Source organism: Pavona decussata, unplaced genomic scaffold, assembly GCF_977016875.1.
Source record: "Pavona decussata unplaced genomic scaffold, jaPavDecu1.1 SCAFFOLD_158, whole genome shotgun sequence".
Classification (NCBI taxonomy): domain Eukaryota; kingdom Metazoa; phylum Cnidaria; class Anthozoa; order Scleractinia; family Agariciidae; genus Pavona; species Pavona decussata.
Window position 1 is genome coordinate 393,485 of NW_028145570.1, and position 141,703 is coordinate 535,187.

The window sequence follows — 141,703 nt, forward strand, 5'->3', positions numbered from 1 at the left end:
CATCATTGATGGCATCAAAGAGTCTTTTTAGTGCTTCATGAGAACTAAGGCCAACTGATTCATCATCTTCTTTCTGAAAAATATTATCAATAACTCATAGTCAAGTGAAACAATTTTAAGCAAATTACAGTTGAACCTGTATTTAGTGGTCACCCTCGGGGAATGGCTAAGTGAATGCTAGGTTGCACAAAATATATGTCAAACACAACAAAAATGCCATTTTATTAAAATTAATACCTTATTATAGGAAATTAATGCTTCAAGAAATTAACACGAATATTAAAAATTCGCGTTAATTTTTGTTAAGGTTAATTTCCGCGTCTTTAATTAAGTGGCGCATTGATTTCCACGTTGCCACTGTTTTCGCACCAAATTCTCGATACACTTCAGAAAAGAAAAAGCACTGTTTTATCAGGGTGGAGATCCGCCGGTATGATGGACACTGTTAAGAACGCTCAAAATGGTCAGATTCTGTGGCTTAACCCCAACGTTTAGGAACAATTCCACGAACATTGTTTGCATTTGGGATCTTTACACTAAGTGTTAAAAGAAATTTGTTCCTGTACTCTCAACAAATTCTGTTTCTTTGTGGCAGTCGCATTAATTTCCGCCATTTTGAAATTTTAGCACCTCTTTCGCATTAATTTCCTTTACTGGGAAGTAATTTTTCCTGCAATTCGCGTTAATTTAAGTCGCGTTCATTTCCAATACCATAATTAACACGAGGGTTAATTTCCTATAATAAGGTACCATATGATAACTTAGCGTACAGTTTATGCACAAAAGTGCCCAGAAAATAACTTACTTGGCTAAGAAACTGGAACAATAAAATAGTTCAACAAAGGAGAACATAGTATAAAAAGGGACCAATAAAACATTGATGCCTCGATCCTACAGTCAGTTTTGCAACTCATTAGAAATTCAGGCAGGCTATTTATTGTTTATTTAGAGTGGTTTCCTTTTACATTTAGTGACCGTTTAATACTGGTCAAGACAACAGATTTACAGCTTGGTGGGACTTCCATGTAATAAAGGGTTGACCATTTAATAGAGGTCAGAATAACAGTTATAAAAGGAAGTAATTTTTGGGACTTTGACAACTGACCGCTTAATGGCTCTGCGCATGTCCATAAATCAAAATATTTTTTCGCCTTTGCTTGCTATGACCCAAGGCTGTTTAATTTAATTCGTTGTTTATGAACCATTCGGAAGGGAATAGGTAACTTGGCCAATTTATTAATTTTTTATTATGTTAATTGGGCCTGCTAACCTGTTGAATTTTGCACATTAATAAATGGTAAAACTTACTTCTTGAACTTCGCAAACAATCTCCAGAGTGTCCATGTCAATCTCACCCTCAGCCTCCCTCTACAAATATCAAATTAATTTAAGGAATGATTACAAGCACCAAGCTATAAGGTGCAGTTCTAGACAATATCCACACTCCCCCCAACAGAACTTTTTTTTCATTTTGCATTGCAGTTTAGCTTCATACTTTGCTTCTAAAATTTTGACTTTTAAGACCCCCCTCCCCCTAGGAATTTCTGATGACCTTCCGTAAGGTAGGTATGGATTTTTTCTGGAACTGTACAATCAGACTAGATCCCAACTTATGATCAATGACATGATAACCTCAACTTGAGTACAATTATAATATTATTAAGATAATCACTCATTGCTATACTTATTATTAATAACAAATATTTGGTTTTAATATTAACTGAGTTGATGGGGTAACTTGTCCACAGAATGTTCATTTCCATACCCACACGGCAAGATTTCCGCACAGCCCCGTACATTAATTGTGTTGACATTTCGCGACTAAACTCGATTCATACTCGTCATTTTTAGAAGAGGGTCAGTATGACAGTGATGCATGTATAATTAATGTATGGGGCTGTGCGGAAATCTTTCCGTATGCAACTTCAGTTCGATTTGGGACTATAAAATTAAACTGATCAAAATCAACGTCAACAACAACAACAGTCCGACATCTTACCAGCCCTTCTCGTTTCCGCCAACTCCATGATCGTCGTACTTCTGACGAAACAGCTGAATCTTTCGGGTTGCTAGATTTTCTTTCGCCGTTCGACATTTTGTCTGATGCAGTCAACAAATTCGAAAAGCCTGAGGAAATGTTGTCATGTGAATCATCCCTAGTTTGAATCTAGACCTTATTAACGATGAATACATGCTCCTCGTATTTGTGATAAGAATATCAAAGCTGCATGGATCGAGTAAGTTTGTTTTGGCCGAAATTTCTTACGCCCCTCATGGATGAATTGCAGATTTCCTCAACTTGTCTTCGGGAGCCGCCATGATTGAAGTCCCCGCCAAACAACTCGAACCAGACTCCCGCAAAATTTCTCATCTAGCCCATTTTCCACTGGGGAGGGGTGGGGAACCTAGGAGGGAAGAAAGATAGAAAGCCAAGGCACCCAAAATTTTACAAATACAGTGTGGATCACATTATTCAATGAGTAAAAAGTAGAATGTTTGAGGCACGTTGGGTTGGGAAGTTTCTCTCAAAATGGATACTGCTATATATAACAAGGCATCACCTCTCTTGTTTGTAGCTAAACTATAAGGCAGACACCACTTTTATGCAGACTTTTTATGCAGGGGGGGGGGGGGGTCTTATAGAACTGTGGGGGATGAATGGATATTTTCTGGAAAAACAATGGATAATTTTAGTGTTCTTGGACTTTTGGCTTTTACTTTAACAGTATCCAGGCTCCCGTAGCCGGATTGGGCGAAGGAAACTGCAAAGGAAAAGGCCGCGAGCGAAGCGAGCCAAGTGAAGCTGGCCGAGGGGGGCACTGCGCAGTCCCTTCCTCCCTCCAGTCCCCTCTCGGCACAGTTTCCCCCCCGGCTCGCTTCGCTTGCGGTGTTTTCTTTTGTCCTATCCCCTACCGTAGCCTGTTCACAGGCTACCAGGAAACAGAAAGATACTACGGTAATACAGAAACAAAGAGACCAATGATACCAGAAACAAAGACAATAAGCTTTAATTAGCTTAAGTTTACAAGAAATTTAATAAAATAGTAAGCTCACCAACTAAAGAGATTCATCAGTCAAAACTTAAGAAATTGAAAACAACCATGTACATGAATATTCTGATGCAAACTCACAGGGAGTTTGGCAGAATTCAAAGCCACATGCAAGGATTTGCAACACAACTTCTGAATTGTCCAAAACTAATTACAGTCAACTCACACCTTACAGACACCTTGTGGTTATGGACACCCCGATAATACAGACAGCAGCTAAATCCCCATCAAAAATAAATTACAGACATTTAAGGACGGTGCCTACTATTGTTACTGCGCATACGTTCTGCGCATCGTGAGATACTCGGGTTTCCTATGGGTGGTGCTCACTAAGACGGGGATATTTTTGTGCCGTTTAAAACTATGTGGAGAAAGCAGAACTTGGCAAGTGCTCTTGGTATCCAAAAAGAAAATTTGGGATAACCAGCTTGGGATAAGCTTCTATTTAGGAAAAACTGCCATATATTGCTTTACATTTTGGCGCTCTTTGGAAATATTGTTGCATAATTATCTCTGAAAAATGCGTGGTTACCCCCAATTTTCTTTTTGGATTTCAATAGCCCTTGCTAAGATCTGCTTTTCCTGCATAGTCATAAACCGCACAAAAATACTTCTGTATTAGTAAGCACCGTCTCACTGAAATAAGTTCCCGCTATTATGGACTCTTGCATCAAGGACACTAACTCATGGTCCTGAGGGTGTCTGCAATAAAGGGAGTTGACTGTGTTAAGTTCTTATCTGGTAATCTCTACACAATGCAGCCATATTTTTCAATTTCTTTTATAGAAAAGCCTATTTGTTATATCATTAATGATACCTGCTTTTACATAACCTGGACAAAGATGGCTGTGCACTTATACTAATCACAAGTTGATCAAAAGTTTATAAATATGTATATACAGCCATGCATAGGGTACAACCATATTAAAGAAATGTCTCTCTAGGCCATGTCCCTGACTTTAATGTTAAGCTGGAAAACTGGAAAAAAAGCTTGTATCTGTGTATCAACAACACCTACTTGACTTGTTGTAGAAGTTGTTTTGCACAAAACTTATAGCCTATACATGGCTCTCTGCAAATAACAATCTCTTCTTAATTAACCTTGGAGGACATGAACTCTAAATCTGAACGTGACCGATATACAATAAATTATTGACCCTGTACTTATGGACAACTCCATAATATAGAGACCTCTCTATTACAGACAGTTCTATTAAAACAAAATTCATACAATACCACCCTCTATAATAAAAACGCCTCTGTAATGAACACATTTGGGTCCGTCTCTTTGGTGTCTGAATTAAGGAGGTTGGACTGTATCTGGCTAATATATTTTCACACTAGACAACAACGTGCCAGCACTACGAAATTAGAACCTCAAAAGGGGTAGTGTTCAATAGGGTCAAAAGGTCATGTGCATATGCTGTGACTGGCTGAATCCAATCTACTAAGCCTGTTCGGGGCTCTCGGTGTACCACGGGAGACGTGAAGGAGCGGGCAAAAAGAACAAAAACAAGGGTGAACTGGGGAGAGAGAAAGAGAAGCTCTCTCCCTTTCTCTCTCCCCAGCCTGGGCCCTCGTTTTTGTTTCTCTCTCCCACTTGTGGTACACTGAGAGCCTGGAATAGGCCACAATCTACTTTGTCAACATTGAAACCCTAGTAGTATGCAGGATGTTTGTCACGTGAACCGAGTTTAATGGCCTTAGCTCCCAAGAGTCTCCTGTAGCTCAGTTGTGCTGAACTGTAGAAATAGGAAGGTCTTAGGTTCGACTCCTGTTGGGAGAACTCGGATTTCCTTTTTCTGAGTTTGCCTGTGTCACTGACTGAAAAAATACATCTATCACTGAGCCTGACTTTATATACACAGTACATACAACTTCTTGTTCAGAAATTTGACTAAACAAAGTGTAATTTAGTACATCTGTTTGCTTTAACCTAGACTGGAGTCAAGCTATGCCTTTCCAAAGCCAAACACGTACAATGATAATTTACAGCAGTGATTCAGAGATACTGATGGCGCAACTGTCATGTTAACTGTATGCGACGTTACTTTTTTATGGAATGTTCTCCGCAGGTTATAAGTTGGGTAGTTCTCGATTGCTACTGGGTGCCTGTTGTGCCCATGGTCTGCAAGTAAAAAGTGCAAACATTAATAATAAAGTAAATAATTTGTGATAGAAAGGATTAAGTCAATAAAATGCCAATTTTATGATTAATAAGAGATTGGTTATTTGATAATAAGAAAAAATGAGAACAAGAGTACAGAACAGAACAAACACTTTTTTAACAAGGTAGCAGTATTTGGAAAGGATGATTCAAACAGTTCACTACATGCCTTTGATAACATGCCGACTCAGAGTTTAAGTGATGACCTACGTGAAATCATTCAACACAAACCAAACCACATTCATTGACATGAAGTGTGCCAAGAAACAATTTATTACATGTGTTTTAATCAATAACCTTGGGACAGAAAAAGACTGATAATAGTTTCAAGAAAGGTATGATATGTTACCAGCTTCATGAAGAGAATTCTAGAAAACAAACTGCACAGATAGTCAGAGACTTACAGTACTCGAGGAAGAGAATTGGAAGGTGTTTGAACATAGAATCGACCAGGAAGTTGAGGACAAGAAGTAGGAGTGACCTGCTGAGTGAAATATAACCACGCCACAAAGAATTGAGACAAGTAAGAATAAAAGACAGCTGCTATAGATTATAACAAACAAGTATGAAAGAGTAAACTGAGAAAATTTTACTGTATTTAATAATAATTAAAGAATTATTCTTTTTAAGACAATTTTGAATAATTTATTAACTGATTACAAAGGAAAATATAAGTACAATAAAAGTTCAGGGTTTTTTTTAAACTTTTCTTTTTGGGCAGGGGGTGTTAGGCAGAATTTTGCATTTCAAACCTTATTGCCTTTGACAATGAAAAGAGCTAAAGACAGTGTGCAACACTAAGCTAATTGCATAAAACAGCTGGTAGTCATCTATAGAAGTCTATGGTCTCAGAATAACAGCAGCGGGTTAGTGTTGTCTTTGAATTTTATGTTAAACATTTTTGAATAAACTTGACTTGACAAGCAAAAAGCCAGAATCAAAGGTCATTTAGTATGAAGTTTTTAGCACTCTAAATCAGTAAAATAAATATACAAACTGAACATAACATTTATTAGAAATCCCAACTGGTGGGAGGCAAACTAATAATAATTTTCAAAGGGTGGTCTTGGATTTGAAAACTGGGCTACCGTGAAACAAATCCAAGTGGTCAGAGCGGGACTTGAACCTGCGGCCTCCAGATTATAAGTCTGGTGCCCTAACCACTAGCCCATACCACCTCCCTAAACTAGGCCACGCCGCCTCCCTATTTTAAACAATATACAGTCGAACCTGCATTAAGCGGTCACCCTGGGGGAATGGCTAAGTGACCACCTAATACAGGTTGACCGCTTAATACAGGTTGTACAGAATACATCACTTACTTGGTTAAGAAAGTTCGGTGATAAAATGGTATGACAAAGGAGAGCATGGTATTGAAACGGACTGGTAAAACATTAACGCCACGATTGTGCAGCTCATTAGAAACTCTGGCACGCTATTTGTTACCATATTTAAGTGGTTTCCTTTTACAAAGTGACCGTTTAAAACAGGTCAAGACAATATAAATCAGCTCATTGGGACTTAGTTTTGGGCGACCGCGACCGCTTAATAGAGGTGACCATTTAATACAGGTCAGGATTACAGTAATTAAGGGAAGTAATTTTCGGGACTTTGACAACTGACCGCTTAATAGAGGGTGACCGCTTAATACGGTGCTGCTTAATACAGGTTTGACTATACCTGATTGAGGAGCTGTCTTCCTAAGAAGTTTCCTGCAAAAGTTGTGATCTTCTTTCCTGCATCCTTCTTGCAACGGACGTAGCCGATCAGATTAGCAACATTTAAGGAAAGACCAACCGCTACAACCAGCTAAGGAAGGATTAAAAGGAAAAGTGAGGAAGTAACTTGATATGTTGAGGGTACAGACTTGCAACTGTAACTCACATATTACTAAAAAATCTGTGAACTTTAAAACAATTTTCAATAATTTTCAATAATTTTCAAAATAATAGATAGTTACAGAGAAGAAACTTTTACTCACCAGCCATTTGAACTTTAGAGAAAATAGAGCAGCCACTAGAAAAAATGTCCAAACAAGAGGACAGATAACCAGACCCAGCCAGAAAACACGTGATTCAGCTGTCGTCACATTCTTGTCACTCTGTTACAAACATAATGAAAAACAAAATGAATTTAAGTTTTTGTTGTGGTTAGGATTTCTTAATTATCCCCTGATATATGATTTAAAGGTAAATTTCCATTCAGACTCAGCAAAAATTATGTTGAAATATTGTTCAATGTCGTTGGAGAATATAATCAAGCAAATATATGTGTATGCTGCACTTAAAAAAATTGAAAAATAGTTGTGTACCTACAAACTGTAAAATTTTTTTTCCCCAGTTGTTCAAAGAGTGGATAACTCACTATAAGTCACTATCCAGCAGATAAAAGGTACTCGTTTGAGTACATTTATATGTGGATAACGATTTATCCAATGGATAGAGATACCCGCTCTTTGAACAACCAGAGCCTGGGAGTAACAACATTCCGAATTAGCAGCATTTATTATCACTGCCTTATCTAATAAGATGTGTACAAGGCTCGAAATAACGGCCGGTCAACGGACAAAGTCCGGAATGATTGGGGAGATGACCGGTCAACCTTTTGTCTTGCCGGTCATGTTGACCGGTTGCATTCAATCATATTGAAGATGAAATAAATTAACATTTTCACGCTGTTCAGTTGCTTCAATTGTTGTCAGTATGTAATGAATCGCTGTGTATTGCCGAAGTTTGATCTGAAATCCTGGGTGAAATGCCACTAGAACCGTTGTTTACAATTCGCGCTTTGAAACAGACATCAGGGTTCACGAACTTCCAGTCACAAAATTAAAAATTTTTCACTTTTATTACCCTAGTTAATTTATTAGTTAGTTTATTTTAATACACAAGCTTATTTTCATTTCGCCACTGTAATTTATTTTTATTGTTGACTATGAGTGCTTTAAAGTTCTATAAGCTCTAAGCAACGACTTTTTTGGAAATATATAACGCCAGTTTTGCTTCATGGGTCCCTGTGTTAAGAGTTATTTATGTTATAATTTGACCGGACAGAAACTATATGTGACCGAGCTAAAATGAATTTGGCCGGTCATCATGTCCGGAGACTCTCCGGAAATTATTTCGAGCCCTGGAGTACATTTTCCTGAAATGTATCCAACTTCCAATAAAATTCAAGACAAAATAATAGATCCAACTTCCCAATAAAATTCAAGACAAATATTCTTTGTTCATAAAGGCATGCAAATGAGGTGAAAAGAAACAATACAATGCAGAATGACGTGGTGTGTCAAAGCTCTCACAACTGTAACAACACCTACGTAAATAATGTCAGCACACCATAGCAAAATTTCTGGGCATGTTACATTCCCGACGTAGTCAAGCGAACGTTCAGTAATCGAACCCAATCGCTCGATTGGGTTCGATTGGGTTCAGTAATCGAACTTAATGGAGCTCACAAAAAAAATTTTGCCAATCAAAAATAATCGAACTCAATCGAACACCTCAACAATTAGCCTGTTCCAGGCCCTAGGGAGACACGTGAAGGAGAGGGCGAGGAGACGAAAATGAGGGGGGACTTTTTCGTCCCCTCGCCCTCTCCTTCGCATGTCTCTCTAGGAACCTGGAACAGGCTACTCAACAATCAGAAACACGAATCAGTTTCATCTGGTCTGAAACAAAGCGTTGTGGTCAAATAAACATATTTATTGGCTTCTATTTATCTAAGCAAAGCTTTAGCGACGACGGTATAAATCTTTTAAAATATCCCTGTTTGGTGTTATCCCAAGCGATATAAAGACAGTTTACATGTTGTACTGAGCTGTTCATGTTATATTTATATTGTGAATGAATCAATTTCGAATCAGCTAAACAATAAAGATTTTAGTTCATTGAAATGTGTTAATATCTCTCACACTTGTTCCTCTAGTTAAAACTCAGTTAAAGAGTGGATTCCTTCCAATTCTACTAAGAGTTAATGCTTATCAATTTCGTATACCATTTTGTTTTTCTACCGAACCCAATCGCTTGATTGAGTTCGATTGGGTTCGGTAATTGAACTTAATCGAACTCACAAAAACGTTCCAGTTCGATTATGTTCGATTGCCGAACCAATCGAACTCCAATCCAACGATTGGGTTCTATTGGGTTCGATTGGTTTTTGGTTCGGTTTCATTCGATTGACTATGTCGGGTACATTGAACCATACCTTTTTGGACTCAAACACCCAGTGACTGTTGCCATCTTCATCAACATAATTCCACCACCTAAGCCCCACTAATAACCGACCAGTTACATTCTTGACGGTCCAAAAATCAAATGACAACAACAGCACTATGACAACAAAGTTAGTTATGAAGCTATCGCTGAGCCAACCACACAGGAGATATGCAATAATCGCCGCTACTCGGAAGAGCAGATGAAACACTGTTACCACAGGATTCCTGAAAAATCAAATTAATTTTAAAAGTTGTAAGCTTAAAACTAACTTGCAAATCAAACAGATTATTCAAAGGTCTTTCGCAGTAGTGCCACACATATTTATTCTTTTAATATAACACTAAAGGGCCATGGCATCTTTGTGTGACATTTCTCATAGTTAATAAGCCAAGTAAATATTATTGGCAAAACAAAACGAATTGCATATAACAGCTAACTTACAGTACTCAACTTCTTACAATTGCTAGCTGCGAATTTTTTAACTTAAGGAGCCATAAATAAGTATTATGTTTCAATATTATCCAAACTCTTCCTTTAGAATAACAACTTTGAAGTAAACAATTATTTAAAACAACAAAATGAGACTTGTTAAAAGCTCAATGATTATTGAATCGCAAACCTAAATTTCTTTCTTCTATTTAAGATCTCATCTTCGTCTCCAAAATTTAACGCTACGTCCTCCGTGGCATCCAAATGATCCTGAAAATATGCAAGAAACAAATTATTGACATTTTAAATAAAAATAAGAAGCGAGCACACACATAATCCCAATAAAACGTAAAACAAAACATAAAAAACACCAAAGTAAAATGTGCCTACCGTATCCGCCATCTTGATATTTGGATGACCGCTGACTACTTAGGGACGTGGCAGTTATCATAGCCGTGGGGAGGGGAGGGATGTGTGCATATGCCCTGTAGTGGCAGTTCGGAGCTGAGTCCATACTGAAGACTCAGAAGACTGGCTTTACAGGCTGCTGTTTTTTTTTTTCGATCGTCCACACAATAACAAATTTATCGCTGACGAAAAGAGACTTTCGCAAACGGTCTTAAAAGGAAATGTGAAGGGAGTGGTGTCCCTCAATTCCCAGGCAATAGTGGGAGATTTCACCGCATTGCCCTGCCAGGACGGTTTGGGTCAGATTAGACTACCCCGGGTATTTGACGCCCTCGTGAATTAGACCGGCCCAACAGAATCTTAGCCGTGGCTTCGTTTTCTTTGACACTTTCATCCAGGAAGGACGGGCACTATCTCCTATGAGGCTATCTCAGCACTATCTCCTTGTCCTAGTTTTTCTACATTTTGCAATTCCGTTCGAGAAAAAACCACTGACACCACAGCATAGTTAGTATAGGAGACTTGAAATTAGCAAAACCCTTGTGTTTAAGCATTCTTATTTCCGTCCCGGCTAAATCTGAGCTTTCGTTTTTTCACTTTACGTTGTGTTCACATCAAGCTATGTAAGTATGTGCGTTGGCTTCCATTTATATTGAACTCAACATTAGCAGATTAGCGCACCAAAAAGCAACCGCTCTTTCACGCGAGCATCACGTGCCCATAGGACTCTCCTCAGTCCTACTCTCCTTTTCCTTGTTCGTTGTGACTCACGAACGCAGCGGACTACGGACAGTACATAGTACGCCGTTGAACATTTCTTTGAGTTTCAACAAGTGTTCAAATGGGTGCCATACAAACAAGGAACAATTCAAGATTTACAAAATCTACCACAAAAAGGTCACCACAGTAACTTGCGGTTTAATACGAAATTTAAACAATTCTTTTATTTTTTTAGCCACCGTTTCTGACTTAAATTCTTTCACAAGTGTTTAGCCTTAAAAACACACAGACTTCAATGGGTGGGGGCTTCAACAGACAAAGACAGGGGTGGGGTGTCGAGATTTATCGTATTTACTCCAGAAATAAATACTAGATAGGTTTAACTAGAGCATACAAAAAGCAGACCTCCACGTTTTACAGGAAAATTATGGAAACCTGCTTTGCGCACAGCTCTAACCAATCAGTAAACAGGCTGTTTTAATTAATCAGGAATGACAATAAAACAAGTGGCATCGCAGTTTTCGCGCGCTTTTCTACGCTTGATAACGTTTGATACCATTCATGACGTACTTTGCCTTTCCAGTTGTCAATGATCAAATTGCACTATTTAGTTAATAATCCCCTTCAGGTGGCTGGTATATCGGAATCTCATGCCCAAGGCTGAATGACTGCCCGAAAAAAATGAAGCAAAGCTTTGAGGGTAACTGTGAAATTTTGAGGGCAATCTTTCAGTCAATGGCATTATCATCCGATATACCAGCAAGGTCGAAAGAGGTTTATTTCTTTATAACCCTTCGATTAATTTCTGAAATACGCGCGCTTTACTTTACTATTTTCTGAGAATACAGAACAGTCAGTGATGGTCAAAGCATAATTATCAGCAAACAAAACCAAGGTGACTAGTTTACTCGATTTTATGATACTGTCACCACATTAGAACAGCTAAAACCTAAAATGTGAACTTTTTTCCTTCGTTCTTTTTCTTGTCTAAAAAATCAAGCGACGGATATCAAACCGGACGACTGCTATTTAACAATTATCCTGAGAAATCGCGTGAATATCGCCTGATACGGCCGAGTCGGCTAAAATCAGGGGATATTCCGCAAGATTGAGCAGGATAGTAATTGTTATAATTACTATTCAACACATTGATTACAAAGCACAATTATATTTCAGAAAATCTAGAGACGATCTTTATTGTGCCATTTGTCTCCCCGACACACGAAATCACGTATATGGTAGGATAACGAAAACGAACGACGAATATTCAGTGCACCATGACCATATTTGGGCAGTGTTACAATGTGTTGAATAATGATAACCGCCGTCAGATTTTATCCACGCGAGAACGAGAACGCGCGAAAATGAATCGATGGGTTATAACTGCAGTTACCTTGATTAGCTTTGTTTTAATTAGTCTTAATAAATCCTACAACACAACAGACCGTGTTTGTGTCGCTCGGTATTGAACTACAACTAGCTTGCACATGAGGAAGAATCTTTTCACATCTATTCCCCCGCAAGAGCCTCCATTGTGCAGTTCCAGGGAAAAAATCCATACCCACCCCAAGGAACGTTATCAGAAATTCCTAGGGGGAGGGGGGTCTTAAAAGCCAAAATTTGAGAAGCAAAGTAGGAAGCTAAACTGGAATTTCCTGAGAGGAGGGGGGGGGGCCCCTCCCGTGGGGGGCCGAGTATGGTTATTTTCTGGAACTGCACATTGCAAGCTAGATTTAGTTCATTACCAAGAATAAGAATCAGTGTAGTCTATGGCTCCATCGCACAATCACAAGAATGATTCTCATCTCATCAAATAAGATAAATTTCACCAGTTTTGACAGTTTAAAGCATTTGCTTTAAAAATGCTTTAAACTGTCAAAACTGGTGAAGCGATTGTTCTGGACCTCCACAGGACTAGAACCATACTTGATTGATAATTTGATCTTAAAGGAAACTAAACTTTTAAAAATCTACTAAACAGCTTTCAGCTCACATCGCATCTCTCTTGGCACAGCAATATTTCACATGTCTGTACTTCAAAAAATAAGTTCCATCTTTGAGCAGCCATGTTGCCATACTTTTTTCGCCAACATGGTTTGTCTCTTGTCGAAAGTGCACTTACAGCAAGGCCTTCCATCTGGAATAGCAACGTTTTAAATCTGCTTTCACAAGTGTAATAACTGGAAAAAGTCTAGAAGGGTTGCCATTTGCCAAGAATAGTGTCCTTAATGGCATCCACATACTGTGCTGGTACCCAGTATATCCAGTACCGAGATGCTTCTGTGGGCCCCAGCTGAATGGCCTAAAACAAACAAGAAATTCACTTTTTTTGATAAATATTTGTTTTTTAAATTGGTTCACACAGAAGAATTCCCACGTTGAAACATAAAGCAAATCCAAAGCTAGTTTTACAAGATATTGGGTAACAAATAAAAACAAAAAACGATATTGCTCAGTAGCTTCCGTTTGAATGGCTGCGCTTTTGGATTTCATCCATAGGTTCAAATCAGAAGAGAAGCACCTTGTACAAGTATAATAAACAATGCTACAGAAAAACAATGCTCAATAGCTTTCATTTTAATGTTCAAAAATTAGGATTTTGTCCTGTAAACCAAAACTTAGATAACTTTACAGAACAAAACCAACAATACGACAGGCAAGCACTGCTCAGTAGCTTTCTAATGGTCACTTTTGTCTACATCTAGCACAACAGAAGTGGGTGGGAACAAGAAGAGAATGGGGAAGGAGGGACAAGAACAGGAGAGAAGGGGGTGGGGAACCAGGAGAGAAACAGGGTGGGAATTGGAAGAAAAGGGGAGCAGGAACAGGAGAGAAGTGGGTGGGGAACCAGGAGAGAAACGGGGTGGGAATTGGGAGAGAAACAGGGTGGGAATTGGGAGAAAAGGGGGGCAGAAACTAGCAAAAAAAAGGGGGGTGGGGAACCAGGAGAGAAACGGGGTGGGAATTGGGAGAAAGGGGGGGCAGAAACTAGCAAAAAAGGGGGGTGGGGAACCAGGAGAGAAACCGGGTGGGAATTGGGAGAAAAGGGGGGCAGAAACTAGCAAAAAAGGGGGGTGGGGAACCAGGAGAGAAACGGGGTGGGAATTGGGAGAAAAGGGGGGCAGAAACTAGCAAAAAAGGGGGGTGGGGAACCAGGAGAGAAACCGGGTGGGAATTGGGAGAAAAGGGGGGCAGAAACTAGCAAAAAAGGGGGGTGGGGAACCAGGAGAGAAACGGGGGGCAGGAACAGGAGAAAAGGGGGTGGGGAATCAGGAGAGAAACGGGGTGGGAATTGGGAGAAAAAGGGACAGGAACAGGAGAGAAGGGGGTGGGAACCATGAGAAAAGGGACAGGATCCATATGAGAAGACAGGAACCCTGGGAAGAAGATCAGAACCAGAGAGAAGCGGGGAGGAACAGAGAGGAAAGAGGATGGAATGCTGGGAAAAATGGAATTTGTGGGAGGGTAAGAAGTGAGAAAAATGAGAAACAATTTTGGAAGCCTGCATTACATTGTGCAACAGAAAAGAACCCACAGAAGAAGGAGCTGCTAAGGGAGGGGAGGGAAAGGGGGAGTGGAAATGGGATGTCCAGCCCCCTTCCCTCCTACCTCCAAAAGAGAGGTAATAGCTGGGAGTACATCCAAGGAAGTAAAGGGAACTCGGAGTGGAAGTTAAGATGTTCAGTCCCCATCCTTCCCCCTCGCAGAATTCAAACCTGTGATATCCTGCTCAGCAACTCTACTTGCTGATAGTAGTAGTTATCACTAAAATGTTGCTTTTGGATTTTTCACAATATTATTAACAACTGCATTGTTTACCATCATGTGATACTCTTCATGGCCTTCAATTGCTTCTGAGATGACATTTTTTATAGAGCCCATTGGTATCTTTTCCGTTCTTTCTGCAATTTATCATATAAGGAAAATATCAGCTTTCTCCACAACTTTCAGTGACAAAAATTCAAAATTCTACAATTCAAAGGCATGGATCTTGAAAGTTGAAATTCTGTGTGACTTTCCAAGAATCCAAGGCCACATTACAATAGCTATGAGCTTACCTTTAGTCCCAATCCAAAGTTGATCCAACTCAAGTTTAAATGTTAATCTGACTTTTCCACCATATTTGTTATACATCCCGGCCACTGGAATATTTGGTAACTTTTCCTATAAAAATAAAATAATATGCATGGATATGGTTACTCCTAGAAACCTCTGCAGCAGATGTAGAAAACAGTCAGATTTTTGACAATAAATGGATATTTTTAGAATAAAAGAAAATTCCCAGGTTTAAGTGTGGAGGAGTCTGAAATTATCATGAAGTACAGTGACCAGCTTTGTTACCACACAGTCTGGAAACAGATGTTAGGCACAATAAAATCAAACTTTCAAAAATTTAAGGTGGATCTTAACCCCTTCCTACCATAAACACGTCTTTTCAAAAATGCTTCAGTTTTAGTGTACCCAGGGGAAAAGGAAGACTTCCGACAACAGTGACATAAATAGCATCACAGCAGTGGTTCTAGTCCAAAGCTGAGTATCTACACACGCACAACCCGAGGACGAGGTCCCAATTGCTTTCACTGTTTCAAATGTAGTGTCGACAGGTGAAGATGATACAAAAACGCTGTGTGGATGAAAATATTTTGCTTTGTTTCTAGTGTGGATGGGGCCTAAAGAATTGGAAGGACACATGTCAGGACAACCGGCTGTTAACTTAAGTAAGAAAAATTACTTCCAACACTGGTCTCAAGTTTTGTTGAGGTGATGACTGACTCTCACAAGTAATCAGTGGCATTCAAGATAAAGAAATAAATGGTGGTACTTTTCTATTCTTGATTCCTGGCATAACATCATCTGGTTTTCCTTTGTCTAAAACTTTTTTATGCATCTGAAAATGAGAAAAGCAGTTCAACTCATTCTGGAAATACTCATCTAACAGAAAAAAAACAACAATGCAAATGGTTGCTTAAGATAGTGCAAAATAATACTTTTCATTACAGCTTTGTTACATTTGCACCTTTTGTTTACAAAGAGGCTCTTTTGAAGAAGCTGAAAGAAAAAAGAAAAAATGAAAAAAGTAAATTAAAATGCAAAATTGAGTTAGAATTGTCAACTGCTTTACACAACTCAAAATCTTCTGCTGGTCTGATTGAAAGCCAGCTAACATGCTAACCACTACACCAGTGCACCTCCATTTAAGACCTATTTTTAGTATATTGGGCATTTGGCAAATATCACCTCTTCCACCTTGCCCCACCCTTCCTACCTGCAGTTGTTTTCTCTTCTTTTAAAACCCCTGGGGGTGGAGGAGTGACTTTCATGACATCATTCATGGTTGAGCCTACAACCATCATTTTCACTCCATTTGTTACATTTAATTCTCTTAACGTTTTGCTGCCATCTTTAACAAGTCCTGTAGGATAAAGGGAAACAAGTTCTGATCAGTTCTTTTTTAATACACATGTTTATTCAAAGACAAATGGTAAAAAATTACAGTAAAAGCATTATGAAAGGGAGTTTAAAAGGTTGATCCTATGTTAAAAACACCTCCAAAAAGAATAAAGCTAGAATGAAATCATATTATTTATTCCCAAGTAAACACTCAGCTGAAATACAGTGGTTTTCACTGTTGTGTCCATTGCTGAAATTCTTGCTTTGACAACTGAAATCATTCAAATGGAAGCTATTGAGTGGTACTTTCATGACTGTTTATTTTGATGTACACTGGACAAGATGGCTAATTTTTGAGTCTGTGAATGGAGCCTCCTAAAGTGTGACCATTCAAATAAAAGCAATTTGAGCAGTACTTTCTGTGTTTCTGCTTTTTGTGCTGTAGAAAGTCAGAGATAAATTCATTTGGAGTTGATCTGAAACCTGGAGATTTTTCTTTTGCACCAGTCCACTCCTGGCCTCCATCCCAAATTGCCCAAATCAATCCATCCCCTCCCTTAAAAAAAATATTGCCATTCCCATTTGTTCCCATTTCCCTGGAACAGATTGGGCAAAAGATGGAAGAAAATGGGTGCAGGAAATTAAAAACCAAAAGTTTGTGGATTTGGGAAAAATTTGGGTTAAAATCTTTGTCTTTTGTAGAAAAAAGATCAAAGGTTGGTTTTATCTGGGAGATTTGGTGACCTGTACAGGTGACAGGGAGATTTTCCCTGTATCTGTGACATTGCCAGATATTTTGGGAGTGTTCAGACATATATACAAAGTGGAACCTCTAGTGAAACCGATTCCAATCTGCAGTTAGGCATTAATTTCCTGTGTGCAGTGGGGGAAGGAGAATTTCTAGAGTGGAGTGAGGCAAAAGCCATCAAGTTAATTAATACAAGTTGTTTCAAACCACTGATTACCTTTGTACATCAGCTTTTGCATTGATACTGGCAAACCTATAGGTAAGGAAAATACACCACAAGAATAAAAATGCCAGCTATCATGCAAGGTTGTTTTCAAGCCACTTGAAATAAGAACCACTGAATAGCAATTTAAGAATTGGTTCATGCTTAGCGTGCATATATCGAGTTATGGATGCACGCGGGAAGTTTGGAGAGCACGAGAGAAGCGTAAGAGTTGCTCGAGGTGTAGCCGAGAGCAACTCTAGCTTCTTGAGTGCTCTCCAAACTTTCCAAGTGCATCCATAACTCGATATACGCACAGCTAAAAGCATGAACCAATTCTTTTATAACATAGTGAAAATAAAGTAAATGATTCAAGGAAAACAGGTTTTGTTCCCGATTAATTACAAAATTCTCTGTACAAAAAAAAAAGGCGAAAATGGTTTCTCATATTGGTTTAATCTGAACGTTTCATTAAGCTTTAAGATCTTATAAATATACATTTTTTATGGTGTTGTCTCTCTGTAAAAGTTTTTTAATAACACAGCGCGTGCATGCTTCCCCCATCTGACTTGCACACGTCATCAGATGGACGCACGGCCATGCGTATGTTGAGAAATGTACCATGATGACACCAATAGGAATAAGATTAGGATGCACACGCGCTATGTCATAAAATGACATATACTTTAATTTTAATTAGATTGAAATCATGCTCACAGGGGGGGGGGGGGAGTACTCAGGTACATTAGTGATGTAAATACATATAGCTAAAAATACTCAAACATTAAAGAATTGAGCCATGGTCTCTTTTTTGCCGTTCTCCTTCATGCTCTGTAGCCAGTACCCATACCGCTATGTTTTTGGTTGTCTCCACCATTTTTTGTTTTGCTACCACCCAGTTCCCTCTCTTTGTTACTTTTCCTCATTCTCGCGCCACTAGGCATATTTTGCTCAAACTAATCTTGAAAATGGCCTAGTCTGTCTGACCTCTTATTTATTATTATGTACAAAAATAAATTACTCAAGCCTATTCCATGGAGAGTGGTCATGGGCTACTTTTAGTTTAACTATTGCTTTTCCATTTATGCAGTGGGTGGGGGGAGATTGGGCTAAGGTGGGGTATTTGAACTTAGCTGAGATTTTTTGTCCAAAATGTAACCACTATAGCACATTTGTGGATGGACAAAGGAGTCACTGAACATCTTTGAAATTTGTTAGAAAGTCCACTGAAATGGTCAAAAGTCCCCATTATAGATGGTTTGTATTGCCACCGTGTTGGTGGACAAAACAAAAGAAAATTTGCTCACATAGTTTGCATAAAAATGGCAGTAAACTCTCCGAGGAGAAAAATCTTATTGTTCCTGTCCACCAAAATGACTGCCATGATGTCACATGCAAACCATCAATAGCCGGGTGATCGCTGTCAAATCGCCCTCCCATGCTAGGCTATCTCCCTCCTCCCCCCCCCCCCCACCCCAGCAGCTTAACATTGGTAGGTGCATTAATGAGTTGACCTGATAAATTTTTTTCCCAATGTCTAAATAAAGATCTATATAATATTATCTAGTTTTTGAATCCATTAAGACTCACTGAAGCCCTGTGCACCACTTGTGTGCAGATGGGATGATGATGATGACGATGATTCAATCCACTATGCCAAAACTTCTGGTTTAAATTTCTAGTAATGCAAGATATTTTAAATGGCGAGGAGGGGTGTTGTCAATACTTTGATCTTCTCTTGCTGGTAATGGGAGGGGATGGGTGACATTTCCGTACAGGGAATGGCTGACTCTTGGATATCAACGTACAACAAAGTGAACAAACTATGGGGTTATACAGAAATCTTTCCCAGGGATTTATAAATGCAACGGTCCATGCTAACTACGAGAGACCAATATCACTAATAATTTTAACAAAAACAAACCTGTAAGATTTTCGATATGTTGCTTTAGGCTATCAGCTGTTTCGTCGACAGGAAAAGTAACCTCGTAGTTTTTCTTGTTCCAAACCACCCTAAAACTTGCTGTCTCTCTACTAGAGCAACCTTGCTCCTCTTCTGTGGTGTCCTTTTCTTTCTCCTCCACGCTAAAATCCTCTTTTGATTTCTCATTCATATCCACGTTACCGTTGTCGACATCAGCATTTTTTGGACAACATTGTTCCCGACAAGGGTCCCGAGAAGCATCCGGTTGATCACCCTTTGGTTCCGCCTCCAGTTTGTCTTCGGCATCTACCACTAAAATCGAGACATAAACTATTTAATGCGTCGACAAAGGTTTTCGCAAATGTTAGATTTTTGTCACTCATAAACAAAATTTCCCGAAAAAGAAAATATATTTACCAGAGCCTTCTTCCGCCATTTTCGCTCTAGTCCAAGCGCATGCGCAGCAGTGACTTTGTTGATCGCGGGCTCGCTGAAAAATCAAAGATGGCGGACGTACCAGAAAATGCTCCAGAGCGTAAGAAAGCGTAACTTTTAACTTGTGGTTTTCACGTTTGGGTTTTAAGGACGATCGATCTGCAAGAATTTATCGTATGAATTCATTCTTTAATTTTGATCAACTGACAGACTGTCCAGGGACGGGTAGCGAACAGGCTGGGAAGAGCTCTGCTTGTCAAGGATGTCCAAACCAAAGCATTTGCTCCTCCAGTAAGCCAATGGGACCAGACCCAGGTGATTTATTTTCTTGAGTAACTTTTTATGTTAATTTAATAGTAAGAGCTACTTAAATGTCTTCTTTTTGTCTTTCTGGGAAAACTGATCAATGTAAAATTTAAATAAATGCATTGTCACGCAGAGTCAGGTAGAACATTTTCCGCGGCCGGGGGGGGGGGGGGGGGGTCTGTGTAACTAGAGTTGCGATCAGGACTGAGCCAGAAGGTTGTTTGTCATTAACTAAAAATTCCGGAGTTTTTTGGGCAATTTTTTTTATTTATGAAAAATTTGGGCCTTGCAGATTCCATTTTTTTCACAAAACCACCTTGGAACCTTAATTTCTTGGCAAGGCAAAGAAAGTCAGCCCCATCTTTTTTATACAGAAGTCCCTTCCCCCACCCCCCAGTGCAGCAGTAAAGTATAAGTTAGAACGTACAACAGAAACGATTTATTATTATTTTTAGCTGTAGCAGAAGTAAAGGAAAGAATGTCTTCAGTCAAACACAAGATCCTGGTATTGTCTGGTAAGGGAGGGGTTGGTAAAAGTACATTTACTGCTCATCTAGCACATGGTCTGGCAGCTGACAATAATAAACAGGTAAATCAAGTTGATTAACATGCAGACTATTAAATAAATATGAATTTCATGTTTGATGATTTTTTCTTTTATTCTCATCACCTGTGTGTTTGATTAAGCAGTAATGTACGGAGAAATTTGATGTTCATCACTATTGGAGCTTTAAGAATAATTCTTAATTAACATGATTGTTACATTTAGACTATCTTGTTTAAGATCTAGTCGTCTTAGGCCAACTAGATCTGAGTAGCAACAAGCATTCAGCACTGTTTTCTTGTTATTTCAGATAGCCGTGTTGGATGTAGACATTTGTGGTCCATCTATTCCCAAAGTAATGGGACTAGAAGGAGAACAGGTAAATGTTAAATCTCCCAGCTAATGGAAGTTTTGTTATCAAAATGAAAGTGAAGTTAGTAAATGCCAAACAAGCAAACAGCAAGCTAAGTATCACAGGAATTGCAATGCTTGAAAAATGAGTGACTTCAAAGTCTTAAACAATATAGTCACAGCTCATTTGTTTGTTCCCACTCTGTTATTACTTTGATGAAAAAATGGGAAGCTGCCCTTTGTACTAGCATAAATGTCAAAGTCACATGACCAGAGCTCAAACAGTTATATTGCATCATCATTGTTTTGTTTTTGTACAGGTCCACCAAAGTGGCTCAGGGTGGTCACCTGTGGTAAGAATGAGTTAATACCTTGAGAAAGATGTATTTGTCTTGTCAGTCAGTTACAAATTAGGCATACTCACAAAAAGCAAATCTGTGTTTTTCACAACATGAGTGTTCTCCCGTGACCTTCCAATACAGTCAACTCCCTTTATTGCAGACACCCTTGGGACCACGAGTTAGTGTCCTTAATAGCGGGAGTTTATTTCAGTCAAACGTCTGTAATTTATTTTTGCCAGGGATTTGGTTGCTGTCCGTATTATCGGGGTGTCCATAATAGTGAGGTGTCCGCTAGGCGAGAGTTGACTGTAATTATTATTAGTTCAGATGCTCTTCCACTGAGCTACAGGAGACTGGAGACTGGAGTGTTGGGAAATGATTTGACCAATCAGATATGAGATGAATTAACTATGCTGTCAGGTAGCAGTAATAATTTTTGTGGTCTGTTTTTTTCTTGTTCTTTGATCTCACATTTGATTAGTTGAAAAACAATAAATATTCCAGAAATAACTCAAAATGTTCATGATTTTCTTACTCACACTGCAATAATTTTTTTCACTCCTGAAGGGACTTTTACCCACACTGCTTTCATTCTGAACGTTTGCATGGTTAACTTTGTGGTATGGATTTCAGGTGGTCAGACAGATTTTATTTGTATATGTTGTAGGTTAAAATGAATCCCAGGTTAAAATGATTTCAACCTAAGTTGATTTTGTATTTTCCTTTGTTTCAGATGTAAATTACCCAACCTAAACAAAGGAAAATACAAATCAACCTAGGTTGAAATCATTTTAACCTGGGATTCATTTTAACCTACAACATATATTGCTGACATTCAGTGATATCCTGGAGTAATAATTGAAGAGCTCAGAGCATAACTGAGACCTATGACGCATTTCTGATCGCTTTTTGCTGTTTTAGCTCAGATTTGCCAGTTTTTTTGCGTGTGGCCTTGAATTCCTTCAGGAAATGCTTCTCCAATGTTTCATCTGCTGCTTTGCACTTCGTTTTGTGATAACATAATCATATGTTTTTATTGCACACAAAGTGCAAAACAGCAGATAGAACATTAGAGCAACATTTCCTGAAGGAATTCAAGGCCACATGCAAAAACTCAGGTGAATCTGAGCTAAAACAACAAAACACGATCTGAAATGCATTTAGGTCAGTTATGCCTTTCAATTATTATAAAATGATTACTACAGTGTAACTAGTTTTTCTTGTTTTTTGTTCAGTATGTAGAAGACAACCTTGGTGTGATGTCTGTGGGTTTCCTGTTGAGTAGTCCCAGTGATGCTGTAATCTGGAGAGGGCCCAAGAAAAATGGTAACAACTATTATCTCCCTATTTAACGGTAGCCTACATAACAGGCGTAATCGGGGAGGGGAGGGGTGAGCAAGAAAAAGTGACAGAAAAAAGGGGTCCTTGGAGTCCCTTTCCCCAGTTTTCTCTCCTTCCCCCCTCCCCCTCCTCTATCACGCCTGCTACGTAGGGTAGTTTACAGAAGTATTACAATCATATTGAGCTAATGAACTTTGATGATTTTTGGCTATGATAAGCACATGTGTCTAGATCACAAGTTGTTTTGGTTAAATGTATGTCTGATCTATGGTTCGTAGTAAACAGTCTGAACTGAGGACAAAGTTCTGTAATTCCTGGAAAGTAGCCTTTAGCCCTTGATAGCAGCCTGTACTGTTGGTACTGCATAAAACTTTTGGGAATGTGATTTTTATACAGTATATATCACTACTAATGACAGCTTTTGGGCCACATGTGAGTGTCCACTTAAAACAAATGGGCTTTTATGGGAAGTTAAAACCATGTTCTATTGGACTAAATTATTTCAACCAAAACCAGTTTATCATTGATTTGATTGAGGCCTCCAATAGCAGTTTGCATTATTCTATCCTCAAACTGTCCATCTCTTATGGTAGGTTTAATCAAACAGTTCTTACGTGATGTCGACTGGGGTGAAGTGGATTATCTTGTCGTGGACACGCCTCCTGGTACTTCTGATGAGCACCTGTCAATTGTCCAGTATTTGAGTAACACGTACGTTGATGGCGCCATTATCATCACGACACCACAGGCAAGAATAATATTTAATAATAATAATGATAATCGTCATCATCATCTTTAAACAGGGCCCGTACGTCACAAGTAGGGTCTCAGAACAGCCCTCTAAAAAGTGAATTAAACAGAAATAATAATTAAAAGCTATAAAAATAGGGAAAATCATAAACTCGATAAGAAAGCAGTCTCTGTATACAATCTAAAACTATAAAAGCTATAGTGGAATAAAAATTACAAAGCCAATAGTTGTAATTTTTTTCTGAAATAGTACAACATAATTAATGTCTTTCATTTTGTGTATCTTTCCTTTTATCCTTTTTGTCATCGTAGGAAGTGTCCTTGCTTGATGTGCGAAAGGAAATCAACTTCTGCAAGAAAGTAAAAATGCCAGTGATCGGTGTAGTAGAAAATATGAGCGGATTTGTTTGTCCCAAGTGCAAGGTATTCTTGTTTATACTCAGTCGAATATAATCAAATTTTATTAAAAACTAGCCTCCCATGCTGTCGTTTATAGGGGACTCGAGTTACCTCCTCCCCACGAGGTACACCTACGATTCCCCATATATACCATGTCTGAGAAATAGCGGTCATCAAATGGTTTTCTGGTCGTTCTTGGAAATGAAATCAGCAAGATCTTGCAATATCTTTTGTTATTGGTTGTTTTTAATAAAACAATTGAAGCGCTGAGAGCATAGCCGACCCAACTGACTTGTCAGATCGCTTTTTGTTTTTTCAGCTCAGATTCACCTGAGTTTTTGCATGTGGCCTTGAATTCCTTCAAGAAACGTTGCTCCAATGTTCTATCTGCTATTTTGCGATTTCTCAACCAATGAGAAGCAAAGCAAAACCACTCGTGATTTGCTCGCACGCGTTTTCCCGCGCTTGGCGCCGATTACATGTATTTACTTGATGTTTTTCCAACACTTAATTGTAATATGCCCTAGCCAATCAGAACAGAGGTAAATAGCGCAGTGAACCAATGAGATCTCGAAGCAAACACATGTAATCAGCGCCAAGCGCGGGGAAACGAAACCAAAACCAATCGTGGCCAGCTCCCACGCGTTTTCCCGCGCTTGGCGCTGATTACATGTGTTTGCTTCGAGATCTCATATCAAAATAACAGTTGTATAATCGATATCATTAAAACTACCCCCTACCTTTTTGTCCAAAGAAACAAGTTGTTGTACTGAATTGTTGGCTGCATGCAGATGTCTCGTATTTCCAAAGCAGGACTGACGAATGGCATATGCGCATTGATGATTTTGCCCGATGAGACCTGGAAACCACTTCTTACTCTACTCCAGGGTCGGGTTGTTCGAGGCACGATTGGCGCTAATCCAGATTAACTACCATGACAACTTATAGGTTTTGTTCCACACTTTGAACAACTTGGTCTTGGTGTGTGTTTCTCAAAGCTCCCGAAGAGCTTTCGGGTCCGGAAAGTGATTTTCTTATCCCTATTCTAGCTCACTGTATTTTTTAATTTTGGAAAACTTAAAATGTTTTTGCTTTCAAAATTATGAAAAATTGAATTTTTGGCAATGAATTTTGTGCACGTAAAATAATTTTCGGCTCCGAAATCTTTTGGGGAGTTTGAGAGTCAAGAGTACCCGAATAGAAATCCTTTGAAAATCACTTCGTCGGAGCTTTGCGAGGTACTCGAAGGGTTTTAGACAATCGTTTTAACAAAAATGACGGGCTTGTAAGTCAGCCTAGAGGATTAGGTTGCCATCTAAAAAACTGCTTGATTCCTGTAACGAACTTGTTCTTCTCATTACAGAAAGAGTCACAGATATTCCCACCAACCACAGGAGGGGCAGAAAAAATGGCGGCTGATATGGAAGTACCCTTTCTAGGGAAAGTTCCCTTGGATCCTCGGATAGGGCGCTGCTGTGACGAGGGAAAGTCATTTCTGTCAGAAGTTCCAGAATCACCAGCTGCTGATGCTTACAAGCAAATAATTCAAAGTATGCTTTCTTAATAATCTCAAGGGATACCTGTACGTTTTAAGCAGAATTCGCCACAAATGTATATCTCGCAAACAATCACAAAACAAACGAAGCGGTTAAAGGCAAACTGGAAGACAATTAGAATACGATCACTTTAACTGACTCCTAAAAGCCGGAATCACGCATCCATGCTTTTATTGCAACACAACCGGGTCAAAATATTTTCTGATCTACTATTCTTAATCCCATCACTGATCATTCTTGTTACGAACTTAGAAGCTGAGGACTCGTAGACTTTATTAAAACACAAATGACAGTAGGGCATACTACATGATAGTAAGAAAGTGGAAGGAGAATGGAACAGAACTTTCATTCCACTTGCTATTTAAAAGCGTGATCGAATTAGAGAGAAATTGAGAGCCCTAAGTACAGCCAGGGGGGGGGGGGGGGGTGGAGGGGAGGGGCTAAGGCTGTAGTTTAGACAAATATAACGTACGAGTGCTAGTTTTTGAAGTGGGTGAGTGAATTACAGAAGGGAGGAGGGAATTACAGGGAGGAGTTCCACAATTCAAACGACCTTTTGCTGACATCGCTCTATCTTTCTGTTTCCTTTTGTTAACTCGTTGACCGTTGTCATTTTATTTAATAGTTACGTTATTGACCTCTGCGCTCTGTGCCCTTGTGAGCCGTCCCATTCAGTTGAAGAGAGTTTAGTTTGCGTACCTGGTAGTCCTCTCTCAAAAAAAAAAAAACTACGGTTAATAATTTGGTTTTGTCCAATGCAACACCATTAACCGGTTGAAATGTTTTCTTTTTGTAGGAATTTTGGACTATTGTGCAGAAAAATCTGAATACAAATGACATAGCACAACCTTGGAGAGAAGATCACCAGCTTGTATCACATGATGAAAGTAGTTTTCGCGTCATCTCATCTCCATCGACTCAAAGTAGGAGAATGTTAAAAGTACCATCCATGGGCCGTGTTAAACAGGCCAGCGACAAATGACTTTGCAAAAATAGAGTGGAGTTTGATTGATTGTTAAAAGTTTATTCTGATTTGGTTTGCTTTGTATTTCGTGAACGCTGTGATGGAACTGCAAGGCACTACTCGAAAGGGTATTAGGGGTGTAATCGGCCATTATTGTTTAGATAAGGGAGTTAGTCTCTAAAGAAACTTTGGTGCTGCGTCGGTGTAGCCTTCGAACGCTGACGCATTTCCGGCTGTCCAAGAGAAGCGACAGCCGGAAATGCGTCAGCGTTCGCAGGCTAGCGTCGGTGGGGAGTGGAAACGAATGCTTGTTATTATCAACAGAGTTGATAAGGTAATTTGGCCTCTGTTAAGAGATTAAAGCGCTCAGTGACGTTTCGAGCGTTAGCCCTTCGTCAGAGCAATTTAGTAACATCGTAAAGAGATTAAAGCGCTCAATGACGTTTCTAGCGTTAACCCTTCCTCAGAGCAATTTGATAAGGTAATTTGGCCACAGTAAAGGGATTCGAGTGCTGACGTTTCGAGCTTTAGCCCGCCCCTCATCAGGGCAATTCGCCCTGACAAAGGGCTAACGCTCAAAGCGTCAGCACTCGAATCTCTTAACGTTTGGCCAAATTACCTTATCAACTCAGTTGATAAAACCGAACATTAGTTTTTTAGTCCTTATGTTTCCGAGTTGATATGGGTGGGTCGTCAAATTTATCAGGTAAATAAAAAACTTAACTAATTGAAAGATTTTGAAGAAACTCATCCTCAGTCAGAAACAGCTGCCTTATGTGGAAGGGATAAAAACCGGATTTCCAAACAAGATTCACTGGCTATGATTGGCGGTTATAAATTCTCTTTATGTCCATATACCATATAGACATTGGGGGGCCCACTGTCTTTTAATCCAAGGAGAAATGTATTCATTCTTCCACTCGGACTTTCCTTGTGTTATTTAGAAATTTGCGCGCATATATATTATGACTTTAAAAAATTGCAAACGCTTTCAAGTGCTCCTAGAGGAGGATACCGGTTTTTGACAGTTTGGCTTTTCACCCTGGTTAGTTACTGACTCTATCGTCCCCACAGATGCACCTAGCTGTGCTCAAGTTACAATCAAGGACAAAAGGGTTGAGATATTAAAATTTGCATTTACGATGTTTCCGTACGCACGCGACAGAAACGCGGTGCTCGAGAACGGAAATATCCGTTCCCCGACTCCACCCCCCTTACAATATTGAGCCCCTGTGAGAAAATGCCTTGTGGACTTCAACAGTGCATGGGAGGAGGGAGTGGGGGAATAAAATGCATTGTAAACAGATACATGGCTTCATGTCATGCACGCTAAATTCGCAGCTATTACCATACTTTGTAATATTTCAGCCCTTTTGTCCTTCATTGTAGATTTTGATTTTGAAGCCTCTGTTGACAGTCAAAAGTCTAATGTTTGGGGACTTCTGGCCGCAAATCTTAGCTGGGTAATCATGTTTGAAATTCCCAGTTCTGCACAAAACATTTTTAATCCGGTTACTGCTTATCCTACTGTTTTCGTCGAGTATTTCTCACACGGAACGCACTGATATCAGTAGTTTATTTCATTTTTTTATTTCATTTTCAAATACGTAGTGTGTAGAAAGGTAAGCAGACTGTAGAATGCTCAAACGTTAAAATATTCATAAATGCCTCACATTACCCCAGTTTCTTAAAAGCCATAAAGGATTAGAAAGGCCATTCGTTGCGTTGGCTTAATTTCGTAATTTTACTTTGAAAAGAGTATCAAACACAAATTCTGCCAGCTGGCGGTCACTCACACCCCGGCTCAAATGACGAACAATTATTTATGTTTTACGATCTTTAATTACAATTGCTTTGTTCGGTTGTTCGTAGAAACGTTGACGAAGTTCGATTTTCAAAAGCTGTATTTTATTTTTTAATTGGAAAAGAAAGAAAAAAACCCAGCTGCCAGCAGAGTGGGGAAATCAGCATCTTATATTTTAGATGGCTGTACTATTCCGGTGCTGTCGTGGATGCGAAGACAAATACTGGCTATTCGGTAAAATAATGACAATATTTACAATATTTCACCATAACACACTTTGCTTGCTGAGGTAATTTTCAATAGTACTTTGTTATAATAATAGTTAATACTAGTCAGTTATTATCAGAATTTCAGATTAATTACGAAAAAATTTAAATTAAGGCATTTTTTCTCGGGCAGAATGGCAGAATGGCCTGATTATTTTCAAGTTATAATTCTCGACAAGGGAATTTTTCCGTAGCTAGAGTCAGATGAAAATAGAAAGAAAGAATTCTGGAAATGAAGATACATTCTTAGGCGTAAAATTGAATATGTTAATGAAAATAAATAAATAGAAAAGAAAAATGGAAAAGGAAGATGTCTGCTTCCTGGAAGTGTGAATGAATTTTAAGTGTCAATTAAAAAAATCTTAGCGAGGAAGCATACAAATGATTGAACGTTTGAGTTCTCGTCTGTCTGTGTTGGATTATAATTTCATCGTCTTCCGCCCTTAGGGCGCGCCGCACCACTTTAAGCAACAATGTACAAATTAAAACATTCGGATTCAACGAGCATTCTCGATGAAACAGGAACATTAGTAATAAAACTGGCTGGACTACATGTATTCTAATGTGAATTGCTCTGTAAGTATACATGTAAACGTTTTGGCAACGTTTGGTGAAAATATACCGGATGCAAATTTATACCGGAGAGGGAAAGGGGAAAAGGCTGGATGGAAGAATTGGAGTGAGGTACAAATCGCAGCGGCTGACAGAGCAGTGATTGGCGGAGTTGTGTTGAGGCCTTACGTGCCACATAGCACGAAGTGGATAGGTGAAATTACCAGGATACTGACAAACACACAAAAAAATTAGCGCAACTCTTTTCCTGTCTTGGGACAGTTTATGCTTCAGAAGAAGTAGATAATGACATGTTTGATTAAATTTGCCAAATTAGAAGATGGTTTTGCATCCACAGTGTTTGTGCGGGAAATAAAACTGAAGGAGTTTCATTGGCCTTGAATCCTGTTATACTCTACAAAGCTCTGCAAATTAAGTTAATCCAGTCGAAAATACGGCGTTTCAAAGAATGCATTCTATTGGGACAATCCTGGCTATACAGGAATAACAGAACACGCAGAATATCAGTTCCAAAAGAACGTAATTCCACTTTTTTCCATTAACCTGAAAACCTTTCCAAAAGAGCGCAGTTCCTCTTAACTCTGAGTAAACTGTATTTCGTTCATTCTGACAACAGAAGTTTTGAATTCCGAGCACGAGTCATGTCGAAAATGCCTTTTTGTTTGTTTTGCGTGAAGTTGTTGAAGCTCTCCGCCTCTTGTTCTCTGCACTTCAAAAAAGGGGAAGTTCTTCTCCCCTAAAACTTCCTGTCTCAAGTTGCCACTGAATAATTGCTGTTTGTCATGAAGACTAAGCTTGTTTGCGAAATTTCTTGACGCCGGCCCTCGTCGCAAAAAAGGCAATTTACACTACGATAGTTTCGTGAGTTCTGAGCTGATGCGAAAAATGAAAGCGCCGACAAAACGTTCCCTTTTTTTACCGCTAATGACGCTAATGCCCATCGCGGTTTTACTTCGAAGCTTATTGGAACACTACAACCCCGACAATGAACTTAAATGTTTGCCGTTCTCGTTACGGCTGCCTGTCGTAGTGTCGTGGTTGCGTAAGGTGCCTAATTTCTTGTCAGAGAGGGGGTTTGCGTTAAGTTACAATGACCTCTCATTATCTCGATTCTCTAAGAAGGAATATATATACATAAATATTAAAATTTTGCCATAAATGATATCAGTAGAGATAAATGATAGATTGGGAGAAAGTGTGAGAAAATAGCAGTTTAATTTGTCTGTTGGATTCTATGTGAATGAACTGAAGGCGAAATTTTGCATTTGCATTTGCAAATTGTTCACTTTTTCGCGAATTTAGATGTCCTCTGTAGAGTGCTTCAATTGTAAAATTCGTGTTTTTAAAATTGCTTTCCCTATGGTATACCTTACTGTTGAGCTGTTTGTTTCAAATTATTTTACAAAATAAAATCGTCTTCTAACGAAAGGATCCCAGTTATTGTAAAAAAAACTTGAAAATGAAGATTTATTTACACCGCCGTAGAACGCCTGGAGAAACAAGTTGTTCATTTTGCTTTGCGCTGTTACTCGTTTGTAAGTCCGGCCGTTCATCCAACACGTTTATTAAAAATTAAAAAGGACGTTTTACGGGGAATTTTGATCTTTTCCAGTAAAAATGTTGCAACAATATATTCTGTTTTAGGGCATCAGTGCAAGCGAAAATACAACGGTTCGCCTAAATTTTTATTCAAGTACAAACCATTCCGACTCGAGTTCATCTTTGGCTAGAGACCTTCATCGACAGCTTAAGTACACCAGCGTTGCAAAACTGGACGATAATTTTTAGGTTTCTTTCAAGAAAAATGTTTTGGGCCTTTTTAAACTGATGACACCAAATCCCTCCGATACTGCGTTTTCAGAAGTATCCACTTAAGAAACCGAACTCGGAAGAGCGAGTGGTTTTAGATACAGGTAAGCGTTGTGTTAGGCGCTTTGGAATATTTTTATAATCTAGGAGTCATATAAAGACCTATCAATTCAATTTTTAAAATTTCCAACGATGCGTCTCAGCGGGGTTCACGTTTGATGCCTGAGAAGTCCAACGGATGGCGTGACCTTGTCCGATACAGTCCCATTACAAAGCTATTCATAATCGATTATGTTCGACAGCCAATCATGATCCAGCTTGGTAAACCTAACGTGGCAGCGCTTCGCTTGTATATTCTTGCACAGAGCAATATGCGCTGACAGTGTGAACTTCCCTTCTCAGGGAACACTCGTGTTGTTTATTTTGGTTTCTGTGGAGGTTCATCATGACCATGATCACCCGCTTGGTCTCTGCGATCATTGTTTTGGTCGTATGTGCAAGCTTGTTGTCTATGGCGACTACGAAAGTTTACCACGAATATTGCGTGGTGGGAGCAGGACCTGGAGGTACGTTTTAAAATCTGTGTGAAAGGAAGATTTTAACTCAAAATTTCGTTTATATCCGCTCACTTGTTGCGCTGTTTTTGTTTGCTTCAGGACTTCAACTTGGTTTCTTCCTCGAGAGAGCTGGCCGAGATTACATAATTTTCGAGCGAGATCGTTTGGCGGGTAAGAGCTTAATTTCTTTACACCTTAAAGTTTCTCAGGTCTTTAAAATACAGTTTAGGCCCCGTTTTAGCGCTATCATGCGTTTGATATCTCTGTAGCTCGCCGTCTTTTCGGTATGCGGATGTAGTCGAGTTCGATACAAATATAATTGCAAGTTTTCGAAACTAATTTTTAGTCTGTTCAGTGAATCCAAACAACTGAATCCCGCCACCGAAAGAGGCATCCGAGAGGAAATTAGCTGTTTAAGTTGGTAATTTACGTATAAGAGTTTCTCGATGCTCAATATCGTTAAACTGCGTTTAATGAATTACTGAATACTTGCGATAGTATTGTAGTCGAAATTGTAGGCTAAAGTGGATGTTCGCCGTCGTCATTAGCAGTGGTATAAAAGTTTTGATTTCGATTCTTAACTTCACAAAAAAACAGCTGTGGTGATTCATGATCATAATGACTGTCGTTACCGTGTAATCGACAACAATTGCAGATTTCAGCGGGGCGACAAGACGTATTTTTACGCCATTCAATACGTTACTAATTTCCGACATATCAGAACTCCATAAAAGCTGTTTTCCCCTCCAGTTTAGATAAACGAGACGTTTTGAATTTGATCCATCAACGTAATTGCAACATGATCCCTGATAAACGTAATCGCACTTTTCACACTAGCTTGAGGCGACAATTTCGTGTATGATGCGTGTTAGTCAAGGGTTTCTAGTGGGTTTTTCGAAGACAAATTCTAAATAATTGAAACTTTGAAGCTGTAGCAATTTTTTGAAAGAAGTTTTAATTTTTAATAATGGAAAGTGTCGCCTCGCTCTATATTAGAGCAAGTGATTTGAAGCCTATGCAAATATTGCTTCTTGGGATTTGCATAATTATCCATTCACCTTTCTGCAAATAAACCGTGTAGTATTTCAGAGCATTTTAAAAGGATTTTGTATCTTTCTCGGGTGCAGAATAGCTAACCTTTATGAACTCATTCCTTGGACAAACATTGGAAAATATTTTTTAATTACCAGCCAATATCTTAAACCTGAAATTATTTCAGGGAATGAAAGAAAGCAACATTTTAACCTAGCAGGTGCATTCTCGTTGTTCTATTATGGTTCAAATCAATTTTGCTTTGTAGAGAATGATATTTAAATTATTGTAGAATGTTATAATTTGCATTTTTTCCCTTTATATACACTGAACAAAAAATTATCTGACCCAAATAATAATTATTTAGATATTATTTATGATACCAATTTTTATTTTGGGTTGGTGGATGGAAACAGCTGTCCACTTGCCATACACACCTGGACATCTGTTTTATCACGTCCTGTTGAATATCTACCACCTCTGCATGCAGATAACAAACAAGGATATAATTTGATGACCAGTGAAAGAACTGCAATTTGTTGGCGTGGCAATAGGGAATAATATATAATTTGGCCTCGCCTGTATAATGGTTAAAAATCTGTTCTGCAGTATGACAGATTTTTAACCTTTGAATTAAACCATAGTATCAAATATACCCAACTCTGACACTGTAGTTAAAACGTTTCTCTGGTTAAAAATATGTATACGTATAAAAAATCAAATGTTTTTAAAAACCCAACGTTCTGGCCAAAACTTCAGCGATCATTAAGCCTTCAACTCTTCTGGATTATCTGAGAATTGCTCCTGAAGATACAGAATGCATATGCTGTACTCCCATTTGGGTCACCAAATCTCCTGGATGAAAGCGACTGATAATCTTTTTTTTGATAAGAGTAATTGATTTTACCACAACATTTCCTGAAAATACACAAACTTTTGGACATTTTGGGAGGCAAGAGTGGATATGATAATAGCAGTGGGCACGTGGGAGGGAGGGAGGGGGAGGGGGTGTTCGCAAAAGAAAAATCTCAAGAGGTTCCGTTGACATCTCTGCAATATCAGCATCATATTCTCCTCACTGACAATTTGTTTTTCTTTTGTTTTAACCTCAGTGATCATTTCCCTCATTCTATGAAAACAAGAAATGATATTTCCAGGAGACGATAAATGGTAGTAACTATCGGTTAAAGGGTTGAAAGCCAGCCTGATTTAATTTTTCCATCACAAATACAACAATAGTCACATGTTCTGGCTCTCCTAGATTATCCGGGAGTCTCCCAGATATGGAACAAATCCAGACAAAAGTACCTTTTGATGTTATTCAATTCCTCTTTTCCTCTACATTCAACTGAGCTTTTGACCCAAAATTTCCCCACAAATTATGTTTTCAAGTTTGTGTTACGGTTCCAGGGTGCATTTTCATGTATCAGCTGTTACAGATGTTTACAAAAACTGAAAAAGAAATGGGTTGATTCTGTTGGAAAGTCAATATTTGGGGTTGGGGGGGGGATTGGGTCAACTTAGATCATTTTGAGATATAGGAGGAGTGAGTTTATGGTTGTGGGTGTGGGTGATCAGGGAGGGGATGGAGGGGGCTAAATAGGCCATTGCTAATAAGCCAACAAATCACGCCGACATTTAGAGTACTTATGAGGAAAAATTAAGCATGCAAGGATTGATTCATTATGTCTATGAATACAGGTGATCTCCTAGCTACCTCTTTCTCCATTCACCAATACGCCCAGCCTATGTGGGAACCTTCATGAATCCCTCAGGGCTATGCTATTAATTATTGTGAGAATCTTTTGTATGACTGCTGCATATACTTGTTATTTTTTCAGGTGCTTTTTATGTGAAATATCCCAGGCACAGAAAGTTAATATCTATCAATAAGAGGCATACAGGTATGCTAGATTTAAATGCAGCATTCATGTAAAGCAGACATCTAATCATAAATTTCTTGTCTTTGGAAATTTAAGATACAATAGCAGACGGATATATATGTGGTATTTTTTTTTATGTGATGAATGTATCGTGCAAAATAAGTAATGTGTTTCTCTCCTTCCCTCCCCTCTCCTCTCCAATCCTCTCCTTGCCTCTCCTCTCCTTTCCAATCCTTTCCCCCCCTCCCCTCTCCTCTTCTCTCCTCCCCTCCCCTATAATTCTCATTTTTATGCCTTAACCATTTTCTCTTTGACTTATGAATGATTACTACACTGTAATCAATAACCTTTCTTTAAATTTTGCTAAATATTAACAAATACTTTGATCTTTCAGGAAAAACTAATAAAGAATTTAACATGCGCCATGACTGGAACTCCCTTCTCAGTGATGATGAGTCCCTCCTCATGACACTATATTCCAAAGAGTTTTTCCCTCCTGCTGACTCACTGGTAAGCTTTTATTTCTCATGATCCCCTCCCTTGTAGGCCATGCCAATTCAAAGTAAGGTGTATTTAGTGTTTTATTTGCGACCATTTGCCTCCTTTCCATATGTGAAGTTGTAATATATTATTATGCATCGTGAGGGAATAAGTAAGCATCAACTGCCAGGTGGTGGCCAGATCCAGGAGGGGGGGGGGGGGCAGTTTTTCCACAGACCTGAGAACTTTATGGGTCTGATAAAACTATATTTTAAATCGATTTTTCAGTGGTTGGTGTTACAATTTAATTCAAACTTGCCAATATGTTGCCCAAAATTAAAAAAAAAATTGAATTTAGCTTTCAAAATTAACAAATACAAAATGTTTGATGAGAAATATTGTGCACCTACTGTAAAATAGGTTTCAGGCCTAGTAAGTTATAGGGGCAAATGAAAAATGGGCCCATAGTCCCTCCCACACACATACATACCTCTTTTTGTTAAAAGAAAAAAATTAATGTTATTTTGAATGGCACACTTTAACTCCAGGACCCCTCATGTTTAATTTTCCAGCTAGCTACCATATTTAGCTTTTATGGGCAAACAAAGATCGATGATTGATTGAAGACCAATTTTGACATCTACTGTTGTACCAATGATAAATTTCATATGAGGGTCACACTTCACACTGCTTTCTTCTTGAAAGTACAGGAACATTATTTTCTATCAAATGAAATGGCTAATTCTTGGAAATATAATTTTTATTTATTAGGTGAAATATTTAAATGATTATGCCTCCAAACTTAAGTTAAAAGTCCAGTATAACACAAATATCACGCTTGTATCAAGAAACGAAGAAGGCGAAGAGGAACTCTTCCAACTGAAGGATCAAAATGGCACCACTTACACATGCAAGAATGTTATCATGAGGTACAGTGTTGTATATGCATGTAGCACTTAATAGTGACAACCATGTAATTTCTCCTTGTAATATCACAACCTGATCAAGCATTCGGCTTATGAGAAAAAAGGACATGCATGATCACCGAGACAAAAGGTGTTGATTTTTAACAGTTCCGCAAGAATAATAAGGAGAACAACTTAGGGAGATCAGGATTATGTATGTTGATATTGAGGCTTAAAAGGTTAAGTCTTGTATGGTTTGCTGGAGGGGGCATTTATTCCAGGGGGAGCTCATTTACTTTTTCCCAAATCGTGGCCAGATGGTCATTTATCTTTCTAATTTATAAGACTTATAACATTTGTGTATGAACGTGAACTTAATGAGTATTAATATTCAAAGTATGGATAGTTCCAACAGTGGCACATTTCCTTCATGTACATACATATTAATTTTGTGATGATGTTGCTAAGAGCAAAATAATAATTAATTCACAAGTATGACCAACTGAAAACTATAGTCAACAAGCCGGTGAGAGTAGATGCCTTTTCATGTGCTCTTTTCGCAGCAGGTAAAACAAAGGCCAAAAACGCATTTGTTGTTGCAGGCTAATACTGAAACTTTGTTGTCTCATTCTATGGCCTCAAAAAAAAAATGATAATAAAATAAAATAAATAAATAAATCAAATAACAGAATGGGAGGGGACAGGGCAAATGAGGGGATGCTTATTTGAGGCAGGCACCTGTTTGAGAGAGCATGTTTACTTGAGGTGGACGCTAGAGTGAGTACTGTATTTCCAGTACTGTAATATTAAGCTGAGAAAGTAATTTGTCTATTTGGTAATAAAGAAATTTCTCACCCAGGTGCCAAAGATTTAATTCAAAATTAATTATTATTTTTCCTTCCAATTCAAGGGTTTATCAGCCTCTAGCACTCATTTAATGAGTTAAAAGTTTCGACTACACAGAGTATACTTTGGCCATATATGGAAGGGAGTTCTGTTGTCAAAGAACACACAAGGTTACTTTCTAAATGTCTTTTTCTATTCTCTTCTGTTAGCACTGGTATATCAGTTGAAAATCTCCCAAAAAAGTTCAAAGGCTATGAGCTCACAGAGGTATGAAAAATTATATTGAATATATACTAGTTATGCAATGCTTTCTTGTGGTATACTGTGAAATATCCCACGAGTGACTTGATTTTTCTTAGTATACACATAAGCCTTATACTAAGAAAAATCAAGTCACTCGTGGAATATTCATGGTATATACCACGAGAAAGCAAATGCCATAGCTAATTTATCCCATGCCACTCGTTGATTGAATTAACACAAAATGTCACTCTTTAATGCTTTAACAGCAAATACAATCAGTGAAGAAATATTCAACAGATTGGCAAAATTCCTTGAAAGTGCATAATTTTGATCAAAAATAGGCCATGAGGAACACTGGGATTCATTCGTGGAATACTACCCATTGCATACCGCAGAATATGCAACAGGTTTCTAGCTTCCTGATTGGCTGTATGGCATGGGATAAATGAATGTATGTTTCATATATTCACATTCAAACATTATACTGTTAGCAGATGAAAATGATGCCACTCTATGATTTGTCATCCTGACTTGTTATGAATAATATTTTTAAAACAAATGTAACAAAATTGTGTAGAATAGAATGCATGGGTCTGTTTTTGTATTAGTCAAGTCAAAGTTTGTTCTTGTCAGTACTAGTCGATCATTCTGCAAATGTTAGCATGCCATTGTAGGCCTGCCCAATGACCAAAAGCCAATCCATGAGACCAACAAGATGAAGGATGTTAATCTTCTTCAATTAAACTTGCCAAGGTTTAAAGTGCCCAATGGCATGTCATTAAAAGTACATCTTTCTCACAGTACTTTTAGTTGTTAGCATAAAATTATTACATTACTTGTTACTGGTGGCTAAGCTATTAAGTAGTTTACAACTTAACTCAATTTGAGAAGGTTTCAAAAGTTAACTGTTAATTTAATCCCTTAGCCCTACTCTGAAATTTCAACAAACCCTGATGACTATGAAGGACAAACAGTGCTAATCATAGGGAGAGGTGAGGCAATTATCAAATGCCAAATTCAGTGTTTAACAATATAATTATAGAAAGCAGAATGTCAAGTATTGCAAACATGGAACTTGAAATTCCGCCTCCAACATAGATTTCTTACATTAATTAGATTGGTCGCCAACTCAAGCCAGAGGTGATCGAGAAGATTTTAAAAATATTTGTCAAGAAGTTGTTAGAATAATAAAGTTTGCTTGTGGTGGCAACAGTAATTGGCACATGAAAGATTAATATTGTTAAAATAGTGATTTGCAGTTAGTCAATTTGCAGTATTTTCAAACAGATATCAGTATAACTTGACCAGGAGTACAGTCTGTAAATATTAAAATCGTCATTCAACAGGATGTTGTTGTCGTTGGTAAATAATTATTACTGTACTTGGCTGACAATTCACCAACCGTTAGTTGGCCATAACATTTGGGGGATGCATGCTGCTCCCCAATTTACCCAAATCCAGCAACTGAGTCTTGAAATAAATACTATTATATCTGTATATATATACTAAATAGAATTAGGGCACATCAAAGACCCTCTCAATTACATGGCATTGTATTGAGAGGTCAATGATGCACCATAAAGGGAACAATAGTTTAAGAGGTAGCGGGATCTTAGGATAGCCCAATATATACATGCATTATTGTAAGGGACTTGTAAGTGTTGTAACAATTTTGTTTTTACTTGCTGTTTTTAATTCTCAATTGAATGCTTTGATTATTCCTTCAGGGAATTCAGCTTTTGAGACAGCTGACAGCATAATGGGAGCAACTAATTTAATCCATATGTTTGCGAGGTTTGTTGGTGCACATATTTATTTACCTATTTTAATTCCTCGCGAAGCGAGGGCCGAAGGCCCGAGCGTAGCGAGGTTAATAAATTTGTCAGGCCGAGCCGGCCCGAGCGGAGCTAAGCCACGTGAATTCGAGCGAAAAATATATTTATATATATAATTATATATATTTCGTTGAAGGTGTCCGCACTGTTGCCTAGCAACAGTGAAAAACAAAGTATGAATGACGTCAGACTGTCTGGCGTCGTCTGGAGCAAAATTTGCATACATCGGGAAAGTTTGCGTGCCGGATCCAATTTCAACTGCAATGTTCATTAATATTCACTGGATACAGAACTATCTCTCCAGAATCTTTTCTCTTTCTTCCAGAAATCTTTTTTTGGGAAAGATTGCATTGAAGAAATTACACGTTTTGTGACCGCCGTAAAATAATTTTCTGTGGGAAATAAATTCATCAAACACGACAGCGCTTCACGTACGTTGTACATTTCGTCTCGTCAGAAATAGATTTTCAACCGCAAATGAAACTAGCCTGTGGAACCTCGAAAAGACCATGCTCATCAAAATAGTTGCTATGCTCCTCCTCTGATGCTACAATACGAGTAAAGAGAGCTTTCCACCCAGCCCCAGCTTCGCGAGGTTTTGCGAGTCACGTATTTCTAGTACTATTAGCGCACATTAATTTATATATACACTCAGGGTTTTTGTTAGAGCAGGAACACAGGGACCATTATATGCTTCATTGCATACAAAAGGGTGAAAGCAAATCTACCATGCTGAAGCAACAATTTCTGCTCTTCTCATCACCCTTTCCAGGATTAAATATTGACTAAATTAAACTGGCTTTTCTTGAATTGATTAGATATGGTGACACTTAAGAGTCTCACAACTGATGCATGTTGCCCTTGAGTTCTTGATTGAATTAATTCAGACTGTTGGTTTTCTGAGGAAGAAGGAAAAACTGGAGACAGAGCCAACAGCAGATGTACAACTGTAACTTATATTATTACATATAATTTAAGCATCAACACCAGCACTTGAACCTGGGCCACCGCCACATTGATAGAGATATGCATGGTTGAAAGAGTATCAGCCTTGTAATCCACTGACCACTATCTGGAGTTGTTCCTTGGTAGCCCCAAATTCTTGGGAACATTTGTAAATAGCTAGCTGGCCCCGCCTCCTGCCAGCTGGGATTTTTAACCATGTGATGTTTTATTTGAAATATTTGTTTCTGTGCTGTTTGTTTTGATTGATCCTGAAAAGCTCTTCTTGGAAAAAGGATATGCAGTCGACTCCCGATAACTCGAACCTTCAAGGGAAATTGAAAAAGGTTCGAGTTATCGGGGGTAAAATTATATAGAAAATGACCTGAAAGGAAAGGAAAATTGGTTCGAGTTAGCACGAGGTTTGAGTTAGCGAGGATTCGAGTTATCGGGAGTCGACTGTATTATTATTGTTATTTACAATGCTGTTGTTATTAACATTATGCTACAGCGTAGCTCATCACAGATTACCCCACCCCACACCCCCCCCCCCCCCATTGTGTTTGCATGTGGCCATTTACATCCATGGTTCCATGGAGAAAGTCAATGTGGGGAAAAGTTTCTTTCTTACCAAATGAACAAACAATTATAGAGAATTGTAATCAAAACTCTGATTTTAAAATCATGTGACTATCAATCATTTTCTCAATTGGATATAAACAAGAATTTTTTTTCTTTCATAACAGATCAAGAGTTCGTCTATCATGGGAAACTCACTATGTGGGTGATTTGAGGTAGCTATATTTGAGTGTGGCCAATGTGCGAGCCATGCTAGGCAGACGTGCGAGGCATGAACAAAACATGCGAGGCATGAACAACCCCCAACATAAATGCTAACCGTTCAGCTAACAGGGGAGCTATTTAAGCTAACCTGAGTGTTATTTAGGCTAACCGGAGTGCTTTTTAGGCTAACTGGAGTGTTTTTTAGGCTAACCTGAGTGCCTTGCACGTCTGCCTTGCATGGCTCGCTGGCTCGCAGGTTGTCAAGACCCACTATTTTTAGATCTGGCCCTGGTTGTTCAAAGAGCGGATAATTTTATTTATCTGATAAATCACTATCCAGCAGATAAAGAGTACTGTTTGGAGCACATTTTATTCACTGGATAGCAATTTTTCCACTGGATAAAGTTATCTGCACTTTGAACAACTTAACCAGGACCTAATTGATTCTTCTAATAAAGCTTAAGAATCACTTTCTGGTTACTTAGTATCCCTACAGTTGATTCAGTCGTAAAAGAGTTGCTCGCATTTGGGTGCATTATGCCGAAACCACTGGTACATACCACCAGATATAGCTGTAAGTGCATGAAACCATAGTGGTTTCATTCAATCATGAATTAACCTACACATTTATATAACCCTGGCAAGGCCTCACTCACCCTTAATTAATGTGTTTGCATCTTTAGACAGTTTTCTTGACAGTAAATTGTTTCTGGAAACTCCAAACTCAATAATAAATTGGGGAATGATGTTTTTTGATACAAGGGCTCTCAAATTTTCTTTTTTCAACAGAGCTATAAATAATGGCATATTGGACACCTATCAACTGAAATCTCTTGATGCATTGTTGGGTAGGTCATTTATAAACGATTCACTCACTGATATTTGTCATTTCTCTTTCATATTATAATGTTAATAAATATTTTCAGCCACTAGTTTGTAATATTGTACGTTGTTTCTTGCAGAGGCTCCTATTGAGGAAATTGCAGTGATCAAGAGAGATGATGGCAAGCTTTATGTTGATGCTTTTGATGGCAGCGGAGAGAATGTAGTTACAGCTGATCAGCCAGTTTCAGCGAGTGGAAAAGCTCGTAAGATATTTTAAAATGCTCTTCTTGATTTTAGTCTGCATGCAGATGTCTTTATTTCCCATTTGCCAACATTATACCTGCATTAGAAAATCAATGTCCACAATACAGCAAGCATTCCCTAACAGGTGGTGACTTTTAATTAATAAATGGACAGCCTAGGTCTGGAGATAGCAGGTTTCTTTTACAGATCACAGGTCACAACTACAGGTCACTGTGATAATTGTACGTAAACAAGCTAAACAGGGTCTCCTTCCCCTAACCCCATACTAAAAAGCTAATTCAGAACTTGGGCACGCTAACAATCTTGGTTCTATACCAGTACAACTTTGACCTGTACTTGTGACCTGTAAAAAAGACCTGTCTGCCTGGACATCAGTAATTACTGAACTTACCCGCTGAAGTTATTAAGACAGAGATGGCAACCAGAAGGTGAATGCATTGTCTTTTGACAAATTTGACCATCTATTTGACATGACAGAAATAATAAAACAAGCAAGAAACCAAAAATTAAATTTTCTCCTCTTTTCCATGTCTCACAAACATCTGTGCTTAAAATTGTTGCCCTAGGGTTCCACTCCCGTTCCGTTCTACATCGCTTTTAGCTAGCAGGATCTTTGCCAAAGTAACAAATGAGTTTTGCAACTAAAATGTTTCTATAGAGTTTAGTGGTTGTATGAATGAGAAAACTAGTAATAATTATATTCTAACTTTATGTTCTTGAAACAGGTTTTAAGAATCATACAGGTTGACATAGCTAAGAAAAACATCAGAAGCCTCATTAATAAACCCAGTCAGCTCTTTTGGACTGTGAATCTTTCAAATTAGCGTCAAGCATTTCTGTTCTATTGAAATTTCAGGCAGTGAAATTTGCCTGTAGCTGGCATTTATTAGTGACATCCCTGCTTATTTATCTATCTAAATATAAATTTATTTCTATAAATGTCATCTGTTGTAGCTGACAACTTTGCAGTGAGGGAACCTTACGATCGCATTATCAGATGCTTGGGTTTTAAGGTACATTTTTTTTTTGTTTACGTGAGAATTGAATTAACACAGTTTCCTTTAGAAAAGAAAAGTGCTTTTCTTGCATGATAGAGCGGTTTCCAATTGAATGTCGTCAAACCAAAACCAAAGTAATTACTCTGGCCAATCACAACAGATGCAAACAACGCAACGAGCCAATCAGACACTGAAATACACGTAACTGGCACCAAGCACGGGAAAACGTGTGCGGCGAAAACACGATTGGTTTGGATTCCCATTGGTTGAGAAAGTGGCGCGAGTTTTATTAACCAATCACAAAGCGAAGTAATGCAAAACCAAAGCAAACGCAAAATTACTTTCGACACTCAAATGAAAACCCCTCCAACATTGTTTAATATGTCAAATAAATAAAATGTAATTTTCTTTTTATGATCTGGCAGTTTGACTTCTCTGTGTTTGACAATTCCACCAAACCAAAACCATGTAAAGGAAAGCGATCCAAGAAGTACCCAGCTATCAAAGCAGACTATGAATCATCAACTGTCCCTGGACTTTATTTTGGTAAGTTTTAGTGGTTATGTTTGGCGTAGTTGAAGTACCAAATACAACTTGCTTGCTTGCTTGCTAAAGAACGGAGACGCATACCGATCTAGATCCATCCTCCATTCTTCAAAAAACCAAATTACACGGTACTTGAAATTATAGCTTGACATATAGACATAACCAACCTTTTGTACCCTCGATTTCGTTTTCCTGCCTTTTTTTCATCTGCATACTATTTAATTTGTATCACAAATTCATAATTAAAGCTATGGTTATGGGAGAGATTTTCGTGTTATCACAAAACGAAGTGAAAAGCAGTGGAAAAAACATTGGAGCAACGTTTCCTGAAGGAATTCAAGGCCACATGGGAACACGCAGGTGAATCTGAGCAGAAACAACAAAAATCTATCTGAAATACAACAATAGGTTTGTTACACCCCGAGCATTTGAATTATTTCTCATTAATTTTGTTCCTTGAATCAATTCCAATTTGGAATTGTAAACCCTCTACTTAGTTGATATTTTTGCTCCGTTTATTTGTTTGATGAAACTTAGTAACTTCTTCTCTTTTATTAATTCCTCACATTTAATGTTTGACCTTTGGTTTGGGCAAGCACATGCTCAAAGGGATTGATAATTCATTGTGCAACTTACGCCCTCTTGTGGAAGGTTCCATGTTCTGATTGCGGTTTTGAGTTTCATTTCGCATCAACTGGATTTCGAGCATACACGTTTGTTTAGTATCGAATTGTCTTGTTTCTTCCCACCCACCTTGGATGGTTTTTGTCAGGAGGATGGAAGAGAGGTTTATTAAGCATATCGTTGGTAGTGTACGTGTATTTCGCATTCTTTATAAACTTCTCTTTGTGCCAAAAGTGAATTGTGTGTTGTTTGTGTCGAGAGCTTAGTATGGGAATAAATGCCTCCAGCATCCTTAATTTTACACCTATACATAAGTTAATAAGATCATTGCTAGTAATGCTGTTTTAACAATTCACCCACAGCTGGTACCAACACCCACTCGGTCGACTTCCGCAAGTCAGCGGGAGGATTCATTCATGGCTACCGTTACACAGGTACTTTAGAGTTTTCTTTTTGATGCTTAGCTTTGCTTCTCTTTTAAGAGATGTGAGCTGACAAGTGAAGGAAGAAGGGGGAAAAAGGCAACGGTAATGTATAATTTTGGGGCTCACGGATTTAACGTTAAATCCGTGAGCCCCAAAATTATACATTACACACCTAGCGGCAGGATTTTTGTAACATCCTGCGCGTATGTCTGTGGGTGTTTTTGCTGTTCACACCCTAGTGGAACGTCATTTGTACTGTAAAATTTAGGTATAAAATAAGTTCCCCAAACTATCTTGTTCAATCCCTGACGAAGTGTGTAGTTATCACACGAAACCGGTCGGATAATAAAACAAGTTAACAAGATTCGTTGCTGTGGGCTGCTCACTAGCACTTATTTTTAAAAAATGGTGTAAGAGTACAGACAATAAAAATGACGTCAGATGTAATGCGCGCGCTTTCTCGGCGGAAAATAAAACCAATTCCGCTCGTACTTTTTCCATGTTGTTGTAAAAAACAAATCGATGGCAGTTTTCTATGGTCAATACTCTTATAGAAGATAAAATGACGCCATAAAATGTTCAAAACTTGGCAGTGATACCACTCGCCTCCGGCTCGTGGTTCTACTTGTGTTTTGAACATTTCATGACGTCATTTTAAGGTCTACAAGACTATAGACTAAAGAAAACTGTCGTCTATTTGTTAACGGGAAAGATAAATTGTAGTTTTCAAGAGTAGGCGGAAATCCCAACTGTACGTTGTTTTCAAACCATTGGTTTGGTTCTTTTTACAGCTCGTGCACTTCACCATGTATTGGAGTGGCGTAATCACAAGGTCACGTGGCCTCACATCACTGTACCCATCACAGAGGTCGTTAATGTCATCATCAAAAGAATCAATGAAGCCTCGGTTAGTTTAAAGTGATGTTTCATTAACAATTAAAGCTTCCCTGTTAAATATATTTTTGGAGGCGTATTATGCATGGTGTACCAGTCGTTTGTTCGTGACTTTGATTTGATAGTGGTCGGCCACTGCTGTCTTTCCTCCTCAGGCAGCTTGTTCATTAGCAAGTTTCCTAACCTTTGACAAGTTTCTCGAAAACTTCCACTTGTTAAAAGCTGGAGCGACAGTTTTTGAACAAGTCAAAAACTTGACAAATTTTGTCGTACGCACGGAATATAAAACTTGGCAAAGGTAGCCTTTTCAAGGAAAACGTTCTCAGTCGAAGACAGGAACCATATTCCAAACTGAATAAAGCGGTTAGTTGGGAAAAACTTTGAATTGGCTCAAGAAGAAAACATTTTGGATTACTCAACTTAACTGATGCAACCAAGTTTTCATTAATTCAACCAGGTTACTACATTGGTACCGACGGGCCGTTTGGAAAAGCTAACAAAATACTGAGGGTTAACCCTGTGATTGATTAGCATCCCCTCCAAGCGGAGTGTAAGGATACTACTAGGCTTTGAATGCTGGGTATCCTGTGGACAACGTAGCGCCCCATCCAGAGTGGAGTAGTAATAAACCTAGTCACTTCACATTTGGCATCTTGAGCACTAACATCCAATCCGCGGGGAGATTCCTGGTCACTTCATGTTGGGTTTCTGTGCACCGGCTTGCCATCCTGGGGGCGGAAAAGGGGTTAAACTTCTGCTGTATATGTAACAGGCCACCTTTGGCCGGAATGACGCGTTATTAATACACGTAAACAACAGCTGTCCATGGCTGCCACTGCCCGGGTGATATGGTTGTGCGCATGCGTACTGTATTGGCCATACCACGGGGATGGTTCGTGTGTCTCAGTGCTGATAAGTGTTGTTTATTACACGTACCTTGAGTGTTGGTGAAAAACGTCTTTTGACATCTTACTCTTGTTTGTCTAATCTGTTTATGGTTATGATGTTTTCAGGGTATTTATCAAATGTTTGGTGTACTGGGAGAGGTCATGATTTTACGTGAGTTATTTTTGTTGTGAAGTAACATGTAGTAATTCCTGTATAATTATTACATGTGGCATTTTGCATTGACATTGTCCTTTTTTTTTACCTTGATTCATTTTAGATAAAAAGAAAACCATTCTTTGACATGTCTCTTTCTTCTTTAGGTGAAAATGGAGACGTGGAATACTTTGAAGAGTTTCCCATTAGACTTGTTCATAAATTTGAAGGTAACGCTTAAAACTCTGGCTTTGGACGAAATCAACCCTAGATTTTAGTGAAAGGTTTTCGACGAAATTTTGCAGAACTTACAGCGCACTGGACCAACTTCTAAACACTCGTTCAAAGAATTGTAATAAGTATTTCGCTAAGTTAAACGAAATTTTGGCAGAATGTACGTAACCTGCGATCAGGCGCCTCTTTTAGAGGATGCGGTGTAGGGGGGGAGGGTATGATCGTAGACTGGAAGGTGCGCGTCAAACGAAGTTTCAGACAAACGTTTTGCGGTGGCGAAATTCAGCTTTGTATTTGGTAGGCAATAAAATAACATGAAGTAAAAACGCGAGTTTTAAATGCGTAGAAATTCAGTGTATATATCCTTCCTGTTTGTAGAGTACACTGGTCGCCCGGCTGGCCCAATGATAGTTGTGAACATGGAATACGGCAAGGACTTTTCAGGAGCTGGGTGAGTGAGGAAGAGGGGCGGGCTGCTAGCTTACGGACCTTTTTGTTTACGCTGCAATTTGATCAGTTTAGCTCCTTTAGCTGAATCTTTTAAGCTGCAGAAAATCTTAGGGAACAGAACCCCATCCTCGGAATTTACGAGCTGGTGTTTGCTTTGTTTATTGGATTCTCTCTGACGAAGGGCTAACCCTCAAAACGTCAGCACTCGAATCTCTTTACAGTGGCCAATTTACCTTTAGTTATCAACTCTGTTAATAAACCATATATTCGTTTCCAAAAATATTAGCTGGTCTTAATTCGCACGCTAAGCGGTTTTTTTGTCCCTTTGAAAATAAGAGGCATTAAATTTTTTCATAATGAGGTTCACAGCAACTCAGAAATGGCCTACTGGTTTTGCTCAAGCGTGACCACGGTAAAAGAGATAAAATCGAGTTGTTGAAATTTGCTGACACCAAAGGCCACAAGGAGCTTTCAAACAGCATCTTAAGAGATTTAAGAATCAACTACATATGTCGACAGCAATTTTCACTGACATTTTCTTAATAAGCATCTTTGGAACAATTTTACGCTGCTTTTATTTAACACAATCTTTGGACGTATTAGCAATCCAACGGTGAGCATTTTACGCTTTTGACAAAGAAATTTTGTTAGGAATGAAAAATGCGGCTACGGATCTGTGTTTGAAGATGTAGACTGTATACAGTATACCACTGTTGTGTGGTGTAGAGCAGTTCTCATTTTCATTGGTCGAGTACTGTAAAACCAAAACAACACAATCAACCAATCAGAACTCGAGGTGAATGAAGTCAAGCGCGAAAAAGTGCGTGCGATTATTTTAACCAATCACATTACTTTTCAAACGCGAAATAACCATCACAATCAACCAATCAGAACAAGAGGTGAATGAAGTCAAGCGCGAAAAAGTGCGTGCGATTATTTTAACCAATCACATTACTTTTCAAACGCGAAATAACCATCACAATCAACCAATCAGAACTCGAGGTGAATAATGCCAAGCGCGGGAATGTGCGCGCGAGCATGGTTTCACTTCAAATTGATTGAGAACATTCTTAGCGTGATACAGACGCGAAAAATAATCATCACAGTCATTTGTTGAAAACCGCTCTACATTATTCCCATGCACGGGGTTTTTAAAATTGTTGTAAACTGATTTTGTTCTTTCCGTTTTCAGAAAGGACACTTTTCATTCCTCTCGTGCCACAGGAGAACCATCCGATGCTCACAACTCCAACTTTTTGCATCCTGTTCTGTACTTCTACAAAGAGCCGCCAACAGGTAACGCAATAAGAACCTGCTACCTTCCCCTAAAACTCTGATCATAAACAGGACTATATCAATCTCTTCTCCTCAGAAGCGGACAATATCTGTTGACATACGTGAATCCCCAAACTGTGACCGAACTACTCCGCTGAGTGATTGAGTGCAGGCACAAAGCAGTCATCTTGTGTAACTGTACTCACAACGACCAGTAGATTTCCCCAAATTGCTGTTGAACCTAGGAGAGGTTGAAGACAGTCATCATTAATCGTTAGTTACTTTATTTTACAGCCTTGCCCAAGGAAACGAAACATGTTGTTCTTCCCAGGCCCCACCGTCTCCATCATATGGTCGAGGACTTCCTGACACTCTGGTAAGCTCTTGTAAACTTAGCGGATACACATCCCGCGGGGGGAGGGGCGGGCGGCTAACTTATGTATTCGACATGATGACAGGTTACAAAAAGAAGCAAAGGAGAACAGTGGTCTCCCTCAAACGGGGCAAAACTGTACTCAGCTTGAAGATGAACACTGTAAGGATGGCTGATCCCGGTCGAATTTCACTTGTTTGTCTGTAGATGCACCATTTGCAGTGTCTTACATGGTTGGTCGAGAGGACGAAAGAACGAACAACAGAACAATGTTGCCAGCCCTTAAAAACAATGCAGCTGCAGGTTATCAGGGTCAATAGAGTGTGAGAAGGGTGCATGTCTACTGCCAGATGAAGAAAATCTTGCCAAGCTTCAGCGTGACTGACGTGCGACATTTCACTCACAGAATAGAATAGAAAGTGCAAAATCACATTTATAGAATAGAATTTAGAAAAAATAAACAGTTCATTTACTGTATGGGATAGCTGTGCTAGCGGTTTAGCGCAAGCGGCCGAGGACCTTACGCCAGACCGCGGGCATAGTTTTAGCCTCTACGGACCTCCCGGTCGGTACATAACCTACATATAGTTTGTCTAGCCATGCTAAATTCATGAGTAAAATAAAACACATGTTGCAATTTAACTTAACTTTGAATAGATGGAGCAGGCCCCGTTTCTCCTTACAAATAAGTACCACATAAATAGCCACACTTTGAAAAAAAAAAAAAAAAAAACCCGAGAATGACGATTGATTGCCTTTTCTTTTTTTCGTCAGGACTGCACCAACATCACACATTCTTCCCTTGAGACGGTTCATTGAAAATGTCGTAGGCGGTGATCTCAGGTCGTTTTTTTCCTCTTCTTGCTTCAAGGTGAGCTTGTGTCTATCCACTGAAGTGTGAGAAGATCAACTTTCTAATATTTTATGGCAAGACCTTTAGACGTAAGAAAGTGTTGAAAGTAGTGGTGTTGTAAAGATTTAAAATAATGGCTTGCTGAAAGTAACGGTTTAAGTGGGTGTTTTCTCGTTCTCCTGAGCGCAGCACGCGAAAGGGAAGGCCCGAAACTCGACTATCTGATTATTAACCCTCCCGTCCGCCTTACGCTAAGGGCGAACTGAATTTTTCCAAATCAGTAAATGCGGACGCTATGCCTTTGTGTATTATACCATTTGAAACATACTGATGAGCCTATTTAAAAAATTATTTCAGCAATATGGAGAGAAACAATTTAAAACAGCCCTGTACTTTTCACCAATCTAGTGGCACAAAACACTGCAAATATCCCTTAGTAGCAAGTTTTGATATATAGTTAATTTGGTCCCCCCTTAAAGAGTTATGCTGCCGTGATAATGAAAAAAACAAAAAGCCAGACAGGTGTAGGTTTCATTCTAGAAATTGGCTCATGACAGTTGATGGTGTGAAAATTAATATTAGTTTTAGATATCGAATTTCGTATAAGTTGCTCAGATGGTAGCTCGAGATTGTAGTGTAACTTTTTCAACTATTCAAACCTCTTTGTAACAGGAAGGTACCGTATTTACTCGAATAAGCGCGGCGGCGCTTATTTAATTTTTTGTGTCTCCTCTGCGGCGCTTATTCGAGGGCGGCGCTTATTTAAAAGGCTCATACCACAAAGACAAAACATTTTGATTGTAGAAATTAATTTACTTTATGAGTACAGCAAACGCTGACAATCTCCTTACTGCAACAGTTACAGGGAAGAGGAAGAGGGAGGTTGGGCTTGTCGTACCGGCAAAGTTTACAGTCTTCACGCAAAAACTGAAAAACACGAACATTTTGAAGAGAGAACAAAATGAACGAGTATCAAGATATACTCACTTCGAAATGAAAAACATCACTATTGATGAAAATAAATTCCCATTGCTGGCTTAGAATTGCGTTGCAGGGATTACAGTGTATTTTTATTATTTTATGGAAATACACGAATAAGCGCCGCACCGGAGCTGCGGCGCTTATTCGGGGGCGGCGCTTATTAACCACTCCGCTCCGTGTGCGGCGCTTAATTAAGGGCAGCGCTTATTCGGGGGCGGCGCTTATTCGAGTAAATACGGTAGTCTCTCCTGGTGAAAATTGGGCGTCACAATCGACGCGGTGATGTAAATTGGACACGCCAATACATCTTTATTTGCAATAATTTCCAATGCTGCAGCTCTAGGCTAAGGAAACGGTGAACAAACGCTGATGTATTGATTTATTCTCATATAATGCATTCCCAATACAGCAGCAAGCAAAGATTATGCTGGTACCAAAACAGCCGTTCTTTATCAGCACCTTGGAAAGTCTTGCCTTGTGACTCCAAGGCCAGCTTGACGAATTCCATTCGCGTTGTTATTCCTTATGAGAATGCCGAGTTGTGATTATTAATGGTGCGTTTTTAGGTTCCTGATTTCCTGGTTCCTAGCTTGACGAATTCCATTCACGTTACTATTCCTTATGAGAATGCCGAGTTGTGATTATTAATGGTGCGTGTTTAGGTTCCTCCGAGTATCACTGTTGCAAATTTGTTAGAACGTCTACTTTGATAGTCATTAGAACTGGGGGAAAAAGTGTCACTCATCATCCTTGAATTCTTTACATTTAAGCAAATCTTATTAATCTTATGCTGTTTTTCCAGATAATGATGACCCACAAGACTGCGCCAATTTCTTGCCGCAATCATTACACTCAAGGTACGATGCCCTCTTTGACTTATCTATTTCGATTCAAAAGCATGGACTTTGACGTTCCCTGCTAATGATCTTAATTGGTTAAAGAAAATCGTGCAACGTGCTGTAACCAGCTCTACCATTCACAGAAAACACGTTGCTTGTTTAACCAATTAGGAGCTCAGTCGAAGGAGCAAACTCAAAACCTGTTTTCCCGCGCTTGACGCCGGTTGCAGGATTTTCCCGCGCCTGGCAATGCTAGCATGTTTTTTCTTTGAGTCTTTAATGAGTTTACTGCTGTATTTGGTTTATTTTCATAGCCTGCTGCATGTGATAACAACTTAGTCCAATTTTTTTTATTTTTCTTTGCTAGGCCCGATGTTGCCAGCTACAAAGATTCTACGAGACGCTTTAGTGAGCAACTAAATTATTAAAGCGAAACTTGTGGCGTGAGAATGCTCTAGATCTACATCTCATCTTCGGCTATTTATCGAAAAAAATAGTTTATATAATTTATAGTTCGTCCTATCAACAGCGTTGATAAGGGAATTTAGCCAGCTCTAAAAACTCTTTACGATGATCAAATTACCTTATTAACTAACCAAATACTTACGCAACACCACAGTTTCTTAGAAGCTAACCTCCATAACATATACTTATTTATAATTCTTGCATGAGGAGAATGTTGTAGAGTTTTGTATTATGAAAGCACAGTTAGTGTTAGTGTTATTCGCTGTATCAACAGTGCGCCAGTGTTGCCGCTGTTGTGGAGGTGAAAATTGTCTAAGTAAGTAAATTTCGTACTGGCCACTCTCCATTCACCAAGGGCGCGTTCTTTTAGGACTACTTCGTAATAGGAATAGGATATTCAGTAATCGTTCTCTTTCGGGACCTATTTTGTTTTCGGAATGAACGGAATAGTTCATATTCCGTTTATTCTGCTCCCGATGGCAGAATGAACGGGATAAACTTAATGTAGTTTATTCGGAATAGTTACGCAGATTGTGTATTCGTTTTAAACGTTTTGGCGGGAAAATAGTACGTGGGGCGCCAGGGTCTCCTCCACGGACCCTTGAATTGGAGATTCCTTTCGGAGTTTCAGCGACGTCTTGCGCCTCGCAAAGCCCTGAGATGTCAAGAATAAATAATTTCTCGTCTTTGTACGTGTCAGCTGTCAGAATATTGAGAAAATAGCCCACTAACTGCAGTTAAAGGGGGTGTGAAGTTCGCTTGATGTTACGCCTTACTTACTTACAAAGGCGCGCGTAGATGTATTGGGCTGTTTTCAGAATATCGACTCTTTTAGAAATTTTTACTCCGCAAATTCTGTTATTTCTAAACCGGACGAAGAGTAACCCGAATAGTTCCAAAAGGATGCCCCCCAAGAGATTTTCAATTTGAATGTTAAATTTAAAAATTTTTCATTCTAAAAGTAGCTTTCGAACCGACTACTGCCGAATAATCAAGAGTAATTATTTTGAGAGATGTTACCGCAATTTAGATTTCCTCATTCTACAGCCTGTCGAGACGAAACCAGAACGTACTTTTTCACAATGGAATTACAGTTAGAAATTTATTTACGAGTAAGTTGGATAGTCTCGACAGTTTTGAAGAAGATTGTTTCTCTCAAAGAATTAGCCTGCGTCATAAATTATTAGTTGTAAAATTATAAGCTTAACAGTAAAAAAGCATATTAAAAAGACATGTTAAAAAGGTATTTTAAGTTATGTATGCTAGGAAAGAAATCAAGTGGCCGCAGAAAGGTAATCATTCAGTAATAACCGGATAAAATTTGTTTGGAACTTTGATATTTTTCAGACATACAAAAGGAATTTGTTTAGGCGAGTTTCAATTTTCGCGAAAAAATTTTGTTAAAGGGCTGGCCGGGCAAAAGCGCGAGTCACCGCAGGTCGAGCAGAGTTTCTCGCAGTGGTTTGACATAAGACTCATGCACTGATGGTGACTCTGGAACACTCTCATCGAATCTTTCTTGACAGTCGCTGCGATTTTTCTCTCTTTTTGCCTCGGTTTGAGTTTTATGATGGTTTTGCGATGAAATTAGGCGTTAACCCGTTCTAGTTTAAAACTGGGCCACCCCCATTTTTTCTCCGAAATCGCGAAATTGATGACTCGCATATACGGTTCCGTACATTTCACGAAATTAATTGAATACTAAGTAAAGAAATTTAGCATAAAGAATCGATAAGAAGAATAAGAATAAAGAATATTCTACCACGACCACGCATGCGTGTCTTATTGTATCCAACTTCAGGGGAAACTGTTGATGGACATAAAAGGAGATTGAGAAGTCGGGAATAATTATGAACATCGTGTACTAGGATGCAACGTGGAAGCTGTGTCAACTTGTAACTCAGTTGTTGTAGGACTTGAATTCACTTTCATGAAGATCAAATTCGGTCGAAAGTAGACGTTAGCTTCAGTTTTATTTTTAACGTTTGGCCACCAAGGCAAGTGATCTTCAGTCGATCTTCGATTGCTTTAAAGGGGCACTGCACTGTCACGGAAATTTTGCTGTGTGTCAGAACTGCTCAAATATTTGGCAAAGAGAACCCCTTCTTTAAACGTGAAATCGCTCTTAGAGAACCGGGTAGAAAATATGAAATGATCTTTCCAAGGAAGAATAAGCTATAATCGGTTTTTAGCGATTTCTCCAAAATTTACGGGAGGGACTTGAAAAACGTTGCAATCCATTTCTATCCTGGAAATCTGCAAACCAAAATGATTGATACCAGTTTCTGAGTCCTAGAGGGGTTATTTTTAACAAAATTGAGCCATTAATCTCACGTTTCCATCAATACAAATATGTTTTCTCGCTATTCAAAGTGACACTACCCCTTTTTAAAGGGGCAGTGTCATTTCACTGTCGAGGTAAAAGTTACCAAAAAAACCCCGGTTTTTTGGTAAATTATCCCCACAGTGAAATAACTATAGTCCGTTTGGAGACACATATATCTGTTTTCGATCGTTTTTACTTGTAAACAAAGCTTTTTAACAGCGGAAGTTTTCCGTCCACATTTACCGGCTTTACCATTTGTCTCGCTGTCCACACGCAAACGATTGGCCGTTTTTATGCTTGAGGACGCATTATCCGTCTGGACGAACTTGGGCAAACATTTGTTGTTCGTCTGGTTATGCGTGTTTAGTATATACCACACAAGTGAATAGTGCCTTTCGCGCGCGCTGATTGGCTAACTCGGAGGTGATTAGCCAAGCAACTCCACTTCGGTGAATAATTGTTAACCAGTATAAGACGGACACAAGACGTATTATGCGTCTGGACGAACTATCTTCCGTTGTGTGTTGTTCGGAAGATAGTTCGTCTAGACGGATAATGCGTCCTCTAGTCTAAAAATGGCCATTGAATAGAATCGAAAACGCTGTTTTTAAGCGAGTGCTACGGATGTTGTCGCGTCATCGTTTTCAAAACATTTCATCCATTTACATTCTTCTTTACTGTCCAAACGTAAACGACAAATTTCCGTTTTCAAAATCGCTACTGGAAGATCTCCGTTGATGAGTGTACCTTTGAGAATGTCAGTTTCATTTGGAGACTTAAACCCACAATGGGACCTCGTTCGGTTACAAAAAACTGCAGTACCTAAGCATCTGAATTATATTAAGAAAACAAAGTTCTGTTAGTGACCAGAAGTGTTCGGTTGAGTTTTTGCTTTCACCCGTATTTCCTACGCCTATTTTCCACCATTTAAACGCTCCACCAACACCGCCCAAACATAAACGCCGTTTACATCTCCAGGCTCCTAGAATAAGTCCCCACCACCCCACCCCCTGCTGATCTAAGACGCCCTTCCTTATATCAGATCACATGACCTATAAAAAAAAAATAAAAGGAAAGGGCAACAGCATGACTGAATGGCCGCGTTTGGGGTTCCCGAGAAGGCTTCATGACGGTTTTAAGTTTTTGGAAACATTTTCCAGGATTTTTATGGTAAAGGTGTTGGAAAGCATGGTCTCATTTGCGTGGACTGCAAGCAGTCATCACTGCACAAATAAACGCGAAAAACGAGGAGTGATTGAGGAGAGCAGCTCGCTGCTTTGTCAGCGCGCGTAACAGAAATTATAGCCCCCCGTGTAGTCGTTTTTAGGGGGAGTAGTAACCTTCTTAGGAGGAAGGTAATACCACTGACCCGTTCTACAAATAAATCTACTACCGACCAGTGACAATATGTTGTTACACTTTCGCGTTGATCGCGATCAATGTTGTTTAGAAACTTAAACACACTGCAAAAGATGTCGCGTTCCTTGCGCTAACCAACATTGCACAGGGGGAGGGGGCGGGTGGTCGAACGATTTTGACACTCGTTGTAGGCTTATGGTATGAGAGATTCAGATAGAGGCTCTGGGCGGGCTCCTGACCATGTTTAGTACAAAGATGAGCCGAATTTTGTTCCCTCTTGTTTCGGAAGAAAACAACTTTATTGAATTTTGGCGGTGAACTGTAAATGCAGCGATATCCGAATCCTCCTTTCTTATGCGAACAAGAAGCCTTTTAGAGCGTTTACGAGGGATACTTTAGTCGACGTAAGCATTGACTTTGAATGACTGATTACCTGTTGGAGTTCGAGATCGTTGATTGCACAAAATCATGACTTTTTAGTGGTTACTTATCAATCGATTTTATTAGCTGTTAATGATACCATGAGATAACAGCAATCTCACAGATAACGGAAAATCTCGTAAATGCGTGTTCGCGTGCATGTGAAATACAAGAATAAGTGTTTTTTTTTTCCAGTCGTTGGCTATTGATAGCTGGCGAGCCAGAACGTTGTTGTGAATCACCTAAGTGGACGTTAAATCTGAAAAATCTGTACATCGTTATCACGTTCATGTTATCGGATAGTGAGCTTGGGCTGTTTCATATGCATAAGTAAGTAAGTGTAAGATTACAAAGTGTCCTCGTTTCATCAAGAAAACAGAAAGACAAACAGACAAAAAGCTTTCCTAAATGAAACCTTTTAGTAAAAATTGACAACCAAGCCTTTAATTCTTTTGTGAGATGGATTCCCGGTAGCACTTAGGGGCATCAGTTCGACAAACTCTACAGCGTCGCAAGCCACTCTTTTTAAGCCATGACCTTTCCTCTTCGCATTGATATACACAATCTGTTAGTCAAAGCGTAATTTCTTCGCCGTGAACTCGGCAATTTACACGGTTTAAGCTGTCGAGTACTTCTGAGAAGTTATTCTTTCGATTTACCGCTTCAAAAAGGTTTGTTTTCCTTCTGAAAATGGCATATTAGAGTCTTAAGTTTACGCGTGTGGCCTCCATTTTGAAAGAAAGCCCTTTCTTTCGGGGCCCCAGATTGTGGCTATGTGACGTCACACAGGTAGGGATGAGTTTGTCCCCTCCCTCGTGATATACTCGCCGATAACGGATTCTGATTGGGCCGTTTTTGTTGAAGACAGTGAGAATAGATGACAAAAAAAATTCCTTCCAGGAGAGAACAGGGTTGAGGCCAGGTTCAATTAATTTATTCATTATAATTTGTGACTACGATAAAGAAAAAATAAACAAAACAACAAAACAAAAGTAAAACAAAAACAACAACAACAACAAAAAAACGATACCCGACCGAAACCTTAACACGGTTTGCCCCAGGGCATCCCGCGTAAAAAGGGAAAAAAGTATGGAATTATCCTTATGATTGAAATTTGCAACAAATTACGTACTAAAATATGTTCGCAGATGTTCATCAAAGAGAAGCAGGCAATAAATTGAGGATTCTTGTTCTACTGTCTACAATTTGTGGGAGACAAAACATTCCAATATTTTTGGGATGTTTATAACGCATTTAGTTAATTTGAACTAGAAAGAGACCAATGTTTGACGGCTAGGACTTGAATTTTATTAAGGACTAATAATTACACGGAATGCCCGCAGGGCATGACGTGTCTAGGTTTCGGTCGGGTATCTTTTTCTTCATCGGTGTCATAAATGTGCACATTAATTTATGCATTAAACTCTGTCCTCCCCTAGTAAGGATATATTGTTCTGATTGTCTTCAACAGAAGCGGCCCAATCAAAATCTATTTTTCAGGCACATATCACGAGAGAGGGGACCCACTCATCACTTCTGTGTGATGTCAAATCATCATTTGATTTATTCATTAAAACTAGATTAAATTCTTCCCTCTCCCAGAAGGGATCTATTGTTTTGATCGGTCTTGAACAAAAGCGGCCCAATCAAACTCCATTATCTGCGCGTATATTACGAGGGAGGGGACCCACTCATCTCTACTGGTGTGTGTGACGTCAAAGCAAATCATCATTTGGAAAAGTTGTTTTCGTTCAATGGCGGCCACATGTCTGAATTTAAGACTCCGGATCTGCCGTTTTCAGAGAGAAAACCAACCTTTTTCAAGCAGTAAATCGAAATAATAACTTCTAGGTAGTACTCGACAGTTGAAACGGCGGAAATTGGGAGAGTTCACAGCAAAGAAAATCCGCTTCAAAAAACAGATCGAATGATCAACGCGAGGGATTAGAGCTAGAGGAGGCCAGACCAGTTAAGCGGGGTCATGACGTTATTGCATAGTTATTTCTGGTATGATTCCTAGTAACGCAACGATAAGTATCACGCAATATATCTGAATAAAACCATTCAGACAATTATTTCAATGGCCAAGGGAGGATATTTTTTAAATATCTGCGAAACATACAATGGGGAATAATTGGGGCTACATTAAGCATTCCGTGTAATGCCATTAGAGGGGCATCTTGTTATGAGTGAACAACCGTTTTTTTACAAAATATTATTTTCATCTATATTTCTTAGCAAAAATGTCCTAACTATAGTACAAAGCTTTCTCTAAAAGACATATCTATCTTAGTGATTCACTTAGCCAGTTAAATAAGAAGGACATAAAGTCATGACCTTCTATCAGGAGTGACTACAGAATGCAGGGCGCAACTTTGGTGCACCTCATTTCCATGCATCAGAATGACTTACAGGACAGACCCGCTCATCAGCCTGGTGACATGTACGTTTAAATACCTGGAAAATGGTCCTGTATACTGCAGTTGAAATCACTCCATGTTAAATTTACAGTTTGTACCCCTTGCTGGGGGTTAGCCGGCAAATTGCTACAAAATATATTCTCCTGATTCACAAATATATTCCCTCCAGCCGTAAATGCAAACAATAACATACAAATAGTATACAAACAATTGAGTAGTTGAAGATATTTCTTCATACCACTGAGCTTACACATACTTTAACTACCAATGTCCCTAACAAATTATATAGTATAGTACTTTAGCAGAGGGGAGACCCTCTCTGTTGTCCCACAGTACAGACTGTCTACTGTCAGCTGAACTTCTGTACCAATTGTGAATCTTTGTTCAGTTTACAATCTCTGTTGTACTCCTGTCCAGCCTCTCCACCAGAGTTAATTGAGGGGCTGGTTATGAAACCTTGCCATGACAACAATGGTGCTGCAATTTATGTTGGAAGGGCCTCGACCCTGCACAATCATTTGTTTTAATGTCCATGCTACAGTTGAATATCTTAACAGGAACATTTCTATTGGTCAGTTGCTCCAACACATTTCAAAATCTATAGTGGTTTGTGCACAGTCAAAGGCAAAAAATGCTAAGAAAAACATATAAAAAAAATGTTGTCAGGTTTCATAACCATTACTTTTTATTAACTATGTCTCCACTAAAGTACTACACCATTACTTGCTTACATTTTTTGTTAACTTATGCATTATACTAAGATGGTGCAGAAAACAATTAAGATGGCCCCAACCACCAACTTGGAGGTACAAAACTAGTGGAGAGTTCTACACTACTCCCCAAATGTTTAAATAATTTATAACAAACGCCATTACTGTCAGGTTCTCCCTCTGAATTACAACTTAACTTTGTTACTCCACTTCCTTCGTCTCCATAGTTTGACTTTCTATTGCCTTTGCAGATAGTTATTTTACTAAGATTGGTAACACAAATATGAGAAAGTCAAAATGTAAATAGTAAACTCAATAAATAAATGAGGACGTGTTCATCTCACTTTTTTAACCTTTATAGCTGTGGCAATGCACAATTTTCAGGTCAAGTGCTCTCAAAAAACAAGCACAATGAGGTCCGATCCCAATTACCAAATATAATCAGTAACTGATTGGACGCTGTAAGTCACACAATAACTACTTTACTGAATGGCATGCCAATTGGTAATTGATATCAATTACATGTACTGGACACTTTTAGTGATGTAATAACTGAATACATGTGATGTGTTAACAAACTTCCTCAACATCCACTTTGTCAAACTTGCCTCAACACTTTAAGCTTGGGTAACCTGCATCCAATTTCTCCTGGGAATGTCACCAGGGATTTCATTAAGGGCCCGGCACCGGGTAAATTGACCGTCTGTGAACACGACTCAACCTGGCTGCTTCTAACAAAATTTGATATCTCAATCAACTTTTTCCAGAAAATAACATATCCAAGTTAATGAACTTGCCCTGGTGTACTAATCTCTCATCTGCCTGTTCAGTCTTAATGAAACCCCTATATCATTACCTGATCACACATACTAGGCTTGATGTTTAAACAAATTCTCTGAACTGACATACCATAACAAGTATGAGAAGAAATGCATTGTTGATATTGGACCTACAAGGGCTAAGAAGTTAACTTGTGGCAAGTTTAGAAGAAAATTTAATTCTCCTAGAAAATGAATCCACTTGAAAATATTTAAATACATTATACTTCATGTAAGTTTAGTTTACTGGTTTGTGCTGCCTTTCTGGGGACGCAAAACAAAAACACAAATGTAAAAATGATCCACTGTCAATATTTATATTCCAAAATAGTATTTGAAACAATGATGAACTTATTTCTTGGAATGAAAGAAGAAGACTTACACCTTAGAATAATTTACAACTCTGTACAGTTTTCAAGCAACTGATAGAGCATTTCAAGAGTCTGGACACTGTTCTAACACGACTTATGAAGCTTTTCCTATACTTTCAACTGACTAAGTGCTTGTTGATTTACCACAGTAGTATTCAAAGCCATATATCTATCTACAGGACATTCTCAGTTTTTTATCTTTCCACTTTTGCTCCAAAAGTTATGTTACAGGCTTATTTTGAATAGAGCTTACTAAAAATATTTTTGATTATTTAATCGAGGCTACTGCCGATAACAGGAGTGTGGTAGCCTGGGGGACCCAAGAAAATGTCTGGGTGCCTAATTTTTTTGCAACAGCACCTAACACTTGACATGTTGGGTTCCTAACTTCTCGGCTTTTGTCCCTGTGGGCTCCTTGTTTAATTACTATTTGCAGCTATTTAAATTATTGCACTTGTTTGTCGTTGTTGTGTCAAGAACAGCAGCCTGGCTTTTCTCTTTGTGCCTCCACATACTGTTCAATATTAAACTTGGGTTCTGTGGTTTTCCTGAGATTTCTGTATTTTATGTCCCTAAAAAAAAAACAAAAAAAAAAACAAATGGTACAAAATATTAACTCGTCTGTAGACATTCAGCTCAGTACATCTAAGTTTTGCAAATGCCAGAATGTGACTGACTCAATTGCCAGCTTCTCGTATTTATTGTTTGACAATAATTAAGCCAGCTGTAATTCAATTTTTGTTCCATAAAATTGAAATACAAATGAATCCTGATTTATATTAGTGAACACCTCTTCATTACAGACACTTTTCTTTGTCTGAACCAAAAGATTAATGCAGACACTCTTAACAGGGACACTTTTTCTTGCACCAAGGTGGTCCATAATAACAGTTTGACTGTACAACCTAAATATCGTTTCCTGATTGCAGTCACTCACTTTGACCACACCATGATATGTTAAATATCAATTTTGCCCAGAAAAAACTTTTGCAACTTTTAATTATTTGTTAGATCTTGAGCATTAATTATTAAAGAAAACACTTAATATACATAACCAAATCATGGAGAGACTAGATGGCAATAATCGCATTAAAATTAGACTGCCAGTATAACTCAAAGGTTAAAGGGGAAGTATCACACAAATTTGCTGTCGTTTCAAAACCCAAAAATGTTTGTCTGTCAGCAGAAACAATGAAATAATTGTCAAGTTTGTTATAAATTATCACCCCAGTGCAATAAAACTGTTGATTAGTGCCTCTGGCCAGAGACAGAGTAGGCCGGTATGGACTGAAACTTGAAAAATGTTAGGCTAATGTTTTTCAAGTTTTCGCATTTTTGTTTCCAAAATGCGCTAGAACAGATCATGAGTTGTTCCTTTCCCCTCGTCATTCTAGAATTATTTGACAGCTGATTGAAGGTCTTATTTCATCATTTTTAACAAAAGATATAAAAAAAACCATGATACTTCCCCTTTAAGCCTCACAACTCTAGTGGCCCACTATTGCTGCAGCTTATCCTGGTTTCTGTAGCATGAAGTGGCCAAGAGTATCGCTGCTGCCCCTGGATGCTATGATAGTCCATCACACTGGTTACTGCCCCAGCACTTAGTCAAGTTTCCCTGACAGTTTGCTGGTAGCCTCTCATACTCCCAGGTGGAGACAGGACAATGTGAGAGTAACGTGTCTTGCCAAAGAACACAATAGAGTGACCCCAGCCTGACCATGAAACTGGACCGCTTGATTCGGGGTCAAAAATGCTAACCATTAGGCCACTGACACTTTGGGTGCAACTTAATTCTTAACAATTTCCAACTGAGTCCTTACCTTGCAACAGCCATGAATGCTAAATCTACATTGAGTCCCGTTCTTGCACTTGTTTCCATGAAAGCAACATTGTGAGTCTGTAACACAATAATGACAATGTTGATTACACAAATAGTGGTTTTGAAATGAGTATGACTAGCTTTGCTTTACTATGCTTCTTGAATGGTTGAAAAAAGTAAACTTTTCTCTTGAAACCAATTAAGAGTAGAGAGGAACCATGGCACCTTACAACAAAATAACATGTATAAATTTAATCTAGTTATGGTCACCTCATTTTGACCAAAAACATTATTTTTAAAATTTAAGACCAGTAAGTACTACAAACACGTTGTTGATATGACCACACTTTTAAGGCCTCACAGTGGTTGCATTAACAGTGTTTTACTGCAAAACCAAACCCAGATGAGACTTGCTTCCAGCATACATTTTTCACTGTGCTTAAAAGACACATTTAATGTTGTCTGGTTAAACAAAATATCAACCCCCCCCCCCCCCTCCATTCCCCTCCAAAGAAGGAAATGTAATTCCTATGGAAAGTGGAGGAAGGGGATCTCAAAGGCCAAGAAATATAAAGGATAGAAGGAGGGGGGGGGGGGGGTGTCTTAGAAAAAATCCCTTCTATAGCAAGGGGAATGGATTTTTTCTGGAACTACTAATTTATTATATAAATATTATTGTTATTATTTTTTACTGCATTGTTGTCTTGATGTCTTGATTCACTGTCTTGTTTCCATCTGATGTGATTATCTGATGTGATTGGTTGAGTGATTTCTTTGCTTTTGCAGGTTTTATGACAGTTTGGCATAGATCTGAATAACTTTAAGTCTAATAATGATGTTATTAAAAGTCATAACAGATACAACAACAATAACAAATTTGCTGTGCTTGTTTGCATATCTGTAATAATTGTCATGCGTAATCTTAAAGTTGTTAGCATTCAGCTGCCCACACCTTAGCAAGTTGTTCTCCTTGTTCCCTGGTGACAACTCTCTCTTTATTCAAATCAGCCTAAAAGGACAAAAATAATAATTATTATGTTCTCAACCATTCCCTCAGCCTCTAAGAACAGAATAATGATGCTCTCTTAGTAAGTAAATTTTGATCACTAGTTAACTGTTCCTTATGAACAAGCTTACACATTTGAACAATACAAGTTTACAATAAGGGAGCATTAGCCATAATTGAATGCTTATAGCTCATGCTGCTCTGAGCACATCTTGAGACCTTTTCTTTAAAACTCCCAAGTGCTTTACCTTGATACATAACTGAACAACGGTTGCACAATACTTTTATAAAATGGTCCTGCAACAGTGCCATCAAACTGGTAGGCAGATTTATTAAATTTATTCTTCATCTTTTCTACTATATCCTTTGCAGAAAGGTCCCAAGATTTTATTAGAAAACACTAGTGACGTAGCCTGCATGCATTACAACTGAAAGATGCAACCATGTGATGTTTAGGGCGTAAGTATTATGGAGGTATAAAGGACTTGCTTTAACTTATCACACCACAAACATTTCTTTGAACCTTTTCTAGTAACTTTAAACACACAATTTATGATACAATCTCTGTAGAATACACCAATAAAAACATATCAGCCGCCCTGATTTATTGCTGTGCTGAGAGATAAAAATATCATTTCCTGAGTTCCAAATAAATGACAAGAAGTATTCCAAACCCCACTGATACAGTACATAAAATACACTACACATTCTAATGACATTTTAAGCAAATAAATGGCAAAATGCAAATACATCAGGTTGAAACAGTTGGAGCTAATAATAATATTTATTGATAGTTGTTACTTCCAAATGTTCCTTTTTATTAAGTTAATTTTTTTTTTTTAATTTATTTATTTGTCCATTATATTATAAATACAATCAAATAGAATCTTATGACTGCTAACTTAGATATAATGGCAGGAGATCTTAGCAAGCTCAATGAGCTTTTCTATGAAGATCCCCTTATTCAAGCTTAGACTAATTACAGGGCAGATGGTGATTTATTATAATTCTAGATAGATTACTTCTAATACTTGCTTTGTCCTAAAACAAAACTAAAAACCTAATAACCTAAGGTACTTTGATTTTGCACATAAGCCTTTGTGCTTCTCTTAAAAAAATTTATGCCAACAATAGTCATGCTGATTTGAGTGGACATGAAGGCAGAAGCCACTGGTAAGTTCAGTCTACTGAACTAGTTATTTTACTTTTGTACCTTGTTTCCTAGAAGCATGATTATGACATCTGATGATGCATACTCGTATATCTCGGACAGCCATGCCTGTCACAACAACACAACACTGTCAGAGAAGGTAGACACTTTCATTAATGGGGAAGATACCCAGAGAAGGAGAGGGGTACTTAGTGGATTTTTTAGGTGGAGACTGTGCCACTTTTGTCAATGATACCCTGTTCTAGATGAAAACTACTATGTAAGGGTGACTATACGGAGGGTAAGGGTTAGGGTTAGGCTTATGTGGGTGACTATATGGTACCTTACCATGAATTACTTGCCCAAAACTCTCTGATTTCTGTACCCTATGCCAGGCTAAACTGCTTCACAGCTGCAGATACCTTTATAGCGTATATATATGGATGTACCCCCTAAGGGGTGTGGGGAAAGGCATTTAAAGAAGAAAGGTGGAAAAGGGTGTCACAATAAAGAACACTTTTAAAATGAAGAATATTATAGAATATATGTTACTAAGACAAGAAGGTAGGTTTTACTCTTACCCTGATATTTTCAAAGGAACTTTCGTTGGTAACATCATAAAGCAACAAGAGTGCTGAAATAATATCAAATAAATTTTATTGTCAATTATAGAGAAAAAGTGTGTAACCAGACTTCAGCAATATCATTATTGAAGTCATGGACTGGAAAATTCATGCAACTGTGCAACACTTGACACTAACATTTGGAACAAAATACCACAAAAGATTATGTAACAGGCTGTAATACCAAGAAGGAACTCCATTACGAAAGGACCAGGGATATTTGCTGTCTGCTTTTGGGAGTGTAAATTGAGAATTTTGGTATTGCTAAGTGAGTTCATGGCAGAATGCCAATATTTTTACCTATCAAGGCGCCTTTTACTAAGGGTCATACGTGGAAAAATAAAAAAATATCATGTCATATTGGTGATTTACATCAATCTGGCATGAAATCTTTTCAATTCATCTTCAGCAAAAGCATAATTTGATAACAACGCCTTCAACATCATTTCTGTCATTATGGCTTTTGTTTGACTACTGTTTTAAAATTGGTATCTTTTATGGGTCAAAGAAAGCTTGATGCATCTACAGACTGGTCTCCTTTAGTAACTAAGATATTTTCCCAACAAGAGCCCCCACCCTTTTGTCACTGGAGCCCATTCCATCAACTGTAGTAATCTAGGTGGCCGTGAAACTTGAACTGAAGAGGTAAGCACCAAATAATTTGTCACTTCACAGGTCACTGCGACAAGGAGAGAACAACCGAACACTATGAACAAGGCACAGTATTTTATAGTAAAGGGTAAACAGTCACAGAGAAAAAAAATTGTTATGGATAAAGTATAGAGCAACAACTGGCAATGTTATTCAAGTGAAGGCAAAGACTGAGTTGCTGAGCAACAAAAATGAGAGATGCATATTTTCAACTTGACATCTCGCTGTTCCTTTCATGGTTTTGATGCTTATTTTCAAAGCTCCATCTCTGCAATCAAACTTTATCTTTAATTGAACAAATGCTAGTTACACAGTAAACTAGTTTCATAGACTAAAAGCTTTCGAAAATTTATAATTACCTTGTGAGTCTCTGTAGTAAGCATGGGTTATACTGCGAAATCTCTCTTGTCCTGCAGTGTCCCAAATCTATAAAAGTATAATACAATTCTTAATCAGCAGATATTTCCAAATAACACCAGCATTAGCCCATGTTCCCAAGGAAAATAGAGATGATTCCTTTTAATTTTAAAAATATGGATATGGTATAGACTTATAGAGGTATACATGTTTTTGACTACTTTTGCTCACAGCTTAAAAATTGTATCAGAAACTAAAAATAATTCTTACAAGCATAAAACTCCTTGGCAAGATTTCTCCACAGCCCCATACATTTCATTATGCATACATTTTGCGATCCAAACTCTATCCACACTTGCTGTTTTGGAGGAGGGTTAGTATGACAGTAGTGCATGAATGATATATTACTGTCTTACTACCGGCATCATATGGTCAACAGTTTACACAAAATGTCTTGCCAAGGGAACTGGTCATAACAGGTTGTTCAAAGAGGACCCACCTTGTCTGGGGTAGGGGGGTTATCAAAGACACCACCTATCTCATGAACATAATTATTTACAAACAATTTTTTTTTTTCGGTTTTAAAATTAGAGTTGATACAGAAATATTCAGCAAGCAAGAGTCAGCACTGTTAGATAAACAAGAAAAGTGAGGTTTGAATCTCATTGTCGTTTTTCACTGCTGAATAGAGGGGTAGATATACAATAAAGACACCATCTTTTGAGGTTAAGGAAGGGGTAACGGGGGGGGGGGGGTGCCGGCAGAGACCATTATCTATTTTGTGGTTTGATGGGCGCAGCTCGAGTATAGCAGTTTTGACCACTTCCCTGTTAAACTTAAACAGGATTTTGGCAAGATTTCTGCACAGTTCCATACATTAGTCATGTATACATTTTGCAATTCAAACTCTATTCACACTTGCCCTTTTTTTAAGAGGGTTAGTATGACAGTAGTGCATGTATAAAAATTATTCATGTATGGGGCTGTGTGGAAATCTTTCTGGGATTTTTTCTAAAATCCGTCCTCTCCCATCGCCTATATTAGCCCCCCTGCAATCTCGCTGACAGCCCCCATCATCCGCCCACCTTCATTAATTAATCCCCCGTGGATATTTGTGAAAACAGGTTGATCAAAGTGTCCGAGCATACGATGCTTGATACACTGCCTGTTGAGTCTATAATCTGGAACATCTGCAGGTTACTAGGCTTATACAAATTTAAAAGCGACAATTCATCAAGGCGTTAACAAGTTTTTATATACAGATCCTTCCGCTTTGAATATCTTTGTTAATAGTCGCCGCGGATAAAAAATTATGTGATGGGGTTATTATTAAGTGGCGAAAAAATAAACAACAGAAAAATTTGAAAACCTTTTACCACAAATAATTTGCAAACACAAGTTTAATTTAATAGAAGTACGTTAAGAGAACCATTAACGCGCAGCCTGCTTTTTAATACCTGTAATTTAACTTTGGTGCCATCGACTTCTACGACTTTATTCTACAAGAAGGAAGGCAGAAACACAATATTACGCCACGTCAGTGTACGTACAAAAATACAATAAATGAATTCCTCATAAAAAGTCATTTTTCCAACTGAGATTAAACATTTAGGATATCGTTCCGTTTTATTCTTTTAACTCAGTAGCTCACCTTGTAGTCTATTCCTACGGTTGAAATAAAAGAGCCGGAGAGGAACGCTCCATCTTTGAATCTGACGAGGACACATGTTTTCCCGACTCCAGAATCTCCAAGCAACATTACCTGAGTAAAAATTAATAAAGTGATATAGACATGTACAATACAGATTCTTGATTCCGTACGTTGAATTTTAACCGTGAAAAAAATATTTAATCTACTCTTCAAACGCCTGTCGAGACATTTTACATTAATAAAAGTATGACCAAGGATTCTCTGATAAAACGAATTCTCGATATTTTAACACTTTTTGCAGCTGGCTAAACAATGCAAAATACAACAGACCATTTTACCTTGTACAAAGCTACGCGCGTTCGACTGTGAAGCGAACGCTTTCAACTCGAACTACTTTCGCCGTTTTGCGGCGAATTGACTGCTGTTGAAGTCACAGACTCAATGAAGAATCAGCTCAATTCAGAGAAATACACCCACGGAAACGAAATAATGACCACTCCGTATCTAAAAGTTATCAAAGATTTATCTCGTCGACTTGTGTGGTTGCCTGTGGAAATTGTACAGCCTACCTTGCAAGCAACGTCGAAATTATCACTGGCCGGACGCTTCGGCCCATTCTGCAAGTACGACATGATGACTAATCGCACTGTCAACCCCCAAAATGGAGATCCGGTATTACCGGTGATATTACTCTTCTCGTTGTAAGCATATATAGACACACACTCGACGTAAAGCGTTTAAAATTCCTTCCTCAACAGAATTTAGATTGCTGCCAAGCAAACCGCGCTCTCATGAAATTAGCATAGTAAGTGACGTCATCACCTTCCCGCGCAATTCTTTTGTACGCGGGAAGTGCCATTAATGAGCGACATTTTCTGAATATTTCAGGAAATCTGTTCTATTAATTTTATTATTTATATGTTGCTTTTATTTAAGAATACTAAGATAAACAAACCACAGAGACAAGCGGACGAGACGCATTAAGCACCGGATATGTTGTAGACAGGGCAATCGTGGATCACGAGAAAATATTTTAAAGAGAAAAACTATCCACAATCATAGTTCAGACCATTTTGTATCGTGTCAAATCGTTAAGATCTAAAAAATGGAAACAGTATCCCTGACAAGAAAGTATCGCTTCGACGGCTGATAGCTATAAATCTCCTCCCTTGAATACGTACTCAAAGTAGGACAATCTTGAGCAACGTTACATGGACAAAAATAAAAATATTAAAAATACACATGCGCATTTTTCCCAACACAACTTTCCACAGGAGACTACAGTCATTTTCAGTGCTGTGTTTATATCGAACCGGATCTTTTAGACTATGATTCGACCGTCGTGATCTGTTCCTCATTAGGCAGCCGCCAAGAAAAATTTCTCAACTAAATATATACCAGTAAACTTACTTCCTAACATCTATTGAGATTTAACCAGGATTTAACACATCTCAACTCCTCAGTACACAATGTGACGTGATGACTGTTCAATCATTAGTAATGATGCTTTGATTGCTATAGTATCATTGTAGTGTCCACATCCGAGGTTTTTAAACACATTTCGTTGCTGTCACCTAATCTAGGGCTGTATTCGCCTGTCTTGATTCGCTTATTGTTAGAAAAAGGTGAATGAAATTCATAGATCGTTTTCCCATATTTGACCCATATGAATCACAGTCTACTTGATTTATAGTGGAATTTCGTTCACCATTGCCTGAACACAGTGAGCATGAGTGACTCATGACAGTCGAATGAGGAATCATAGCTTGATTTTATCATGTCTAAAAAATCCGGGTCTATTTACAGCATTCAATCTGCTGTAAAGAAAAAGACCCGCAAATCCACACACACACAAAAGCTGTAGATACATACGTTAGAACGTAACTCTCTCTCCTCTTCCGACGTGGCGGCCATATGTCGATAATTCTGCGTGCTCTGGAATGTACTTGTTGTGTGGAGGGAGCAAAGGGCGATGAAAGCGCTTTGCTAAGTAACCGAGTTCAATGGATTATATAAATGTTGTTTTTACACACACAGGTTATATCTTTTGTGTGGAGGGGGAGGGGAGGGGATGTTTGGTAGGGGTGGTGGGAGTAGGGGGCGAGCTGGAGTTGTATTATTGCTTCAAGCCGATTCCCCTAATACATCACCCCCACCCCCGTAGGAACATACATGAAGGGCGTGGCAGTTATGAGCGCAAGATCAACACTTCAAACAATATTATAACGAATAACAAGAGGTAATGACCCTCGCAAAGCCATGTTAATCCATTTTCTGTGCAGTTAGTGATTACTTAAGGCAGCGTAATACTATTAAGTGATGCCATGGCCTTAAGATAACTTTATCCGCTGGATAAGGTACTCTTCAGCGTCTAAAATATACTTCACCTTAAATCCTCTTAAATGTTGTCCAAGGTTTCGTACACTCCCCAATAAAGCTGTGGTTAGAGTGTGCATATTCTATTGTGCACGAGGAAACACTGAAAGTTTTGCACAGATTGGAACTGTCGGATAGTGACTTATCCACTGGATAAAGTTATCCAGGCTTTGAACAACTGGGGCCTTCGAACTTATCCTGATAGTAGCTCAGTTTTTAACACCGACTTATTTTGCACGGTTCAGCTTTTGCACACCATATACTTTTTGCACGTCGTGTATTTTTGCATGTGGTCTCTTTTGCGCACCGTTTCCTTTCGTCATCTACTTTAAAAGCAAGATTGAAACAGCACAGACTGTTTACGGGGGAAAAGACGATGTTGTCAGTGCCCGAACACAATTAAACCATACGTACTGATCCTTTTTTTCTGATGGATGTTGATGTGAACGTGCATCTATCAGACGTCCATAAGAAGGTGCACAAGTCAGACATCCTTTGAAGAGTAAACAACGTCTTTCAAAATAAATCATTACTTGTATTTACCAACACAAGTTTGCAAACAGGTTTACCGTGTGAAGACGTTCGATAAACCAAACTGTTAACAAGGCTTCCAGTATGATGAAAGGGAACGTTTGTTGGCCAATATTTACTGCTCGCAAGATTGCTAGAATTAAACAAGTACAAGTAAACGTTTAAAATATATATGCTGTTGAGTCATATTTACTGTTTTTTAACCAGTTTTATTTACAGTAAATTGAGTACAAAATACTGATCATTCCTGCGTTTTTCTTCACCGCTTATAGATTCCTGAGGGCTGTCCACGCTCAGAGAAGCCACCAAAGAGTGTTTTCCAATGGTACTGTTCGTTTTACAATATTTTGCAAAATGATCTTCTTTCAATCGTAGGCTTTCTAATTTAGCTGCTTTCAATCGAGTGTTAAAAGTAATTTTGTCTTTGCTCTGGAGAGCTTGATGCCATTTCCTTGCGATTGCTTTGAGTTCTGATTGGATCTGTATTCTGATCGCCCCATCATCGTACCTACGACGTTTGTTGTGGCCAAGTTTTGAACAAGGCTGGACATCTGTCTTCTCACATCAGTGACTGCGAAAGTCTCTTCCCGACGAAGGAGATCGCAAGCTTCATATCTCCAGTAGTTCAACGGTATACAGTCCAACTTTCTCTGTTTTGGGTAAACGTTTCTTTTTCTCAAAATGCTCCAAGAAACTTTCCAAGGTACGTAGCTTGCCGTAAGTACGGATCTAATGTAAATGTAAAAAGGAAAGGAGATTAAAAAAAAAACTGTAATGCCGCTGAGAATTGATATCACCACTAAGCTTGCCGAAACTAGAAATTAAGCCGGACAAAATTGGACATAAAGGGAAACAGTAAAGGTTTGACCAAACTAATTACCAATATTTCATTTTTAAACGGTGACAATTGGCAAGTGCTGTAGGCATTCGCTTCCTATAAGTATCCGACCGCTTACATTGGGAACAAGAACTCGAGAAAGAAGATTGGTTCGATATCGATAGCAAATACTCGATATAATCGATATTACGCTCTTTTAGAAAAATATCGAGCGTTGGTATCGTATGAGTGAATGACACTAGTCACGTCACCACTCGTCCAAAAAAAAAGAGAGAGAGAAAGAAAAAAGAAAACGTCATCGCTTCTGTACGCATTGCATGCCTGCGTTTTTCTTATCGAATCTCGATAATTTTCGCCATGTCGTAAATTCTCGTCAACTATTGTCATCAACGGCCAACTCTCAATCGACTCGCGAACCCTTGCCAACTTCCGTCAACTCACGCCATCATTCGCCTACTCTGGTCGACTCCCGTGCGCTCACGTCAACTTAGGGAATTAAAACGCCGGGCTAAAATGAACTGTTGCGTTAAAAACTGACAGTCTCCTAACAACTTGAAGCAGCCGTCACGAAAGGGCGAGCGTGACGTGACAGTACTTCTGTGACCAAGATTGACGCAGTTTAATAGTCACGTACCTGTTGTGAGACAGTTTTATGACAGCTGACCAAAAGTTCGTGTGCGTCAGGTGTTATCACCAACTGAGTGTAGTGTGCATTTAACACCAATCCGGCCCAGTCCAATACCTGTCAAATAAATAAATAAATTAATTAATTAATTAATTAATTAATTAATTAATTAAATAAATAAATAAATAAATAAATAAATAAATAAATAAATAAATAAATAAATAAGTCTTCTCTGAAAACACCACCACCAAAGAAAAGCCCCTAACAGTCAGAGAGTGAGCCCCGGGGCGTTGCACCGTCACCCTTTTCAGATCCATATCTGTGATTTTTTCCTTTTACAAAATACCGAGGAAAACGTTTTCGTGTTTCTACTGAGCATAAGAAACATGAACATAAGTTTGGAGGACGGATAATAGATGTGGAGCGGACAGCTGCTTCTAGCTCTCCCAATTAAAACGAGTTCTACGAGTGCACGGAAGGACGTCATTCCATCCCGTAACAGTTGATGTGGATGAAGTCCGTACAGATTTTCACGCATAGCAAGTCGAGAGCTAATAATCTAATTGTTTTTAGGATAAATCTTCATCTTGGATTACACTTGGCAAACGAGGGATGTATTTTATGACGTTAAAGAGTCCGCTCCAAGACATAAGTGAAGTGTTTCACTGGTTGTAGCTCAGTTTGCCTAATTACCTAATTGTCTACTAAAATTCAAAATAACAATTTAACATCTTTGACACCAATTTCGCTGGCATTGGAAGCTCCTAGCCAGTTTCTTATCGTTATACGTACTTTACATTGGTGAAAAACAAAAAGAATACCCTTACTATCAACTCCCTGTCCTTCATACCAGGTGAAAAGACTCGCGTGCAGAGGATACTTATCACTGTTCAATATTTTACCTGTGGGTATTTCAGTGCCTCACAATCCACATCGTCTTGAAAGCCAGTTAGACCACGGCGCATAAGATACATGAAAAACTTTAGCAAAAGCTTAAAAGAAAAAAAAACGGGAATCATAACTAAGTTCCTCAAAGTTGAGAAAACAAGTCAAATGGGAAACATAGGTGATGGACAGAAAAAATACGAGCTTACATTTTATCACACACAGCAGACTTATGGTATTATTAGTATTATTTTATCTTGCATTGTAACGGAACACCTATCCGCCATGTTGTTTTTTAACAACCCGAAACAATCCCGAAAGAGACAATTTTTTAAAAGATGAGCAGTGATCGTTTCTGAGACACTACCAGATTATTCAACTGAGCACGTAAAGAAAGATTTCGTCCATCGGCAGCCATATTGGTTGTTTGTGTCAGATTGAGTAAAAGAAACTTTCCATTTCTTGAGCTAAGCTACTCATTAAATCAATGTTCATGTGTCGGATTAGTTTATCTAGCTGCAGCATGTGCCACGGTAAGAATATTTTGGAGTAATCCAATTTATCACTGGCTTTCTTGTCACATGAACCAGACCCTTAAACCAACACTCTTAAAGCAAAAGTTTGATTCGTGTAACCTGGGTCTGACTCTTTAGGCTGTAGATGAGATCCTGAAGTGTGACCATTCAAATGATGGCAACAGAATAGTGGAGGAGGTTCTAACTTTTGAGTCTGTGGATGTAATCCTAAAGTGTGTCTCCATTCAAATGAAAGCTACTGAGCAGTACTTTCCTGTGGTGCTGTTTATTATACTATACGAGGTGGTTCTAACTTTTTCGAGTCTGTGTAGTGTGACCATTCAATTCAAACCTACTGAGCAGTACTATGCAAATGCTATCGTTTGCTCTGCATAATCTTACGAAATTCTTGAATTTTGGTTTTGGGTTTTATTGAGAGCACCTTGGTTAGGTCTAATTCCTTTGCCAGTTCTGCCTTTACCACCTAATAACGGCTTCAAAAATGTCCAAGAATTAAAACCTTCAAACAAATATAAATGGACTTACTATGACGTCTTCAAAGGACAGCTTCTTTAAACAGGGAAGAAGAAAAACGTCGTTTACTGGGTAACTCAATATTGAACACCTTGCGGTTGTTAAGGAGTGATTTCTGCAACTCGACTTGTCAGTAAACTACACTAAACATAACAGATGAACTAATGGTAAAAAACAGTGACGACCAAACCTGGTAAACATTCAAATGGAAGCTCCTGAGCAGTGCTTTCCTGCGGTGCTGTTTATTGTGCTATACAAGATGACTGTAACATCTGAGTTTGTGGAGGAAATCTAGATAGGTCATTTCCGAGTTGCTTTGAACCTCATTACGAAAGTGAAGCGAAGTGCAAAACATTTCATGTCAAAGTTAGTTTTGCTTACAGATGAATGAACCCTAATTTTTATACAGTGGAACCTCGATTTTACGAAGTGACAAGGGACGAAAGAAAATGGTTCGCTACATCACGTTTCTGGTCCATACATTTTAAAAGACCGGGCTGGAGAATATCCTTTGTTATTAAAAACTGCATCATTGTATAATGCAATTCGAGGGATTTGATTGGCTTAGCGGCCATGGTATATGAGCAATTATACCATGGCCGAGAAATGGCGGCATTAAATTGCCTTCTGGTCGTTCTTGCACAGCAAAATCAGTAAGATCTAGCAATATTTCTCGGTTGTTTTTAATAAAACAATTATTCCACTTGCGCTTGTTGGATATGAGATGATTATAGCCAACTCGGCGCTACGCGCCTCGTTGGCTATCTATCATCTCATATCCAACGCGCTCTCGTGGAATAATTGTTAATTATACCGAGGAGTTCGTCATATAGAGGTTCGTTAAATCGAGGTTCCATTGTAATAAAAACTATGCACGAAGCCTCGCTCTCATAATGCGGTTTAAAGCGGCCTATTGTATCAACTCTTCTATGAATGCAATCTCGTTCCCATGAAAGCTATCTAGTTGTGCTGTTTGTTTACTTCTTGTAGTTGCTGACGTTTTTTTATTATTATTATTATTATTATTATTTTTTTTTTTTTTTTTTTTTTTTTTTTTTCAAGTGAACCTTTTTTTAATTTGAAATATCATAAATGTTTTTCTGACTTGGAAAACCTAAATAGGTTTTTTTGCTTGGGAGCAAACGTGTTCATTTATAATTAAAACTTTTTTCAGGATACAGATGTTTGACATTTGCTTTGTCCAGAGGCATTTGATCAATATCATCGTCAGCTGGCGAGCCTTCTGTGTCCTTTTTCTTTGACGTGGTATGTTCCTGTCTGCGAGACCGAAAAGACGGAAAATTTCTAAGTTAGGAACTGGCTTAGGAGAGTTTAGCGTAAGTATCATAGTTATAACAAACATGGATACGACAAACACCAAACTGGCTATTTCAGGGGCTAGGAACTAATTCTTCAAATTAGTTCTACTGTGGCACGTAGACTGGTTGTGACCTTAGAACGTTGTTCGAGTTTACAGTTTGGCCTGGACGCTTAAATTTAAAGAATTAGCTGAGGACTTTTCCTTAATATTGAAGCAACTCATTTGCATTGCGACTTTTCCTTAAAACTGAAGCAACTCATTTGAATTGTCATAAACGATTTCTTTTTCTCTCTGTCTGAAATGAAACCAAGGAGATTTGAAGTAAGTATCGGGTCCTCTTCAGTCCTAGTTTTTTGGGTTTCTAGCAAAAGCTATAACCTTATTCGTAAACTGATATATACGAAGCACACTTTGTACATGATAACCAGTCTTTAGGCCAAGTAAAAGCCGATTTAGAGAAATTTCAACCAGTGTCAAGTCCGAACCATTAGTCTTGTCCCTTTTTCACCCGAGCCTTCATCTGTAGACATGAGATTGGAGGGTCAGCAGTTTGTGACGCAACCTTTTTTTAACCAATCACTGAGCGCAGCAAAGCAAAATCAAAGCAAGCGCAATATTGGAATCCGCTCTGAAGCTAACATTTTCACAACACTTTTGTCACAATTTTGTTGGAAGGCAAGTCGCACGGAACGTTGCCTGGTGTAACACCGCCAGAGTTAGGATGTATCAAATAAAAAATATTGCTGTTTACAAGTCTCGACATCCGCTTTCCAGTCTGAGCAACCCCTACCTACATGTCGTTGAGGTGTTTTTTTTCCAATTCCAGACGTACAGCAACTGGAATTCACTTTGACAGAAAGGAAAATAACTAACCTTAAAACGTGGCTAAGACAAAGAACTACCGTGTCCTCGGGTATTCCTTTGATGTTCTCGAAGCATTCTGTCAGTAGCTCCTACGAAAGAATCACAAATAGTTTAAGAGCAGTGGTTGAAAATTGTATTTACTTGTGTGTAAAGTAACTTGCATTTGCTTGGCCTGCAAGTTACTCAAAAAAAATACATGAACCAAAACGAAAGAAATTACTCTAACCAATCACAACAGACGCAAGCAGTGCAATGAACCAATCAGAATTCGAGGCAAAGATGTCGCCAAGCGCGGGAAAACGCGTGCGAGCAAGTCACGCTTGGTTTTGTTTTTGTTTTTGATTGGTTGAGAAACTGGCGCGAGTTTTGCCAACCAATCACAGAGCGTAGTAAAGCAAAACCAAAGCAAACGTGAAGATAGTGTAGGGATGGCGCAGTGGTGAGAGCACTCGCCTCCCACCGATGTGGCCCGGGTTCGATTCCCGGACTCGGCGTCATATGTTTGTTGTTGGTTCTCGTCCTTGCTCCGAGAGGTTTTTTCTCCAGTTACTCCGGTTTTCCCCTCTCCTCAAAATCCAACATTTCCAAATTCCAATTCGATCTGGATTACTGTTAAGCACTTTATCATGAGCCTCTGGCTCGGGAGATCGCGCAAGTGTTATTGACATGAAATAAATTACTTTACTTTACTTTTAACTAGGGTAAAACCAAGGGTTATATAAACTTTGATGTCAGAATGCTGTAGACCGCAAAAGAAACTGCAAGACACCATTGTTCATTTCGCAAATATTATGGATATTTAGGTTTTATCTCAAGTAGAAATTGTGTACAATAACATCTTTTCACATCTGTCACGATTTTCTTCAAGACAGGTCGTTAACACATAAACTTCTAGTGCATTTTAACTATCCGAAAGTTACGATCACTTCAGAACGGCAATCCCCCTCGAGTAACGATAGTAAAGGGCAACTATACTCGAAAGAAACACATGTTCAGTTAATTTACGAACCTTGCATAATACAGTATTATAAAACTTCGCATCTCTGATCTTGTCTTTTATACAATAGACCAATCAAAATAACTTTTAAAAGATGCTATCAACACTTATTATTGTTTTTCTGTAAACAATATTTGTTTCAACATTTGCTCTAAGAGTACAAAGGGCTCATCTAGAGAGGTTATGCTGTTTACAATGCATATTAAAAAAGGAATACGTTTACACGTCACGATCGAACAAAACAAAAAAACACAAAGTATCGGAAGTTAGCAGAAACGGTCGGACAAAGAAATAAACGATTGGACATACTGACACAACTTAACGTTAGTTTGAAAATCAGCATTAGAAATACCATTTAAAAACCAATCATTTTTTTCTCTTATCGGAGGCACAATGCCATCTATTTCCAAGTAATCGTGCAGCGGAGGCAAACAACTTTTCACGCAGAGCAGCAAAACTTGGACAGCACAGGAAATAATGTTTCGCGTCTCCAACAGGTGCATCGCAAAGAGCATAGGCTGTTGAAGGACAGCAACTTTTCTGAAAAAGGTGATAATTAAAGGCAGTAAAAATAAGTCTCAAACGAGTGTAAGACATTGAGCTGGACGATCCCCAATATAAACTTTTATTTCGCTAAGTAACACCTTGAATGAGAGTCTGTCAAAGAAACTCTTAAATGTTATCATTCAAATCAAATCCCTTCCGCAGTACGTTACGGTGGTGCCGTTTGATACCAGTATTTTCAAATCGATCCGATACCAGTACGATATTTACCGATATTTGGCATTTTTCGATATCAATACCAATATTATGACGTCATCTCCAAGACTTCCTCCTTCACTCTGAAAACACTCTTTATGGTCCGTAAACATAAAACAAAAACACGCAGCCCTGGCAACGGTGTTTCAACTTTTATAACATAGAGGGCAAAATTACTGAGGGCTGATTGGTCGAAACTGAGGGCATTTTTTTTGATTTTCCTTTCACCGAAAGCAAAATTACTCACTCCTGATTGGTCGAGCGGCGAAAATACTTGCTCCTGATTGGCTGAGCACGCCATTTCCACATTTTGTTGGTTTCTTCATTTTGTGCCACGACAACAACGACTCGGGCAATTTGGGAAAACTTTGAAAATACGCGTGAAAAGTAATCCTTAATTCTACTCGGCCTCATGCGATCACATGACGTCACAACGGCCACGTTGGTGTCCCATAACAAAGAAATGGCGGCCATGTTGGTGTCCCAAACTAAACCTTTGGGGATTAAACTACATTTTTACGCAAATCCTTTCTTTTGTTTCAGTAAACCAATATGGCCAGTATGTCACGTGAATGAAAACATTCTATACTAATTTTGTGATACTTTCTACAAGCTCAGTGCAACAGCACATATACAAACGGAAAAATATTGGTTTTCGGCACAAAAACAGCCTTCACATACTCCAGTGAGCGGTCACGTGATAAGTGTCGAGGGGGATCGAAACAATCGATATTTCTCGCAAGTATCGATATTTTTAAAGGAAACCTCAGTATCTATTATATCGAGTTATTGGCATCGATATCGGTCCACTCTTACCGTTTGATTTATAATACCAACAAACACCTGGGATGTTTATTAACTTTTCCTTTCTTTTACAAGGCTGCATTCTTGTTATCAGTTAATGTACATGTAGTTCAGGAAGTTGCACATTTTCTTGAAGCGCCACTTGTTCAGTCTTAAAACATGAACGACACTTGACAAACACAGCACACAAATGTAAACAATTCTTCAGCGCTTGTCGGTAGTTTGAGCTGAATGTTAAAAGAATTACCGGACTGGCGGCAGTACTAAGAAAAGGCAGAAAGTAATAACAGACGACAAATAGCATTTCTAGTTTGGAAGCTTCAATGATATCCTTTGAAAACTTGAAAATAATTAAGCTGCCCCAGTTGGGAGTCCAGCAGACGAAGAAGAAAACATTGATCGAGATCAAAACCTTCATTATACGCTTGTTCTGTTCACGTCGTGATGTGGTGATGTGGCTGTTTGCTTGGATCGCAGGATTTGTTCGTTGCAAGGATTTCATAATAAAGGAATTGAGGATAGTAATAACAACAAGAGGTATTAGGTAGTAAAATGCACAAATCAGTGCGTGGCAGATAATATTCGTTATAACGCGTATGTCAGTACTGCAAGGCAATGGTATTTCATATTCCTCTGACTTCCTAGAAAACTGAAAATATGGGAAAAGTAATCCCATCGGTGTAACCCACGTTAGCAAAATAAAAGCCGCTCTTATTCTTGCCGTTATTGCGGCCACGTTCATGGGAAACACAGCAGCGATGAATCTATCCACAGTAATAAGAACAAGGCTAGCCACCGATACTGAATATGAAATATAAGATAAGTATATTCCGAGTTTGCACGTAAACGACGACTGTGAAAGTTGAAACACAGAAGGCCTGTCTCTTGAATATAGCGTCCAGTTGCTAATGACAAAGAGTAGATCGGACACCGCCATGCTAGTTATGTAGAAGTTAGTGCTGGTCCGTAGGCTCGGTGTTTTCAGAAATGCGATGATCACAAGGACATTGCCAAGAACAGATATCAAGGCGACAGTTAAGAGAGCTGCGAAGAACGCTGCTTTAAACTGATACGGAAGAAGCAAAACATCTTCACGTGGAAGGGAAAAATCTGTAGAGTTGTTCATGCTGATAGCAAGTAGTTAGTAGTCAGTAGATAAGAGTGCTGATTTATCCGTTGCCAGAAAGGAGCCCAGCTTATCACAAATTGCCTCAAGGGACTTAGTATTTTAACCGCGGACGACTGAATTTCAAGGCAAGGTCTTCACCGTTGCGTCCTAAGTGAGACAGGTGTTTCAAGTATCGCTCCACCTCTTTAAGCCCCAGTATCAACGCCTATATTCTCCTTACTTCCTTCACTACATTTCTTATCATGCTCTTTGGGAGACTGTTTAAACATAAGACATTCAATCTTTGTTGATCATTTCATTCATTCTCCTGACCTATTTGTTTTACCAAGTAGTGATATCGTAGGGAGACTTTAGATGCTGATCGCTATTGGAAACTGAACAGCTAATTAGTACGTTTAAGACAATACATAGCTCGAAATTTAGACATTGCTATTTTCACTTTGTGGGTGGGCTGGTTATTGTTTTAATCGCTGTTTCAGGAGACAAGCAAAAAAGCTAAAAGAACGACGAAGTTCAAATGATTACTTGTTCACTTGAAAAAGTGACTCAGGTAAACTGTATTGCATGCGCAAGGGCTAGAAAAAATTTATGCCATCCAGTTTTGAGGTTTTCTAATATGAATTTGAACAAGATTTACTAAAACCTGATGTTGACCATCTGTCCAAGAATTAGGCAACGCTTCGGGGGATACCGTGAGGTCTTTTATTCCAACACCTCTTTAAATCGGTTCGCGAACATTAATACACAGAACGAAAATGAAAAGGTGCGGTTCCTCGCTGGTTTTAACACAAGTGGGTAGGATGTACCTCAAGCTCGGTCAATGGCGATTACTTCATGTTTTTCTGACAATGAAATTTTGTGGTAGTATTATTTTTTTTGTTTGTTTGTTTTGTTTTTTTTTACAACGATTTCAGCTATGCACTCTTCTTTTCTAAGTTGTTTGTACTTTTATAATTCAGCGAATATTACGAAAATTTTCCTTCCCGAAATTCTGACCAGCGAAACACGACCAGTCAGTCTAATATAAACCCTCCGAAAATAAAAGGAATCGAAGACGGAGTAACGCTCATTTACAGAGAGGAAGGAAAACAACATGCTATTCAAGGGACAATATGGAAAAGTAATAAAAAAAAATGTCTGCTCTTTAAAAAGCAAACCACTTTCAAGAAAAGTAATATTGTCGATTTTAATGGAACGGTTAAAAGCTTTCACGACATCTGTTCAACAACCGAAATGTTACGAATTCTAATTACAGTGGTTAAAAGCATCCGCTCAACTGTTAAAATATTGCGGATTTTAATAAGAATGGTACCATGCTTGTGAGATCCGTTCAGCAGCATCAACCTCGTTCCCAGGGGGAGAGAGCCTGGGAACGAGGTTGCAGCAGCATAAAGGTGAAATGGGGTGATTTCCGCAACATGTTCCAAAAATTTAACCGACTTCTTTCATTTGCCATAATGTCGAATGTGTATTATAGCAACAAAAAATGGACGACAAAATTGCAATCCATTCAATAAGCGCAAATTTCAACTTTACCTCTCGTTAATACATTTTCAGCTAATCTATCAACCCCGCATTGTTTATGTTGTTTTTGAGCGGTCAAAAGCAACTGAGTATTTGCTTTGATGTTTCGTTATTACACTCTGTGATCGTTTGAAAATAGTCGCGCCACTTTGCGCGCTTGGCTCCGGTTACAGTACATGTATTTTCTTCGAATTCTGATTGGAGCGACACTTCGTTGAAAAATACTCTACATACAAGTAAAATTGGTTCCGCTAAAGATATAGGAAGTAGTTTAAACATGTTTTTGGTTTGAAAATTTTTATACCAGACCAATTTGTTCCTTTGTACATTTCAGATTCATTTAATAGACGCCCCTTGATACCATAATCGGGAACAAGGGAATTGTACAATTTCGAACCCCCAAGTAAATTTGAACCACAGCATAAAAATATGTACGTAGCCAGCCAGTTATCAAAGCACTGGAAAGTCTTCAGCTGCAAGTTACCTTTTCTTTCGCGTGGGTTTTATTTTTGCTAGTTTGGTGTAAATTACTTCACAAAAAATAAATAAAGAGAAAATGAACTCACCAAGTCATTCTTTTCCACAATGCATTTGAGTAGCTCTTTGCTGGAACTAAAATAATGACAGAGAAACAACATCTTACTATTGTAGTTTTGTCCTTCTGACGATCCAGGGACATCTGGCCCGAAGACAAATGGTCAACAGCGATACAAGAACATTTGTGTAGAGATCAAAGGGCCAGATTCACAAAACCATCCTAAGGTAAGATGTATCCTAAGTTTTTTTTCTCAACAATGGTATCTTGTATCTCAACAATAGCCTATTGTTAACGTACACATGACAGAATTTTTTTTATTTGCTTGATCAAATCTTCATTTTGTTCTTGTATGAAAATCGAAAAAAACAATAAGCCATTTCCGAGTTGCTGTGAACCTCACTATGAAAGCGAGGCTAAGCGCAAAACTTTTCATAAGAAAATTAGTTTTGTTTGCATATGAATGAAAACTAATTTTCATAACAAAAACTTTGCACTTAAACTCGCGTTCATAATGAGGTTCAAAGTAACTCGGAAATGATCTATTCCTTACCCTGTGACATCAATACAGGAATGCTTAGTCTCGCTTATTTCTCTTTTCCTCAGTTGTTTTTCGTGTGCAGAGGAAGAAAACTGTGTGGACGAGAATATGAATGGGATTGTTGAATACTCAGAATGAAACAACTGAGGAATAGAGAAACGGCGAGACTAGGCATTCCTGTTTTGACGTCACATCCTTACTATCCCCAGTCTCTCGTCTTGCGCAGTACTGAACCCAACCGGAAGTGAAATTTGACACTTTTATACGAAAAAAACGAAGGGAGGAAAAATTGATAACCAAAGGAGTTTTTTTTTTAATTTTCATATGAGAACAACATTAACATTGATTGTTAATGTTGTTCTCAATCAAATTTTGATCAAGCAAATAAAAAATTCTGTCATGCACACTTTAAGAAATAACACTCGGGGTACAAGTTAACTTATGAGGGGTCTGTGATTCTGGTTCCTGGGCTGAGTTGCATGGAAGGCTAATTTATGTGTGAGCCAATAGGGGATAAGTTGACACGAACCTGGATGGAACACACTTGGTTTTGAGAAGTTCAGACACGCATTCCCTGGCCCAAAACTTCTTTTCATTGACGCATCTTAACAGAACACCAGAAATAAAATGCTGGGAAAGCACTTCAGTCTTCTTGCGAAACTAAAGGAAGGTACACAGTAAAAGATCAAAATTAACTCCTCAGTATAAATTCAACTCATGAATTGCTCTTGCCTGTAAAAATTCCAAAAACCAGTTATGAATAAAATAACCTTTACTGAGGGTAATCTATGACCGATTGGAAGATGTGTTTCTTGAACTATACATGTGCAAACACTGTAAATTTTTCCAATTATGTCTTGAGATCTTTTGCTCCAAGAAGTTTTTCTCCGTGTTCCCCGGTTTTCCCCTCTCCTCAAAAACCAACATTTTCAAATTCCGATTTGATCTGGAGAGTGTTATTGGTGCTCTGCGCTTACTACATAATAAAGTGATTTACTTTATTTATTTGACAATTTTGGTGCACTTTTTTCCAAACCACCTAACTTACGCAAATTAGCTCAACACATGCACGGCTGCTCACTGTAAGTTTTGGATTATGAAGAAATAAAAGTAATTTTTCATGTTTCTACACTAATAAAACTTATGGAAATCCCAAATACTTGATCCTACATGTAGCACCAGATATGAGCAAACACCCATGGCTTGTGTTTCTATCACAATTTCTAGTTGTAAAAGATGCGGTTAACTCAGCATATCTATAACTCTACAAAAATACCAAAAATGTTTTTCTACTTCTTAAATAGGAGAAAATGTACCATAATACGATATCTATTGTCGTCAGTCATAAAAATGAACTTCTTAGGAAACAAGGAAGCACTGAATCAACATTTTCATTATTTGATTGCGACCTTTAATCCAATATACTGTAATAGTTATAGGAGTCAATTTGTTGGACCATAGCACCATTAAGTAAATGTACATTTGAATGACGGACAGAGGTGTAAAATGCAATGATAACTGTACTACTTTGAGTTTTGAACTTCAGTTCAATTCAATTCAACGTTAATTGTACGCTAAACTAAAAATTACAGTACGTAAGGAATTTTCCCTGATTTACCTTTGCTACAAATGGTACTGATGTTCCTTTGCTAACACCTGGCTCCGATGGATTTGAAACTTTAGATTTGTCATCTATAACAGAGAAAGTCAGAAACAACAATTGCCAAATTGTACCCTGCAGCCTGTATGTACACAGGGTCTGCATCATAACTATCATCACGATTATCATCACCATCCCCAGCAACACCCACCAACACCATCACCAGCAACACCACCCAGCACAAGTTTGTTCATCATTATTCATGATGCCAGTAGGCACACAAGGCTTCCTGTTACCCATCACATGCACCATCCCACCTACCCTCCCTCTTATTCTACTCTCCAGTCCTCCAGTTCATTCTTTAATGTTTTCTAGTCACCGGAACTCTCTCCTTCTCTCTCTTTTTGTATGCTTCATGTTGAAAACCAACATAGATCCTACGGACCGCAAAGAGGTACTCTCAAGTGTGGAAATCAAGCAATGGAAATATCCACTTCACCTAACTACTCATGATCAATCCAAAAAGCATAAACAATTCCAGCAACCTTGGCAGAGCTCAAGACTAACTTCTTGCTCACAAGCCCAGTGGTTAGTGGGAAAAGATCTGATTTTATTAGCAAAAACAAACTATTCATTCACATGTACAGGAAGCAGATTCTGCCATTTGTTGCATTCGTAACAGGAACTCTTGAAAAAGAGAATCATTTGTTTCCTTTTCAGCTGTTTCACTTGTTGTTAACATCAGTCCTTGTTTAATTAGTTTCTCTTCTCTTGATTTGCATAAATAATTTTCATTTTTCTTTGACCTTGTAATGCATTACAATATTATTTTTACTAGCCAAAGTGGCTAGTGGAAGAGCAAAACCTACTAGCCAAAACTGAACTAGCCTGTGGCTTAAGTTGGCTACTGATAGTCTCAAGTCCTGCTTGCTGGGAGCTATACAATGCTCATTCAATTTTAGGGAACTGAGAATGCAGTTCTGTCTTCCTCAGCTGACAAAAGTCTAATTTTCTGTACGATTCATACCTTGCTTGGACAGTTTTAGTTGCATGTAATTTTTCAATTCTGAGGAGAACATCTCAATGGTTGGAGTCTGCATTAATTAAAAAGGAAACAATGTACAATGAACAAACCAGTCTAGTTGGCCAGTCAGTTGGTCAGTAAATCAGTCAGTCAGTCAGGGCCCACTGTTCAGTGGCAATGATGGTTCAACTCATATTTCCCCCAAAATGCAAAATATGCTAGTTTAATAAGGTCAAATTTGCTATTGATGATCATCACTGCAACAATAACATTATTAAACTAGCACATTAATTTTTATTCATAGTACTACTACTAATAATAATAATAATAATAATAATAATAACTTTATTACTTTCCAAATTCTGGCTTTTCAAAGTAATTACAATATTCAATAAAATAAGTAAAACTACAGAACAACAAAATCATCAAAATCATGTACGTATAACAGAACAAGAAATTTACAATATATTTAGAACAAAGCTTCTAACATTCTCTTTGGAAATGATGCATAAGTTCCTTTTTGAATGATGCAAGGTTTGTTAACTCAGTGAGCCTTTTGGGTAAGGAATTCCACAGTGAAACTGCTCGATAACATCGAAACTGCCCTACACTTTATTATATTAATTTTTTTTTATTGGGGGAATGTTGGTCGAATGTTTTTCTGGCCAATTTTTCTACACTGTACCAAGTTTACATGACCCTTAGCTCTACAACATCTAGTTACTGACCATAACATGCAGCATTTCTGACCAGTGGTTAGTGACTTAACTACATGCAGTGTAGTATACATTAGCAAATGTATCAAACTGTACCTTAGATGGATCAATAAGCTTGCAAAGTACTTCCTTTTCTACATGATCCTCTTTCTCAATTGTTTCTGGCCAACATTTAAGAGCCTGCACAACAAACAAACAACATTAAGGTTTGCAAACCAAACGAATTTAATTAGTTACAGACTCTTGAAAAAACAAAAAAATCAAGAAATCAAGAGAAGATAACACTTACTTCTCCTGGCACTGCTAGCTTTGGTGTTACAAGCAGCTCTGGCTTAAAACTTTCATCATTCAGAAACCTGAAGAAAAAAACTTATTAGCATCCAATAGCTTCACAAACTTTACTTGCACTACTGTTACTCTTCTAATCAGCAATTATTATTGGCTATGAGGGCTCTGATTGTAGATAATGATTTAGACTTAAGAGCTGGGGTATCAACCACCCTGTCCAAAGCAATAAAATACATGTATTATGCAGGTTAAAGTAAGTGTTGTTAACTAGCTTAGAACCTTTTGGGGGGCAAATGTTTCAGAATAAGGACTGGAGTGTTCAGGTTTTTTTCTGTTCAGTTAAAAAACCTCTAAGTTTGCATGTCCCTGAGGTTAGCAATTTGGTTACTTAAGTGTATAATTATTGAAGAGGTTCAGGGCATAGCAATCTTATGTCAAATTTTAGTAAAGCTGATTTGGCTCAAAAGTATCTGTGAATTTTTGCAGGTGGCTTTCATATTTCAATTTAGCTAGAGAACATTGCTGCATTTTTCGCTGGTTCATGCTAATATTTTGGGAAAACCAAGGCCAAAATATTGAGTCAGTGAAAGAAAAGCAAAAAAAGTAACAGGCCTGAACAACAGATTTGGAGTGAAAAAAAAAAACAGATCAGTGATGTTCTTGATTAAATTACTGTAGAAGGCCACGTGCAAAAATTGAGGCACTTTTGAGTGAAACGAAAATAATATCAACCTAAAATTGGACAAAAGACAGTTATGCTCCCGTGCGGCCCTTCAATTTGTACATATAAGAACTGTCCAGTGAATTCAACAACTACATACTTGGCAGTAGAATCTGACTGACCAAGGGACGATGCCAAGGAGCATGTTTCAACCGATAACTGACACACAGCCACAGAATGACAAAAACCCACACAGATGAAGCCAGGAATACAACATGCACAGCATGCTCCATTCATCTGTACTGATCTCGGCAATGAACTCTGCTTAGCTGTCAATTTTTCCAGGGTCTGCCATGATTGTAAAGTTCCATACTTGATGTTCCACACCATGATTACATCTGACAGTGAGAAAAAATACATTGTATGTCAATCAACTTTATAGCTGGATTATAGCTGATAGCATATATTTTCACTTAACATGATTACATGACAGTATAACTTTTCACAACATTGGAGTGCAAGTACATCTACAACCTTTGCCAATACTCTTGGGAAGATTGCCAAGTTTTGCCCTGCCTTCACATTCCTCCCCTCCCCTGTGTCAATGTTGAGTTTCAACTGTAAATCTTTACACATAATCATTGTTCGTGGGGAATCCAACATTGAACAGGGCGGTGGGGGAAACAACAAACAAAGGGGTAAACAAACGTAACTATTTAAAATTGAGCACTATACCGGGCTTGTTTTCTAACCTTCCCAACAGAAATTGGCGATGATTTGTAGTTCCCCTGGCTACCATAATCAGTCCATTCGGGGCCTGACTGTCACCCACCCAACCCACACATGAAGGATGAGAAACAAATGCATGGAATTCAGGCCACAACAACTCTTACTGCTGAGTAACATTTTGGGGGACAAATATTTTGAATTCTTTATTTTGAAAAGAGATTCTAGGGTCGGAACAAATACAATAACTTGTTTAATGTGTGAGGGTACTTTTTAGAGGAGAACATTAAGGTGTTTATTACAAATAAAAATTATAATAATTATTGTGCTGTAGGTCGGTTACCCCCTAGGCCCATCAATTATTGACAGGCTCAGGGAACAACAGACCTAGGGAAGTGGTCAAAACTACTATACTCAGACAGGGCCCACCAAACCACAAAAGAGATGATGGCCTCTGCCTGCACCCCCTTTCCTCAACCTCAAAAGATGGTGTCTTTACTGCATAGCCACCCCTCTAACCAGCAGTAAAAAATGACAGTGAGATTCAAACCTCACTTCTCTTGTTTATCTAGCAATGCTAACTCTTAGCTTGCTAGCAGGATATTTCTGTGTCAACTCAAGTTTTCAAGCAAAAACAATTTTGTCGGTAGTATTCATGAGATAAGTGGTGTCTTCCATAACCCCCCTACTCCAGACAAGGTGGGTCCTCTTCAAACAAACTTGTCATGACCAGTTCCTTTAAGTGCTTTTTAGATCACTTTGTATTCTTTTGGCTCAGATTTTCAGGTTTTTTTGCATGTAACCCTCAATACCTTTAGGAAATGCTGCTTAGAAAACATTTCACTTTTTTGTGGTTTGTTTATATAAAGTAAAACCTGATGATTATGGGCAAGATTTCCATTTTTATTACACAGCAAAGCGCAAAACAGCAGCTTAAACTTTTGAGGCGATAGTTCCTGACAAAAATAATTGAGGGCCACATGCAAATTTATAATCCAGCAAACCTGAGTTAAAACATTAATAAGTAATTGAAAATACACTATACATTTAGGTCTGTTCTGCCTTCCCTCCTTCAGAGACCTAATAAATAGATTCTAGTATGATGATGAGTGTGACCACGAGTTTTGACAATAGACAAAAAGCATGCGTAATGAACTAGAGTGTCATTTTAAGAGCAATTCTCCAGGAAAGTGAAGCAAAGTTGGAAATGAAAATTTTTAACCCCTCTTCATTTTTTGTGTGGAGGTAGGTTACCTGGAGGGATGAACAAAAACAGCCATATTTGGATCGGCAAGTGCGTCGTTGCCATGGAAACCGCACTTGATCACGTCGGCCTGAGGTCTATGTTTTGACCAAAAAATTCACTCTCAAATAGTAAAAATAAACGAGTCTGGTGTTCGAGTGCATGAGAACCAATTCAAATGAAATTCATACAGATGGTAGAGGCACTCTCCCAGTTTATGAAAATTGCCGTTAGAGTATTTTGGGTTCTATAATCAAGAAGACAATGTTCGCATTACTATGTTGTCTGTCAGCCATTTTGACAAGCAGGAAAAACAAGCACAACCATATTCGTTATTTCTCCGAAAGTACTCTTTCCACATAAACCAAATTAGCAGCAGAGCTTACATAGATATCAAAGTTTATAAATATTATAAAATCTATTTGGGGAAAATTATATTCTGGCCATGGCTGTTGAAGACATCCGAGGCAAGTTGCAAAAAATTGCAAAATTGGAAATGTTGAGGTCTCCAGTATTTGGCTCAAACAGGCTTTAGATAGAGAATATCAGCTTCAAAGGTTTTTTTTATTAATCTTATTTGTTATCTACATTTGATTGATTAGGTTTTGGCCAACGAATTTGATGAAATATAAATTAAAACAAAGCCTACCTTGCAACTTTTGGGAATTTCTTCAGGATGCTTTTGTTGTATAGTATGGGCCTCTCCTCAGTTCGCTCGCTCCATTTTCTTGACCAAATCTTGCACAGACTCTAGCGGCAAGGGCAAATCTAACTAGCTAGCCTCGCCGGACATCTACTTTTAGACCAAAGATGATGATGCATTAACCCGAATAAGGAACAGTCGAACAGGTCAAACACAGTCGTGTGTCGAGTATCGAAATAATTCATCAATACAATCCTTCCAGGAAGTTAAATAGATGTATCAAGATCACAGCTGAGCAAATGCATGTCTGCAACGATTCTGAATAAAGTCTTTGCCTAAATCGAGCCGTACATTCCGTGGTGCATGGTTGAGAAGCGAAGAAATCGTTGTTACGACCAAACGTATGTAGACCGGAAATGCAAGCAGCAAAACTGCTGACCGGATGTACTTTTAAATGTGATATACGCGCTTTTTGTTTGTTTGTTTTTGTAGCTTTAGCTAAAGCGACATTGTCGCAATGGCATTATCCCTTCTTTAGATATTTTTGGTACAATATATCATTGATAGAGGGATAAAAGGACGACTTTTGATCCGCTTTTATGACTGTTTTACAGTGGTGAATAAAGAGAACAAAATAAAAGTGCTTAACTTATCGTTTTACGCAACCACATAAGCCGCCCATGTTTCCTGGGTTTGTTTGTTTGTTTGTTGTTTTTTTTTATTTCATTGCTTATTGGATGTTAAGGATGGCCTGCATGTAAGATATATCGCTGATCTGGGGCATTAGCGTACACATTAGAAGATACGAAGTTGGAATTTTTGACCCACCTCTCCTCCAGAAATAAATAAGTCCTCTCCAAGGCGATAAATTTTCACATTCAGTACCTAATACCTGCGAATACCTGCCCAAATTTTGGCATTCTTTCGGTTTGTTTATTTATTTATTTATTTATTCATTTATTTATTTATTTATTGCTGTTGTTTTTTTTTTGGTGGGGGGAGGGGTGACCGGAAGTAAATTTGTGCCGTCGATCAAAAACACTGTAAGGGAAATTTGCATATCGTCGTGCGAAGGAAAATATCCTGGTCGGGACAATGGAAAGTTGTTCTCTTTCAAATCCCAAAAGGGACGTTTGTGAGTGCAGTGGAAACAATATAAACCTCAGTGAATGTCAAAGGGATATTTCCAGGCACGTGCAAGCCTACAGACTTAGTATAAACCGTGATGAAATCAGCGACGAAATGGATCTTATTCTTTTCCGTGTAGGTAAATATATGTAACATTGCGCGAATTTTCATTCTCTTGTCACGAATAGTTTATCATAACTGAATTTGTAATTGCATTTTCACAGTCTAAAAAGCAATCTTTTTTTTTTGGGGGGGGGGGGGGGGCGGGTGCAGCTATTGTGTATCATGCGTTCAATTTTCACCCAAGCTTCAGTTCAGCTTCATTTCCTTTGTTTTTGTTTTCATTCGGTTATTCCGTTTTCTTCTTTTTTTTTGTTTTGGCTTGCTTCACCATTGCCATTGTGAAACAACCCCATATCATTACACTTACATCCGGTGTTACATCCCATTACATTGTGTTACATCCGGTCAGCAGTCGTGCTTCTCGGACTTCCGGCCTATGCGTTCAGTTTATTCACCATTCTTGGCTTGTCGACTATCGCAATATCTGACTCGACTTTAGCTAAAGACGTTACTTTGGATTGTTCAAAGGCATGCATTTGCTTTGTACATTGATCTCGACACATTTACTTTACTTCCTGGTTGGATAATATCGATGAATTTAGGTGTTCGACGGCAGAAATCGCTAGTATCACGACCATGTTTTGGACCTTGTCAACTATTCTTTGTCAAGTGTATGCGGGCTACTTGTATCATCTTCTCTGGTCTGAAACACGGCAAACTGGATATTCGATGGGAGTAACTGTTAGTCTGCGCTAGATTTGGTCAAAAAACGGAGCGGGCGAAGGAGAGACACTGGAGAGAACAACGCGACGAAAGCATCCTGAAGAAATTCCCAAAACCTTCAAGGTAGGTTTTGTATTAATTTATATTTCATCAAATTTGTTGGCCAAAACCTTATTTACTAAATGTAGGTAGCAGACAAGATGATAAGAGATACTTTTGAAGCTGATTTTCTCTCTCTAAAGCCTGTTTGAGCCAAATACTAGAGCTCTCAAAATTACCAATTTTGCAATTTTTTGCAATTTGTCCCAGGTGTCTTCAGCACCCATGGCCAGAATTTAGTTTTCCCCAAATTGATTTTATGATATTTAGAAACGTCAATATCTGCGTCATCTCTGCTGCTAATTTGGTTTATGTGGAAAGAGTACTTTCGCAGAAATTAGGAAATATTTAATATATGGTTGTGCTTGTTTTTCCTACTTGTCTAAATGGCTGACAGGGAACATAGTAAGACGAGCATTTTCTTCTTGTTTATAAAACCCAAATTATTGTAACGGCGAATTTTATAAACTGGAAGAGTGGTTCTACTATCTGTATGAATTTCATTTGAATTGGTTCACATTCACCCGAGAACCAGACCTGTTTACTTTTACTTTTTGAGAATGGAAATTTTGCTCAAAACATGGTCTCAAGGCCGACGTCATCTAGTGCGGTTACCATGGCGATGATACATCTGCCGATCCAAATATGGTTGTTTTTGTTTATCCCTTAAGGTAACCTACCTCCACACAAAAATTGAAGGGGGGTTAAAATTTTTCATTTCCAACTTTGCTTCACTTTCCTGGAGAATTGCTCTTAACGGGAAAACGAGGTAGCCGTCATCACTTTACTACAAGTTTTTGTAAGAACAGCATAGTGGCAAAAACAAGTCCTCGAAACATTGTAATCTCATCTTTTTGGAATCACAAAAGGCCTTACATATAGCTGTCATTATTGTAGTCATACTCGTATTAGAATCTAAAGGTCTCTAGTATCTTTATGGGGAGTTGGCAAAGTCTTCTATTATTGGAAGAGGCTCTGGAGTTTTTTTAAATAATTTTATAGTACATTATGCCGTCAATCATACCTGCCCATATTTATTCCCTTACATTTAATTGCATTTCTAATTGATCCATGTTAATGATAACAATATCATATCATATCATATCATATCATATCATATCATATTATATTTCATTTGTCAATCTGCACCTTTTAATTTGCCCTCAATAGCAATGCTTCCACAGAGACAAACATGGTGTGCATCTATAGCTGCCAAAGCAACTGATCCCTATACAAAACCCAAAGCAAAATCAAACAATAATGTTATTATGACTTGTCATTAAACCTGACATGTTTGCTTTGAAAACCATCATGCTCATTTACCCAAATAAGTGTCTTTCTTTCCATGAAACTGACAATATTCCAACTAGTTTTGACCGAACTGGATCAGCTTTCTTCTTTGTTGTGAAGTTCCATACCAGCCACAGAGGGGATTGAAAATTCCTTGGGGGTGGGAAGGGTCTCTAAAGCCAAAACAATTTAGAGGAAAGTAGGAAGCTAAGTTGGGATTTCCGGAAGGGGAAGGAGGGCCTTAGAGAAAATCCCTTTAATGGGGCGGGTGGGAAGGAAGGGGGTATGGATACTCTCTCGAACTACACATCTACTCTGAAACTTATCGAGAAGGTTCACATAGTAATACTGAACAGTAATAACAATGACAAGAAAAGAGATGTTCTTATTTAAAAAAAATTAATACCCTGTCCTTTTTTGTGCCAGTGTGGAGGGGCTGTAATCTCTGTATTCTTCTGCAGGTAACTGATGATAACCTATCACTTGTATCGGACATTACAGACTGTAACACTGCTTCTAGTTCAACGATGCAAAGAGATCCATCAGACCCTGTCCCAATGAAACAAACAACAGTGTTGTTTGATAATAAGAGTCTCAATCAATTACAGGTAGTCAATTAATCAATTTATCAGGTACACAACAGGCAGGCAATAATCAATCAGTCAATCAATGTAGTGTAGCAGCACAGGGAGCCCACCCAAACTATGTGACCGTTTGTATTTTGAATTTATAGAGGCAATGTATAGGAATATCGAAAATCCTCGTATTATGGAATGGAATGCGTAGCAAAATTCATACGTGCCAGCCACAAACCGTCCCGCTGATTGCCCCTTTCTGATTGGACGACGTTAGACAATGGCACGTATGAATTTTGCTACGCATTCCAGTCGCTCGAATACTGTGGGATTTTGATTTTCTTTGAGGACTAGCTCCGGGCCGTTTGGATGGATTTTCGATTGGAAGGTACGAGAAGAATCGAAAATCTTTTGACCTTTATGCTGTGAAGTTTGAAATTGGAGCTATGCGTTTTTTGGGGGAAAAATTGCTCCGGCGCTGGAACCCTTTCAAAACAAGTTTTCCTCCCTTGTCACTCTTCTATTAAGCTCGAGTGAACGTTCAACGCCGAACCCTTCAAATGGCTAAAATCGCCGTCTTCAACCTCAGGAACGACAACACACAACATTTAAGGTAAAACTAAGTTTATTTTGATGTTAAATGAGAATATCTATCGCAATCTAGTACGATAATACGAGGATTTTCGATATTCCCATACATTGCCTCTATAAATTCAAAATACAAACGGTCACATAGTTTGTGTGGGCCCCCTGTGGTAGCAGGTAAACAGCACTGTCACTAAAAAGCAAGCTAATGTGGATCTGCTATATATATGCATGTATGCTCCAACTAAATTGTAGCAACTGTAGATTCACACTTCTTCTCATCTACACTGTAGCATGAGGACTCCCTGCCAGGTAAAGATAACTGCAGGCGAGTGGAAAACATACATTGTACATTGTTCCTTCAAGTACTGTTGATGGCTTACTCTTTAACTGTAACTTTAACACAGTCACTGTACTTGAGTTTATTACTACAAAGGTAACAAAGGGGACTCAATTTTTTCAATCAGGCCATGGTTTCTGTGCACTTCTCAGCAGACCCAGTATTTTAATAGCTTTCCTAAGGGTAGTTTTTAGTGGGGTTTTGCTAAAAGGCGGGCCGCAGCCTGGCAGCCCACGGCCCGCAGCCCATGGTCCACCTCAAAGCCCATGACCCGGCAGCCCATGGCCCACTTCCCAGTTCACGGCCCCACGGGCCGCGGCCCACCTCACCTCAGTTCACGGCCCTGGCAATTTCTTTTACGCCCACTTCAAGATAATGGATAACTAATTTAGCCTAATTTACCTCAGATAGCTTGCAGTTTAAGCTTGCAGCTAGCCTATATATTTGGGTAAGGATATCTATCCCAAAAATTGCTAATTTTGGTGGTCAGTCGTCGGTAGTCTAGTGGTAAAGTTTCGCTTGGGAATCCGATGACCCGGGTTCGACCCTTCTTTTTCTAACTCAAAAAAGGAGGAAAAAATAGCTATTAAGTGTTTTATTTATACTATTTCCAGATTTTTGGTCTACTACAGTGCATGCTGAGATGTGCACCGGCATGTGAGTGTGGTCGACTGACTTGTCGATGGACAACGGCGAGACTGGATTCGTTTGTAGTTTCAATTATTTTAATCCTGTGCGATCCTTGTAGCTGTTGCTTTTTCCTCAGAGGAAAACATTTGATCCTTATATATATGTACGCTGGTACATGTTAATGTTTGTACATCGATGATGCAGAATTTTGTCAACATACAGTAGTGGACGTTCATTCTCAAACGATGTAAGTTTTAACAGACTTGAAACTCTTATCTAATGAAATTATCTCATGAATTTGGTATTTAGTAATTTAAAAAGTTGTACGGATTGCCAACATGGGATTATGTTCTGGGCAGTTTGACTTTTTGAGGTCTGGTTTTAACCTTCAGTGGGGACTTGTAATGTGACCTCATTCGCCGAAGCAAAAGCTGATACAGATAGTCACAAGACCTTTTTAAAAATTGTGTACTCAATAAACCAAAATAATGTTATTTCATGAATTACTTACAAGTGTTTCTTTTAGCTGAATAAAAAATACCAAACTCATAGTTCGATAAACAAAAACAAAGTAGGTTTAAATCATCTTATTGACATACCCCGACAAAAAATATGGACTGGACCGCGGGCCGTGGGGCTGTGAAAGGGAAGTGGACCGCGGGCCGCCTTTTAGCTTTTAGTGGATGGTCATAAAACCAAAACCAAACTAATAGTTACTCTAGCCCACCACAGCAGGTGCAAACAGCATAGGGAACCTATCAGAATCAAACTCAAGGCAAAAGCATGCAAGCACGGGAAAACGCATGCAAGGAAGTCATGAATGCTTTTGCTTCTTGAGAAATTGGTGCACATTTTGTTAACCAATCACAGAGCACAGTAATTCAACTAAAACCAAAGCAAATGTGAATTGCACTGTACCTACATGTACATGTAGCCTGGAGAGATCGAGACATTTTATGCCATAGCAAACTAAATCCTTGTTCAAAAAAATGTCAACACAACAGCAGAAGACCTCAGAAGGTGAAGGAGTGAGTATAATGTTGAGGCATCCTATGCATGGACAAAATTCATTGACAATTCAAGTAATCTTATAAACTCACAGTAAGATACAATGTGATGTCCTTCCTCACAGACACAACAAGACAACAGCACAGCATCCTGTTATCAATGAATTAATAAAACATCAAAATAAAAATGGTGATTTTTTACAAAATTAATATAATCAAACAATTAAATTTGTGTTTAGGTCTAACTGTAAATTAGTATATGCCGCAAAGTTCAAGGAAGGTTTTAAGAGGTTTCTGATAAGATTTGTCCATAATACTGTTTGTTTGTTTGTTGATTTTGTGCAAACACTGTAAGGACTTGAATTTAGTGGGATTAAGCATTGCAGCTGCAATGTTTTGTCTAATTAATTTTTTGCTCTATGTCTAATGTTTTATGTAATTGGAGAGCTAAGAGCATGAACATATTAAGTCAAATTTTAGGCCCATTTTTTGTTCATCTCAGAAGTGTCTTCAAAAATTTTTGCATACTGGTACGTATACATGTAGGCCTTCAATTTATTCAGAGAACATTGCCAGGCTGTTTTTTTCACTGGTTTATGTTTACATGTAGCTTTGAGTAATGTGCAGTTCCAGAAAATAAAAAATTATCCATACTCCCCCCATGGAAGGTTTTTTTGTTTTGCAACCCCATCCCCCCAGGAAATTCCAGTTTAGCTTCATACATTGCTTCTAAAATGTTGACTTTTTAAGACCCCCCTCCCCCTAGGAATTTCTGATGACCTTCTGTGGGGTGGGTAGGTATTATTTCTGGAACTGCACAATACGAGGCCAAAATTAATATCAAGCCAATGAAAGAAAAGGAAAGAAAAAACCATGCTTTGCAGTGAAAAAAAAGAGCAGTATTCTTTGATTACATTGAAGGCAACATGCAAAAATCCAAGTACTTGTGCATGAGCAAAATGAAAAATTGACCTAAAATTTGACATAAGATGGTTTATATACAGGAATGCTCTCAGCCTTTCATTATTATATAATAAACACTGCACAATGATAATTATGTATCATGAAACTAATATATACATACCTCTGCTGGAGGAATTAATTCAAGATCCACTGAATTTTTTTCTTGATTAACATGACTTGACCCGCCATGATTTGTAATTTTTATTATGTATTTGTTTTTTCCCTAAAGGAAGGTAAACATAATGCATAATTGGTACAAACAAAAATGTAAATTATAAAGCTATAACCTCATATATGTCTACAAGTACTGTACATTTGACAGTGAATAGATAGATGTCTTAAATATTGCCAGTCAAGGTAAAGCCACAAGGGGTGGGGGTGAGATGGGATGCTGGACATTTGAATTTAGAAAATGTCCCACTGCAGGGCATTTGTGGATGATCAAAAAGAGTCACCAATCATGATTGAAAATTTGTTAGAAAGTCTACTAACATGGTCAAAAGTCTCCTCCATTATGGCATAATTTAAAGGTTGACGTTGTCAGCCAAACAATTTGACAATCTTCTTTCCCTACTAAATGGCCTCTGTTTCAACATGTCATAACACTTTCAATACAAGAATAACTATAGCGGATAACACAGGCTAACAAAATGTTGTACTATCCAAGAAACTTTTGAAAATGACACAAGACTTGAACTTTACAATGTGTGGTTCCAGAAAATATCCATACCCCCACCACGGAGGGAATTTCACATAGGACCCCCCAGCCCCCAGGATTTTCCATTTTCGAGGTATTTTTTTAACCCCCCCCCCCCCCCACCCCTTTGGAAATTCCTTAAATACAGAATATACCCCCACCCCCCTCTGGAAAAGTTTTATTTCAAAAGAATGCCTCAAAAATCAGTTTGATGTGATCATTTCAGAAATATCAAGAACTGCCTACACAAGGAGAAAATACGCGTTATCGAAGAGCGCGCGCGCCGTTCAATTTCACTGGTAGGAGTTTGCCAAAAAGCTCTTGATACTGAAATAATTGTTGTGTTTTATATTTACCTGTGGTCATTGACATCAAACTTTACCATTAGCTTCGCTGAAGATTTTAAATCTAAATTGTTGGAATAAGTCCGACAATGCAAAAATGTGTTTTCATTTAATTTGCATATGTCATGTTTACATTCCTATGCAAATTTTAGGAGATCAAAAAGATTATCGCTTTAGTTCTACTCAATTGATGATTTTTCTCCAATAGTTTTCCTATTGAATCGGAATAGCATGGACAAAATAAGCATTAGCAGGGCAGGGAGACAAATAGAGCTTTCAGATCGTAACTTGAAACCGCAGACCCCGGGAATTGACCTTTGCCCGTAACTCTACACAGCATACAAAAACAACAAACAAATATTTCAATGTTTTATGTAAAATTGGGGCTTTCACTTTATAGCCATACAAAATTTTCCCTTTTAAACACTGAATAGATACAAATTCAATTGTTGCCAGTAAACAATATTTTCTACACAAGAAAGTTTCACAAACAACAGTTTTATAATAACTGAGTCACGCAACGCAGACATAGATTTCTTGTTGGAGTACTTCGCTTAAAAAGGTTTTTCGGAGAAGGGAAACATGTTTTTAATGTAACAAGGGTTTCTTTAAAACAGTGAAACAAAGTAATTTCTTCAAGAAAGATCTACAAAGTTGCAAAGTTGGTAAGTTACAATTTTGAACATTTATGTCTGACATGAACGTGAAGTTGACCCTCTGGAAACTTATCCAACCATTCACCCCTCCTCCCCTCTGGAATTTCCTGGGCCATTGACCCCCCCACCCCTCTGGAATTTCCAATTCCCTCCGTGGTGGGGGTATGGATATTTTCTGGAACCACACAATCATGAAAATTGAGATTGCAACAATATAGCTGTATTGTTGCACACTCAATGAAATTGCTTTATTTCTGTATTTAGAGAAAATGGTGTTGATGGAGTGCTTGCCTCCATGTCATATTTTCGTTCTGGGAGCAAAAAGGGGGAATTATGATTAAAGGAACAAGTAGTAATGTAGTGGTAGCAACCTTTATTACTGTCTAGCCATCTTTTAAACACAAAGCACTACTTGGTGACACAAAAGATTAAAGGTTAAAATAAAAGAAAAGGAAGGTGCTGCAGTTCTTTCAGACACAACTTACAATAAGTACATGTACCCCTGCTGATGCAGAATATGGCTGGTTCTGATACTGGAAGACAGAACTCCAAAGAAGACTGAAACTTGAAGAGTTGAAAAATAATATTTGCCATTAAATGAATTAAAATGATCCTCAGTTTGTTAACTGGGAATCAATCAACAGTTTAAGGATGCATGAGGAAGTTGAGTTACGTGAATTAAGTAAAAAATAATAATCAACATGATATACATATAGCAAACTTTTTATAATTCTATTAATTTGATAACAGATTGAATTTGTAACTTTTCTCATGTATATTAATGCACAAAAGTTTCAAAAATAACCAAGTTTACAAAAGATATTCAACTACCTAATCGCTTTGTTATGGGTACATACATGTACATGTAGCCTTCCTTGGTGAAATCTGTGTGGACCACGTTCTTGGAGCAAATTTTATGCACTAATGATTTTAATTTGTCTTTTATGAGGTAACCCTGCAATGTTGCACTTTAGAATAAACCCTGCAGGTCTCAGTAAGGGATTTGGAAAGAAGGAAGATCAGACCCCCCTGCCCCCCACCCCCTAAGCACCACACTCCATTTATTATTAATAAACACCAAGATGAGTCCAAGGTAGTGAGATGAGTGAAACTCAATAAAATTAATTTTGTAAGATAATTATATTTTCCTCTGAGACGAATGTTATTATACATATCCCCTAGTTGACCTATTTTCCTTTATTCTCACCGTCTGCTTTCTGATGATGCATTGAAATAGTAAGCAGAAAACAGACGTTGATCACCATGAGACAACTTACCCTTGTGAAGACTTTGCAGTCCTCCTCCTTTTCACCCTTTTGTTCTCACTGGCAGAAAGAATCTCTGCCACAAACATTGAAGAGCCATCTTCAAACATCACAAGTGGATCACTCTGCAGTCTGTTCCACACTAAAAGACTGAAGATCTCCTTGTCTGACTGGAATATAAGAACATAGGTGAGAACCAATCAGGAAATAAAATGCAATATACGGTGTAAATATGGAACCATATCAAGCAGACTCATTTCATTTTGAAGTACAGTGTAGAAGTGAGGAATTAAACGCCTCCAGAACATACAATGTAGTCTTCTTGCATACTATAGAAACAAAACTCCTTTTATCAATCCCTTATATCAAAGAACAAATTATCCTACCTTGTCCCCATACTTTTCTTATAAAAGTACTGGGGAGAAGTTATTAAAATATCAAGAAAATTCACCTTGGGTGATCATATCCTTAATTCTCATGACCTCAGGGATTGAATAAGCATTGATATTACAAGGAGAAATTTGATGTTGGTCATTATTAACCACATTCACTTACTTGGATTCGTTGACATTGCTTCAAATCAGAATCTGTTTCCTTCCATAGGAAAATTTCCTGCAAGCAGATACTATTATATTAGTAAAAGCATGCTTCATCAGAGTAATCCATTCAGTAAACTGATTATATTACACTAAATATATATATTTTATTGTAATTTACAGAAGAAACTATATGTACACCTGTACATTGTATCAAGATATTATCATAATCACAATCAATGTTAATAATATTATCACAGTATGCATGCAATGTTTTAAATCTACTACAGATTGGCATTTAGTCTTTAGCATCATGGAAAGCCTCATATTACATGTAGGAAAACTTACAGTATATACACTTACCAGTATGTGAGTCAACAAATCAAAGCCAATTCATGGCAACTCTCTACCAAAGAGTGCCAGAAATATTATTAAATGCATCTTGCAAAATTGTTGTCAAATTTCACAGGTCTTGCAATGTTGACTTTATCCATCTATCTTGGAGTCTCAACTTCTTTTGCAAGTAAAGAAAGTCTCAAGCAAAAAAGGATGATGTCTTGACTTCACCATTTCTTAACCATCACCAAGAAACCACCCAGGCATTTTGGGAATCCAGTTTCCCCCTGACAACATGTATGTGCCCTAGTCTATTGGCTCTGCCAAATCCAACATTTTCCCACTCCCTACCTTCCCCCCCCCCCCCCCCCTCACACACACAAGCAGTGCATTCATGAACAGTTGCATTAATTTTAAAGGATATTTTCCCAGAATGATAATCTGTCATAACTCCCAATGGTGGGACTCTTTCTGTAAAGGCCTGCCCAATGAGCAGTGTGAAGCATTTGATCAGATAGTTTGAAAAAGGGCAAATGTCACAGCCTAAGCATCTCCAACTTCCTTTGATTGCTGCACTTCACTAAGCTTACATGTGAGCACCTACCGTTTTGTTTACCGCCATTACAAAACTTCTATCGATTCGATTCTGAACTGCTGCACAAGTCACCTCGTCTCTCTGTTCCACGGACCAGTTGTTGGTAAGCTTCTGATGCTGAAGCTGTATAGTAACAGAAGATCATGGTTTAAAAGAGAAGAAATTAAGCTTAAGTTTTAGGTACATGTAGAAGCTGAATTGTAAACATCGAACTATAAAGTTTGAGTCATTCGTCTTTGATCTAGTAAAAGTTTTACCCACGTTGTAAACAAGGACCCCTCTATCTCTGAAAGTAAGCAGGACATGATCGTCCTCAGCGTTTCTAGAAATTCCAAGCAGAGAGCCATTCTGCAAAACTTTACAAAGCTCGAAAGGTTCTCTGAGGTCCGCCATCTTTGCACGTGTGTTTTATGGGCCCGCTGATTTGGCCAGTGAACTCCGTGTGGAATGTATGCGCATTACCACAATGCGCATTTGAAGGGAATCTCCTTCCGGGAAAGGAGGCCGTTCGTTATGATTATAAAACTTAGCTGTAGACACGTTCAACATACAAACGTGTTAAATGTTACTTGCATCTTGATGCTATTGTGTTTTCAATTTTCTTCATCGAACGATGGAGGTGAAGGAAACTGTGGTAGGGCACTTCTTCAAAGAAGTCAAAACAAGCCTGGCTTTCACAGGTACATGCAAGCTTTAGCTTATGTTATATTATAATGCGCCAATCAATATTGGAATCCTCCCACAGGATTTCCCCCCCCCCCCCTCCCGTCCAACCCGGCATATGAACTTTGAATATTGGCTTGTTCAAATTCCCACCCAGCGGGGCTAAAAAGCCGTTCAAAGACCCGATGAATTATAAATTTTTATTTTCATTAGATTTAGCCTTAAATTATAAATAGCCTCGTCAGCATGTGCACAATTCAGTAGAATTTTTACCCTATAATGAGGTTAGTAATATAAGAATAATGGTAAAAACTGGTTCATTCAAATTGTTAAGAATAGCTTTTCTCAGCTTTTCTGTAGTAATACGTACCTTCAAATATACTACAAACTTTGTGGAGACTCTTTTTGCAGAGCCAGACACTCTCAAAGGCAGCATCCTGTCACTCCACCCCCCTTTGAACTGGTCCATGGATCAGGAACCACGTGTACTCCACCAGACAAAATGAAAAGTTATTAACTTGACTCTTTATGTTCAAATGCCCCATGCCATCCAAGTATCCCCCCTTCCCCCCCCCCCCCCCCTCTCTCCCAACCCTCTGGAAGGCCTTTGTGTCAGTTGCCCTACTCCACAGGCACGGGAAAGGATCAAATGCCCAAGGGATGCCAGGGGGTGAGGGTGGGGGGATGTTGAAGGTTGAAATTCATCTCAGCATAAGCTTATATAATTTAATTATGTCTACTGAGTTAAGTTTGTGAATTTTTTATGCTATATGCAGACTGTATACTGAGGCAGTGACATCCCTGAGGATTCAACCAGTGTTTGAAGTCCTTTATCTGCGTTTAGAAAATTGGAATGTACTTATACTGAAGAAGCAAATATTGGCAAATATAATATAATTGAGCTGTATGGAGAATAATTATCAATAGAAATTATAATTATAATTATAATTAATAGAAACTTATTATAATTTGTAAATCTTAGAGATGTGGTTACCTATGTGGAGTGGGATGTAAGTAGTTTTAGTGATCACACAAATCTGACGGATTGTCAGCTCCTGTTGGTGGAACATGTTCCAAGAGGCATCTACATTGACCCAGATCAGATCAGAAATGGAGAGGAGTTTGGTGGTCCCAAGGTTAGAATCAAGTTATTTTTCAGTCTAGTCCCTTGGCATTTACAGGGTTATCCTAGGTAGCATCTTTCTGAATAGCTGTACCCATTTATATACAGGTGTACCTGGAAAGGAAGACACTAATTGTGGAGTAAATTTTTTGTTTTGAAAAACATCCCAATATTATACAATAATTTCCTCTTCCCACCACCTCCTGCCATCTTATAAATACCTTTTTTTCAGTTCCTGTTATCACACTCTCCCTCCCCCCTCCTGCATCCCCTCCCAGGGGGGGGGGGGGCTCCCATATAGAAGTGACGGTGTGATCGTTGGGAATATTGAAAAGAACCCCTAAAAGGTACCAGAATTCTGTTTTTTGGGCATGGTCCAAAGAATAGTTTTTACCCCTAAGAGGTACCAAATCAGTTGACTGACATTTGCTTCCTGTGATATTTTTTGGCTCAATACCCTTAAAGGTCCATTCCTCTGACAGAAGTACCAAACCACACATTTTAACCCCCAAAAGGTACAACAATCACTCCTGTCATTAATTTTATATATGGGAGTCCCCCCTCCCCCCCCCCGAAACCACACTCGTGTTATATGAAAAAAATTGCCATGATTGTTTTGACAGGGTTATCTCTTGTTTGATCAATGGATTGACAGTTTTCTTTGTCTAGATATATATATATATATTTTTAATTTTATGTCACTTACATGTATATAATAGTGTTAATTTATTAATTTGTATGTCATCAGGTTTTAAGTACAGAGGTTGTAAATGTAGAATCCTTGGCACACTATTCCTCTTCAAACAAGATCTTTGTGTTTCCGAAGATTGTCATCAACTCCAGGTGAATTATATTATAGCCTCACTGCATCCCGTTACTTTCTTAAGTGTATATCAATAATCCATTTCCATATTGGTGTCATTTTACTACTGACAACTTCCAGAATCTTGTTTTTTGTTTTCTTATGCAAATAAGGCCTGTTGTTATCTAAACCTCACTGGAATGAATACAGCATAATTATACATTTCTTGCTTATCCTGAACATTAGCTCAATTCGGCTTCCTTCTTAACAACATAAAGTGGGTCAACTTAAGTTTATAGTCCACCTTAGTGAGAAATGAGAACAATGCAACATTCTGATGGATAATGTTCTGTTTCTTTGTAGATTAAGAACCTTAACCACAAATATTAGCTTACCAATTCATCTGAGGTATCACCAAGCTGTGCAGGGAAATAAAATTGTCTCAGTGTCACTTTCATCTCCAACAATTCTAGGAAGATGTAATGGTATGTAACATACCTGACTATTCAATTGTCAATCAACCATTTGAGCATCTTGACTTCTTTACTTTTTGCAGCGGAGAATGGAAAAGTAGTATTTTGCTGTGGCTGATCTTTCGTTTTTGTTTTATTTTAAAAGAATGTTGAAATTTAACTTTATTTCAGAGGGCACCTGAGTTGACAACGTACTATTACTGATAGGTGTCTAAAATGTTTGTTCCAAAAAAAACCACCTCACGGGGAGAGGATTAAATTAACTTTTTATAAATTATTCTAATAAGATTAAAGTTAGAAATACAGTTCACTATAAAAATTAGCGAAAAAAACGGAACAACGTTTCGGTGTCATCTTGGCACCATTATTATTATTATTAGTATTATTATTATTATTGATAATTATTGTTATATGTATGATCATGATCATTGTCATTTACAGTGTACGATGAGGATCATTAACGATGTTACTTGTAACAACTTGATTATTTAAAAAATATAAATTGATTCTCTGAAACAAAACTTGATTCTTTAAAATGCAATTTGATTCTTTGATCAAGTTTATGTTTCAAAGAATCAAGTTTCCTTTTCAAAGAAACAAGTTGTTGTAACATCGTTAATGATCTCCATCATACACCATAGTCATTATCATTATTGTACTTCTTATACTGTTAAGGATGGATACTCCTTTGGTGATATTTATGGTGCACCCTTTTGATTACCCTGTCTTAAGCTGTTTGTTCTTGGTTTCGTTTAACAGGAATTAAGGATCTTGAAAAATGGTGTGAAACTGAATTGATTGAGGCTCCTTGTTATGCCGAGGTACAATCTGTCTGGTGTGACTGGATCATGCTAAAGTCATTCAGCAAGGTATTTTCCAGTGAGATTCACAATCATTAATTTGTAGATACCAGAAAAGCTCTACTAAGTCCCCTGCTCTACTACGCCCTCCATCGTGAGACCCTGAAAATAAATGATCTCCCTCTCCTCGGTAGCTATTAGACCTTTAATGGCATTTGTCAAAGTAAAATCTAGAAGTTTTAAAATATGTGGATTCCTAGACACTTAAATTAATGTCGCTACTGACTCATAAACAAGTAGAGCATCCATATGAAACAGTCTTGCCCCCATAAATCCCTAACTACTTTTCAAAAAAAGGTATCGGCGAATTGGTTTGTAGTTGTATTCCAACTCAGCAAGTGTGTATCAAAATTAATACAAGATTAGTTTTGTTAACCAAAAGAAACAATAACTGAGCTGCTCTCAGGCCATCCTCGGAGACCCAGGGGCAGTCAGTCGGGGGCGGGCGAAATAGCACAAAGAAAGTTTTCAAGAACGGGTGAAGAAGCCGGCTCCTTCGCCCGTTCTTGAAAACTTTCTTCGTGCTATTTCGCCTGCCCCCAACTGACTGCCCCTGGGTCTCCGAGGACGCTCTCAGGCAAGAATATTCAATTCATTAACATAATGGTTTTTTTGTGCTGTGTTTTTGCAGCCATTAATTATTTTGACTGACATGTTTTACTGTTTGTTTCAAACAAATAAATATCTCTTATTTTTCTTTCCTTGTCTCTGTAGGACCAGTCTTTATCAAACACACCCCTTGTTTTTCATGTGCCTGTGGGACAAATTGAACATAGATGGGCTATCATAGCACTTACTGTGCTGTCAACCATGGCTGGGTGTGGTCTGATACTATGGAACTCCCTGGCAATGACATAGCAGTTTTAGTCAACCATCTTTACCGGCTGGAACTGGCCTTGAGAGGCACGTGGTCCTTGTGCCACTTGTGGAAGTATCCCTTTCACCTCTAGAACTGTCCACTCCACTGTGAGAGGCCTCTTTCACGCTCGAGGGAACAAATAAGGATATAAAGAGGAGTACAGGGACTGAGCGATAACAAATAAGGGACTGGAGAGAGTGAAATAAAGAGGAGCGCAGGGGACGATGGGAAAGAAGAAGAGAGAAAGGAGGCTTCCCCTTTCTCGCTGTTCCTGTCGACCCCCTTTTACTCCATTTCCGTTTTTCTTCCCATTTTTGATCCGGAAGAATTTTCCACCCCTTTTTTATGAAGGAACCTCAGCAGAGGAGAGAGCCTCTAGAAGATGTTTTTGGTAATCAGCTAGATAAGTAGAAAAGTCTTACAGCACATGCCTAAATGAACAGGACAGAATGAATTGGGCCAGAGATATACACAATGAACTTTCGAGTTTTTCCTTTTTATTTCTTGTCCTTGCCAACCATCAACACTTTTCATTCAAAAGTCCCACATTCCCCAACATTTAGGTGCAACTTTTTTAGCGTGAACAAAGACCGCTTAAAGGGGAAGTATCACGAAAATTTGATGTCATTTCAAAACCCAAAAATGTTTGTCTGACAACAGAAACAAAAAATAATTGTCTAGTTTTGTTATAAATTATCACCCTAGTGCAATAAAACTGTCGATCAGTGACCCTGGTCAGAGACAGAGTAGGTCGGAATGGATTGAAACTTGAAAAATGTTAGGCTAATGTTTTTCAAGTTTTCGTATTTTTATTTCCAAAATGCGATAGAACAGAGTACGAATTGTTCCTGTCAAGAATTGAGTTGATTTCTCTCCTCTCATTGTTCTAGAATTGTTTTGTAGCAAAGTGAAGGTCTTATTTCACCATTTTTAACAAAAGAGGCCAAAAACACCATGAGACTTCCCCTTTTTTTAAGGCTAACCAATCGCTCAAATGAACGTGGGAAAAGAAAGAATCTCAAAATTTTGTTTGGCGTACATGCCACAAAAAAAATATGACTTCCACGTCCAAACGACATTTTTTTCGATGTGCCCGTAATTTTCCAATACAATGACCAGAAGAAAGCATCTGTGGCTCTAATTTGATTTTGTTTGCAACAACAACAACAACAACAACAACAACAAAAGATACTCAAGAGTTAATTGCAATAGGATAAGATTGAAAAACTGAGGACAAAATCTGACAGTTTTATATTACATTTTTCACTTGAGAAAAACAGAGGAATAATCTATGGTCCTCAGCTGATGCTGAAACACTTATTACAGGGATCGCCAGAAATGCACAAGTAGCCTAAGCTCACGCGTGACGCTGTCCTCGCAGCATGTGGAGGTGTTGTATTACAACACTTCTAATGAAGAGCTAAATAAACAATAGCCTCCATTTGGCGCGAAAATATGCTCAGATATTTGTCCGCGGACATTATCTGTTCCGAGAAGCGAACAGTTTTCCGAGAGCGAAGCTCGAGGAAAACTGTGAGCTTCGAGGAGCAGATAATGACCAAGGACAAATATCTGAGCATATTTTTAAAGCCAAATGGAGGCTATTGTGGTTATTATCCTTCAAATATTTTTCGCAACATATAGCAACGAGCTTGAGTATTTGAACATTTCGTTTAAGAACAGTTCACCGTCAAAAACATTTAGAGCGTATGTTGTTTTCTGATACTGCTTTATCGACCAGCAGGTTTATCTCTCCTTCTGTCACAAAAGCAAACCGTTCCCCCATCTTGACATTAATTTTAATTGTAAACAAGACGCGCCTTGAAGTTTTTGAAATTGGGGAATATCACTTGCGGAATATCATCGGATATTCCCCAGTTTTAGCTGGGGTATATTCGGTCACGTGAGGCGTTTAGACCAATCGCGCGCGAGCGAAAATATTTGATGGATTATAACGCTCGATACATCAGCTCTCGAATCTCTTTAATTACGGTGGCCAAATTAGCTTAGAGCGGTTTCCAATTGAGTGTCGTAAAACGAAAACCAAAGTAATTACTCTGGCCAATCGCAATATATGTAAACAACACAACGAGCCAATCAGAATTCGAAGCAAATGCATGTAAGACATGTAACTGGCGCCAAGCGCGGGAAAACGCGTGCGGCCAAAACACGATTGGTTTTGGTTTGGATTCCCATTGGTTGAGAAGGTGGCGCGAGTTTTGTTAACCAATCACAGTGCGTAGTAATGCAAAACCAAAGCAAACGCTCCCCACCGACGTGTGTATTTGTTATTTGCTAGCTAATGCCTGAAATGTCAATAGAAGGAAGAAAATTTCAACTAATTCATACAAGTAGAAGTCTGATCAAATATATGGCTGATGTGTATAGCTATACTTACAACATATACTGGAAATTAATGTTCCCTTCAACAACAAGCCATTTTAAGATGCCGTGCTTCCTTTCCTTTTCATCAATGCATGAAACTCAGCAAATCCATCAACTTCTCCCCGTTTTAACACCAAAATCTTGTCACAGTCTTTAATAGTATTCAAACGATGAGCTATAGTGATGACTGTGGAGTCACGCAGTTTCTCACGCACTACGTTCCAGATTGTTTGTTCTGTGTCTGGATCCACATGCGCAGTTGGTTCATCCAAGATAATAATCTTGTTCCTCTGCAACAACACACGAGCCAAGCAGATTAACTGACGTTCCCCTACACTGACATTTACACCATGTTCCAAAAATTTGTAGTCCAACTGTCCCTCCAAGCGTTCCACGAAATCTTTCAGTCGTACTTCTTCTAAAGCTCGCCATAAGTCTTCGTCTTGAAAGTGCCCCATAAGATCGAGATTTTTCCTGAGTGATCCACTGAAAAGGACAGGACTTTGGCCAAGAATGGAAATGCACCTTCGAGCTTCTTGCAGGTTGATTTCGTGTATTGGAACATCATCGACAATTATGTCTCCGTCAGCGTCTGGCATGCGCAAAAGAGCTGCCACAAAGGATGACTTCCCTGCACCTGTGCGGCCTGCGACACCAATCTTTGTTCCTCCTTTGATGTTTACATTGATCCTCTTCAGAACTTGTGGACCTCCAGGATAGTAAGACATTGAAACATTTTGGAATGTGATATTTCCATCACGCGGCCAGTGTTCCGGAGAGAGTCGTTCCACTTTGTATCCAGGCTCAGATTCAAGCTTTGTGTACGTCATGACTCGTTCAACTGACGTCATGAAATTCTCCACGTCCGAGGTTTTTCGGACAGCGTATTGGGTAGTAGCTACAGTCTGTATGACGTAAACCAGGGCAAGGCCGGCAAAGGCTGGTTAAAAAGAAAAAGCATTTACTTTCTCTTATAAATATTGGGGCTCAACATAATCTTTCTCATTTAAATTTGAAGTGGTCGATGTATTTTCGTAAGAATTTACCTGTGGGACTCTAAACTTACGATAGTGGTCGCTTTCTCTTTTTTTATATTTCTATCATAGTTACTATGGTGACGTCATCGGTCACGTAACCAGGACGCTTGGAAACTGTCGAGGGTTATTAAGCCCAGGTTCTAGATTGTTTAAAAGGGGAATTATCATTTTTATGTAAAATAAACAGAAGTTCTACTCATACAAATCAGTTGAATGTCTCCAGTTCGACGGTTTATCAAGCTAAAAGTAAAAGCAAACTCGTATATGAGATTTGAATGTATGCTGTTGCTAATGGCATCGATGGTTTCCCTCTATTCTAATTCCTTCTTGGTTAAAAAAGATGTAATTTTTCCATTTGTGGCAGCGCTGGAAACGAGTAAGGAGTATTGATACAGAGGCGGCGGAGCGTTTTGAGACATTGGGGGGGGGGGGGGGGGCTCATCGTACTCAATCTGATCTTTCAGCTTCGCATTTGACTGGGTTCCCACAGACGCAAAGGCCGCTGTTGCGTCAATGGGAAACTGGCTGTTTCGGAGTTAAATGGAAAAAAGGCAGCAGTTGATTGGCTTCTCGAAATCGGGATGGAGCTGTTCAAAGAGTCCTAGAAAATAATATTTCGCCCACCGCGACCATTGTGAAACGATTTGTGAAAAGATCACTGACCAGAATATTTTCTGCCGCGTTGCCGATATTTTCGGGACCGAAACGTGGGCGGGCTGACCCCCCCCCACATTTTCGTTTAGGGGGGCTTCACCCCCCCCCCCCCCCCTGCCCCTCACCCTCCACCGCCTATGTGATTACGAGAGCCTGGGTGAAATTCTTTGACCAAAACGAAGCTACTATTTTCGCGGCTACCATTCGGTTATCGTTCCTGCAGTGGTGACCGGTGGTTGCGTTAGCTGAAAGTATTGTTCCTCGTTTCTTGTAGAAACCGTTTAACAAAATTGTTTTGCTTGCTTTTTTTTTGCCGTGAGACCAGTTTGTAAGGACATAACAAATATACAAAAAAGTTTGACGTGTTAAGCTGGACACGAGCATGGAAAAGGTGTCATCACGTTTTCATACAAGAGAAAAATAGGCCTACTGAACCATTGAAAAAAGGTGTGTCTGTCTCGGGACCATCGACTGATAGTTGTCAACGGAAATTTGCTGTTCTTAAAGTAGATGTTTGCAAAGTTCCTCGGGCCAGTATTTGTAAAGATAGGAGTGATCTGTCTCAGAACATTCAATTAAACAAAAGTAAGCTAGCAGACCGATAGTCCTGAGCCAGAAACATGTGCTAAATTTTCTTCCTTACAAAACTCACTGACAGATGAATTTCTAATTTGCTGCTCACCAAATTGAACTTTGTGACATAAAAATTCGAACCAATATATAATTATATCCCTTGAAATCCAAATTTTTACTCATTAGTTAGAAAAACAAATGCAAGCTTTTTTGTGGATGACTACTATCTGTCCGGGTATTTTCGCCATATTGACCCTACCACCTGACGATGTCTCTCCACGGGTGAACAATATCTCGTCACGCGATCAATTTAATCAAGAGAAAATGTATTGGTGAGCTATTAAGGGTAATAGTTTTCTGATGACATGAATACGTAAACACACCAGCATCTTGAGACACCAGAACTGCAGCAATAGCCACTGAACCAGTTAAAAGGGAAGAAAGAAGATCCAAGCGAACTGCAAGCCATCTTGCACTGGCCACCACCATGACAAATGACTGATTGTGGGTATCTTGATAGCTACAACGCAAAAACTAACAAAATTAGAGAACACATGGATGAAAACGGTTGCTGTCGCACCGATGAAGACGAGTTTGGCTCTTATGAATCCTCCAAATCTTACTGGGATACGAGATACGCAGTCAACCAGCCCCCACCCACAATCCCCCTTCCGTAAAGCCTCGATCATCGTGGAGTATATCCAAACCTCAAATAGACCATCTCTAAACCTGTTTTGTTGAGCCCATTCAAATTTCTTAGATAGAAAGTGTCTTGAGGAGAGTTCTGAAAAGATTGTTCGTTAAACACTCATCTATCCAAGTATTCGAAATTGAAACCAAATGTCACAAAAATTTGCCCTCCATGTGACGTAGATAATATGTTTGTGCAATGGGCTCGTGCCTGTGTTTCATGTACCGTTTACGTAAATGCTACTGTCACAGAGATGATGACCAATATATGGAACTGCAAATACCTGTAAAACTGATCCACAAATTCTCTCTGTCTTCCTCTTGACCGAATCGTGTCCAGTCCATCTATTGTCTCCGAAATATGAGAGAAGACCGGGCTGCGACAAATCGACTCTAACCTTTTCAGCTCCCTTGATGTCTTCAAGTAATACCTCGAGATGATAACAGCAAGCACAGAAACTGGTACAACAACAAACAGAAGCCAAGGATTTGTGACAGCTGGTAGAATTATCGATGTACATACCAACAAGGTTCCTTGAATCGCCAAGAGAAACGTTCTTGGTAATACCTCGTCTACGCAGCCTACATCTTTAGAAAAGCGATTCATGATTCTTCCCACGGGATTTGAGTCAAAGAATAGGACTGGAGCTTGCAAAACAGACACAACCATGTTATCGTGAAGACACTCGGAACATCTTAGCGAAAGGGAAAGAAACCCGTAAGCTCGAATGATGGCAAATACAAAAGCTGCACTGACCAGACTACCATATATAACTAAATTTGTCGTGTCTCGTTGACCCTCTGGGTGTTTTTTTGTCAAAAATGAGAGCCAAACGTCAGAGGAAACTAACATTCCTAGAAAAAAGGATAAATATGACAAGAAAATCAAAATCATGCGTTGCTTTGTTGCAGAACAATTTTTGTAAAAATTGCGATTGCCAGATTTACCCAGCTAAGAATTGTTTCTGTAACTTTGTTCATTCGGTGATCACCAGGCGGTAAAAACGTTTCATTTTTAGGTAAGGATTGAACCTTGAACAAACTTGGGCCAACCTTTTCAAGTTGTTCTCTTTTTATTTGGCTTTTAAACATCGCCAAGGATTGGTTATGATTTGTTCTCCCTTTGCGAAAATCTTCGGTATCTTTTGTGTGGTGTACGAAGAAAGCTGTAATTTTTAATTTGTGCACAGTTCTGATCCCAAAACGTTGAAATTCCCATGACACTAAAAAAGTTATTTGGTTTTGCAGATCCCGTCATTACCCCATGAAAAAAAATTGCTACTTCAGAAATCGCCTTATAGAGTGTTTTCATTCACGTGACTACCGGCCATATTGGTTTACCGAAACAAAAGAAAGTAGTTGCATAAAAATAGAGTTCAATTCCCAGAGGTTTAATTTTGGACACCAACATGGCCCCCATTTCTTTGTTTTGGGACACCAGCATGGCCGCCGTGACGTCATGTGAAATTGCTTTCCTTAAATCAGCCTCCTCCTCAAGGGCTTTGTTTCCCAATTTGGTCAAAGGCGAGCGACTGGTGACAAAGCGCGAGGGACCACCACCTTTGCGCGCAGAGAGCAAGAGAGAGAGAGAGAGAGAGAGAGAGAGAGAGAGAGAGAGAGAGAGAGAGAGAGAGAGAGAGAGAGAGAGAGAGAGAGAGAGAGAGAGAGAGAGAAAGAGAGAGAGAGAGAGAGACACGTCTGGGAACGAGGCAGGCCTTAAATTGTATACTTGCAAAATAGTTAACACTGATAACGTAATGCCACTATTTGTGTCAAAACCTCGTCGAGTCAGATAAAGTCACTGTGGCTCACCTTGAGTAATAAGACACAAGCAAACTACCACGAAAATCAGCAACGAAGATAATCCGCTTCTGAAGTAGTTCCAGTAAAGCTTAGATGACACCACTCCGATTGTGCGATCTTCATCTGAAATTTGGAGACCCTCGGCTTCACTGTTGTGGAGGAAATCTCTACCACAGCAGTCAGAAAAGTCATCTTTATCTTCACTCTCCCCATCAAACCTGTAACATGGATCGCTTTCCTCCATTTTTTTATAAAGCAGGTCAACAGTTGTATTAAGGATACCTTTTTCTTTTAGCTCAGTGAAGCTTCCTTTTCCCAGGACACCACCTTTGTACAACACAATCACGCTGTCAGCCTCTCTCATAACCTGCTCTTGATGAGAAGCTATCAATCGCGTTTTCTGACCCAACAGTCCTATGATGCATTTTTCAACGATATGTTTGCCAACTTTGAAATCCACAGCACTCAGCGGGTCATCCAATAGGTAAACGTCTGCATCTGCGTAGACTGCACGTGCTAAGCTTATTCGAGCCCTCTGACCCCCACTTAGAACTGCACCGCGTTCGCCAACAACGGTTAGGTCACGTTCGGGAAACTGATGGATGTCTTCTGTCAAGGCGCATGCTTCGATGACTCTGGTGTACTTGGCCTCATCGTATGGTTCACCAAACAATATATTTTCTCTTATAGTTCCTGAGAATACCCAAGGGATCTGCGGCACGTAAGCAAGAACTCCTTTGCATTTTATGACACCGTGCTGTGGGACTGTGCCTGGAACTTCGCCTGCGATTGCTGATAGAAGAATAGATTTTCCGCTGCCGACTTGCCCGGTGATAACCATCAAACTCCCTGTTTCAGTGGTAAATTCGATATCTTGAAGAATAAATTCTCGTTCTCGCTTCGGGACTTTACAATGCACTGACTTGTGTTGATCTTTCAGGTTTACAAGCACGCTAATGCCTTCCCTTTCTAGTTCTTCTTGATTATTTCTCTTACAATTTTTCTCCGAAGAAGCTATGTCGGTGTCATTACGTTCATCCAGAACCTGGTCTTGACGGCTAGAAGGAGGATCCTCTAAAAGAAAAAAGTCTTCCAATCTGTTGAGTGAAACAAAAGCGTCGTACGTTCCCAGAAAGCTGTAGCCCATTTTTAAGCACAAACTCATTCGTAGGGCATTGATGAAAGCGACAAGCATGAAAACGGTAACAGGTGTGAGGGGACGACCAGTTAGTACCAGAGTGATTACAGACACCAGGGTCGCTATTGGTGTTGCAGCGTATTCCAAAGCAGCAATACCTGACAGAACGGCACTCTTCTTACGAATGATATCTACCTCTTGTCTGCAAAGAGATTAAATCCTGGTTAATTTTGCGGGAAATCAGTGGGAGTGTTATATTCATTGGTTTAACTTCAAGGGTCCATTTACCTATATAGAGGTGGACCATTCATCAATGGCATAATTCGGTAACTGGATTGTGTTATAATTACTAGACAGCTCAATCTCGGCTTATCACTACTTTGACTTTTGTCTCAGGGTCAAAAATCAGTCGAAAGGAACCTGGAACTTGCGGCTTAGTTCTACTCACCTCCGACTAGCTTTTATCTTTTCTCGGTATTCATCTTCCCACGCATTAGTTTTGATGGCGCGGATGCCAGAGACCACCTGGTTCATCAAAGAGATACGACGGTCGGATGCCACGGCAGTGCGCAAGCGTAGTTTAGCACCAACATAGGATAACCCGGCAAAATATGGTAAGAGGAGACAAAGAAATATGACTCCCATCAAACTCTGCCAGCCAATCAAAAAGGCCATTAAAAATGTTACCACTGTGACTTCAAGAATCGACTGAAGTCCATAGAAAAAAATCACGATAGTCTCCCCTTCCAATCGCTGAACATCGTTTGATACTAGGTCGATCACGTGTCCAGTTGAAACCTCAAATAGTGCATTCTTGGTGAGGAGAAGAATCTCAAAATAAAAAAAAAATGGTTCATTTAGTTTATTGTTACTTTATTGTCAGGAGAAACTTAATGCTCAGTGAATTAAGGAGAAGTTTGAAAACCTCACGTTTATTTGCGTTAAGACACCTAATTGTAGATCTTGTTTTGTTGCCATGAGATTTTAGGGAAGGTATTTTGTCACACGCTGTTTTGCAGCGTTTTGTGGTGCTAGACTTTATGTGATCCGTGGCGCTGGGCAAAAGGATCGCAGCTTTGAGGACTAGAATGTCCTTGCGCCTTTGTAGTTAGTGCCAGTCTCAACCCACGCATTTAAAAGAAAAATCCGAAAACTCGGATTTGCCGCTGAAAGTTTAGTGGCCAATTTTTCATGAGTTTTGCGAATTTGAATCTGTGGGGAAAATTGTGGCGCCTTTCGACACTGTAAACTCGTATTATCTGCCCCTTGTAACCGCGATTTTCCGGTTGAGTCTTCGGTGGCTTGTTCCGTCGCGGCCAGTTTAAAATAGGACCAAAATAGTTCTTAGCTTCGCAATCAAATTGCGTTCATCCTTCCTGATGTCAGCCCGAATTGTCCATAAAATAAGCCAGGTGTTCGTGTTTATCTTTGGGTCCTGTTTTCAGTCAAGTTCTAGTTGAGTTTCGGGAAGGCGAAATTTGCTAATCTGTTCGTCATTATTTCGAATTCCTTTGCAAGCGTCGTCATCTCGTAAGTTACTATGGAAACTGTAATTTCTACATGTGGGTATTTCAAATTGAACTGAAAAACAGGTCCTCTCAGCCAACCACAATTCAGAAATTTCTCAGCCAGAAGTATAAACCATCGAATCGTACCCGTAGGAGAGAATTTGAAATGGTTTGACAAACTTCCTGATGGTCTTCTAAATAACTGTTATACTACATAACATTTTAATGTAGAAATATGACGAAAATGAGTGCATTCATGAGACCGTGTAGCGCTTTTCAATGCCATCACAACAAAAACGCTGTTAAAAGCCTAGATTTGAAGCATTTTTACGAGTCATCATTTATTTAGTTATATTTTGCACCTTTGTACTGAAAGTTCTATAATGCCCATACCCTATGATTGAATTGAGTCCATTTTGCGATCATAATGCACGCTTTTGTGTTGTTGATTTATAATTATAATGTACCAGGACCCACCCTAGATTCAAGAGTTTTTCTTGGTAACTAAGTAAACTAAACTGTTCCACTTTCTTCACTACAGTATGACCACTAAAATATTACTGTAACATGGCTTCTTAAGCTTACCTTGCGGTAAACGAGTCCTTTCAGAGCGCTGCTAATTCTGATTCCTAACAGTTCAGCTCTGTATCCAAAATGGTGGATACTAAGAGTACCGATCACTTCATTGATACCCATCGCTAGTCCACAGCCGTAGAGAAGATACTTAGGCTGTGGTTCAGCTGAAGTCAGATACGCTATGAGATATCCGAGAAGCAATGGTTGAAAAATGTGACAGAGCGTGATCATGGTCCCGGTTGAGAAGAGAGCCATGATGTCCTTAACAGAGAGCATCTTCAACACGCTTTTCCAAAGTTTGGGTTGTTTACCATTTTCCTTGGACATTGTTTTTTCTTTTTTCCAGTTTTTCTGAAGCTGTTCTATCACAAAGAAGGAAGTGTTTTCCTCTGAAAGAGGCAAAAAGTCCGTTTTCTCCAAGGCTCGTTCACTGCCCTTCTTAAAGACATTGCTCATCCAAAGAAAGTACAGAAAAGACACAAGGCTGACTTTTTCGGGATGTGCATCATCGGCATAGATCTTGCTGTATCCTTTCTTTGCCATGTTCTTCTGTACACTGAAGAAGCAAATTGATCATTGGAAACTGATGAAAGCCCTTCTATATTTTAACTTCCTTATTTATCATTTGAGCTGAGATGAGGCGGGTTTTGAATTATAAACGTAGTTTTTCTGAAATCATCGTTCCGTTAATTTTAATCCAGGTTTATGTGGCTTGGCACCAACTTACCTATTTGAACTTTTACACTACCATAATAGTCCACGTTTTTCTAGTTCTCAGAATCTTTTAGCTGTGTCTAAATCTAGGTTAAAGACGTATGGTAATAGAGCTTTTTCTGTAGTTGCTCCTAGGCTATGGAATCAATTACCTCTCGAACTCAGGAGTTTTACCTCTGTTGACCAGTTCAAGACGCGGTTGAAGACATACTTAATTTAATTTAATATGGTGTCTAGCTATTTGTAGTTTTGTTTATTTCATTATAGTAGCTGTTAGTTTGTATTTTATAGTTTAACCATTGTTGTACAGCGCTTTGAGCAATTAGTGAACATAGCGCTGTATAAGCTTACTATTGTTATTATTATTATTATTATTATTATTATTATTATTATTATTATTATTATTATTATTATTATTATTATTATTATTATTATTATTATGTGAGGGCGCCGAAACTTAATCGAGAGTTGGCCAAATTGTTTTTCACATTTGCAAACGAAACGATGGTGGAACCATCTGTTCCAGAGGCCTCGGCCATTATGGATATTGAAAGAGCAACCAAAGATGACTGCTGCTGGTTGCGGCATATCTTATTTGATATCTTAAAAGGGGCAACAGTCAAAATAAATCGTTTTTATATGCAACGAAACGTCTCAACGTGATGACGTTCAAGGGGCATTGTCACGGAGATTTTGTTATATTTTAAACAAAGATACTCAAATACCTTTTCTCCTTTTAACTCGTGAATGCGCGCATGCGCAATGAACGAGTTATAGCGATGGCTGACTGACTTGGTTGGTTGGTCGGTCGGTTCTGTCGTTAACTTTCGGGCGTGCGCAGTGAATGAGTTTTAAATTCAATTAGTGGAAAAAACACGCGAACATTTTTTGTTCACGGCGCATCAGGATATTCTTATTCAATATGTAGAGAATAATTTGACGATCATTTAGTGCAAGAATGGAGATTTTTCGTTAAATCAGAGCAAAGTTACAATTTTTTTTCAGTTTTTCAGAAAGTCCGGGGTCGTAAACTCAATTAGTGAAAAAAAAAACGTGAAATTTTTTTTCACGACGCATCATAATTCTTTTATTCATTCTGTAGAGAATAATTTGACAATCATTTTAGTGTAAGAATGGAGATTTTTCGTTGAATTTGAGCAAAGTTATAGGTTTTTTCATTTTTTTCCACAAAGTGCGGTGTCTTTTAAGAATTAAAAATAATTTAATTTAGAAATAATTTAATTTAAAAGTAATTGTCGGCATGGACTTTGAATAAACAAGACGCTTTTTAGAGCTTTTACCTTTAGCACTAGTGGCCTTATTTATTGTAGGCCTCACCGATTTTTTAACCTATCCTCCCTTCGCGATTGAACTAACTGAATCGTTTTAGTCAGAAAGAATGCGTGATATTGCGTTGCGCAACTTGAAATTTTGCCGCCAAAAAATATTTCCCGCCAGAAAATGTCTTAAGCTGAAAAAAGCACTCTTATTAACTGAAAAGTTCACTGCTAATCATAACCTTTTGCATACATGAAAACAACTCGACATCTTTCATATTTTTCCTTCTCATAGAAAAGTATTACATCAAGTAGATTAGTTTGCTAAAAAAAACTAGTTTTGCTGTCAGTTTTCACGCGAAAGCGGAACGTGCCCTGTCACGCATCAGTGACGTCGTAAACAAAATAATGCAAATTTATGGTGAAATGAACACTTTAAGATCTTGTCAGCTTTCATAGAGGTTTCAAAGGGAAAAAATGTTTCATGTTCGCAATTTACAACTGGTAATTTATGGGAAAGCAAAAGGACGCGGTCAATGAATAATTCTTATTTAGCAAGAGCTTGTCATATTTCATTATTTTTACTTGAGGATTGCGTGGACTGAACTCCAAAGGAAAAATTTCACGCGTTTATGTCGGGCATGAAATGTAATGCGATACTTTGTTGAACAGATTTCCCTTTGGGAGATCGGCTTGAAAAACACAAATCTACCTGGAAGTTAAAAAAGGTATGCCCTACAGTAATTTTGTAATTTTAATTCCCAAAAAAACTTCACTTGCCCATCGGGCAAGTGATGGTCAGAATCCACAAGCCCGATCGCAAAATCCAGTAGCCCCGGACTATCAGACACGAATTTGCATGACGTAGCTGCACATGGCGTGCTTCTATGAACTTTGAATAAAAAAACACGTGATTTTTTTAATCAGCGCATCAGAATAATCTTATTCAATCTGTAGAGAATAATTTGACAATCATTTTTATAGTACAAGAATGGTTATTTTTCGTTACATAATCGGGCAAAGATATAATTTCTTTTAGCTTTCAAGGAAGTTTCCGTAGCCGTCTAAATTTCGATTACTGATGTGTCATCTGCATTCACGAGTTGGCTCACAGGAGCCTTTGATCTGTTCTGCCATTTTTCCTTGTATACGTCCTGAGTAAGGTAGCAGTAGTTCAGACATTATTCATTGTAGATAAAATTACAGATACTACATCAGCTTACTACGAACGACTATTTATTCATGACGATCATGTCAGAGACGAGTCAGTTGATGCATGGATTAATAAATGATCAATGCATGAGTGCGTAAATCTTAGTTTCTTTCTCTGTGTGCACAAAACCATGAATTTTGGCGGGCTCCTCGAAAGTCAAGAGCCTTTCAACGGAAATCCAAATAACGATTCCTTGCAACGGAATAAATGAAAAAAATTTTAAAAAGAGAGCCTATAACCTGCAAAATGATGTTTTCTTCTTTGTTTTTATATTAGGTCAGGAGCAAGAGAAATACTTTCATCCTCTCTTGGTCAGGAGCCATTATCAGGCTCCTAGAGAGACGCGCGAAGGAGAGGGCGAGGGATCGAAAACGAGGGGGGCTGGGGGAGAGAAAAAGAGACGCTTTCAACGAGCTGGACATAGCGTGACTGTACTTGTACAGAATACAGTGCAATACATTTCCAAAGCGTAAGATTTCTGGATGTTATTTTGTCGATGACTTCTTATGACGGTTTCACTAACTACCTAAATAGATATTAATACAGCAGTAACTTTAAAGTTATTTATTATGAGATACCGTATTTATTCGATTAACCGTCGAATAAGCGCCCAGCTCGAATAAGTGCCCGGCCTGAAAGCGCAAAAAGTTAATTAGCGCCCACCCCACCCCCTCCCAACAAAAACATTTCTGTACTTGCCCAGCGTGAAGTAAGAGGAGCGTCAGTTGTTTTCCAAAATTGGTTTTAGATACGGTAGTCAATGAACTTTTTTATTTTTTGTTAGATTTTGCACTTTCTTTTGTATTGTTGAAGCGGAATGAACTTGTTATCCCTCGTTTTGTTATTCTAAAAATGTACTCGTTTGCTGAAAATGTTGGGAAAATAATAAGCCCCCCCCCCCCCCTCCTTGGAATACGATTACAAGTTCCTCTGGAAAAAGGAACATTCCAGGACACAAGATTTTGGAGTTACTCCAAAGTCGCTTAAAAATTACACATTCACTGAAAAATCTTAATTCTTTCAGAATTACTAAATTATTGTTTCTTCTTTCCAAATAACTAAACCCGGTTTGTCTTTATAAAAAGGACAAAAAGGAGCAAGTTTTGATTTTTTTGTGTCATCCTCTACAAATCACCTTCGCCATTTTTGCGAATAGAGCCTTTAAATAAATTGATTTTTCTCAAAGGTGGGACCTCATCTTGAATAATGACTTTTGTGACTCTCTTGAACTAAGGCTAAACTGTAAATATAGTAATTAAAAGCTGTGGGCACTCGTCAGTTTAAAGAGCAAAACATTCTAGTAGTTTGCCGAACTTTATGTTTAAAAACTCAGAAAATTCGGTTTCGCTTTAGACTGTTCACAGTCCGCCTATTTTTCCGTGGGATCCTCGAGACCGGTACGCTTCGATGGAGCTGCCGCCATCTTGGTTTGTAAAAGCGAGCGCGATCTGGGGAGAGTGTCTAAACTACCGAGGGGAGGAGAGCGGAGTTGGGAGGCGGCGGGTGTCGCTTCCCCTCCCCGACTATACTAACACCCACTCCCGCTCTCCTCGGTAGTTTAGACACTCTCCCCAGATCGCGCTCGCTTTTACAAACCAAGATGGCGGCGATTCCATCAAAGCCTACCGGTCTCGAGAATCCCACGGAAAAATAGGGGGACTGTGAACAGTCTATTTTCGCCTTCATTTAATAATTAATAATTAATATTTGTATGGCGCAAATTAGCATATTTTATTTATAATCCAATATTATTTGCTACCGGCTTTACTAAATCGAGTCACGCGTCACTCATTCTTGATCAATATTCATTGTAAGTACGTTGAAGATTCCTTCGATGGAATTTAGATCATTATGAGATGAATTTAGTACAAATAAAAGCTAGACTAAATCGTACATCAAAATGTTGTGTCAAATAATCCAATATTATTTGCTACCGGCTTTACCAAATCGAGTCACGCGTCACGCACTCTTGGTCAATATTCATTGTAATCGGTACATAGCGTGAAACACTGTTCGAAGCTTCGCATCCAGCTTTTAAAAGCTGTACAGATGAACTGATTAAATCGTTCTTCTAACCGAAAAAAATATAGAAGCGTTTCCACTCCACCAATCGAAGATTATCGTTTAAGATACTGGTAATTCAACTACTAAATGGAGCTTTTCTCTCAATATACTGAAATTAACATATTGCCTACCTTTCTCATTCTACGAAAGCAGAACGGAAAGCCTATACCTTGGACAAAAATTTGAATTTGTGTTTCCGTTAGAGAGAAAAGACCAGCTCTTGCTAATTAAAATGAGGTCCTTTCCGGTCAAACTTTCCTTTGACAAGTGGCGGCTGGCAAGGTGCGCGTTAACATGATCATTGCACTCTCTCAGGAAGGATAGCTTCTCGAGGCTGCGACTTATTGCGGCCAGAATCACCGTTTACTACGGCGTTCAGGGAACACAGTTTTGACGACATGTTCACAAACTGTTTATACTTCAAAGTATAAAAGCCGTTTATTTTTTGCTTCATGTGTAAACAAGTTAAATAATTCGCATGACGAGATTCACGGCGAGGTTCTGAAATTGCAAGGCCTACTGATTTTGCGCTATAGTGAATAGCGAGACGGAATATTGATCATATTGATCACTGGTCTTCAATGGAAGCGGCGTTCTAGAAAGTCGCTTTTGTTTTGCTACTCTTGATTGATCTTCTTGGCCGATTATCACCGGGTCGTATCCATGGAACGTAACTTACAACTTTGTTGATGATGCCCTTGGCGCTGATAATTACACTCTGTTTTTTTTTTTATAAGAACCATTTTTATAAGAACGTCGAGGCTGAGATTAACCAAAATTTTAAGAACGTATAAAAGAACATTCGTCAGGCTGAGAGTCGATTAAGAGCGTTTTTAGTATTTTGCTAATCTGTATATAAAATCAAGGTAACAAATGTAAATTTACCAAAATACTTGTGGGCATGTTTTGTATAACATTAACAATGGTGACACACATCTCGGTTTGTCATAATCACTTTGATAGGTTTCCTGTTCACGTCCTCATTGATTTACTGAAATACATGTAGTGTATACCATGTAATTTAAGAACATCTTAAGAACATTTTTCAGCCTCAAATCGAAAAAAAATATAAGAACGTTCAGCCTCAGCTCCAAAATTAGACGTTCTTATAAAAAAACAGAGTGTATACGTATTTGGATTCCTACAAAGAGGCAAATCAACTTGAGCGCGACACATTTCCATTATCGGGAATATCTCCCTCCGGTAGACTAACCGATTGTTGTTTAGGTGAGTCTCAAGGAAAAAAATGTCCTCGATTCAAAGTTAGTTTAATTTGTTAGGGATTTAATGAATCAGAAGAATTTCCCGTTACGAGTGGGTGATAATTGGCATTGCTTCCACTGAAGACAATGTAGTGTTCAAGCATAATTATGCACCGTTACTTTACAATCAGGATAAAGCTATTATTATAATTGATTCATAAGCGAGGGGCGAGTAAACGGTCCAGTTGTTGTCATCTCATTTTCTGTGTGAGCGTGTCAATTAAAAATACCGATTTTAGATGCTGGTGGAACGTTTCTTTTGAGAAATTATAGCGGGGTTCTACAGACAAGTGATCAATATGATTATCTTAAAAGGACCATCATTCTAGCTAGGGGGCGAGAAATACCCTACAGGCTAGTGTCGACATTATTAATTCAATTCAATTCAATTTTATTCACACTTATTACAACGAAATGCAATATAATTTATAGTAAGAAAAAAATTGAACATGCAAAGCAATTTATTTAGTGATTATACATTCTACGGAAGAAGTGCGTAGTGGCCAAAGGAGCAAGGCTTTCGTGTTGGCCACTACCTCTGTGCAGTTTAATAAATAAAATAGCACATCAAAGGGGTGCTGAGGTGAAAGGGGCTAAGGAACTAAACGGTTACTCCTCAACTCTTCAATTGTGCATCCACATAAATTAACTACAGCGAAAATAATGTTTCTTATTGGAGATTGAACTTACCTTCTGGATATGTCGTCCCCAGATCCTCAAGAAAATAAAAGGACTTGTTATTATTAAGGCTATATTTAATATCATTGAAATACAAATGTGACATGCCCTAGCTCAACCAATCAATTAGACACTTCTTATTTTTATCCAACGGAGCGCAACTTATTTTATGTGCAAGCTATTCAATATTGTCTCAATCCACCCATTCTCTTTACTTATGGTAGATATCATAGTGATACCGCGAGAGTTTAATTAGCCACTTGGTTCGCTGCGGATACACAGAGGTATTTGGACTCCTCTAAAAGAAAGCAAGCAACTTGAAAAAGAGAAAATTTCAGGATGGAAAATACGTCTATCCATACTAAACACATGATCTTTTAATAAGTCTGAAGGGATTTACAATTAGTTTAACTAATTAATTACTTGGTGAAGATATCGGAATTTCCCGTTACTACTGGGTGACAATCGGCCAAGAACATCAATAAAGAGCCGCGCAAAACAAAGGCGACTTTCTAGAATACCCCTTTCACTGGAAACAAGAGATCAATTTGATTGTGCTGACGAAATTCATTGGAGCTTAAAAATTCATAGCAGCGCATGGGCTCTGCTTTTCATTGGCAAAGTGATTTGTAGTGTAGATAAGGAGCTAGTTTCTAAAGAAACAGTGCTGTTGCGTCGGTGGGATAGTGGAGACGAATGTTTGGTTTTATTAGCATAGATGATCAGGTCCTTAGGTCACCGCGAGATGACTGAAAGATGTGGTTTCGAGGGTTAACACTGCATCAGAGCGGATCACAAGCGAGGTGCGAGTTAACGGTCGAGTTGTTGTCATCTCATTTTCTGTGTGAGCGTGTCAATTGAAAATACTGATTTTAGATGCTGGCGGACCGTTTCATTTGAGAAATTATACCGGGGTTCTACAGACAAATGATCAATATGATTATCATAAAAGGACTATCATACTAGCTAGGGGGTGAGAAATACGTACCCTACAGGCTAGTGTCGACATTATTACTTAGCTGAAAAGCACATCAAAGGGGTGCTGAGGTAAAAGGGGCTAAGGAACTAAACGGTTACTCCTCAACTCTTCAATTGTGCATCTACATAAATTGACTGCAACGAAAATAATGTTTCTTATTGGAGATTGAACTTACCTTCTAGATCAGTGTCGTCGCCAGATTCTCAAGAAAATAAAAGGACTTGTTATCATTAAGGCTATATTTAATATCATTGAAATACAAATGTGACATGCCCTAGCTCAACCAATCAAGTAGACACTTCTTATTTTTATCCAACGGAGCGCAACTTATTTTATGTGCAAGCTATTCAATATTGTCTCAATCCACCCATGCTCTTCACTTATGGTAAATATCATACCGCGAGAGTTTAATTAGCCACTTTGGTCGCTGATACATAGAGGTATTTGGACTCTAAAAGAAAGCCAGCAATACTTAACGCATGATCTTTTAACTGATAAGTCTAAAGGGATTTACAATTACTTTAACTGATTTTAAGTACTTTGTGAAGCAATCGGAATTTCCCGTTACGACTGGGTGACAATCGGCCAAGAACATCAATAGAGAGCCGGGCAAAACAAATGCGACTTTGTAGAATACCCCTTTCACTGGAGAGGAGAGATCAATTTGACTGTGTTGACGAAATTCATTCGAGCTTAAAAAATTCATAGTAGCGCACGGGCTCTGCTTTTCATTAGCAAAGAGATTTGCAGTCTAGATAAGGAGCTAGTTTCTAAATAAACTGGTGTTGCGTCTTCATTAGAGGGGATCACAATTTGCAGTTTATCAAGTTGTTATAATAATGATGTCACTGTAATTAAGAAAAAAGAAAGCTTTTACAGTTCTAACGGACCCAAACTAACCGATTAGACTATTTGCCATGGGGTTTCAAGTGGCATACTCTGCTTACTATTACTACTCTTTTATCGACGCATTGCCTCATTTAACATGTCCCCCAGCAATTAACATCTGTAGGTTTTAAATTCCGTCCAAAACTTAGTTCGATCTCATGACGCAGCACATTTCGCAACGACTGTAATAATCCTTCACTTCCCTTAAAATAAACACCAGCACTGGGAAACACTTTCTTGCATATCAAAATATATTACCTGCAAAGTTTATGAATATTACTACCCACCCACTTTGTCACATTCGCGATCCATCGACAAATACAATGACGGGCTCAATCTTGCCCCACACTTAGCGTAGCATTAGGGGCCGTTTGCACTCTCGAAGCCTACGAAGAAAACTGAATTTAAAGGGGAAGTATAATAATAATAATAATAATAATAATAATAATAATAATAATAATAATAATAATAATAATAATAATAATAATAATAATAATAATAATAATAATAATAATTTAATAATAATTTAAGTATCATGGGGTTTCTGGTATCTTTTGTTAAAAATGATTAAATAAGACCTTCAATCAGCTGCCAAATAATTCTAGAATGGCGAGAGGAAAGAAATCAACTCAGTTCTTGAAAGGAACAACTCGTGATCTGTTCTAGCCTGTTCCAGGCTCCTAGATAGACGCGCGAAGGAAAGGGGGAGGGGACGAAAACGAGGGGGGCTTTTTCTCTCTCCCAGCCCCCCTCGTTTTCGTCTCCTCACCCTCTCCTTCGCGCGTCTCTCTAGGAGCCTGGAACAGGCTAGATCTGTTCTAGCTCATTTTGGAAGCAAAAATGCGAGAAATTGAAAAATATCAGTCTAACATTTTTCAAATTTCAATCCATACCGTCCTACTCTGTCTCTGACCAGAGGCAATAATCGACAGTTTTATTGCACTGGGGTGATAATTTATAACAAACTTGACAATTATTTCTTTGTTTCTGCTGACAGACAAACATTTCTGGGTTTTGAAATGACAGCAAATTTGCGTGATACTTCTGGGCTCCACAGGACTTCCAAGTAACTACCACTCACTTGAAAACAAAGATTGCGAGGCTGTATTGTGTGACAACAGAGGTAAATGGCTCATTACCGGAAATGATGTGAGTTCGAAAGAAACCACTACTGTTAGTTTTAAGCTAAGTCAAATACTCAAAACATGGAAAACCGTTTTTTTCCAATTTGATGTAACGTTCAATGCTAAAGACAGCAAGAAGGACTTGCTGCAGAGACTGTCTTGTTTTGTACAAGAATGGAAATGCTGCTTGAGTGACAATTGATTCAAATTGATGATGAGGGCGAGATATCTTTGCTTGTTGTTTTTCTTTGAACCATCTGAGTGCTATCTGATGGCTTACATCACTCAACCTCTTTCCCGTGTTCTGCTTTCTGAGAATGAGACGGATAGGCAATATGTTAATTTCAGTATATTGAGAGAGTAGTACGGTGGCCCACAAGTATCACGGCAAAAGTTTCAGGTCAATGCTGCACAATTAAAAAAATCATGTCAACTTCTACTTTAGTTTAATACCCAAAGTTTTAAGGAACAAAACTAATTTTGAAATTGACGAAAAGTTGATTTGTTAAGCATGGAAAAGGTTTGTGAACACCGCGGCAAATGTTTGTAAACATCACGGCAAAAGTTTGTGAACACCACGGCAAAAGTTTGTGAACACCACGGCAAATGTTTGTAAACATCACGGCAAAAGTTTGTGAACACCACGGCAAAAGTTTGTAAACACCACGGCAAAAGTTTGTGGACATATGGCAAGTTTGAAAACGCCACGGCAAATGTTTGTAAAAGTCTACGGCGGAAGTGAAATTTTAGAGAGGAAGTGAACATCCCTCGCACCACTCCTAACACACAAAATGGCGGATAGCGAAGCACATGGAGAAGAGGAGGCGATTCGCGATTATTTCAAAAAAGGATTTACTTATGATGAAATACTTGCACTTTTAGATCAGTGCCACGGTATTAGAATGAGTATAGCTACGTTGAAAAGGCGCATTAAAGAATACGGTCTGAAAAGAAGAAATCTGCAATACGATCTGAATTCAGTTCGAGACAAGATCAGAAGTCTCTTAGATGGACCTGACTGCATGGGAGGCTATAGACACATTTGGCACACTCTCAAGCTGCAAGGTATTAGTGTCCCTCGTTCTGTTGTCGAAATTTTGCTCAAAGAATTGGATCCCGAAGGAACGGAGGAAAGAAGAGCGCACAGGCTTCGTAGAAGGGTCTACAGGAACAATGGGCCTAATGACTCATGGCACTGTGATGGATATGATAAGCTCAAACCCTTCGGCTTTCCTATTCACGCCTGCGTCGATGGATGGAGCAGAAAAGTGTTATGGTTGTATGTAACACGATCAAACAACTGGCCGCATAATATAGCGACCTACTATCTTGAGGCCGTTGAACAGCAAGGTGAATGTCCTCAGAAACTGATCACTGATTTGGGGACCGAGAATGGATTAATGGCTTCAATTCACAGTTTTTTTCGGGATGATTTAAACAGCCATCGTTACGTTCCATCTCCCAGGAATCAGCGAATAGAGGCGTGGTGGTCCTACTTCAGAAGAAGCAGAACGAACTGGTGGATAAACTTTTTCAAAGACTTAGGAGACCAAGGAACATTTAATCCAGCTAGCGAGCTAGAATCCGAGTGTTTGTGGTTCTGTTTCGCGCCATTATTGCAGCTGGATATTGACCAGCTTAAAGAGCATTGAAACACCCATTACATTCGTAAGTCAAGACACGACACCATACCTGGACGACCCGATTCCTTGTACTATTTACCAGAGAATCATGGTGGGGCTCCTAACCTGATAGCACATGTTCCTGACAACGAGATGGAATATGCTAGAGTGCAGTTAATTGAACGAGCTGAAAGAAATGAATATCAGGAGTATTTCCAGTATGTTCTCACTACTTTTGATTTACAGAGGCCTGGAAATTGGAGAGAAGGTTTAGAGTTGTACAACACGTTATTGGACTGAGCGTCCAACGGCTCTTAAATAAGTAACTGACAAAATAAGTGCAACTTTGATTACTTGAAGGCATGAGGGTTATAAAAAAACTTTGTTTCTTTTGTTAAGAAAGACTTTAAAATATGCCACCAATTTAGAAATATGCCATAATAGCTCTTTATTGGTAAACTTACTTGAATACCAATCTATTAGACAAAAAATGTTGAGTTAAACTTTTTCACTATACACTGATAGCTCTTCAACCTGTGGTGTGGCTAATAAAACCATGAATACCAAAAATGTTTCTGGGATGTTGGTTGTAGCCAATGATGTCCCAAAGCCTGTGATTGTAAGAAACTGCTGAATACAAAAAAGGCTTCTATAAGTCACAGAACAACTTGAATTTGATTCTGATTGGCCACAGTTCACAAGCAACCATAATCCAGAAATATTTTTACAACCACTATGTTCACCATTTTAATAGCACTGTAACAATAAACAGAAACATTGTGTTAAAATGTCAACAAAAGGCTATGTCAAAATTGCAGACCAATATAACCTGCTTGAGTCTGCTGGTCTTTTACAAAATAACAAGAACGTTAACTTTACAACTTTATAACTTTATAAATTTGTTATATCAACAAAGCCTACAACAGCTAATATGAAGGTTGTTTATGATAGTTCACCTACATGTATGACCCACAGCTTTTAACTTTAACAATAACAGGAGTTTTTGAAAATATGAAAACAAAGGCTGAGGTTAGTGTCAAATATCTTTCCAACAATCAAACCCTGTCAAAGTCAGACAAGTTCATGGCAAACCAAAAGACTGGCTTTTACAATAAGCCAAAGTAAAGAGTTCTCTGAATGATTCTGCACTTTTTAAATGCTGAACTGGAAATGTAATCGACTTTGCACAGGCACTTACAACTGGAAAACAAACAGTGTGCCCTGGCTTACTCTTCAAACAGTCATGATCAAAATAGACTGGTATTTTGAACTTTTCTCCAGAGATTGGCTTATGTTGTGATCCTGTCTGCCAGCCCATGGCTCCTGGTATACTGAGACTAGGACTCTCAAACACCTCGTTTTCATCTTCATTGGTACCCGCTTCCTTTTCATTCTCCTCACCAGTCTCCTCATCTTCCTCCTTGTAGTTAAGTGCAACAGGTGCCAGATGACCTACCATGTTTCCTGTTTCATAGTCATTGAGTGTATCTTGAAAGAAGTCCATGATGTCCTCTTCAAAGCATCGCCTTGATGTGCCTTCCCGTGAATAATGGGGTTGCAGAAGTGAGAACAGGTAGTCAGCATCAGGTGTAACATCTTTCTTGAGTTCCCCGATAACAAAGAGAGGCTGACAGACAAGTGGCTTTTGCATAATTATTTGATCTAGTCCATAGCTACTCAGGCCAAGCATAAATTCTTTCATGTAAAGACATCTACGGGATACAAAGCTCACTTTTAAAGACCTGATGATGGCTTCCAAGTTCTCCTCTTTGATAGTACCAGTGTAGCCATTATCAATGATAAGATCTGTGTGCTTTTGGCAGTCAGATCTGACCTCTTCAAGCAGCTTATTTTCTTTGGTTGTAAGATTTTCTTCTCCAATATTCATCATGTCAATTTCTTTAAATGCTGACTCATAGGTACATTGTTCCAGGAAACAGGGGGGTGGTCCTCCCTGAGCAAGGGACACTGCAACTATTTCTCCACATGTCCGAAAACTGCCATTTTGTACAAGGAAGGATGACTCCACTGGAGCTCCATCTGGGAACATGCTTTGTGCCATATCAGCAATGCTTCGTTCTAAAAATTCTAAGAAAATGGCCCCACTGTCAATGCCTTCTTCCCCACTGTAGTGGACTCTCAATGTATTTGTTGGGTGGGACTTGGAGACTTGCCTTTGCCACAAGCTAACAACTCTGGAGAATGGAGCTTTTCTTCTTGTTGCAATATAAAATCGACCATCATGTTTCACTTTGGAGGCCAACTCTTGTACCACATCTCTGTAGTTGTTAATGCGTGCATAGTCACCATCCAGAGTCTTAGTTGCTTGGCTCTCCAGCCTTGGAACATCAATCTCTTCATCTGAATTGCAGGAATTCCATTCTTCCTGTATTTTTCGAGCTATGGTCTCATCGAACTCTATTTGCTCACAAGTGGAAGGAAACACATCATGACCTTCAAAGGAACTGCAGTCATCCTCTGTTATATTGGTAGGCTCCTGGAGATACTTCTCATAGGCAGAAAAGTGATCAATGTCACACAGGTAAAAAACTAAGCGCTTGAAGTCTTTTCCAACTTCTGTTTTGTACTGATTCAAGCAAAAAAAATCCTTTGCTTGGCCTGATAAAAGAAGGAAAACATTATGAAAGAAAAATGTCAGTAAGTTGACAAAAATATTAAATGTCTGGGGAGAGCAATGAATTTGTCTACAGCTAAAGGTCAATAGAACAAACACCGCTGTGTGTTTTTTTCCTGGTCTTATGCTCTCTATGCGATTGAATTCTCAGTTTTATCTCAGGTAACAGAATGATGAAATAATGATGAACTATTGTCATTTACCAGTTTCAAAGGTCCACATCTACATCAAGGAACGTTTGTTAATACCAAATAATTTTTCACCCAGGATTTTGTACCCAAAACAAATCCAAGTGTCAATAAATGTCTAACTACAGCCTAGAGTATGAACCGAAAAAAAAAAACCTACCGGGCATAAACAGTGCCTGTGTTCCATCTTCATAGAGTAGGACATACTCTTTGGTTGTCTCAAATCGCCTGTCGAATGCCTTCCACTTAGCCACTGCCTTCTCAAGAATTGTTCTATATGTTGCATTTGCAGGGACAGCTATAGGTAGGCGCTTTCCACGGATGGTCTTAAGGTCCTCCTCATCAAACCTTTTCAAACCGATATTTATAGTTACTTCCACATTGTCATCTTTTTTGGGGGCTTTATTCTTCGAGCGAAACTCACATGCCTGCTTCTCAGACGATTTGGCAGTTACATAGCTTTCAAATGACATGGCTTTTCTCTTGTGGGTCTGCGGTCTTCCAAAAGAAGCATGCTGACTTGAACTACATGCACTTTCAGATTCCTCACAGTCATTCCAGTCTGGAGGACCATTTTTTGATTGATCATTATTGCAGTTCCAACAGAATCGTGTCTTTTTTCTAACTTTCTTTGCACAAGCAGTACAAAATCTGTCAAGAAAAATTTTTGATTTTCAGTATTGCCAGATAACTATGTAAGATATTTGACAAACTAGACTTCAACAGAATATTTGCTATTATTAATCCCCTGTTCAAGGAAGGGAGGGGGGGTGTGTTAATTTTAGGCCAAACAAAGGGGTGGTTACTAAATATCTGTAAAGCAGACACCCTAGAGCTAGCTGGTCCCAGCCAAATTTCCCTTATTTGCCTGTACTTAAACTAACTTAAAGGCAGATTCCCCTCTAAGGCATGCAGCTAGAGTCGATGAGTCGATCCTCAGGGTGTCCACTTTAGAGAGAGTTGAAGTTGTAATCTTAAAAAACTCAGCAATGTACAAGCTTATACTATATCATTTTGTTTGGGAGTTGCACTTGACATACTGATTAAAAGCCAGCATTGTCAGCAACAAATTCTCTTGGAACATAACCTTATAAAACGTGAACATCATTTTGCAAAAATTAAGTTAAATCAATCAGCAAATGTGAAGCGTCGCAACCGCGCCAAATCTTTCATGTAAAAGTTAGCTTCTAGCTTGAGATGCATTGTAAAAGGATCGATCGATTTTCATGTCTTGCAGATCTGATCGACTACCTGAAAACGAAGAATGGTACGCAAGCAGCGAACTGCTATCGCATAATCCCTCCTGTTCTGTCTTTACAGATGCAGAACTTGGCCGGACCTCTAGTTGAAGCACATTTTCACCGATAACCTCCTTTTTAGATAACGACAGTAGCAAATGCCTTCTGATTCACAGGCTTTATGAACTTGAAAAGGTTATAAGCGATGAATACTTACATAAAATTACTCTCGTCGCTTTCTTTTCCTTCTCCCTTCTTGTCCATTTTGCCACATTCACGAATTCCCTGCAAACGGTCTACAGCAATGGCGGCAAAATGTCACGGGGCTTCGTTGCTCGGCAGAAAACTGGCACGAGCCTCACTTCCGCTTTAAATTTCACTTCCGCCGTGGTGTTCACAAACATTTGCCGTGATGTTCACAAACTTTTGCCGTGGTGTTATAAAACATTTGCCGTGGTGTTCACAAACTTTTGCCGTGGTGTTAAAAAACATTTGCCGTGGTGTTCACAAACTTTTGCCGTGGTGTTAAAAAACATTTGCCGTGGTGTTCACAAACTTTTGCCGTGATGTTTACAAACTTTTGCCGTGGTGTTTACAAACTTTTGCCAATTTCAAAATGAATTTTGTTCCCTAAAACTTTGGGTATTAAATTAAAGTAGATGTTGAAATGATTTTTTTAATTGTGCAGTATTGACTTCAAACTTTTGCCGTGATACTTGTGGGCCACCGTAGAAAAGCTCCATTTAGTAGTTGAATTACCAGTATGCTAAACGATAATCTTCGTTTGGTGGAGTGGAAACGCTTCTATATTTTTCAGTTAGAAGAACGATTTAATCAGTTCATCTGTACAGCTTTTAAAAGCTGGATGCGAAGCTTCGAACAGTGTTTCACGCTATGTACCGATTATAATGAATATTGACCGAGAATGCGTGACGCGTGACTCGATTTAGTAAAGCCGGTAGCAAATAATATGGGATTATTTGGCAGAACATTTTGGTGTACGATTTAGTCTAGCTTTCATTTGTACTAAATTCATCTCATAATGATCAAAAACTTCATCGAAGGATTCTTAAAGGCTCTTTAAGAGCGGCTGCCTGTAAGGATCGAGAATTCGCCGTCAACGACCAATTTGGCGAATCGCTCATATTCGGTCCAAAAATACCCTTTGGTGAACTATTTTCAAAAATCATATTTAAAAGTTCCAGTGACTTTTTAATTTTGAGAGATTTGCAAAAATTTGAAAATGCGGTTAAAGTGCGGTTTTTCGGCCGACTGAAGGTTCAAAATAAGGTGCGCGAACGAAGCACTGCCAAATGCTTAAAATAACTTCAGTTGAAGTCAAACTTTACACAAACTATGAACAACTATTTTTGTTTATTTTCCACTACTAAACATTTCAAATCTATTCATTTTGTGATTCTAGCAGGCACTTTAAAACCACCTTTGTAGAGCGCTAAAACTGGCGGCGAAATAAAGGTAATATTTAACGGCTCATAGGTGTTCCTGGTACCTCAGTTTTCGATGATTTTACTTTACAGCCTTAACATATAGTTACTAAACATTCACCGTGCCAAGTTTCAAGCTCGGACTCGCAACGCTTCCCTCTGAGAAAATCGGAGAACTTTTGCAATGTGTTCGGCTCAAATAAAACAAGATTAATTAACTCCAATTAGGGCTATTTCCAAAAATAAACTTCAGTCTTGTTAATTTGTCACTCGACGTTAAAAAACTTTCCTCATCGTGTAAAATAAACATACCCTGAGGTTTTTGTTATCCTGGAAAAGCAAATTGGAGCTGGATATCCTGCCATGTTTACCTGACGGTTAGTTATTGACCTTGTCGACTCCCCTAATTGCATACTGTTGTCAACTAGTATTGCTTACATTAGGCCTTACATTTCAAAGGAAACAAATGCTGTGAATTGTTAGGGGTTTTAATTATAGTCTTAGAGAAACATCTTAACTCGTTAGGACACGAAATAACCTAAGCTCACATATTTTAATCAAAGTGACACTATCGTTAACTCGTGGATATGGCGATGGAAGTGGCTATTAATGCCATAAGCTTAACTAAAAGGTGGCTTTAATTTATAATAGTTTAGAATGGTCTTTGAATTGTAATAGTGACGATGACTCTTAGGGCTCTTCACGCGTTTCTCTCCATGGAGGGTGGGTGGGGGAAGGAATACATCTATTTTTCTCTGACTACCTACAAATTGTTAAAACGGATTAGCAAGTAAGAAATTTATATTTTTTTTCTTTTTCTAAAAATTAATTCATGTCATAAACAAGGTAAGAGAAGTGCAAATACTTTTGTCGTAAACAGGGTCAGGGTTTGACAGCCTGGGCAGCAGATTTCCTCTTAGACTTGAGTATAGCCTCACAAAAATTTGAGGTATTTGGGTAAAGGAGGAATCAAACAAGGAAGGCAAATTTTGGGTATGTCCTTGGGGGAGGCGTCATCATTTTTTGTTTTTTGTTTTTGTTTTTGAGGATTCAAATGTTATGCAGCTGTTTGTGGCTGCCTCCTATTTTCCAATTTTTCCTTGGGGTGGATGTTCCCAGTCCCTCACCTAATAAAAGACTTTTAATACTGGTGGAATGATTTCTTTGCCCTATATGACCAGATATAAAGGTAAACAATTTTAATTCTGGATTATTTTTTAAGGGCTGGATTACGGTAAACAGAATGTGTAGTTCCAAAAAATATCCATACCCCCTCCCCCCCTCCCACGGAAGGGATGTGATTTTCCAGGGAGGAAGGTGGTCAGTTTGCCCAGTTTTCAGTGGGGGATGGGGGTGACCTAAGGGACATATTTCCAGAGGGGTATAGTGGAAAAATTCGAGGCCTGCCGAGACTCTCGTTTAAATTCCGAGGCCGAGACTTTAACTAGTTTTTTAAACGTAGCCCTTCAAAAATCCCAGCCCGAGATCGCGTGATCTAGAAATCCGAGCGCGACACATCACTCTGTACCTGGTGCTTATTATCCCTTGATATTCCTTCGTTCAACCTCAAAGGGCTGGTAATCGTCCTTGAAGGATGATTCTGTTCTTCCACGATGTCGATGGAGTTGTAAGTGCATTTTTACAGTTTTAAGAAACAGAACGTTCCATCAACTTTATTTTCACTTCTTTGTTTTCGACTTACCCGACAAATGATCAATGGAAGGGGCAATGTTTTCTTCGTTATCAAAGCAAACACCTTGAGGGAAGAATTCTTAAGCATGTGGGGTGAAGTAAGACGGAAACACATTTCATTTGTAAATAATGTTGATCACTGCTGGAGTAGCTAGAGCCGAGTGTCTGATCGAAATGAAATGCCAAAAGATTTCGTAACGAACTGACTTGTTTGAAAATTGCCGTTCCATTTTGATTTTGTACCAGAATTTCCGGATATTTTTGGTTTAATGGATCGGTTTGAGTTGAAGATTTTGCGTTGTAGGTCAAGATCACACAAGGCACAAGGCCCTATTTGTGAGGAGATTTAAATTATTTTCCTTACATGTAAATGGGTTTCCGACAACTGTAGCATTTATTTTTTATATCTTGGTCATTTTAAAGCAGCAACAGAACACTTCCTGAATTATATCAGTTTATTTAAAGCTTGCCACTTTTTTTTAAAAACACAATGAAAATAAATAAATAAATTCATGACGGGAAAAGACTCATGAATTAAAAAGTTCAATTGTGACTTCACCAGATGAAAATATGCACACTAACTTTCACATGCTCATGTGTCAGTCGTCATAGTTCGCATAGCTTAATTACCAAAAGCAATTTCGATGCAATAAATGATTTCGCTGCGTAAGGTAAAGTAATCCATCAAACAACGGACATGTACCGAACGGATAGCTAACGGCTCTGGAAAACGGCGAGTTCACTGAAAGCCAAAGAAGGTTTAGAATCCATGATTTAAATGAAAATCTGCCAAACGAAATGAACATATCGGAGACGCGCAATTTTACCGTAATCACGGATATGCAAATTTGTTCAACCAATATTACAGCGGTTACCAATGACACGCGACTTATCGCCTTCAAAAGACTCCGATAAAGTTGCGTTTTGGTGGATGTCAATCATAGAAAAGCCGTTGAAATTATTTTGAATTCTGAGACCATTTCAAGGCAACAGAACCAAGAAATTGACAGTTTTATCCGCTGGCGGATGGTAAACTTTACGAAAGTTGATTTCCAAGCCAGATTATCTAAAAAAATGGGCATTGTTTAGACGAAGCCGTATTTTTTTATGAAGCATTTGACATCGCTACAACTGATAATAAATCAGCGATGCGTGCAAGTGAGTAAATTATCACGTGCAGTGAAAATTGAAATTTTAATTCAAAAATACCTTTTATTTGCGCTTGATCTGGTTCGAGAATCAATTTAAATAAAGTTTACCTTCTCTTAGCGAGGTAAAATTCTTAGTTTCTTGCCGGGTTACCTTGGAATCTTGTCAGAATTCAAAATAGTTTCAACGGCTTTTGTTTGATTGACGTCCACCAAAACGCAACTTTATCCGACTCTTTTGAATGATGAAAGGGAATCCCGAGTCATCGAGTTTGGATTCGAGTTCGAGTTCGAGTTGGACTTCTAGTTAGACTTCGAGTTAGACTTCGAGTTGGACTTCGAGTTAAGATTACAATAAAAATACCAAAAGAAAAAAAATTAGAGGCCGCAAAACCAGAGCCAGCCGAGAGACTTACAGTTTTCGAAGGACCGCTTATGACTAGTATCCCCGTCATCGGGGGACTGGGGAGGGCACAAACCAACGATAGTATGACAAAGATTATTTTTCCGCAAAATGTAAATGCTAACCATGCTCCATGATGCTAACCAACGATCTCTCATGAAGAAAAAGGATGTAAATCAAAAAAGTGTCCACCTCTATTAAGAAAGTGCAAAACAGTATCCATCTCCGTTAAGAAAGAGAAAGTGGCGTGACGCGTGACGCGTGACACTAACGTAGTGTTCTAATGTGGTCCCGGCAAAACTCTTGTAGCAGTAAACAGACAAACCATGGCCGGAAACGGGTCTGGCTTCTATTTCTAACGCCTTTAAGATCACAAGTAGTGGTTTAGGGACCGCTCATTCCAACCAGGCATTCCAACTCATTCAAACCAGGATGCCGGTTGGCTCAGGCCAACCGGCATCCTTTCGGGTCACTAATTAAATGATAGTTACAGTTACAGTTTTTATTACAGTTTTAACAGTTACAGTTTTTATTTACTTTATATTTCTTACATATAATTACAAGAGTTGCTTGCATACAGAACTATTGTCTAAGTAGCAGATTACAGAGAGTGCAAATGTACCTTCAAAAATAGTTTATTTTATGTCAGTTTGTAAAGAAACCAAGAAATAATTTGTTCTTTTCAAAGTTGATGTTTTGTCCAAACCGATTGTTTTAGAAACTGACTGTGAGAAGACAGCTTGTTTTAAATGTCAAATCGTAGTTCATTTTCGTTGCGTTCTTACTTTGCAAGTGTCTATGATTGTCTTGTTCAACGAAATGAAATGTAGAGAGGTTATTAAAATTATTTTTAATTCAGATTCATATGAAATCGTCTGTTAGTTTATATATGGGCCACGACCCCAAAAATGGACCATTTGTTATTATTCATTCGCAGTGACAAATGGTACCATATCCCTGCTCTATATTTTTGGTATTTGTCAGCAATTTTATTACTTAAACCATGTAAAAAATGAAAAATCCTAATATCCCAATATCCCAGTTTATATATATTTCTGCTTATTAACATTAATAATAAATAATAATTATACACTATTATCAATTATATACTTGCGTTTGAATTATTAACTCGCAACTCGAAGTCCAACTCGAAGTCTAACTCGAAGTCTAACTCGAAGTCCAACTCGAACTCGAACTCGAACTCGAATCCAAACTCGACAGTACCTTACACCCTATGATGTAGGTCGCGTATTATTGGTAACCGCTGTAATAGTACAAGTATTCCTAAACGGTGTTGAAAGGCAACTGTGATCCTCAATTCTCTTTGTTATTTCTTTAAACACGGAGCGATCCTATAAAAGGGAAGGACACGCCCCCTTTGAAGCGCTTTGTTGGCTTCCAAACGGATCAGTATAATGGTGGATGACGTCGGTAACGGTCGAGGAAAAAAGAGAGAAGAACTATCGTTTGTAAAATCGAACAGGGAGTCGATTTATCAATAAAAATAAGCTAAACGCTAACTATAAATCTTGTAAAACACCAGAAATTAGCGAGATTAACGATAATAACGGAAATAATCAAGTTTCGTTGCCGCAATCGAAAGATTATACGAAACTTACCTCGAAATTCGAAAACCTTCCACCAAATACACGGTACAAAGATCGAAACCATTATAAACTGAAGCCTGCGACGAACTGGACATCTGTATCCCTCCATCTGAACATGCCGATAACCAAAACTAGTCTGTGTTGTTCGCCAAAACTGGCGGGATTTTCAAAATTTGGCAGATGTTTTCCGCTAAACGGCCGCTCGAGTCGTCATGTTGGGTTCAAGTTCATTACCGCCTGTGTATCTATCGATCACGTACGTGACAACTAACTCTACTAATCCGCTGGAAGTGGCAGTAATAAATTCTAAACTTCTATGCACAAGTCAAAAATAAAAACATCTAAACACATTTCGTACGTGATCATGCACATTTGCATAATTTGCTAATTCGAAAAATCACCAAAGATATAAACAAAACACGACCTGATGTTGCTCTCATGTATCTTATGGATGAAATGATAATGGCAATGGCTCTCACATCAGTATTAAAATTAGCCAGTACTAAATATATTGTAAGTTTATACAGTAAGCAATAGAGAGGCCGACTTCAAAAAGATTAGCAGCTCCGTCGTCTTGAGTGCGATCGCTCGCCGCTTGAGACACTTCACTTTTCTCCTCCGTTGCCCGCTCCGTTGTTTCTTCTAGGCTTCGCTTCCGCGACTTTGTGTCTTTACCTAGCTTTCCCCCACTAAACGACACAAAGGATCCAAGCGATTCCATCTCGGAAGCCGGTTTCAGAAGAACAACCTATTTCGAGACAGAGTTTGTTTACGAACTTTATTTTATCCTAATCATTTCGGAAATATCTCGAAAGGATAAGATTTTACCAGCCGATAAATGAATTTCCGATCTCAAAATAGACGGATAACTTAACTTTCTAAATTCTTCTTCTGTAGCCATATTCGTTGGATTGATTTTGAACAAAATAATTCGAACTAAAACAGCTTTTCCGCCGACTCGTCACGTCCTTTCGAATCGAAGTTGCGGGAACTTGAACGTGCTAAAATACGACCTTTGGTAATCAACCAATCCGATACGCGCGTTTGGGATTTTTGATTGACAGTCTGAACCGTTCAGCCTGGTCTTATAGGATCGCTCCGTGTTTAAGTGTGGCTTTTCTACGGGAAAAAAAGCAGAAAGTGAGTGATAATTACATCGGTGATTACAATGATTAACAATTATATTTCAGTAGCCCGACGCGACCCGCGTGCGGCAAAGAAAATTTTCAATTATTTCGTCTTGAACGTAGCGGAATTGTTCGTATGTGCCTGTAGTAAAAGGAAATTCAACGGATAATTCAACAATACATGAAAGGTCACAAACTTCTGTCTTCTCAACCTACCGTCGATTCGACTTCGACATCAAGATTTACGCCTCGGTGAGTGGAGGCGGTGCACAATCGCTCTTTATTGTATTAATCTGCATTTGTTGAGAACCTTTTGCTTCACCTTCGAAGAACACTATTTTGTCACTTCTTCAGACACTTGCTTCTAATGTTGGAGAATGCAGCGAAAATGCGTTCAAAGCACTAAAAAACAGCCATGCAATGGCGACCCACAGAAATCTAACCTGCGATCGCAGACGTATTTCCGGCTGTCGCTTTTTTCCGACGTGGGATTGGCTTTTATTCCACTTCCGGTTACACCGGAGTGAGTGACTCATTTGCATACAGAATGTCCCCAACACTCGTGAATGCTAAACCTAATCTCGTACCCAGATCTCCCACGGTCAGGCGGAGGGGAGTTCGATTTGAGGCCCGGAATACGGGCCTGCCCATCATCCTTTGTCCACCGTGCTGCTCGTAACTGTGATCATTCCTGGTGAGGTTTTCGCTTTCAAGGGTGCTCTTCGGAACGTTCTTCGGTCGAGAGGACAACAAAACTTGAAACTTAAACCAAAACGAAAAAAGGCAACAGGAGAGATTGCAATCAACAAGCGCGGTAAATCACTTTTTTACTAAGATTAGTTCCTACCCTTTGTGACCATCTAGACCATCTTTGTAATGAAAACTGTTCCAAGAACAAATCCATCGTAATTGTGCTTTCTCCACTCAAGATCAACGTGCTTATCGACGATCAATTAAAAAGACTTAAGTCAACCGGAGTAAGCTGTACCAGTTTTCGCCTTAGATGGTAACTGTATTGAAGATACTGTAATTTACAGGCAGGGAAATGTAACATAATTTTTGTGCACCCCAAGGTAAAGGTACATGTAGCAACAGACAGTGCAGAGAGTTTTTGTTGTCGAAGCTTTATCAGCACAATAGAGTTACTGATTGGCATCTTGGTGTTAAATTTCGCATTGGAAAGTCAAATGGTTCATGTCATATTTTCATTTGCAAAGTTTCAGAAATTGTGGTCTACCAGTGATACGTAAAAATTATTTCTTCTCTTTGTAGTCTTTCAGCTGATTTGGTCACACAAATTCTCCTTCTTCCATAAGTTAATGGTTTAAATTTCCAAACCAAATGGATTGTGTAAATGCGGCAGGTTTCTTTTACAGGCCAAAGGACACAACTCAAGGTCACTGTAATAATATAATTTTATATGAACCAGCTAAACAAGGCCTCCTCCTACCTACAACAACTGTCCACTCCTATAACACCAGAAATTCTGCCAAGCTTAATTTCCACCGACCACAAGTTAGAACTAACATAGGCAAATTTACTTTTAAGTACTCTGCTTCTTTCATATGGGAAACTGTCCCCATGGCATTGAAAAAAACAAAAACTTTTAACAGGTTTAAGAAACTTTATAAGGCCCGCCTGATCTCTTGTCAATCAAATAATATAAGTTCTGTTTAATGATCAAATATAATAGTATGTAACTATCTAATAATAATAATAGAGGTAAAAATAATAATAATAATAATAATAATAATAATTGTCTGCTTATATTTTGATCTTTGTTGTCGCTGCTGTTGCTGCTGATGATGTGTTGTCCTTTTCCTTTCTTTTTGTTTGTTGTTGTTGTTTGTTTGTTTGTATGTTATTTTTTTTGCTTTTTTTTTGTTTTTATTTATTTATTGTTTTGTTCTTCTTTTATTAAGCTTGTCCTGTTTAGATTTCTTGCTCGGTTCAGTATATCTCGAACATACCTTAATTTACACAAATGTAATTCTCTCTTGTACATCCTAGGCTCTACAAACATTTCCTACATTTTCTGATATCTCAATAAAGCTCAGTGTCATTTCTTTGTTTACTTAAAAGTAGGTGGTAGTCAGCTAGAAAGCCTTTGCTACTTTGACCACCACACACATTTTATAATTTGTACTGTATTTATTTTTATCTTGTAATCATTTGTTGTAATACTTTTCTTTCTATGTTAATGTTGTGTAAATAGTGTGAAATAAATGAACCATGAACCATCCTAGCCCTAACACCATGCTACTGTCTTGGTTATATACCAGCAAACCAGAAAGACCTGTCCGTGTAAATGGTAGGCGCCCAATTATGTCCAACATTAAAATACCGAGTATACCCTTGCTGTTTTAAAGGGGTTTTTTTTTTTCTCAAAAATGGAAGTTTGAATTTCTTTTGGGAAATGGAGGTACCACATCTGGATTTGGGATCTGAAGAATGTTTGGTTACTTGCAACATGTGAGCAAACAGAGCAAGTCCCTATGAGTTTCCCATTAGAGTTTTATTTGGTAGTGATGAGCTTTCCATTTCAGTGGTTCTTGATTCACCTTTATCACATAACACTCGAAAAGTTTTCACCTGAAATTTATGTTAAGTTTAGGGGACATGCCCCCTCGACTGCTTCTTTGATGACAAGTTAATAAAGGTTATAATTTTACACATAGGAGTCCACAGACTCGAAAATTAGAACCACATAATACACAAGTCCAATAATATTTGACTCTTGATATGAAGAACAAAGGTCATTATCTGCATTTG

General features: G+C 38.6%; 10 protein-coding genes and 1 pseudogene across 16 annotated transcripts in view; 4 read left to right on the top strand and 7 right to left on the bottom strand.

Annotated features, from left to right (window-relative positions):
* The window catches only part of LOC146464982 (transmembrane protein 94-like), a 44,290-nt gene extending 41,949 nt beyond the window's left edge, over positions 1 to 2,341 (bottom strand). The window contains exons 1-3 of the mRNA XM_085129109.1: positions 2,000 to 2,341; positions 1,309 to 1,368; positions 1 to 73 (exon numbers count right to left, since the gene is read on the bottom strand). The exon at positions 1 to 73 is cut by the window's left edge and continues 166 nt beyond it. Of these exons, the coding sequence (XP_084985235.1) occupies positions 1 to 73; positions 1,309 to 1,368; positions 2,000 to 2,095 (229 nt within the window). The 5' untranslated portion in view covers positions 2,096 to 2,341. The remainder of the gene's footprint in view (positions 74 to 1,308; positions 1,369 to 1,999) is intronic.
* Positions 2,342 to 5,026: 2,685 nt separating this feature from the next.
* On the bottom strand, positions 5,027 to 10,309 carry LOC146464984 (Golgi apparatus membrane protein TVP23 homolog B-like). Of its 2 annotated transcripts, XM_085129066.1 has the most exons (7): positions 10,254 to 10,309; positions 10,054 to 10,133; positions 9,424 to 9,658; positions 7,199 to 7,318; positions 6,898 to 7,026; positions 5,622 to 5,701; positions 5,034 to 5,178 (listed from the first exon to the last, which is right to left on the bottom strand). In XM_085129066.1, exons 1-7 carry the CDS (start codon positions 10,263 to 10,265, stop codon positions 5,127 to 5,129), a joined length of 708 nt encoding a protein of 235 aa, XP_084985192.1. In that variant the 5' UTR covers positions 10,266 to 10,309; the 3' UTR covers positions 5,034 to 5,126. The 2 variants fall into 2 exon arrangements, with proteins under 2 accessions (XP_084985191.1, XP_084985192.1); XM_085129065.1 differs by lacking the exon at positions 5,622 to 5,701 and having other exon boundaries at positions 5,027 to 5,178.
* An 873-nt stretch (positions 10,310 to 11,182) lies between these two features.
* LOC146464985 (ubiquitin domain-containing protein UBFD1-like) lies at positions 11,183 to 19,745 on the bottom strand. Its single transcript, XM_085129105.1, has 9 exons — positions 19,674 to 19,745; positions 19,257 to 19,568; positions 17,348 to 17,383; positions 16,258 to 16,404; positions 16,009 to 16,040; positions 15,814 to 15,879; positions 15,050 to 15,155; positions 14,811 to 14,893; positions 11,183 to 13,293 (listed from the first exon to the last, which is right to left on the bottom strand). Exons 1-9 carry the CDS (start codon positions 19,690 to 19,692, stop codon positions 13,183 to 13,185), a joined length of 912 nt encoding a protein of 303 aa, XP_084985231.1. The 5' UTR covers positions 19,693 to 19,745; the 3' UTR covers positions 11,183 to 13,182.
* LOC146464986 (cytosolic Fe-S cluster assembly factor NUBP1 homolog) lies at positions 19,713 to 28,579 on the top strand. The gene is made up of 10 exons (XM_085129104.1): positions 19,713 to 19,791; positions 19,902 to 20,006; positions 20,453 to 20,586; positions 20,852 to 20,920; positions 21,213 to 21,245; positions 22,469 to 22,559; positions 23,168 to 23,322; positions 23,637 to 23,747; positions 25,087 to 25,273; positions 26,076 to 28,579. Exons 1-10 carry the CDS (start codon positions 19,713 to 19,715, stop codon positions 26,114 to 26,116), a joined length of 1,005 nt encoding a protein of 334 aa, XP_084985230.1. The 3' UTR covers positions 26,117 to 28,579.
* A 2,423-nt stretch (positions 28,580 to 31,002) lies between these two features.
* Positions 31,003 to 51,976, top strand: LOC146464987 (FAD-dependent oxidoreductase domain-containing protein 2-like). Of its 2 annotated transcripts, XR_014868398.1 has the most exons (24): positions 31,003 to 31,261; positions 31,352 to 31,423; positions 34,126 to 34,188; positions 34,562 to 34,677; positions 35,419 to 35,576; positions 36,608 to 36,665; positions 37,567 to 37,633; positions 38,369 to 38,435; positions 40,165 to 40,212; positions 40,991 to 41,049; positions 41,164 to 41,289; positions 42,245 to 42,303; positions 42,714 to 42,834; positions 43,821 to 43,892; positions 44,675 to 44,790; positions 45,791 to 45,836; positions 45,986 to 46,048; positions 46,431 to 46,503; positions 47,695 to 47,798; positions 48,072 to 48,153; positions 48,925 to 49,021; positions 50,787 to 50,841; positions 51,191 to 51,542; positions 51,681 to 51,976. XR_014868398.1 is itself a non-coding variant. In XM_085129103.1 (23 exons), exons 1-23 carry the CDS (start codon positions 31,141 to 31,143, stop codon positions 51,241 to 51,243), a joined length of 1,896 nt encoding a protein of 631 aa, XP_084985229.1. In that variant the 5' UTR covers positions 31,003 to 31,140; the 3' UTR covers positions 51,244 to 51,976. The 2 variants fall into 2 exon arrangements, 1 of the variants encoding a protein (XP_084985229.1); XM_085129103.1 differs by having other exon boundaries at positions 51,191 to 51,976.
* Positions 51,977 to 60,004: 8,028 nt separating this feature from the next.
* LOC146464988 (ras-related protein Rab-37-like) lies at positions 60,005 to 68,977 on the bottom strand. 3 transcript variants are annotated; one of them, XM_085129057.1, is made up of 9 exons: positions 68,845 to 68,977; positions 66,973 to 67,083; positions 66,779 to 66,820; positions 65,324 to 65,390; positions 64,272 to 64,324; positions 63,754 to 63,819; positions 62,487 to 62,543; positions 61,536 to 61,612; positions 60,005 to 60,284 (listed from the first exon to the last, which is right to left on the bottom strand). In XM_085129057.1, exons 1-9 carry the CDS (start codon positions 68,884 to 68,886, stop codon positions 60,185 to 60,187), a joined length of 615 nt encoding a protein of 204 aa, XP_084985183.1. In that variant the 5' UTR covers positions 68,887 to 68,977; the 3' UTR covers positions 60,005 to 60,184. The 3 variants fall into 3 exon arrangements, with proteins under 3 accessions (XP_084985183.1, XP_084985182.1, XP_084985184.1); XM_085129056.1 differs by lacking the exon at positions 68,845 to 68,977 and adding an exon at positions 67,542 to 67,777; XM_085129058.1 differs by lacking the exon at positions 68,845 to 68,977 and adding an exon at positions 67,311 to 67,513.
* A 979-nt stretch (positions 68,978 to 69,956) lies between these two features.
* On the bottom strand, positions 69,957 to 100,877 carry LOC146464989 (nucleolar protein 11-like). Of its 2 annotated transcripts, none has more exons than XM_085129044.1 (22): positions 100,745 to 100,877; positions 100,493 to 100,606; positions 99,572 to 99,628; positions 99,029 to 99,186; positions 98,246 to 98,315; positions 96,176 to 96,277; positions 95,185 to 95,242; positions 92,361 to 92,503; positions 91,814 to 91,892; positions 86,200 to 86,437; positions 85,380 to 85,446; positions 85,187 to 85,270; positions 84,378 to 84,444; positions 83,369 to 83,442; positions 82,280 to 82,410; positions 81,241 to 81,286; positions 75,471 to 75,550; positions 74,456 to 74,554; positions 73,289 to 73,367; positions 72,245 to 72,334; positions 71,352 to 71,459; positions 69,957 to 70,608 (listed from the first exon to the last, which is right to left on the bottom strand). In XM_085129044.1, exons 1-22 carry the CDS (start codon positions 100,874 to 100,876, stop codon positions 70,489 to 70,491), a joined length of 2,196 nt encoding a protein of 731 aa, XP_084985170.1. In that variant the 5' UTR covers position 100,877; the 3' UTR covers positions 69,957 to 70,488. The 2 variants fall into 2 exon arrangements, with proteins under 2 accessions (XP_084985170.1, XP_084985169.1); XM_085129043.1 differs by having other exon boundaries at positions 98,237 to 98,315.
* Positions 100,878 to 100,930: 53 nt separating this feature from the next.
* LOC146464990 (GPI alpha-1,4-mannosyltransferase I, stabilizing subunit-like) lies at positions 100,931 to 107,522 on the top strand. Its single transcript, XM_085129045.1, has 6 exons — positions 100,931 to 101,163; positions 102,129 to 102,282; positions 103,018 to 103,112; positions 103,435 to 103,556; positions 104,304 to 104,413; positions 105,119 to 107,522. Exons 1-6 carry the CDS (start codon positions 100,931 to 100,933, stop codon positions 105,260 to 105,262), a joined length of 858 nt encoding a protein of 285 aa, XP_084985171.1. The 3' UTR covers positions 105,263 to 107,522.
* On the bottom strand, positions 105,349 to 116,170 carry LOC146464991 (ATP-binding cassette sub-family C member 4-like). Of its 2 annotated transcripts, none has more exons than XR_014868378.1 (6): positions 113,992 to 114,359; positions 112,415 to 113,745; positions 110,887 to 111,457; positions 110,296 to 110,432; positions 107,220 to 108,588; positions 105,349 to 106,683 (listed from the first exon to the last, which is right to left on the bottom strand). XR_014868378.1 is itself a non-coding variant. In XM_085129042.1 (6 exons), the coding sequence occupies exons 1-6, from the start codon at positions 116,168 to 116,170 to the stop codon at positions 107,705 to 107,707; spliced, it is 3,840 nt and encodes a 1,279-aa protein (XP_084985168.1). In that variant the 3' UTR covers positions 105,349 to 107,704. The 2 variants fall into 2 exon arrangements, 1 of the variants encoding a protein (XP_084985168.1); XM_085129042.1 differs by adding an exon at positions 115,637 to 116,170 and having other exon boundaries at positions 105,349 to 108,588; positions 113,992 to 114,374.
* A 10,447-nt stretch (positions 116,171 to 126,617) lies between these two features.
* On the top strand, positions 126,618 to 127,766 carry LOC146464992 (uncharacterized; annotated as a pseudogene).
* Positions 127,767 to 128,529: 763 nt separating this feature from the next.
* LOC146464993 (uncharacterized) lies at positions 128,530 to 131,773 on the bottom strand. The gene is made up of 3 exons (XM_085129102.1): positions 131,727 to 131,773; positions 130,432 to 130,922; positions 128,530 to 130,067 (listed from the first exon to the last, which is right to left on the bottom strand). Exons 1-3 carry the CDS (start codon positions 131,771 to 131,773, stop codon positions 128,530 to 128,532), a joined length of 2,076 nt encoding a protein of 691 aa, XP_084985228.1.
* Positions 131,774 to 141,703: the final 9,930 nt, after the last annotated feature.

What these genes read in the sequence shown, in the direction of transcription:
- LOC146464989 (XM_085129043.1), bottom strand. Translation starts at nt 100,876, where the DNA reads ATGGCGGACCTCAGAGAACCTTTCGAGCTTTGTAAAGTTTTGCAGAAT. An exon ending in ACATCACATTGTATCTTACT is followed by an intron (nt 92,504 to 95,184) that starts GTGAGTTTATAA and finishes TCATTGGGACAG; the next exon opens with GGTCTGATGGATCTCTTTGC. An exon ending in ACCAAGTGTGTTCCATCCAG is followed by an intron (nt 81,287 to 82,279) that starts GTTCGTGTCAAC and finishes TCATTATTTTAG; the next exon opens with TTCCAGCAAAGAGCTACTCA.
- LOC146464990 (XM_085129045.1), top strand. Translation starts at nt 100,931, where the DNA reads ATGTATGCGCATTACCACAATGCGCATTTGAAGGGAATCTCCTTCCGG. An exon ending in AACAAGCCTGGCTTTCACAG is followed by an intron (nt 101,164 to 102,128) that starts GTACATGCAAGC and finishes TGTAAATCTTAG; the next exon opens with AGATGTGGTTACCTATGTGG. An exon ending in AATTCTAGGAAGATGTAATG is followed by an intron (nt 103,557 to 104,303) that starts GTATGTAACATA and finishes TTCGTTTAACAG; the next exon opens with GAATTAAGGATCTTGAAAAA.
- LOC146464993 (XM_085129102.1), bottom strand. Translation starts at nt 131,773, where the DNA reads ATGGACAAGAAGGGAGAAGGAAAAGAAAGCGACGAGAGTAATTTTAT. An exon ending in AGCGACGAGAGTAATTTTAT is followed by an intron (nt 130,923 to 131,726) that starts GTAAGTATTCAT and finishes TTTTCTTGACAG; the next exon opens with ATTTTGTACTGCTTGTGCAA. An exon ending in ACAGGCACTGTTTATGCCCG is followed by an intron (nt 130,068 to 130,431) that starts GTAGGTTTTTTT and finishes TTCTTTTATCAG; the next exon opens with GCCAAGCAAAGGATTTTTTT.
- LOC146464984 (XM_085129066.1), bottom strand. An exon ending in AATAGAAGAAAGAAATTTAG is followed by an intron (nt 9,659 to 10,053) that starts GTTTGCGATTCA and finishes TTGATTTTTCAG; the next exon opens with GAATCCTGTGGTAACAGTGT. An exon ending in AATTCTCTTCCTCGAGTACT is followed by an intron (nt 5,179 to 5,621) that starts GTAAGTCTCTGA and finishes TTTTACTTGCAG; the next exon opens with ACCATGGGCACAACAGGCAC.
- LOC146464986 (XM_085129104.1), top strand. Translation starts at nt 19,713, where the DNA reads ATGCGCAGCAGTGACTTTGTTGATCGCGGGCTCGCTGAAAAATCAAAG. An exon ending in CAGCTGACAATAATAAACAG is followed by an intron (nt 20,587 to 20,851) that starts GTAAATCAAGTT and finishes TTGTTATTTCAG; the next exon opens with ATAGCCGTGTTGGATGTAGA. An exon ending in TTACAAGCAAATAATTCAAA is followed by an intron (nt 25,274 to 26,075) that starts GTATGCTTTCTT and finishes TTCTTTTTGTAG; the next exon opens with GAATTTTGGACTATTGTGCA.
- LOC146464985 (XM_085129105.1), bottom strand. An exon ending in AGAAGAGAAAACAACTGCAG is followed by an intron (nt 16,041 to 16,257) that starts GTAGGAAGGGTG and finishes TTTTTCTTTCAG; the next exon opens with CTTCTTCAAAAGAGCCTCTT. An exon ending in ACTTTGGATTGGGACTAAAG is followed by an intron (nt 14,894 to 15,049) that starts GTAAGCTCATAG and finishes GATAAATTGCAG; the next exon opens with AAAGAACGGAAAAGATACCA.
- LOC146464988 (XM_085129056.1), bottom strand. Translation starts at nt 67,604, where the DNA reads ATGTCGTACTTGCAGAATGGGCCGAAGCGTCCGGCCAGTGATAATTTC. An exon ending in CCGTAGGAATAGACTACAAG is followed by an intron (nt 66,821 to 66,972) that starts GTGAGCTACTGA and finishes TCCTTCTTGTAG; the next exon opens with AATAAAGTCGTAGAAGTCGA. An exon ending in TTACTACAGAGACTCACAAG is followed by an intron (nt 64,325 to 65,323) that starts GTAATTATAAAT and finishes ATATTATTTCAG; the next exon opens with CACTCTTGTTGCTTTATGAT.
- LOC146464987 (XM_085129103.1), top strand. Translation starts at nt 31,141, where the DNA reads ATGACCATGATCACCCGCTTGGTCTCTGCGATCATTGTTTTGGTCGTA. An exon ending in TTCAGCGAGTGGAAAAGCTC is followed by an intron (nt 41,290 to 42,244) that starts GTAAGATATTTT and finishes CATCTGTTGTAG; the next exon opens with CTGACAACTTTGCAGTGAGG. An exon ending in TCAGATGCTTGGGTTTTAAG is followed by an intron (nt 42,304 to 42,713) that starts GTACATTTTTTT and finishes ATGATCTGGCAG; the next exon opens with TTTGACTTCTCTGTGTTTGA.
- LOC146464991 (XM_085129042.1), bottom strand. Translation starts at nt 116,170, where the DNA reads ATGGCAAAGAAAGGATACAGCAAGATCTATGCCGATGATGCACATCCC. An exon ending in AAGGACTCGTTTACCGCAAG is followed by an intron (nt 114,375 to 115,636) that starts GTAAGCTTAAGA and finishes TTTTATTTTGAG; the next exon opens with ATTCTTCTCCTCACCAAGAA. An exon ending in CTTGTGTCTTATTACTCAAG is followed by an intron (nt 111,458 to 112,414) that starts GTGAGCCACAGT and finishes CCTTTTTTCTAG; the next exon opens with GAATGTTAGTTTCCTCTGAC.